The sequence below is a fragment of the Eubalaena glacialis genome, chromosome 6, assembly GCF_028564815.1.
Source record: "Eubalaena glacialis isolate mEubGla1 chromosome 6, mEubGla1.1.hap2.+ XY, whole genome shotgun sequence".
Classification (NCBI taxonomy): domain Eukaryota; kingdom Metazoa; phylum Chordata; class Mammalia; order Artiodactyla; family Balaenidae; genus Eubalaena; species Eubalaena glacialis.
The window spans coordinates 74219403-74363581 of record NC_083721.1 but is presented as its reverse complement, the minus strand read 5'-3'; the positions used below and the strand labels follow the sequence as shown (position 1 = coordinate 74363581).

Sequence of the window (144179 nt, the reverse complement as noted above, 5' to 3'; positions counted from 1 at the left end):
GAAACATAAGAAAGATGTATTTAGTCCAAGGGAATAGAAGACAGGTACATAAATAATTATAACACAGAGCAGAATGTGGTAAGGGAGAAATAAGTATAATGTAACAGGGATTCAAAGGAAAAAAACCACCACATATGAAAAAGCTTAATGAAAGAAGTGAATCTTGACCTAAAAGACAGGAAAGATCAGAATGACAGAGGCTGATAGAGAAAAGAAAAAGAAGGTGAGAAAGCCCGAGCTATGTTAGTGAAAAAAGAGCAGTCCAGCTTCACGCAAACCAAGGGAATATATAGAGGGTAGAAAGAAAGGACCTAAGGGCGAACTGAGTTTTGATTTCATCCAGTAAGCTGTAGGGAGCCAGGGCCCTCCAAACCAGGAGTATTTTAATGCATGATTAGGTTTGTCTTAAAAGAAAATTAACATCCAGGAATAGGATGGATGTAGATTAGCAAGGGTGACAGAGGAAGGACTGAAGGAATGAGACTAGTTGGAGGGTAGATAATAAAGGATCAGAGTGAGAAGAGTTACAGAGAAGTTAGAAAAGTACAGATTCAAGAGATATTTTAAAGGTAATATTGACAGAGCTTAGTAACTTATAAGATGTTAGGGTAAGGGCAGGGAGGGCATCAAAGATGGCTTTGCATAGCATTGGTGCCAGGAAGACACTGCTCCACAATTATGGCATGTTTGGTACGGAAATTTTATGAGTTTAGTTTTGTACACATTGAGCTTAAACAAAAGAATGTAAACTTTAAGCCTGCTTTTTCTCAGATATCCTTTAGAAAAATTTTGCTTTGACTGCCGAGTTCCAAAATTAGCTCCGAGCTGTCTAGCTCTGTGCTCAAGTGTTTTGTTTTGGGGCGTTGGAATATCCTTTTCTCTAAGATCTGCCACTTTTACTGTCCAAAATTTCATTTAACAACAGATAGGTGATGGTAATTTAAATGTTTTTCTCAGTAGCCTTTTTTTTTTCTTGCTGTCAGTAGATATTTTAATTTTTATTATAACTAAATTTTGGATGCAATAACTTTTGTTAATAAAACGTGTGAACAAAGAAGCATAACGTCTGGGGTTCTAACTTAATATATACCAAAGCCTCTGACTCTAAAAAACATTTCTTAGTTGTTGTGCCACCTGTTTAGAGACTAATTAATGGTTTAAAAATAGACGATCTTTTGAAGGCAAATGACATCAAAATCGTGGAATATATTAATATAGATCATAAACCTACACACAGAAAACAATGATATGCTTTAGGCATTGCATTAAACAAACAGGCTGAGATGATGCCACGATGAATGAACATTATGTGTACGTTATAATTTGTACAGATAAGGAGGTAGGTACTTCAAAGAACAGTAAGGCAGGGTTATTTATTAGGTACTTTCATAGGTCTCTTTTCAAATGTTACTGCTGATGATTAATTTTTAAACTTTATCTAGTCATATGTGCATTTTTAACCTATATACAAAGATGAACCTTCTCTATCTCCTAAGTCTAAACATTTTCTAAAATATAATTATAAACATACAAATCTCTGCTCCACTTTGCCTATCGTTCTATCTCCATATTCCTTTTCACAACTAAAGTTCTTGAACAAGCTGCCCACACATGCAATATCTATTTCCATGCCTTGTACTCATTCCTCAGCCCCCTGCAATGTGGCTTCCACCTTCACAAGGCCAATGAAGTCAATTCTCACCAAGATCATCCTGATATGGGTGACCCTAAATCAAATGAAGAAATGAGTTAATTTATCTAATATACTTAGTAGAGTATCTGAAATATTCAAAATATGTTCCAAACTTCTGTCTTTTCTTGGTACCTTCTGACTATATGTAAATCCATCAAATGATCTTTCCATCATTCAAAATAATTGAAAAGTCATCACATTTTCACTCACTTGTATTTATATAACTAAAGAAAAATAGCTAAAAGAAGAATAAAGTATACCCTTCCATTTTAATTCTTCAAGAAAATCTCATCAACATATGTAATATAATTTTCTGGAATTTGGGCAGAAGAGAAGCTAAGTATTCAGTCTGGTTCTCAAAATTTGTAACTTTTTTGATTCATGTTCTGGCTGGACCACAGAACCCGACAACTGATATCTTTTCAAAAGTGTTAAAGACCTTCCTAAGATAGGGCTGGGAGAAGTTCAAGGACCATTACATTACAGTAACAACCCATTCACCCTGGTGTGAGCTTTTTGGCAATTACAGCCAGAAACAAAGACAGGAAGCTGGAAATGAAACAAGCCTCTTGGCATCAAGGAAAACAGTCACAAAGGCCACATCCAGAAACTGGTAACTACCCTCAGATGTCTTACTTTTTAAAAAGACCAGCATGTTAAGGCTTGGGAAAAATCCCTTCAATGTGCTCTTGAGGGCAAGACTGTATTTCAGACAGTACAATAATCAATGTTGATAAGAACAAACCAGTCAGTAAGTAAAGATTATGTTTGGGATCCTTGTTATGTGAATCTTGGACAATGCACCATTCTTTAGCAAGATTTACTTCCAAAATGTTTATAGGTACAAACTTCCAGCTATAAAATAAATAAGTCACAGGGATGTAATGCATATATAGGGAATAGAGTCAATAATATTACAACAACTTTGTATGGTGATGGATGGGAACTGGTCTTACTGTTGTGATCACTTTATAATGTATAAAAATACTGAATCACTATGCTGCACACCTGAAACTAATACAATATCGTATGTTAATTATACACGTATGATGTGTATCATTGAGCGTATCATTATAACAACAAAAAAGGCAGAGTTTGGGTAACTCAGTTTTGAGAAATTTTACTTGGGGGGTAGAACTCATTTTCAGATAATCCTGAATAATGAGTTAATAATTCTGAACTCCCTCCACTGTGAAAAAATATAACCACCAAGCCTAGACAGGGCCACAGCTGTTCAATCCAAGGAGAGATTTATTGTGAAAATAGAGTCAGAGAAACTAGATTCTAGACTCTCTGCCAAAAACCAGCTGGGTAATCTTGACTTCTCTTTGCTTTGGTTGACTTCTCTGAAAAACAAGGACATTAGACTAGTTGATTTCTAAAAATCCTTTCCAGTTCTAATATTCAAGCATTAAGTATATGAAGATGCTAAAGAGTAATGGGAAGGAAAAGTTAAATCACATTATAAACAATTACCTTCCTTTTATTCATTCAATAAACATTTATTAAGGCTTCTATTGAGATGACCTATACCAAGCTCTGAGAATACTGTAGTAAGTAAAAGAGATCCTGCCTTGAGCTTTCTGTTTAGAGAGGAAGTCAGGCAACAACAAAGCAAACCAACCAGATAAGAAAACAAGAGTCTGAGAAAAATAGGAAAGACATCTTTTTAGATAAGATGGTCAGGGAATGGCACCTCTGGAGAGGTCATGTCTGAACCTAAATAATGAAAAGAAAAGCCATATGAAGAATTAGTGAACAGCATTTCAGGAAGAGTAACCTTTAATGCTTAGGCCCTAAAAAAGGGGGAAAACTCAGTAAACTTGAGAAAATGAAAAAAAAAAGTATGACTATAATAATTAAGCAGGAGAGTGGCACGAGAAGATTTGCAGAGGTATCTGGGGGTCAGTACACAGTCTTGTTAAGCCATTCTAAGAAATCTGGACTCATTCTTAAGGATGGTAGAGAAATCAGTGAAGGGCTTTAAGTAGGGCAGCAACACTTGCTGTTATAAAAGATGGATTGGAAAGGGATAGAATGGAAGTGGGGAAATCAAGTACTTAGGAGGCTGTGGTAGGAGTATAGGCAAAGTATGATGGTGGTTTGACTATGATACTGCAGTAGGGATTGGAGAAGGGGAGAGATTTAAGATATATCATGGAGGTAGAATCAAAAGGGTTTTCTAATGGCTTGTTTCCACATATTTGAGAGAATGAAGGGAATCAAAGTTGAGAAATAATATGATGCTAAGTTATTGATTTTGGGAGAATGTTTTGGGTGGGGAATAGAGCAATTAAGAATAATTAGAGGAAAAATAAAGAGCTCAGTTTTAGATGTGGTGTTTGATATATGTGAGACATCTTATGTAAGCAATAGATATCTGAACCCTCTGTTCTTATATCTTTTGATTTTGGTCACAGTAATTGCATACCTTTTTTTCTAAGAACCATCTTCTATTTACCTTTTTATGTACATTACCCAGCAAATTCCTGGGGTCACAGTTGGTGCTTAATACATATTTAATAATCTTCTCAAAAATAAGCATCTTTTCCCCTAAACTTTACATTTACCAGTGTGTCCTCATCCCGACTGTAAAATTTCAGATGATTCTAGTCCACGTCTTCCGAACAGTGCTTGAAGCTTAGAATAGAGAATACTATTCTGGGTCGAATTCACTTTGCAGTCTGGCCAATTTCCCACTACCCTCCCCATTCCCCCACCCCCGGGCTGGTTTTAAAATTCCTAGATTGAATTCTATACTTTGTCATTTGCCATAAAAAAACTCAAGATACTCCTACTTGGACAAGCGGGGACCGCTTTTCAAAGTTAGCACTGAACCAGAGCACATTTCCTGATAGCTTCAAACTACAGTGGGACTCCCGTAATTTTGGTCTTGACCCAGACCCTCTCAACCCACCCCCTTTCCTCCAATAACCTGACTTCGGGATAACTAAAAATGGCAGCAGAAGGTTAACTGGCAACAATCCACAAATTTGCTTTAACTTTTAAAATCCAACATTTCGGATTAAGTTTTGTTAAAAAAAAATGGTCATTTAACATTTTTGATTTCTGTAGGAACTTTCTAGCTTGCTTAGTAACAATTTTGTCTTAGATCAATAAAGAAATCTTATCTTCAGGAAAATGGCATTAAGTAATCTGCTAAATAACAAAGTCTTGCTAATAATAATTAGCCCGGGCTTCCCGACCAGAAAGGCCTCCTCAGAATGACTAGAGAAGGTTAAGTGTGTAGCTTACTCCTCCCTTGGTGCCCCCCAAAGTGTGCTCTCTGCTTTGTATGTACATGTAACTTTTAAAATATTTAAAGGCAGGGCAAGAGTCTCACGTCCATATTTCCCAATTAGCTTGGCATGATGCCCTACAATAAAGTGCTTATTTTTCACATGGGAATCTCTTTTACAAATGAAGATGAAAATATATATATTATCTTTTAAGTAATTGCTTATGTGATACTGCAGATACCAGGGAGTGTAACTAAACAAAAATATAATTAAACTTTCTTCTTCCTATGCATCTCAGGTCTATTGCTGGTTAACACTTCTTCAGGCTGTATCATTTATTAGATCAAGGCACACTGCAAAGCTGCTTATAATCCCTTTGCCTAAAAAGTGAGGTCAAATGATATTAAGATGCCAAAGATCAGCCTGCACAATCCTCTTCTACTTCTAGTCAACACAGTCAACAATCCAAAATAATTAAATGGAGAACAAAAATGTGTATTTTCTTCCAATTCCAATAATTCCCATTGGTAACAGAACTGAAATGCTAAACACTCACTTGGCAGACTTACCGAAAAAAATTTCAGGTCGGGCAGTTGAGATAAAATCATGACTGAACACTTGCCAAATCCACCCTCACTTACCTCCTCTCAGCATTACCTCCCACCAATAATTCCTCAAATAAAAGACTAGATGAGTCAACCCCAAATTTAAAGTGTAGGAGCCAAAAACCCCCCAACACCCCCAAACACTGAGGCAGCTAACCAAGGCTTGGCGGTGTAAGCCACAGACCAGAGACACTTGCTATCTGCTCTTTTATTTTCCCAATGAGTAGCAAGATGTGCTCTTGTCAACCAGTTATGTGAGCTGATGGGGAGGACAAGGCATTTTGGAAATTTGCTTAGAGCAGCAAGTCTTTGAGCAATAGTCATATCAATACTAAACCACAGCAGCTTATAACCAAACACATCAACCACACCCTCATCTGTCCCGGGTATGTATTTTACAGTTTCTTGCATAAGTTACCAAAAATTAAAGTCTTATATCTGGCAAATTATATACAATCTGTAATGTGCAGTTATTGCTACCGTGTCTTCCCTCTTTCAATGGTAAACTGTTCTCTTCTTTTAGGAGGAAGTTCAACTTTCATATATTAGAGATCCCAGACTATTTCCTTACTCCTATTTGGGATTCTACTTGAGGGAAAAGGGGGTTGGGAGTGGTTGTGAAACGTTTGATAAATACTAGGTTAAACCAAGTTTTAAACAGTTCCTTAAGCAGGATGTCTCAGACTCTTTAATATGATGACGTGATTATAAATCTCTGGGAGGTAGGGGAATAAAGCATATAGCATGTGCAAAGCACATTTGCTCATGGAATCCTTTTCATGGAACATGTGGGATTGAGGGTTTCACGGAACACATTGGGAAATGCTGGCTTAGGTATATATTAGTTTTTACAGGCTAGCTTGGTACTTTGTAACACAGAGTCTATGAAAAAAAATCATTTTCTGAGTTTGAAACATCCTGTTTAGAAACAAACTTGTGGAATGCAACCAAATCACATGCATTTAGACATCTCCAGCCACTGTATAATTTTACTTTTGAGATTTTTCCTCAATGGTATATAAACCTCAAACAAAATTTCCAGATTTCTTCAGATTAAAGTAAAAAACAAAAACTCAAACTAAACACCTGAAAAATGTTACTCCTAAAGCACACGATGTGTATCAATAATCCAAATAAAGTTTACTTGTAAGGTACAACTGCAAAAATGAGGGAATTTCTACATCTACAAAGGCATGGATAAGGAGTATGAAATTTAGTTACATCTGGATTTGAATCCTGTCAACTGGCATGTATGAGACATTGAGACTGAAGAATTTGGCCAAGAGCATTTTCCTCACTTACAAAGTGCTGATAAGATACCTGTTCTGCGTGGTTGTTTTGAGGATTATATATTGGACACCTAGCACAATGCTGGGCAACTAAACAAATTACTCTGCCACAGTGTAGTTCAAGACCCTCTCCTGGTATCCAGAACTTTTAGCCAATGGAACACGACAGCTGGGTAACAAGAAAATAAAATCCACACACAATCGTCATATTACTGTATTTTATTACAATATGTTCAGTGTACTAATTTAAGAGGAAAAAATGTAAACAAAACGGTAGTCTAGGGAAAAATGGCACTTTGCTTTAATCTTCAATTTAAAGTTATTTTTAACAATCCATTTATACCATTATATGTCTCAGATTTTAAAGAGCATCATTGCTGAATTTCAGACTGAAAAATAAACAGAAAAGATGACATCAAAGGAGTTAAGCAGAGAAGAAATATTGATAAAAAATTGAAAGTAAAATCTACTTTGGCTAGAACTGAACACTGACAGATAACTTTCTCCAAAGGAAAATCTAACTTGAGTCATGAAGGTCCATTTTTTGTATAGTTCAATACTGTGTCAATTAGGAACTCATGATGATGAACAGTTTTACTCAGTCACATTTGACTACCTAAAATCCTACTGAGCATGCTATTTGCCATGTCTTATTTCTCTGACATAACTATCTACTTCCTGAAACCAGAAATGTGAGTTTGCCTGTGATTTAAGTTTCAAGAAATCGTTTGCAGAAAACACCAAAAGGATCAGTTGTTAAAGGTCTTACCTTTTCTTCATTGTACAGCAGCTATTTCTACAAATAAAGAGCATGTGGATACTTTCTAAGAACTCGAAATGAGAAAACCAAAAACAGAGGTCTGTGTGCATGAACATATGTACACATATGTATAAGCTTAAATACCCCCAAACAGGTTTAAACAGGTAAGAATACCTCAACATTCTAAATTCAGAAAGTAGAGATAAACATTGTTTATAAATCAGTAGTATTACTAGCTAATATGTTTTAATTAGAACACTATACCTGCAGTTCAAAAGTACTGATTGGATTCCATTAAAAAAAAAAAAGACATTCAACTTAATAAAAACATTCTTCTAACAGCAAAGAATTCTCCCGCTTATTTATTTTGACATATTGATATTTCCATAAACTTGCAAGTGGAAGAAAAGCTGTTCAATAAAAGCCAATTCATACATACAGTATACAGAAATTATTTTAAAAGTCTGTTCATATAATGGATTCCTTTGGTACTAACAAAAAATTAAGATACAAATAACTGACTAGAAATGAAACCATCACTAAACTAAGATACACAGGAACTGCACTTCATTCCACGGAAGAAGTCCAAATCTTACTGTGTTAGAAGAATAAAGTACATTTGTCATAGTATACATTATGATACTCCCTTAAAGCAGGAACTATTTAAGATTTTTAAATTTAAAAAGTGTTCAGATTTACTTCTGTCTATACATTCAGGAACTATCATCATATCACTGGTTACACACAATTCTCTCATCATGCAAAAAAACCCCCCAAAAACCTCAGTTAGTTGTTTTCTAAGGTCTAATTAAGTCAAACAATAAACTAATAATAGCACTTTAATTAGCAAGCTGTAAATCACAGAGGTGTAGAAATTCTGCAGTTGAATTGTATTTCCTGTCTATAGTACTGCTGCTATTCAATCTATTTTCTCCATGTATTAGAAGAACGAATAGGCACTGATAGTCAAAATAAGATTTTCATTGTTGCAGCAAATGACAATATGTGAGAAAAGGAAAAGTTCCTAATGTCACGACAATCTTTATGATCCTTTATAAAGGTAAAGGATTCTGTGCATATGCGTGGAAAGGAGTAAGAAACAAAGGTAGGAAGTTAAGACAAATAGATAAAGGAAATGCTGAGACTATATTAGAATTATATTTATTTAAAAAACTGATCTGAAGTCTGCCCATCGAGTGTACAAAAAAAAGTCAGAGCAGACGTTAGTGCAAGTTTAACCTGATAATTTATTTATGGAAAAAGCTAGTTTTGATGAGAAAAAGTTTAATTCCTTTCCTTGTAAACATAAAAGAAACTCAACAGGAATTTTAAAGGTAGTATACCAGAAAATGCAACAGTAACTCTTATAATTCTTTTCAATTAAACAGACAAGTTGAAGATGCATGTTAAAATACTTTTCAGACTGAATATTTATCAGCCTGTATGATCTGTTGTTCCAATTGGATTTTGATTTTTAAAAAACCTAACTTTTTATAAGAGCTATCACATCTAGAAGTGAAGAAAATAAATTAGATCCCTTCTCCCTCCCCAAAAGATATTAACTTCTAAAGCATAAAAAGCTATATATCTTATACAAATTAACCAGTGTTCTTACAAAAGTAATGTAGTTTTGGACTGATGACATTATGCTGTATTTGTGGTGAAGTACTAGGCACAAGAATATATGTATCAATTAGGTATTTTCAGTCTATTTAGTCTCTAAAGTTATTTAGTTCTTGGCAATATATAATAACTGGTACGCATTTTGGTACTTAAGTCATGAATTGTAGAGAACAAGAAGCAGTATGTTATTGTAACAGGATTTGTATCTGACAATTACTGTGCTGAACGAATCCCTTCTATGAGCTCTGTGATTTGTTTCGCAGTTGGTCACATGTAGTAGATCCTGCAATGATAAAAGAAAAAACAGCAACATAATTTATTTGTTGAGTATTGCCAAACTTGGAACTACCTGAGCTGAAGTTTCCTTCCACTGCTACGTATGATAAACAAATAGAAATATCTAAAAAACAAGATATATTTCATGCAGACTGATCAGTATGATATGAAAGAATCTGTATACCCCGTAAATAATATAAAGAGCAGAACAGGTGTATCTATTTAAGTGACAGGACAAATAGGTTTCAGGTTGAACACTTTTGTGAATAAATCACTGGTGGATAGCTAAGAGTTTATTACAACTCAAATATCCAGAACTATAAAAGATTTGTGTTTATGATATAAAAATGATAAAAAATTTCCTGAGAGTCTAAACATGCCACATTTCTTTTTATAAAAACAGTAATAAAACAGGTGGGGATAGGCAGGAGTGTAGAAGAGGGGGAAAAGAAGGAAAATGATAAAAAAGTAATGGGTGCCATAGATCCTTGGAGATTTTAAAAGCTGGTAAAATTTTTTTAAGGGCCCAAGAACAGAAAATAAATAATGAACATTCTTCTCTATGCCTTATTATGTAGTCTTTTCTATCTTTGTGGACGTTATTGAAGCGAAGCAGTATATACTCCTATGTAAGGAGTACTTCATCTCCACTGAAGAAAAATCAGCGTTAATACAAATTTTAATCATCTATTCCACTTAAATGAAAAAAATGTATTTATGTGTTAAATCTGTGAAATCCAATGTTTTAGAAGCAGAGACAGACAAAAGGTCAGATTTATTTTTCAAAAGCTGTGGCTTAAAAAACAAATCCCTTTAATATTTGGCATAGTGGTGCTGGTACAAATTTCCATTGGCAAATGAAGGGTATTCCCAATGCTTTGTTAGAGTCACTACAAATGGATACTGAAAGTCTGAGAAGAAACTGATGAAAAGTTATAACCCAGAAACATCTGTATTGAATACATAAAAAGAAATCACCAAGATATAGGTAACAGGGAAACAAACACCAACTAGGAGATAGGTCACCTAAAAATGGATAATAAATTTAAAGAGAGAGAAGAGAGAGACATACAACAATAATTACTCAAGATAAAGTTTGTTCAAGTTAAACAGACTATGGTGAATAAAATGGAAAGAAAACGCTGTATGAAACAAACTGAAACGCAAAAGCATAACATGGAATAACAAAAAAATATTGTCATCCTGCTATTATAATGAGCACAGTCATGAGGTTCTACCATAGAATCACTTATATTTCATATCTGCTCACCAAAACAATAATATAATAATTATTTACTTTCCTAAGACTTAATCATCCAAGGCACAACATATAAAAGTAAGTTACATCTCCACTCAAAAGCACCAGTTTGCAGCACAAAGAGTAGGTAGATGGGCACAAAATCTGTATTAATGGTATAGAAGATTCACCTTTGTTGAATGCCAGAATAACAGTTTATTAAAAATAAATAAATAAAATCAATTTCCTATGACTGATCGAGAGTTGGTAGGCTGCAGTGGCTGGTTGTCTGAGACTTAAAAACAAAACAAACAAAAATCAGCCAAATAATTTGTTGACCCAACAGTCAAAAGAATCAACACTGGAAAGACATGACATACTTTATGCCTGAAGGGACGTTAAAACAAATCTTCCATGTTAAAAACATGTTTCTTTAAAAAGTTTAAACCTTAATTGACATTGTTACGACAGACAAAATATGATCTGAACCATTAAAAACAAAGTATAGCTTAATACGAAGACAAACATCATTGCTTAAAGCCAAGTAGACCAAACAACATAGACATGTAACATAACATATGGTCTTAAATCAACTCTGAGCATAAAAACATTATTTTGAAACTGACCAACAGGGGTTGAAATTTTCTAAACTTTTGGCATAAAAAGTGAATTTTAGCAAAATTTTCTGAGGTTCTTCAAAGTTGCGAGCAAAATAAAGTATATTATTTAGGTACAAAGGATCACAAGTGTCTCAGTGATATTTTCAAAACACCTAACCTTGATTTGATTCTTCTGTATTCATGCTTTCTCCAGCTGCAGTCTCTGACATTTCTTCATCCTCCTCCTCATCACGTAGGTCTTTTGAAATTAATTGTCTAGCTAATTTAATATTCAGTCCTTCATTGTAGTGAAGCTTCCTTTTCATTTCAAACTGTCGCTTTTTTTCTACAAGATACAAAAAAATAGGCGTAGGAAGTCTTTAGCTCAAAGATTGGCAAACTACAGCCTGTGTCTATTTGGTAAGTAAAGTGTTACTGGAACACAGTCACACTCATTTGCTTTTGTAATGCTTAAGACTGCTTTTGTACTCAATGGCAGAGTTGAGTAGTTGCAATAGAGACCATATGGCCCTCAAAACCTAAAATATTTACCGTCTGGCCGTTTATAGAAAAAGTTTACCAATCTTTGCCTTAGATGCTTCAAGTACATCTTAATGGGAGACTAAGAGTAAGAGCCATTAGTAGTTACATTTGTGAAGGAAATTTAAAGATATAGGAAAATTCTCCAGATAGAGTTGAATGGGAAAAAAGGAAAACTATAATACAATATACATACTATGTACAAAGCCTGCGTGCATGCCCATGTGCACACACACACAAAATGAGACTCGGCAATTAACAGCCGTTAATTCTAGGCCAAGGAACTATGGGGTAATTTTAATGTTTTCAAGTTTTCTATTTTTATAATTCAGAAAAAATTCCTTTAAAAAATTCTTATTATCCATTAAGAAATTGCCATGATTTAAAACATTGCTGGCTCTAGAGAGGGAGGGAGGGAGGGAAGAAGGGACGGGGGGAGGAAAAAAAAAACCAAACATTGCTGGCCTAAAAACATAACCTCATTCCCAGAGTAATTTTAAGAAAAATGTGTTATTAGGAACAGTAAAGTGATTCTAGACTATTCTTTATTTATAGTCTTCACCACAGAAACATAAAAATAGCTGTAAATCAACACAACTGACCATATTTTATCAATAGATAGCACTTTAAAGATCAACTGCTTAAGAAATATTATAAGATTTTAGAATTTCCTCGACCAGTAAATTGAAAAACAAAAAAGGAGTAGACATAAAATTGCCAACTGTTTATTTTATCAAGAGCATTAAAACTCATTCACCATAGGTTTATTAAGGTATTCATAAAAATATTTTAATGCCAAAAAGGCATAAGAGAAATCTCTCAGAATAAGGCTATTCAAAGTACTTTCTCTATGTCCCCTAATTCCCTCTATCGAACCCGCATCCCCTGCAGTGGAAGCGCGGAGTCTTAACCACTGGACTGCCAGGGAAGTCCCTCCCTTTAAGTTTTTATCATCTATACTTATTTATGTTCTAAACACTGGCATTTACAGTTGTCACTACTGATCAATCACTTTTCAGCCTCTATTTGGGTTGGGAGAAGGAAAGTTCCGAGATCAACAGCCATATCATCATCCCATAAACATTTGTTGCAAACTACTAAGAAGATCTTGCCAGCCATCTTTCTTCTTCTCTAAGTTACTTTTGTGATTTGTTTTACTCTTTGAGAGTAGCATATTGTAGAAGAAAGTAAAAATTTTAAGAAAATCAATAAAAGACCAAATCCTCATGACTAAATTTTTAGTGATGACTTTCAGATGATGTAAAAGCCAAGATTAAGAAACGACAAAAAATGATTCTAATTGCCTCCAATACCAGATACATTTACTAAAAAGGTAAGACTTCTTCTCAGTACAAAGTAACACATGTTCTTTTTAATGCAACTTAAAAAAACTTTTACAAAGTTTAAAAAAAAGCTAGAAACTTAAAAAAAACACTCAATCTCCTCACTCAGAAATTATCATTAATATTTTATGACTCGACTTTTTTCTAAAGATGTATTTTTTATAAAAATGAATCATACCTTGCTGTATATGCTGTTTTCTCACTTACTGTATAGTTAGAATGACCACGTCCCAGGAAGTCTCAGTTTATGCCTATTGTCTGATGGAGCTGTATTAGTGACCCTTTCACTCTTAAAATAATCCAGAGTTTAGACAATAAAGTATATGGAGATAGAGTAAAATTCTGCCACGTACATAGCAGATTTACATAATTTTTAAAAGGTTATAAAGTAGTGAGTTATAATTTAATTCCCTATCTTGGTCAAAGGTTTCTGATTTCCCCCTTTGTATTTTCATTGTTTTTTATGATGTAATATACAGTTGACCCTTGAACAACGTGGGGGTTAGGAGTACCTACTCTCCTCACAGTTGAAATCCACATATAACTTTACAGTTCGCCCTTCATATTCGCAGTTCTGCATCTGTGGATTCAACCAACCGCAGATTGTGTAGTACTGTAGTAGGTATTTAGTATAAGTGGACCTGCACAGTTCAAACCCATGTTGTTCAAGGTTCAACTGCACATACATTTTTGTGCATCTGTTCTATTATTTTCTCAACATTAGTTAGTGTTTTTTTAAACTGTGCCTTATAATGCTTTAGTTAAGTCATAACCAGCATTTTAAAGAAATGAAACAAAACAGAATAAACTAGATAGAACATATCACATATAGTAAAGGTTAAGAAATGTTTTGTGAAATTTTAATTTATATAATTTTATGTTTACACGTATACTGAGTGGCACTTCGTAAAAAATGTTTGAGAAACATTGAAATAAAGCCTGGGAAACTGAATTGCTAGAGCAAAGGGTGTCATTTTCTTTTAAAGCTTTTGGCTCATATGTTGCTATACCGCTGTCCAGAAAAGCCAAACCATTTTTCACACCCACCAATTGTATATGAGTAACTTATTTCTCCACATTCATACCAAAAGGGAAATTGTCATGCTTTTTAAGTTTGTTGATCTGAAAGGAAAGAAAGGCACCACAACGCTGTTTTAATTTGTAGTTTCTTATTCCTAATAGTTGATCTTACGGTATTTTTCTTTTGTCAATTATACTAATAGTCTAAGAAAATGATTTCTTTTTAATTCTAAGAGACATCAAACTTGGTTTTGCTTGTTATATATTTTAGTTTTGCAATACTCAAAATTTATTATATAATTTATGTATTCATTTTGTAGAAAGCTAACATAAGTGGTCTCAACCTTCTTTGAATATTAATTTTACTTACAATCTTTATATGGCAGAGCAACATAATACCAAAGAGTACAAAAATTTTCAGGTTTCAGGCCCAGCTCTAATAATAATCAACTATCCATATGAACTTGACAAGTAAATTATCCTTTTTATACTTTCTTTTACTATTTTTCAAAATAATATAATGGAGAATATACCAATTATTTTAAGTTATTAAAAGTTAATATTTACTGAGTACTTACAATATGCCAGAATCAGTGCTAAGTGTCTTAAATTCTTTATCTCATTTAATACTCAAAAATGACTCTAAATATTTTTATAGCCCCCCATTTAGAAATGAGGAAACTGAGGGTCAGAGAAATTAAGCAAATTAGGTAAGTGACATACCTAGAGTAAAAACTTAGATCTATCTGACTCCATAGCCAATATTTTAATTGTTATGCTACTAGTTACAAGATAAAATTTTCTAAGAATTTCTTTAATAAACAAGGATGTTCAGACATGTAATTTACTTAAAAGCAATAAACACCTGTATCAGTAACTCTACTACTGGGAACTTGAACTTGTGAAACTGTAACTAGTAAAATGGTTCCCCCTGCTGGATAACTCCTGGAACTACAATTTGAGGGAAAAAAAATCCCTTAATGAAACTGACAATAGAGGTTAATAAAAAATTCCCTGTTCTCAATAGATCACGTTCTCAGAGAATAAGGAATCAACAAACTCTAGGAACAATTTCTATCTGAAACCCCTTTCAAGGGTCTTTGGGGTATATTTTGGGAAAATAAATCAGGAAGTCACTGAGGATAGAAGATAATATAATACAATTTGAGATTATACTATATGTATAATTTCTTTCTTGTATAGTACTTAGGCTCAGACTATCATAGCTTTGTTCAATACACTACATTCTAAAGATGATAGGAGGGAAGAGCAAATTGTACCTTTACAGCTACACATGACAAAGATCCTGACAGTTAACTACCAAATATTCAGAATCTTAGTTCTAAAGTTTCTAAACTTCTTTACAGTACAGGTAGTTTCTGCATTTCAAGTCTTCAAGTAAACAAACTACTCGATCTCTTTTTTCTTTTTTGTGAGGGTGTGTGTTTTTCTTGCATCTTTTTTCCTATACATAGGCTTGGTTTTCCCTTTTAAAAATACTTGAAGGGACTTCCCTGGTAGTGCAGTGGTTAAGAATCCGCCTGCCAACGCAGGGGACACGGGTTCAATCCCTGGTCTGGGAAGATCCCACATGCCGCGGAGCAACTAAGCCCGTGCGCCACAACTACTGAGCCTGCGCTCTCGAGCCCGTGAGCCAGAACCGCTGAAGCGCGCGTGCCTAGAGCCCATGCTCCGCAACAAGAGAAGCCACTACAATGAGAAGCCCGTGCATCGCAACGAAAGGTAGCCCCCACTCGCCACAACGAAGACCCAACGCAGTCAAATAAATAAATTAAATTAAAAATAAATAAATTATTAAAAAATAATTGAAAATAAACTATATAAGCAATTTTCAATTATTGAGATTATACATTCACATCCTTCAAAATTATAAAAAGCAACAAAGTGAAATATCTTCCATCTTTCCTTACCTCCACAGATAAGAACTATTACTCGTAAAAACAGGAACAATGAATAGGTAGCAAATGCCTTAACTGTGTATGTACTGTGTGGGCTAAAAGAGCCTCTTTCATCCTTGTTGAGAGGGCTATCTTTATCTCCTTTCCTGTGACACTTCTGTTCTTTTTGTTCAATGGGACCTAACAAAAATCTTTATTCCAAGTCTGACCATCTTGATTCATTTGGTAAGCTTCACCACTGCCTTAATACAGAAAAAGCACAAGCAATTGAGAAATTAGCTCTTACTGCTATCCACTTTAAGATCATCCAAACACTCAATGACCCTAAATGCATTAATTTAATAAATATTTACTGAGCATCTACCTGGTACAGATGCTTGGTACAAAGAAAGGAACACACGTTAACTCCTTTAAAGACAGTAATATTTTCTTGAAATGGGGGGTGGGGGTGGAGCTGTTATACAATAAACCCACACAAGTAGAATCTGAATTATAAAAATGTTGCTCCCTAATCTCCCACCATCCACTTCCTAAAAAGGAAAACCATTTGACAGTCTTCTATATAATGGATTTATCTTAGCAAAAATTATTAGCAATGCTAAAAGCAGTAAAAGAAAGAAACTACCTCGTTCTTCAGGTGAGAGGTCACTATCCTCATCTTCACTGCTTTCTTGTTCACGAACTCGACACTTTGGCTCTGAGCTTTCAGCAGCAGCAGTTAATCTATACAACAATCATTTACAAAGAAATCAATACTGTGATAGTCTTATATTAGTTGAGTGTCTTACTCAACTTTTGAGTCTCATAAAAACATCTAAAGATTATTAATATGCTAGCTATAACCTGATGAGGAACATAAAAAGCAAGAGAGTGGGACTGCACGTAGAAACCAATAAACAAGAAGAGTGGAAGTTGACAAACCCATGAACAGCAAAGGAATAGAGCTTTTTTTCAGGAATTCAACTTATTTTGCCTTTCTCACTTCTATCTTTAAAACCCAGGTGGCAGGATATTAAAAAGCAAAAACAGAAAAACCTCCACTCAGGGAACTGACACAGGGAATCTGTGTACCAGCTTCTGGTTCTCATCTACATATCTTGATTTTAACCTAGAAATAAGACTATGTAAGTTTCTATGAAAAATCCAGATAAACTTATTTATTTAGCACATGCTTTTTATTTACACTTGTACAAGTAAAGTAAAATGCCTTTAACTCTGCAGAATTAAAAACAGCATGAGAAAAATGCTTTATAATCATCAATACTTACTTCCTAGCTAAGATATCTGGAGTCAGGGCTTCAGTGGTTTCTGAATCACTCAGTGCATCTTCATCATCACCTACCATACTAGGATGATAAGCACATTATAAATTAATACGTGAACTATAATTTTTCCAGCAGGAAAACAAGGTAGAGAAACATAATTCTATTGACTAAAAGTATCAACGTATTTATGGCTCTGTTGTCGTCTTTGAAGTTTAATTTTACATTGTTTCTATTCGATGCAAATATTTAAAAGTATAGCACCAATCAAGAAAAGCCTTCAAATAATTAAAAAAAAAAAAAAAAAACATGCAAAAAAACCCCCACTGCAACCATGAAAATAAATACTGAAAACGCGAATCATCTGGAGGGGAAAAAAAACCACTTCAGTTAGTCCATCCAGTGGCAGGGAAAAAATAATGCAAAAGAACCCTATCCAGCTTTAGAATATGTATTTGTACATCAACCTGAAGATAAGACACAAATGATCTATGCAGACACAGGTTAGGTAAAATAACAAAATTAGATCCTAAGACCTAATTCAGGAAGTTTAAAAGCTATTTAGCTTTCCCAATCTACTCTCTAATGAAAAATTTGCTCCCCACATAATTGCGAAAAATGGTTATCTTTATTATTTAATTATAAACAGTTTTAAAATAATGGCTACAGCTATTTATTTTTGAATCATGTTTGATCTTAATTTTTTTAGGATAGTTATTTCCAACCAACAAAGATAAGGGATGTCTACTACCTTTATTGAAAAGGAAGAAAGCATTGACTTTGGCTTCTGGTACAATAAAAGTTTTAGGTTATGTTTTAAAGTATATACCTGTAATTAGGAGAAAAATAAGGATCACTTTCATAAATGACATGTCTACTTCTTCCTTCAAGCTTTATTAGTACTGAGTTTCAGTATCTGTACCTCCTATTTCATTATTTTTCTCCCCTTGTCACAATCATGTTAATTCTTTTATTTATTTATTTATTTATTTATTTATTTATTTATTTATTTATTTATTTATTTATTATTTTTGGCTGTGTTGGGTCTTCTGTGCGAGTTGGGTTTCTGTGCGAGTGCTTTCTCTAGTTGCAGCGAGTGGGGGCCACTCTTCATCACGGTTCGCGGGCCTCTCACTGTCATGGCCTCTCTTGTTGCGGAGCACAAGCTCCAGACGCGCAGGCTCAGTAGCTGTGGCTCACGGGCCTAGTTGCTCCGCGGCATGTGGGATCCTCCCAGACCAGGGCTCGAACCCGTGTCCCCCGCATTGGCAGGCAGATTCTCAACCACTGCGCCACCAGGGAAGCCCCAATCATGTTATAATTCTTGTTTTTACTGTTTTTGCTATTATCAAGTTATCTCAACTTATCTTCCAAAGTTTCATCCATTGATTTAAAACAGAATTTCTTTAACTCTATTTTAATAGTAACTTCTGGATTTATGTTGTTTTACTTCAGTGACAAATACAAAATATTTCAGTCCTGAAAATCTTTATTTTTTTCAATACATCTAGGCATGATCTGAATTAGGTATTTCTAACTTATTTAGACTCTCATTATGTTTATTGGTGCCTTATTTTTGTCTTCATACTAACTAGAGCCATACACTATCATTTTACAGCTCATTAAAAAAATGATAATGAGTCATTTGAGTCTGGAAGACTCAAAACTAACAATTACAATGCAATTATATGAACTACAATATCATGTAAGTTCAAAAATAAGGACATGAAACAGTAGTAATGTCCACTTGTCTTTGCAAGGGTTAAAAAAGAGTTACCATCTGTGAAGTTGTCCCTTTCTGCAAAGAGAATGAATAAACCCCTGACACCTACTTAGGAAGCAAACAAGCCCAGCTCTCATCTTCCTTTACAAATAGATGACTTTAAGGAAGGCAAAAGTCACTTTGTATATATCATTAGCAGCTAGGGACCACTGAGGTGCAATGAATAAACATTTACTACTATAATTATAATGTAAAAAATGGATTCCATAAAGTTCCATATTACTTTTACTATTACACAGAAATATGCAGTTGGGTTATTAATTAGCGTTCCAGTAACAAATATAAAAAAACAGACAAAGATTCAAATCATCTGTTATCCAGAAGCTCATGTCAAATGCAAAATGGAAACAAGTCAAAAAAGGAATGCTGTATACAAAACATTACCTATGGTAAGGAGTGCTAGGTTCATCTATTTTCATTAAACCATAGTCTTTGTCTGCTGGATGATACGTCGCCAGGATGTTCATTTCATCCCACTTCTGAGACTTTTTACTAAAAAAAGAAGAAAAAAAATTTTCCTCAATGTAGTAAAAGATACAAAATGTACACATCTAAAATTCACAAACATCCAAATCCCACACTGCAATTTCTATTTGACTGCTAACTTCTATTTTTACATCTACTTTCTTGGAACAGAAACTGACTTGGGCAAAAGCCATAAGTAACTACAATAAAGTGTCAGTAAATATTTTACAGAATACTTAGTGCCCACATATTAAAAACACATTACAGTTGTCCGTTGGTATCCTCAGGGGATTGGTTCCAGGACCGACACGGATACCAAAATCCAAGGATGCTCAAATCTCTTCTATAACATGGTGTAATATTTGTATATAATCTCTGCACATCCTCCCGTATACTTTAGATCATTACTAGATTACTTATAATACCTAATACAATGTAAATGCTATGCAAATAGCTGTAAATACAATATAATACAATGCAAATAGTTGCTGACACATGGCAAATTCAAGTTTGGTTTTTGAAACTTTCTGGAAATTTTTTTTCCAGAATATGTTTGATCCATGATTGGTTGAATCTGAGGATGCAGAACCTGTGGATACGGAGGGGTAATCAGATTCTTCTCCAGGCATTCAAAAAACTATTACATTATGACATGTTTAATCTTCATCTGGCCTATAGAGTAACAGCAAAAGCTGGAATTTACACATTGCCTGATCTCAGTAGTTAAGGATTTTGGATCTACGATATCTTTTTTTTTTTTTTTTTTTTTTTTTACGGTATCTTTTTAATAGTTTGATAAAAAACACAACAGGAATATTTTCCTTGGCCTAATTTTTTTTAGCGGTATCTATAACAATCAAAAGAATCATAACATAAAACTACAGAGAAAATTAAATTTTCTCATTAAATTCAGATACCATTAATAAAGATTTAGATTGCGTATAAAATTATACCTCAGTTGTTTTTTTTTTAATTTAGAAATATAACGATTTGCTGATAAATGGTTTCAGATCACCTGGAATAAATTTACTTAAGAAAACTAGAAATGTTTTGTAAATGCTTTATGAACATCCATTAGTGTCCATTCAACAAAATATTTGTACAACTACTAAGGTGCTCAATAATTAAATGCCTTAATTACAAATCCTTATCTACTCATTAAAAAGGACATCAACAACCTCTCTGCCAGCCAACAATATTCTGTTACATATACAATTTGTGACTTGGTTATATACTTAAAAATAAAACTACCTTAAAAAAAAATCAATGTAGATTTTACACAGATTCAAATCATCCTTTCCATATTTGCTCAACATTGGTGAGGTTTTACTGCAGATATTTTCAATTTTCCTAAATCTACCAATACCTGGATCTTGAATTGCTCTTGAAGAAAGACATACTTAAAATTTTAATATCATATTCTCTTCTCCATGTTCTGAGTCACCTTAAAAATTACATGTGCCCACTCGTGGCAGTTGAGCCCGACTTTATGTTCTTCTGCTTTCTACCCTAAAGGGCCCACAGTGTCTCCATTTAAGGCTAATCACTTTTTTCCTTCATATTTTTATTGTGGTAGAATATACATAACATATAATTCACCATTTTAACCATTTTTAAGTGTATAGTTCTGTGACATTAAGTACATTCACATTATTGTGTAACCATCACCATCACCCATCTCTAGAACTTTTTCATCTTCCCCAGCTGAAACTCTGTACCCACTGAACACTACCCCTCACCCCCACCACAACAACCATTCCATTTTCTGTCTCTAAGACCACTCGAGGTACCTCTTATAAGTGGACTCATACTGTATTTGTCCTTTGTGGATGGCTTATCTCACTTAATGTCTGCATGGTTCATCTATGTTGTGGCATGTGTCAAAATTTTCTTCCTTTATAAGGCTGAATAATATTCAATTGCAGACTAAGTACTATAACTACAACTTCCTTTTAAGCCTACTTACCGTTAGTTTTATCAAGAGGCAAAGGTTGGCCTAGATATACTCCACAGGTGACTGACACTACAACTCCCATTCCCCCCCCCCGCACCAAACAGAAGTTTCTTCACCATGAAAAAATCAAAATCTTAAGTTTATAAGAAGCTAAAAATTAATGGGTCGTTCATTTTTAAAGCACAGAAGTAACATTTCTTCTTTAAAGAACTGCTTTTTTATTCACTCAGCAAGGTACTCACCTGAATTTTCAACTAATCAAACTTAAATGTTGCTAGTGTGTGTATGTATATAACACTTGATTGAACTAGACTGTGTATATAGATGTTGCTTTACAATAGTATTGATTTCTTTAGATGCCTAGTTTCTGACCATGAGAGTAATAGTTGGTCTTGTGGAGGAAAAAAACAACAGTAACACACAACTGGGAGATAGATGTTTAAGTTTCAAGTTCCACTTACCCTTCATTAGTCCTGTTACTATAGGCAAGTCCAACAAACATTCTCTCTTGGGCTGTATTTACTCTACATGGAAATTATAAAAAATGGAATTTTTAGGATTTTTAAATCTAAAGTTTTGTTAAAAGTCCTGAAACCATATCTCACTTAGCACTGTGAGAATGGCTTGCGATAAGGCATTCTGAAAAAATTCTTTAAAATTCTGAAAAAATTGCTTATGTACGAATGCCTTCTCCCACTGTCCCACAAGATTCAAAATTTAAATGATTTTGAAATATTTATGATCTGCTACAGAATGAGTTTTTCTAAAAAGCAGTCAGTTTTCTATTTGACTAAATCTACAGTTTCAGATTTTTATTTTGCTAAATAACTCTATTATCTACAAATTTCTGTAAATTTAGAAAGCAAATGATTTAGGTCTTCTCATGGTCATATTCTACATAAGGAAACTCACAGTGAAAAGAGATACACTTTAAAGATTTTAGCAGCAGAAACGATCAAGAAGCTTCTGATTAGAAGGATAATTAAAGACATATACAAATTTTACGAGAACTTGATTAATTTTGTGAAGAAAGCAATTCAATTAATAGACAAAGGGAGACCCATTATATGGTAACTCAATGTTCCCTCCTGATAGACAAGGCCTCTGAAATGATAAGCCAGAGTTAAGTCCGAGTCAGAAACACAAAAGCACAGGTAAAAGTTTCATAAAACCTGTATTAATACAGTCCAATTAAGATTCCCTATTAAAGATATTGTAAAAGATAACTAGCACATATCTATTTATATAAAGTTCAAGAGCACGCAAAAACTAAAGTGTATAGGGATGTATACTTAGGGAATTACCATAAAAGTCAGGATAGTGATTATATTACAGGGGAGGAGGAGACTGTGATTGGAAAGGACAGGAGACATTTCTTTTCTTTCTCTTTCTGGTTTTTTTTTTTTTTTTTTAATATTTATTTATTTATTATTTATTTTGGCTGCACCGGATCTTAGTTGTGTCATGCATGAGGGATCTAGTTCCCAACCAGGGATCGAACCCGGGCCCCCTGCATTGGGAGCGTGGAGTCCCACCCACTGGGCCACCAGGGAAGTCCCAGACAGGAGACATTTCTGAGGTGATGGAAACATTCTTCTTCTTGACCAGGATGGCGGTTATAGGGGTGTTTGCTTTATAATTATTCCTTAAGCTTTAAAATTACATCTAATACACTTTTCTGTATGTATATTAAATTACAATAAAATATTTAAAAAATAAACACATACAAAATGACTTTGTTAGCTGTGTCCTAATCTCAAAGTAAAACAAGCTACTTCCTAAGTGATGCTAACAATATTGAATTAAAATGACAATTTATCATCATTAGAAGAATGAAGATGGCCCTTTGAAGTTACAGAGGTACCCCCAAACACCCTGCAAATCTGTTCTGTGAGATAATGATAGAAGAAAAAGAACTGAATTGTAGGATATAAGAAGAAATGGTTTTTTCTTGAAATTAAGGATAAAATTTAAGAATCACAATCCTAATACCTTAACCCACTAACAATTTTGATTTCTGTATATTCTTTCCACTCCAACATATACGAAAAAATACCCAAGCTATTAGTATATATAAAAATATAGACAAAACAGTATACATATAGTATATATAAAAATAGCTTCTATATCAGTATATGTATTTTATCATAAGCTGCTTGTATTTTCTAGTCTTTACCTTTTTAATATTACATGCATAATATTCAATAACGAACTATTTACCTAATATTAGATATTTAGATTGAATCCAATGTCTTCCTACTTAAAGTAAAGCAGAAATGAACATTTGTGCATATTGTATTCAATGACTTTTCAAGATAATTTGCTAGGACAAGCATATCTGGGGTTAAATTTATCAAGAGCTTTGTAGTTCACTCCATGTTGCCATATAGTTTTTTTTTTTTTAAAGAGAGGACTATTTGTAATGTCCCCAAATAACTGCTAAAACTTTGCCAGGATTGGGTATCTGTGTGTGTTTTTGCCACCTGAGAGGTATACATTGATATTTAAATGCTGTTTTATGTTTCTCTGCTCATTACCTAATAAATAATATGAAAAAATGCTTATTTTACTTTCCTTGTGTGAATTGTTTACATCCTTTGCCTATTTACTGGAAACATTCTCATTAATTTGAGTGAGTTCTTTATATCTACATAAATGTAAAGAACTCATTGAAATTTATGAGAAGGTTTAAACCACATTATATATAACTCAAAGATATATATAAGATTTAAGCCATATTACACAGAACCACATTACATATAACCTAAATTTTTCCCATTCGCTTGCCATTTAGTTTACTATCTACTATAAACAGAATTAAAGTTTTATATATCCAAAGCTTCACTCCACATCTTCACCACAATACTAAGAGAAAAAGAACCTTACAATTGTCAAGATCCAGAGAAGATATTATTTTGCAAAACCATGAACTTTCAATAACGGCATAAAACAACAGACTCCAAAGAATGCTGGAAATTCTTAGGAGGAAAGTAATGAAGTCGAAGAAACTGTCTGCAGAGGACACTGGATATGGAAATTAGCATCTCTTAAATTTTGGTAGACTTAACATCAGTTGAGTAACAAAACCCAAGGAGTGAACTTGGTTTATTCCCAATACTACCACAAACTGTTCGTGTGACCTTCTTTGGGTCATCATCTCCACTTACAAAAAATAGGCGCAGTACCACTTACACTGAAGATCCGCTGTGAGGGTGAAAGCACCTGCTAGTTTCAGCTCCCTCCTCCCTCTTGGGTGATTGGTTTTCCGGCAGCCTAAATCTGCACCAAAAAAAGTCACCAATTCTCACTTTCACTTTGATAGCTCATATGATGCCATCTCAAAGACCTACTCATACTTCTTGTTGCTTGTGACCTTCTCGTTTTTACAGTTTTAGCCGAGTTTGGAGTGGGAAGCAGGATTTTGCTTCAATGTGTTAAACTTTAACCCCACATTTCAAGAAATGGTTCTTTCTTAAATGAAGATTCAACTTCTGTAGGTTGACAAAGTACAAGCCTTTGAAGCTTGAACAATTAAACTAAGACTTAACAATAAAAGCAATTAGTAAATAAAAGGTCACTTTTTGAAAACTTTACTCAGTGGGCCTTTGACTGTATTCCATATTCCTTTATAGGCAGAAAAAGACAAAGTTGAAGCATGCTTATATAAAATTATATTAAAGGAAATTAATTTAAGCACAATTTTTCCAAGCAGAATTTGCCTACACTACCTAAGACTACTACAGAATTTGAATTGAACACAGTGAATCCAAAGCATACTGTGTACAACAACCCCAAAAGTGGGGAAAATTAGATTTCTGTATTTCTAATAGAATAAGACCAACATTTGAGGGTGAGGTACTGGGTTAAACACTTTACATTTAGTAACTCATTTAATAATTAAACTAGGCAGGGATATAATGAATAATGCACTGTAAGTCACAGAGCTAATAAGTAGCAAAGAGGATCTGAACCCAGGCAATCTGGCCCCATATTAATCACTAACCTTTAACACTTCTAATAAGATAGGCTTTAGTAACACAATATTATATTTTCAACAATTCCAAATGAACATTTTTCTCACTTTAATATTTCTGAAAACAGAATATACCTCAAAATGAATGGTATCTTATAATTGGCAGTATTTTTTTCTTTCTTGGTGCTACCTAAAATCATGGTACATCTTAGAATCAATGGTGTCTTGTTTTTGATGAAACACACGTACTTACTCACTAGATCTGTTATGTCTGACCTTCACAGGTTGTTCACTATATTCAAAGTATCCAGAAAGAATGGGAATTCCACAATCATAGTGATGACAGTGGTGTTCTAATTAGTTGAGCAGAGTGCTGCAATATACTGACATTATCTATGCCTAATTATGTGGATTTACAGACTCTATCCAGTTTTAATTGAACTAACCCTCAAAAAGTGGTACCTGACAAATGGTACCTGAAGAAACCACTCACTGAAGATAACAGTACCAATGCAAAGTATAGGGAATAAGATAACACCACTGGGACATTAAAAAAAAAATGGTTGGACAAGAACTGTATAAAAAAAATCCTAAAGACTACTTGAAATATGGCAGTATATAAACCTCACTTTAAGTATATATTGAATCTTGAGATATTATCTAATGGTAGTAGTATATGTATATAAATCATAAACAAACATATTTGAAACATATTTCAAGTTTTTCCTACTAAAATGATGCACAATCAAAAAGTTTAGAGACCACTGGAATAGCACAACTCATGACTTTAAAAAAAAATCCCTTAGTAACATCTGTTTATGTTAAATAAAATGTTCTGTTAAATTATACCCTCTCACAACTGATGGCGTTGGGGTGGGGAGTGGTTTGTGCAGAAAAGGGAAACTATCACTGTACTTCACATGATAATGGCACCAATAAAAGGTATGGTTATTCGTGGATTCTGTATTTGCAAATCTGACTACTTGCCAAAATTTATCTGTAACTCCAAAATCAATACTTGAGGAGATTTCTCTGTCTCTCTCAGACACGCATAGAGCAGGGAAAAATTTGAGTTGTCCGATGCACATGTTCCCAGCTGAGATTAAACCTTCTTGCTTCAGCTCTCTTACTGTAAATGTGTCCTTTTTATCTACTTAGTACCATGTTTTTTGCTTTTTTGGTGAATTAGCTGTTCAAAACGGCTCCCAAAGATCGTGCTTAAGTGCTGTCCAATGCTCCTAAGCCCAAGAAGACTGTTATGTGTCTTATGGAGAAAGTATGTGTTAGATAAACTTCATTCAGGCATGAGTTATAGTGCTATTGGCCATGTGTTCAATGTTGATGAATCAACAATATGTATAAAATTAGGTGTCTTTAAACAGAAACAGAAATTTTAAAAGGTTATGGACTGATTGGTTGATGAAAATGTTGTGACCAGAGGCTTACAGGAACCTAAGTCTGTATTCCCCCTAGGAGTAACAACAGTTCAGTATTAACTAACTCAGTGTTTGTGGTGACTTTATAGAATGTCACTACTGAGAACAGTGAGAACTGACTTAAATCCCCGGTCATTTTCACATTAATATGAGATTATTTTGCCTAATACTCTGGTTCCAACATTTGAAGTTAGACCATTACACTATACTTTTTAGTTTCTGAATTTTAAGTGCATTGTACTTGAAAGAGCTATTTATTTCGGTCCTTTATACACGAAAGGGAAAATACTGGTTGTACTTAAACATTACAAAAAGTTTGTTTCAAATGTGTTCACCTATACTTTCATTGTTTCTGTTCAAAGAGGCTCTCATAAAGTCACTAATATTGTTTGCATGAGCTGTGCCATAAATAATAATGTGTACCATATTACCAATAGAATTAGTTTATTTGCTTTCCAGTCAAATAACACTTATCATGAAAAAACCCATCCCCTTTTACTACTTAGAACCAAACATCATAAACCTCAATGAATTAGGGCTTGGTAGCTGCCTTTGAAGACAGGACTATAACCTCCTAATTTACATAAGTCAAAGTCAACTGCCTTGCAAAAGGCCCCCTTTAAGTCAATCTGCCCTGTTAGCAGCTCCTAGAGAAGGAGCAGCCCTATGTAGGTGAGACAGTCTAGTATAGTGGCTTTCCAGGCAGAAGGACCTGGAGGTAAACCCCAGTCAATTATATAAAGAGGCCAACACACAGAGTGGGGCCACCAGAAATTACAGCAGACCAAAGTTGAGAATAAACAGAAGCAGCAGCGAAAGACAGAAGAAAATAATAAGCTACGTGGTAGCCAAACAAAAAGAAGCTCACACTGGAGAATAGGTAGACAACTTAAATGCCAGTGAGAACCACATTCTTGTTGCTGAACACCCTGAAATCATACAAGAGCCTTCCATAGTTTGTTTTGTTATTAAGACTATCTTGGTCTTCCTGTTATAGCTATGCTCTGGTAAGATTGTTTTCTTAATCCCATTACAACCCCGCCCCCCCTTCCCATATGAAGCAGCTTACCCCAAATAGAGGTTAGAAAATTGCATGTTGGAGAACGTAAGAGAGTCAAGCATCTAAAAGAGAGTGGGAGTAGGAGAGGTGCCAGACAAATTAAGGTCCTTTCCAACCCGCAAAGGCCATGATTCTGAGCTGTGATCCTACTTAATGTTTTCCTCAAGGTAACACAAATCCACATAAATTTACCATCACCAAACTGTAGTTCCTTTTATAGCCCTAAAATGATCCTTTTGAACAGGTGTGCCCTAGTTCCAATATTCCAAGTTTTCGGGAACATCCTCATTTTAGCTTTATGACTTCACAGATTTCAACAACTTTTCTTAGGCCTTATTTCCAGAATGTAGAGTCCTTATGTGTTTAGTATCTTAGAACACCCAAGCCCCCGGGGACTTCTAACCCAGTGTTATATTTTACACTATATATACGGTTTTGCACCCTTTTTTTTCCCCATTGAGGACCGCACCTTGGATATCTTTCTCTGCGCATTAACATCTATTTCATTCTTTTTAAAGGCTGGTCTGTTTTCCCATTATACTAATGTACCATAATTAATATTTCACCAGTCCTTCTTAATGGACCTTGGGTTGTTCCCAATTATTTACTATCACACACAATGCTATGGGCCAACATCTTTTCACATATGTATTTGTGAGTATGCAAAAGCAACTAAATTATCACGGGATCATTTTAAGTTGGTACTTTCTGAACTGTTCTGAGCTTACATATGTCTTTCAAGAGGAACAAAGACTAGAAAGCGCTCAAACTCTCGTTGCAGATGCAAAAATAATTAGCAATAAGTAGCTTTCCATTAAATATAGATCAGACTGGGAAATTTTCGGTTTCTTTTAATGCAGAGATAATGACAAACCAGGACCCAAGAGAGTGAATGTGGCATGATTCTTGTGATAATGTTCACCTAAAAAGGAACGACTATGGAAAAAGGGCAATTAGAAAAATGGAGAAATTATCTCTTTTTCGGAGGAGTCTCTTATTAGCTTGAGACTAGATCTTAAAGGGCTCCCAAGCCAAGAAAATACACTTTAATCATTGAATTTTAGACACTCGGATACGAAGTGAAGAAATAATAAACGCTTAACAGGTGAAGCTTTAACTTCAATTTGATTCTTTAACATTCCCAATTTCCAGAAGCTCAAAGATCATGGTGTATGTTTTAAAATTATTATATATGCGTATATACTTAAAAACAACCCCACACAACAAACGTCATAGCTCCTGTCTTCTTTATAATCACTCCACCCCTCAGCCTGGCCGGCGGAGGGAGACCCGAGCGGCACAAGGGCCGCATCTACGCAGCCGCCCCGCCCGCCCGCCCGCCCGCCCGCCGCCCGCCGCCCGCCCGCCGCGCTCGGGCTCGGGGTCCGGGGTCGGGCTGGGGGTCGGCAACAGTGCCGGGGGGCGGGGAGGGCGAGGCCGCCCAGGCGGGGAAGAAGGGGCTGGCCAGGCCGACCCGGGCGACGATGGCCGTCCCTCGCGGCTCTTACCTCAGCTCTTCGTCGACACTCCTGCCGGGCTGTTCGGCCGATGCCACCACAGAGGAAGTCGTAGAGCTCTTGTTCTTCAGGATCCCCTTGATGGGCCGGTGCGAGGCCGTCGAGGCCGCCATTGCCCGCCGCTCCGGCGGTCGGCTCAGCGTCGCTGCTTGGCGCTGGGTACAGGAAGCAGAGGGCTGGGCGCGAGCAGAGACTCGCCAGTCAGCCACCAAGCCCGCCTGGGGCTGAAGCGGCCGCACCTGCTGTCGCGGAGACAGCCACCAGAGTCGTTGTCACGACACAACGACTCGGACGCTCTGGCGTCCAGCCGACGCCGCGTGGCTTGCGGTCCTTAGCGCGCCAGGCGGCCCTTACAGCACCCTAGGCCACCCGCACTTTAACCGCGGCCCGCGGAGAGAAGCCGGCCTAACACCGGAGCGACGCCGACGCCAAACCCAAGCGGGCCGGCCCTCTCGCGATATCTGGGGAGGAGCGGGGGCGGGGCGAGAACCATGCCCACCTCCTCGCCCCGCCCTTTCCCGGCCCTCTCGGTAAGCTCTCGCCTGCCTTGGCTGGGCCTCTGGGTGAGGAAACCTTCGGAGAGGTTTCCGGCTGGACTCTACCGAGCTGTACACCTCTCCAAGCACCCTCGCTCCCACCACTTCATGAGGTTCATATTGTTATTTCTGTATTTTATAGATCTGAAAATTGAAGCTCGAAGGTGACATCATTCCCCAAAGATATTAACTGACTTTCAGAGAAATGAAGTATGTCTCCTGTTTCCTTCCATTTAACCAGCATAAAAAGCTTAACTCTCCATTATAAAATCATGAAATATCAGCATTGGAATGGTCCTTACAGACCTATTGTGAGATCATAGAATATTGACTTTTATGAAATCATAGAATATCAACATTAAAATAGTCTAACTTATTTTTACCATTGGAAAAGCAGAAGGAGAGGAGAAGTGACGGGACCACCACTGTCACACGGCCCATCCGTAGTGTGTGGTCATAGAGGTTCAGACTTCTGCTTCTAGTCTGATGTTTCCCCATTTTACCACATTCTGCCTCTGTGTTGGTAATCTCATGGAAGGTATCGCTGGCAGAAGTTCCTAGAATTGTAGTTTATAATCTTTCTCCCACCAGATCTTGGGAACTCACTTAGTGTAACCAGCTGTCCAACACTGGGTGAAACAGGCCAAAAGCCTAGGGAACTGTCTAGGTCTTTGTAAGATGAGTCCCAAAAGAGAAAAACAAAAAACAAAACCCTCCGGCACACACTCTCCGCACGTTATCTCTGCCTGGGTGTGAATGAAAGATAGCCGAGAGAACCTTGTTGAGAGAGAAGAGACCTTGAGGCTCTAAGGTGCCAGGATACATGTGTGTCCCGGTGGTGGGTGCTGTGGCCGTTGTGAGAAGTGGGTTCTAGGGAAGGGCAGGAGTTTGAAGCCCTGGGAACACTCTGGGAGCTAGGCTGTATCTAAAGTCAAGCTCAGGTCAACAGAGGGGGTGGTGTCCACTCCAGCCACCCAGCCTCTCTCCATGCAGTGCCACCACTGGAGTTGTACAGGTGGGAAAAGTGGAGGCCTCAGGAATTAAGCAAGTTGCCTCCTGTTATGGGTTGAATTATGTCCCCCTAAGTTATATTGAAGTCCTAACTTCCAATACCTTAGAATGTAACCTTATTTGGAAATAGAGTCATTGCAGATCTAATTTGTCAAATTAATATGAGGTTGTACTGGAGTAGAGTAGGCCCCTAATCCAATATAACTGGTGTCCTTATAAGCAGAAGGCCATGTGAAGACAGAGGACTGGAGTGATGCATCTACAAGCCAAGGACCACCTGGGGCTACCCAAAGCTGGCAGAAGCATGGAGAAGACTCTCCTTTCGATCTCTCAGAAGGAACCAACCCTGCTGACATTTTGATTTTGGACTTTTAGTCTCCAGACTGTGAGATATTAAATTTCTGTTGTTTAAAACCACCCTGTTTGTGGTACTTTGTTATGGCAGCTGTATATACCCCTCCCCTCCCGCTCCTACCCTTAGTCCCCAACTCCCTCATCACCAGGCTCTTTCCCATCACCCTTTCCTTGATCAGGCCTCCTCATTATCTTCATGACAGGTCAGAGCAGAGCAGACAGACTAGTTCATCCAGAATTGCCACTGCCAGCGGACCAGACCCCTGTGGATTCATGTACTACTAGGTCTGGAAGGGACCTTGTCAATCCTACCAGGTAGCTATCCAGCCTCTTCTCCAACAATCCCAGTGGCCGGGAGCTCGCCACCCCTCAACACAGCTCATTTTATCTTTGGACAGCTCTGAGTCAGAAAGTTCTTCCTTAAATTGATCTGACTCCCGGTTCCCAGCAACATCTGGCCACCGGTGTAAGGGATGAGAGGAGAGAAGGTGGAGGTACTTTATCATACCCCAATGGCAGTGATCTCACTCAAGTCTCCTAGTCCTGGGCCCCAAATCCCATCTCCCTTTTTTTAAAAAAATTTTTTAAATTATTTATTTATTTATTTTTGGCTGTGTTGGGTCTTCATTGCTGTGCGCGGGCTTTCTCTAGCTGCGGCTAGTGGGGGCTAGTCTTCGTTGCCGTGCGCGGGCTTCTCATTGCGGTGGCTTCTCTTGTTGCAAACCTCGGACTCTAGGCGCACGGGCTTCAGTAGCTGTGGTTCGCGGGCTCTAGAGCACAGGCTCAGTAGTTGTGGCGCACTGGCTTAGTTGCTCCGTGACGTGTGGGATCTTCACGGACCAGGGCTTGAACCTGTGTCCCCTGCATTGGCAGGTGGATTCTTTTTTTTTTTTTTTAATAAATTTACTTTATTTTATTTTATTTTATTTTTATTTGTGGCTGCATTGGGTCTTCATTGCTGCACGTGGGCTTTTCTCTGGTTGCGGCAAGCGGGGGCTACTCTTTGTCGCGGTGCACAGGCTTCTCATTGAGGTGGCTTCTCTTGTTGCGGAGCACGGGCTCTAGGTGCATGGGCTTCAGTAGTTGTGGCACACAGGCTCAGTAGTTGTGGCTCACGGACTCTAGAGCGCAGGCTCAGCAGTTGTGGTGCACGGGCTTAGTTGCTCTGCGGCGTGTGGGATCTTCCCGGACCAGGGCTCGAACCCGTGTCCCCTGCATTAGCAGGTGGATTCTTAACCGCTGGCGTCACCAGGGAAGCCCCCAGGTGAATTCTTAACCACTGCACCACCAGGGAAGTCCTCTCATCTCCCTTAATACAGGCTCTGTACCTTGAAGAGCAACAATCAGTTCATTGCCTTAGAACTCTGCTCCTCAGGAACGACTGTAGGGTTCCTGAAAACTATTCTGCTTTTATTGCCTGGCCCCCAGCTTGTAGCTGAGTTCCTGGCATGGAACAGGGCCTCAGTAAAGGAATGATTGCTGAATGGAGACAATGGAGGGGGCAGTGAGCAGGAAGGGCAGGAGGACAACAACTTTGCTTGTCAGAGCTGCATGTGTTCCCCAGGGATCTCCCCAGGCAGAGGCGTCCACAGCCCCCCTTGGCACCTCCCTGTCCTGGCCCCACCTCTGTTCCTAGCCACAGGTCTTCCACTGCCCAGTGGATCTGACGTCACACCCTGAAGCCCCTACCCAGCCCCGGGGAAGAGAGAGGGTTCTCAGTGAGGGGAAGCTGGATGGCCACCTCCCTTCCTGAGTTCTTTCCATCCAAGTTTCCAACACCTGTACTGCCTCTTCTGCCCTGTCAGCAGGAGCCCAACTCAGCGGTGATAATCCTGTTCTCAAGGGAATACACAAAACTTCCCTTCATGATGTAAATTATTGGGCAGATTTGCTTGGTTCCTGCTTGGGCCCAGCAGTCATCTCCCTGGACCTAACCATGACTAGGCTCTAAATTAAGCACTGTCTTGCTTTGAGACACTAATGAAAAGGGCTAGCACAGTATGACATAATGTGTTTTATTACAGTTAATAAAATAAAAAGCATTGGAACAGGGAGTGGTAAAGAGTTCTCTGGAGAATCTTGAAAAAAAAATTTCCATCATCAAAAGTCAAACTGTTGCCTCTTGTATTATTTTTTCCACTCCAAACACCACTAAAAGTGAATGCAGATGAAGAGGACTTTCTTAGTGTGTAAAAATATTAATGAAACATTAGTTTGACTGCAAGATTATGAGTGCCATTATAGCTTTTCTTTATATTTTAGAATAATTGAACCACTTTACTCCTTAGTGTGGCCCAAAGAAGATTTCCAAATGCTTCTAAACAGAGCTCTCCTTCTATGCCTCTACTGAGATACTCTTTTGTAGGAAGTCTTCTGGACCAAACAGCCCAAGCACTGAATTTGGCTGTATTCGTGTTACATTTCCTGTGTGTTGAGGGTTTGGCTGCCAAGAGATGGATTGTGGATGGAATCTTCCATTCTTGTTTCAGTTTCTGGAGGTAGCTATTGAGATCAAGGCAAATCACGTATTTAAAATATATACATGTTAGGGACTTCCCTGGTGGTGCAGTGGTTAAGAATCCGCCTGCAGGGGACATGGGTTCGATCCCTGGTCCGGGAAGATCCCACATGCCGTGGAGCAACTAAGCCCGTGAGCCACAACTACTGAGCCCATGTGCCACAACTACTGAAGCCCGCACGCCTAGAGCCTGTGCTCCGCAAGAAGAGAAGCCACCACAGTGAGAAGCCCGCGCACTGCAACAAAGAGTAGCCCCTGCTCGCTGCAACTAGAGAATGCCCGTGTGCAGCAATGAAGACCCAACGCAGCCAAAAATAAAAATAAATAAGTTAATTAATTAATTAAAAAAATATGTATATACATGTTTAAGAACTATCTGACAATTACCAATATTTCTGCTCTCCTTTTGAAGACTTCATCATGGTTGCCTGATTCAATGCTATGTGTAGAGAGGAAGAGAGGAGACAAGTTGAATGTACCTACTTACATGGCTGAGGCAGTTGGCTCTCATTGGAGTAGGCAACTGAGGCCAACACCACTTGGTTTCTCACCAAAAACAGAATTCCAAAGCTAGAAATGGCTTCTGTGACTGACCTGTCTAAGTCATCAGCCAGGGCTCACTGAGCAGAGAAGCGATAGTACCCACCCCTAACCTCTGGAAAAATACCTAAGGGTTGGGACTTAATGACCACTGAGTCAGCAGCAGCTCTTTGCTTGTCAAGAATAGCTATTGTTCTTTTCCTTTTCAGGTAATCCCTCCATGGGACAAGAAAAATCACAGATTTTATAGTGCATGGAAAAATTCATGGTAGCAGGGGCAAGATTATTTAAACAAAAATACAAAAGTATTCAAAAGAGGGAGAGAAAGCCAAGGACAAATATTAATCATTTTTTGCTTAAAAAATGGCTTTGATTTGCAACTCTCCACTGTTTCTCTTCTCTTCAAAGATACCTACCAAAAGGATTCCTTACCCTCACCATCAAATACTGCCAAAATACTTTTCTGAGAAGACCCACACAGCATAGGTACACCTGTCAAGTATACAAAGGTTTCATTAGTTCCTAGATGTTTCCTGACCCATTAAAAACTAGTTAAATTGAGGAAATCTAGAGAAGTACTTACTTTTTTCAAAACCTATAAGACAAAAAAATGGAAAGAAAAAAGAAGGCAGGATAAGAAGTGTGAAGAGCCTTGGAATGGTAAGTAGGAAATGTGAATTATTTTCTTGGCTAAGCTACAAATTTATCTTGGGCCTGCCAGAAATCTCTCAACTTTTTGTGACTGTAAATTTTCCGTAAGTGTCATTGAGTCTGGTTTGTAAATTACTGCCAGTAGTAAGCAAGCAATGACACATATTTTAATTTCATTGTGCTAATATTTCCAGATTCTTTTTTTTTTGTTTTTTTTTCACTTTGACATCTAATGACTTTTTTATTTTTTATTTTTTATTTTATTTTTGGCTGCATTGGGTCTTCGTTGCTGCGCGCAGGCTTTCTCTAGTTGTGGTGAGCAGGGGATACTCTTTGTTGTGGTGCATGGGCTTCTCATTGCAGTGGCTTCTCTTGTTGCAGAGCATGGGCCCTAGGTGAGCGGGCTTCAGTAGCTGTGGCATGCGGGCTCAGTAGTTGTGGCTTGCAGGCTTAGTTGCTCCGCGGCATGTGGGATCCTCCCGGACCAGGGCTGAAACCCCTGTCGCCTGCATTGGCAGGTGGATTCTTAACAACTGCGCCACCAGGGAAGTCCATATTGCCAGATTCTATTGCATTTTATTATTCTGTGAACTCATAATGGAATAAGGAGTATAGACTTTGATTCAGAATACATGTGATGTTGGTATAAATACTTCATGGAAAATCCTAAATATATTTTGAAGCCTATAGTCATTGTTTATAATGGGAAGACTTCTTATTTTAAAAACTGTATTTATGCTCACTTGCATTTGTTCTACTTTGATATTTCTCAACTATGTAACCTTATTATTTTTTTTGACTCTTGTAACAGTTCTAGATTGATCTAGCAACCAATCTCCATTTTTCCTTACTGTCTATTCATCTTCATACTGCTCTCAAACTAAAAAAAATAAATTGTGTTATGTAATGAAATGTAATTTATAAAATCAACTCTGCTTTTGGCATGGAGCAAACAATTGATTAGATCCTTACCCCACTTTCGTCTTTTACTCAAGGACCTCAGCCTTCAGTGACTGCTTATTGCATAGAATAAAGTCCAAACTCCTTGGGCCTTCACAATCTGGCCCCGTCTGTTTTTCTAGGCTCCCTGTCTTTTCACATCCACTTTTTTTCTCCCCATGTTCTTCAGACCAATCTTACTACCATTCTCAAGGTGCCAGAAAGAAACCGTGGGCAATGAGTCAAATCCATTTCCCCTGCCTTCACTAATCAAGGTTGTTTTAAGACTGGTGTGTCCTCCACGCAGCATGTACCCTAAGCAATAAGATGTTTGCTAGAGCTGTTTTCCAGGAACTTGGAGTCAGCTGTGTGTAGTTGGAGCTGAGCTGGTTGAGACTGGATAGGACCACTGACCCTCCAACCGGACATGAGGAGTGTCCACTCGGTGACCTTTTGACGTCACAGGGCCAAAAAACCCCACCCTCAAATGATGCTAAGTGCCTCCATTTTTGAATGTTCAGAGGCCCATAGCTTATTTACACCTGCACGGAATGACGGTTACCACACCTCTTCCCAATCACCTTCCCCCACGCTCCTTACACCTCAAGACATCTTGCTGTTTTATGCCATAAATGCCCTGAGCCCCAAGCATTTGTTAGGCAGATTTGAGACTAGTTCCCCTCTCTTGGCTGCCTTGTGAATAAACCCTCTCTGCTGCAAACCTCATCGTCTCAGTGTTTGGGCTTGCTGCACGTCAGGCAAAACAAATGTGGTTCTGTAACAAGAGCACCCCATGTTCCTTCACTTTTTCATGCTCTACTAGTTTGTGTGAAATGCTGTCCTCCATTCTTGCCCTGGAATCATCCCAGTTCAAAGGTCACCTCCTTCCCACTCCACTCAGGCAGAGTTAGTCTTTGCCTCCGCCGGGATCCTGAGGAACTGTTTGCATCCCTCTATCTCGTGGTATCATAATTCTCGAAGTGTCTGTCTGTCTCTCTCACGGTGGCCTCTTTGGGAGCAGGTGCATTTCTCCCCTCAGCTTCCCAGCAGTATAACAACGAATGCAGTGTCTGTCCATGAGAAGCACCTGATGAGTGTTGGTCGAATCAGTGAATAAATGAATAAACGCTTCTGAAATTCTTCCCAATCACACAATGGTTCCCTTAACAACATCAATTTCTTGGAAAACTGATTACATATCTTGTTCTACATGGCAGAGTGAGTTATTAACCAGCTATAATGCTGGAAAGGAAATAGTAGAGATAAGAAAGCCTGCTGAATAAGGCAGAGAAGGCATTAAAGGTGGGTGAGTGGTTGTCTGTCAACACAGTTTGTCAAAAATCTTTATCGAGGACTTGTTATGTACTGGGCCCTTTTCTAGGTGCCACCGATTGCTTGGTTTCATAAATTGAACTATGGCAGCTATTCTTTTTACATTTTAGGTTCAGAACCCTTTCTAAAAAAAATTCTTTGTTCTCTCTCTCACACACACACACACACATCCAGTTTTAATTAGTTCTCTCTGCGTTTGGGTCTGTGCTCTGTGAGAGCAGCGTTGCTGTTTTCACGAAGGTATGTCTTCCTATCTGCATCATCAGGCATTCTTATGAAGTGGGCCTGTGCTCTAGATGGGATTCCAGACCCTCTGTGTTCTCCTGTGGCTAAGGCAGGTTCCCCTCTAGGAACCACAAAGCTCTCACAGGAGCAACTGGTGTTGCAACTGTTTTCTCCCTCCTGGGCTGGCAGTCAGGGGAAAGTGGGGGAGGGGAGACTGCGAGAAAAGCTCACGCTTGGGAAACCAATGGCTGCGTAGGTGGGTGGTTTCAGGGCAAACATTCTCATCTGTGAAACATAAAGCAGGAAATGCTGAAGGTTTCCAATAATCTTTTTTTATAGCTCCTATCAAGAACATTCTAGGGCACGAAGGAATTTGCTCCTCACATTTTCTCATATGTGGGGTTTTCTAGCCAGCATCTTGAACTGAATTGAACTAAAAATGAAGCCAAAATGTGTACTAGCTTTGTCCCTAGAATTTTTTTTCTTTTTTGGCTGCACCACGTGGCATGTGGGATCTAACCCCCTCCAGGGATCGAACCCATGCCCTCTGCACTGGGAGCACGGAGTCTTAACCACTGGACCACCAGGGAAGTCCATCCCTAGAATTTTTTTTTAACTGTGGCACCTATACTGTTGTATTGTAGGTAACTAACTAGAATGTTCTTTCTAATTGCCTGTCATTAATGGTTTACCTACTTGGAAACCCAACTGTGTCCAAGATAGGCCCTTAGTAAACATTAATTTTATCTTAATTTTATGAAGGTCACTGTACCCCTAATACTCCAGCATTCTTAAATACTCTACTCAGCTGTGCTTGTCAAAGGCAAGGAATTGTATTTGCCACATCTCAGAGGAGAGTCCAGAAGCATATTTGATTCTGTGCTAAAATGGCTGCAGTGCAGGATTGTGGACCTTTATGGGTGACTATAGCTGAAACTCACTTTGATCTTGCTAAATCCTTCTAAATAGGAAACAATGAATTAAGGCTGCAGGATAAACTCCCTCCAACTCTTTCAAAGAGAACACATAAACACGTTAACTGCTTTTGTTTCATGTTTCTTCTCCTTCCATAGAGGGACATAGAAATAAATAAAATTTATACAGAGTGGGCAGGAGTAAAGTCTTTTGGTTAATCACGTTAGCATACTTATTTAATACGAGATTATACTTCTTGAAGGATAAGAATGTAATAAAGTTGTCAATGCTAATTGACTTAAGTCAATAACTCTAAGTGGAATTTAGCATAAATGTCTTTTGCTCCCACCTCCCCCGCTCAGGCATCAAACTCCATTTCAATCTTTCCAGGCTCTGGGATCCGGCCAAGGCCTTTCTTCTGGGACAGCTGCTTCCAGGAGCCAAGTAGGCTAGCCATGCTTCTCTCCTAGTTCAGGCAGCTTTCAGAGAGTTCAAATGGCACCGTGGACCAGCCGTTTCACACCCAAGGCCAGTTCTGCTCATTACGCCCCCAGCCCTGTCACCCTCAGCCTCCCTGGACATGTAACCTCTTTCGCCACTGTCATCTTCAGGCATCTTAGTGCTCATTTTCCTCCTCAACCCTTTCTGCTGGCACTCCAGCCTCCATTCCTCACAAACAAACTGCTCAGAATATTCGATAACCAAAACGGTGTGGGCTAGCTCCAAACAGTCAGAAAAATAGCCATGATGCAGGTGCGGGTTCATATAATTCATGGAGGCCTCTGCAGTACCAAGTGTTCCTCCTTTAGTTTCTGGGCTCACTGGGGGGCCCAAGGACGGCCAAGTGATGGGGAGCACTCTAGAGGCTCAGAAGAGTGGTTGCTTACCAAGTGGGACTGTTGTGATGGCCCACATGCTGAGTATCAGCCTGTCTGAGACTCCAAATGACTTCCCAGAATGTTGCCTGCATTCCTCACCTTAGCAGAATTCTGGTTTTTCTCTCCCATGCAGCTCTTACAAATCATGGCTGGTAATTCATCCACGTGCCATGGAGCCTGGGGGTAGGAAGGGGTGGGCCTTTCTCCTTTCTCCCCCTACCCTGACCCACACCCCAAGATAAAAACTCCTGGAGGCTCATATCAGCTACTATGTATCCCTGTCTGCCCTTTCCAGCTGTGGCCATCTCGCAAACTCCTGCCAATCTCTACATTTCATCAAGAACTTTGGCTCATTTTTTTCTCATGTAAGAAATATTCGGGAATTCCCTGGAGGTCCAGTGGTTAGGACTCAGCACTTTCACTGTGGGGGGCCTGGGTTCAATCACGGGTCGGGGAACTTGGATCCTGCAGGCTGCGCGGCGTGGCCGGAAAAAAAAAAAAAATTCATTATTAAGCATTCATTGTGCCAGTGTGCAGTATGTACAGAGATGTGTAAGATGTGTAAGCCTTCTTGTCCTTAAAGATAAGCTCATAGGGCTTCCCTGGTGGCGCAGTGGTTGAGAATCTGCCTGCTTATGCAGGGGACACGGGTTCGAGCCCTGGTCTGGGAGGATCCCACATGCTGCGGAGCGACTGGGCCCGTGAGCCACAACTACTGAGCCTGCGCGTCTGGAGCCTGTGCTCCGCAACAAGAGAGGCCGCGATAGTGAGAGGCCCGCGCACCGCGATGAAGAGTGGCCCCCGCTTGCCGCAACTAGAGAAAGCCCTAGCACAGAAACGAAGACCCAACATAGCAATCAATCAATCAATAAAATAAATAAATCTTTAAAAAAAAAAAAAGATAAGCTCATAGTTTAAAGAATAAATATAAAACAAAGACTCAGACTAGATGGTAAATGCCTGAGCGGTCGTAAAGCATTTATAGGTATGGAAACATGGGCACATGGAAATGGCTGGTATATTAGTTTTCTGTAGCTGCTGTAACAAAGTACCACCAAGCAGCTTAAAACAGCAGAAATTTATTCTCTCACGATTCTAGAGGCTAGAAGTCTGAAATCAAGATGTCAGCAGGGCTATGCTCCCTCCAAGACTCTGGGTTGAATCCTTCCTTGGCTCTTCCTAGCTTCTGGTGGTGGCCAGCAATCCTTAGACTTCCTTAATGGCCACTGAATCATTCTAATCTCTGCCTCTGTTGTCACGTGGTGTTCTCCCTGTGTATTTCTATCTTCACAGAGCATTTTCTTCTTCTTATAAGTACAGCAGTTGTATTGGATTAGGGTCTACCCTAATGACCTCATCTTAATTTGATTAAATATGCAAAGACCCTATTTTCAAATAAAGTCACATTCACAGGTACTGATGGTTAGGATGTCAACATATCTTTTGCGGGGACACAATTCAACCCATAACAGCTGGGTAGGAAGGAAAGCAAGGGAAGGGCTGGAGAAGACTGGCTGGACAGAACTGGTGAGCTGGTAAGTTGGAGTCATCCAGGTAGAGCAGGAGAGTGAGATTGTGTCATGTCATCTGGAGCAATGTGTACAAAGGGACTGAGGTCTGAGAGGATGGCACCTTTGGGAAACTGCAAGTGACCTAGTCTGGCAGGTGTAAAGGATCTATACTCAGTAGTGGCAAGAGATAATCCTAAAGTGTGGCAGGAAGCAGGTCAGGAATCTCATTATCTTCCCACACAAACATGCCTTCACATCTTTACTCTCCCTCTTTGGCTCCTGGTAACCACTTATCTTAGACTCCTACTTCCCCATCACTTCCCACATCCAGTTGGTCCCTAAGTCCACCTGATTCTGCCTCCTAAGACTCTCCTAAATCTGCCTTGTCCTTTTCATCCCCACTGCCTTAGTTCTGTCCCTCATCATCACACACATTAGTACAACAGCCACCTCATGGTTGTTCCTACTTTCAAGCTCACCTGTCCCTCTCTATCTTCCTTTGCTGTCAGAGCCATCACTCAGCTCAGGGCAGTGCCCTTCCCAGGAGGAAGGTGTCTGAGTAAGTGGTAGGTGGATGCCCAGTGTGTCATGAATGAGGTGGCCTTAGCCTGCTGCCTGAGTTTCACCAACCCCTTCCTCATCAGACCCTGGCATCCCCTGCAGCCAACTGAAGGCAGAGCATTAGCTCCCAGAGGACTCCAGCCTCTGATCTGCTCTTTAAGGACTTTTTTCACTGTGAATTAATAAGTTGGTATTCTGGTTTTATTTTTTTAATGCAAGTTAAATTACTTCCTAGATTTAAATCCTTCAGTCACTCCCCTTCACCTTCAAATTGACATCCGAACTCCTTGTCATGGTTTACAAGGCTGTGGGTAATCTGACCTTGGCCACTTACCTAGCTTCATATTCCACTGCTCCTCCATAGACCCTGGACCCCACTTGCTACTGAATTCTTTGAGTTCTCTCATGTGACAGTCTTTCTTCTGCCTGGGATGCTGCCTCCTCACCCTTCTATTTCTGGCTAACTTCAGCTTGTTCCTTCAAAGGCAGATCAGGATTTGCTCCTGAGAGAAACCTTCCCTGACTCTTCAGACTGGGGTCAGGTGCCCCTCCTTGGTGCTGCCCTAGTGCCCAATTCTAACCTAGATTCCAACTCCTAATCCTTCGTGGCCTCTGAATCCTACATTGCAACGGTTGATTTTCTTGTTTATCTTTCTCTCTAGACTGTGAGCAACTCAAGCAGGCTCCAGATCTGTTCTCCAAAAGCAGTGTACTGTACCCACAGTACTGCCCTTGTGGCATCTGTGGAGGTATCTTGTGCTTTTTTTGCCTACTTTTTGGCGTTTTTATTTTGCTTTCTTTGATGGAATTGCTGGATTTACACAGATATTAGATGTGGACTCTAAGGCAACCCCCTTCAAACAGGTAATGTTGGCAGTTACCCATGATGGAGACTGAGCAGCAAAGCCCGAATGAGGTGGGGATGGAGCACTTTGCAGGCAGCTGGAAGCATTGCTGCAGATGAGATGTGGAGATTATATGGAGACTCTGAAAACTGTTGTCTATGGGTGGATCCCAATTGTAAATTCTTGAAATAACTTGCTTTCAGTCACCCATAATATTTGGTACAAGTTAGTTTTTATAATTTATAGTATTTATAACTAGCATTTTAGAATCCAGAATATTATTTAGCGATTTTAAGGTCTTGATTCATAGTAAATAAAAGAAAAATAACAGCCACAAGGGAACTAACAACACCATCCTTCATAAATGTTGCAAATCTATTATAAGCTAATTTGAAATACAAAGTCTGAGGTGCTTTGTACGTCAAAATACTTTAAAAAGTCCTTCAAATGCCAAAAAGATAGGAATAAAGAATAGAACAGATAAAATTATAAAAAATACTTTCAAGGGGATTGATTTTTGAGGCAGGCGCCACACCTACCCATGTATTAACTTCACTCCTCTGTACTAGAAGTGAGGCAAACAAAAATGAATGACAGCATCCCTGCCCTAAGGCCCTCATCGTCTAGTGGGAAAGACAGGCTGGCCAACCAATAGCTAAGAATGAAGGAGATGATTTAGGGTTGACACATTGGATTTGTCTTTGGAGGCAGTAATTCCAAGAACAAGAAGAGCTGCCTTCCTGCCAAAGGGAGTATGTGAGCTGTTGGCATTCTTAGGCAAAATTCAAATAATGAGTCAAACCAGTCCTCAGAGCAGAGAACTGAAAACATTGCGTGGGTTACCAGTCTTGTCCCTCAGGCAGAAAACTATCACATTGTTTCTTGACCATATTGAATTTGGTGGCCTAATATAATGTTTTCTGGGATGTTCTGTGGATTCTGTTTTCACAGAGTTGCTCTACTACCCGAAGAGTTTCCTTTTAGTTTTCTCATATTATGCTGAAATAAGAATTTTTCTTCACTTTAAATTGCTTTGTGATTTTTTTTTCAGTTTGTGTTTAGCATTTAGGGTACCATCATTCTGTACTGAAAATTGTCTCTCAGCAAACCACCCATTGGCTGTTCTTTGTGACTTTAAAGGGAGATGTCTTTCTTTAAGATGGTGGTAGAGGTGGTTGTTACAATACTAGACATAATTAATAAACAATATCAGGGGCTTCCCTGGTGGCGCAGTGGTTGAGAATCTGCCTGCCGATGCAGGGGACACGGGTTCGAGCCCTGGTCTGGGAAGATCCCACATGCCGCGAAGCGACTTGGCCCGTGAGCCACAAGTGCTGAGCCTGCGCATCTGGAGTCTGTGCTCCGCAACAAGAGAGGCCATGATAGTGAGAGGCCCGCGCACCGCGGTGAAGAGTGGCCCCCACTTGCCGCAACTAGAGAAAGCCCTTGCACAGAAACGAAGACCCAACACAGCCATAAATAAATAAAATTTAAAAAACAAAAACAAACCAATATCAGTTAATGGCAAGGTTTGTTTGAGAGCTAAGAAAGATTCTCTAAGTTAGGCTATTCTTTGGTAAAGCACACATCTTCATAGAGTCTCCCTTTACTGTGGTAATTCTTTTGCTGTCAGTTGGCAGTGAACTTACTTATAAGAAGATATGGTACCTCAGGGCTTTTATTTGTGTGCATGAAAAAAATTCTCCTTTCAATGACAGTCATACTTTTCTATCATAATTCAAAACAAGTTTCAGAATGGGTGACATTTTCAAAGAGAAAAAAGTAAGAAGGAAGGAATGAATGAGCTGGGGTGTACTTTCTATAACACACAAAGGGACAACAAGAACTGGACACAGAAAAAGCATTCACACTTAGTAAGAAATTAGTAGTTTCTCAATCAGCGTGTTAAGTACATGCAATCAGCATTTGTCCCTCAAATCAGAAGGAGGCAGGAGAGTTTCATGGGAGGAGGGGCGTTTGAAGCTCCTGTTCTTCATGCTTCCTGTGCTGTCCTTGTCCAGATGGCTCTAGATGCTGGGAAGGTCTCATAAAGTCAGTCAGTCCCCTGCTTCCTGGTAGAGTTGCCCCTTAGCCATATGAAACCATATTCCTAATGCTAAAAATAACCAAAGTCTGAGTCCAAGATTTCCTTGTGACATCTCATGTGTCTGGTAGCCCTGGGGAGCAGGATGTCCTCCTCTCACTCATCTCTAGTAACATAGAGTATCACCAAGCCTAGCCAAAATTACCTCCTTAGTAATTATTCCTTGACTATAGCCTCCTATGTAGAGGTTATTGACTTGCCAAATGTAACACTGACTTTGTACCACAGTTTTTTGTCTCATGGAGACTAAAACATTTTTCTCATAGGAGGTGTTTTGTTGTTGTTGTCTGTGGGGAAAAGGAACAGGAAGAAGTAAAAAAATCCCAATTATCCCATGAGTAAATTACTTCTCTGATAGAAATTAGTGTCCAGGTTCAAGTCATCACTGTAACTAGCCAAATAGTTTTGTTCAAGTCATTTCACTTTGCTGGGCATCAGTTTCTCCATTTGGAGAATGAATATGCATATGAGGGGGATGATATTCCAGTGGTAAATTGTGGGAACGTAGCAGAAATAGCAAGTTGGGAGGCAATCTTAGTTGAATATGTCGCGAAGCACATGAACGTAGGATATTTACATTTATTTGCATTGTTTTCATTTCCACAACTGATTCTTTCTGGGCCCTAGGGCATTTATTCATTTGTTCATTCACTCATTCATTCAGTAAAAAATTATTGAGTGTCTGCTACATGTCAGGCATTATCCTAAGCTCTGAGGACACAAGAATGAACAAAACAAGTTTCCTGTCTTCAGAAAGCCTACATTCTAGTGGGACAAATAGACAATAAATACATAAGCAAATAAGTAAACAAGATAATTGCAGATTGTGAAAAGTGGTAAGAAAGAAACTTTAAAAAGTGTATGGGATAAGTGGTAATTGGGGCAATCACTTTTAGGTAGATGCCTGTAGAGATGCCATCTGAGCTGAGAAATGAATGCCAAATGACATGCCAACAACCTTAGCCTCTAAGCTTGCCAAGGTAGAGAGGCTGTTCATATCAGTAACTCATAGGTGCAAAAATGACCCATATAGACTGTTCCCCATGTACAGAACACTTTGTTGACATAATGCCCTTAGGCAGAATGCCAGAGATGTCAGTCCCAGTTTTGTAGATTTCCATAGCATCCAACAGTAGGGCTGGTCCTGGTCATTACCAACCACTCCCTCATTTGAGGAGGGAGTCCTCTGACTCTGTGTGCAGGCCCTGACCTCACCAGTTCTGCTCTGAACAGGCTACAGGCAAGGAATGAACATGTGCTTAGTCACAGCTGAACTGTGCTGACAAAGGAGTGGGCACCTGCTTTTTCCAGTACTGCCCATTCTGGCTAGGGAGCTCCTGAGCCCATTTGTCACCTTCTGGGGACAGAGCAGATTCACAGAGCACTGGCAGCTCTTTTGACCTGGGAAGGGTTGGAGACAGAAGGCTTGGATTCAAAGCAGGTGAAGCTGGTGACTGCCTATGTAATATGACTGGAATTTTTCTCCTCTGACCTGTCCTCACCTCAATGCCTGAAATTCTACTGCTAGAAGTTAGCATCCAATCCACTCAGTTTTTGAAAGTTTTTTTGTTTTTTAGTCTTCAGGTCTCTGAAAACTAAATTTTTGGGGGAGGGGTCACTCTTTAAACATTTTAATTTAACATCTTAAAAGAGACTCACAAATTTGTTACAGCAGCTACAGGAAACTAATATAATTAGCAATGCAATGGAAGCTACCTATGTTACTGTATCCAATTGCAATCCCCTCCCTCCACCCTCTGGAGGTAACCTTGAATTTGATGTTTAATATTCTCTGAATTTCATTATACTTTTATTGCATATGTATGTATCCTGGAATAATATGCCATTTTATATATAGAATCATACTGGGACTTCCCTGGTGGCACAGTGGTTAAGAATCCTCCTGCCAATGCAGGGGACATGGGTTCGATCCCTGGTCTGGGAAGATCTTACATGCAGTGGAGCAACTAAGCCCATGTGCCACAACTACTGAAGCCCATGCACCTAGAGCCTGTGCTCTGCAACAAGAGAAGGCACCGCAATGAGAAGCCCGCGCACCGCATCGAAGAGTAGTCCCCACTCGCTGCAACTAGAGAAAGCCCGCGTGCAGCAACAAAGACCCAACGCAGCCAAAGATAAATAAAATTTTTTAAAAAGATTAAAAAAAAATAATTCAATGAGCTATCACTCCCCTGGGTCTCTGAAGAGGCTGAAGAGTTGACTTACGTTTGGCATTCTTATACTTGAATTATAACTAGCAGCCTAGGAAAATTCAGGAAAGTTAAATATAATACTTCCAATGCATTTATAGAACATAACATGTTATGTGAGTAGTATGTGTTTATCCCTATGGAAAAATGTATACATCCAAATAATGTATAGTATGAAAAAAGATACACGTATTGATTAAAAAACAAAGTGTGTGTACCTGTGTGTGTGTGTGTGTGTGTGTGTGTGTGTATACATTGATAAGGATTAGGAAACAAAACAATTCAAAGAGTTGCTTATGTCTTTTAAGTTTATGGCTTCTTTTCTCTATAAAGGTACAGGTATCCCTTCCTTTGTAGAAAAAAATTTACTTAATTAATCTTGTACAAAACTATAATGCACAGAACTATAAATGTTTGACCTGAAAGAGTCCTTAGAGGTACCTCATCTAGTTCTTTTAATGACATAACGTGAAGGTGAGGAAACAGCCGGGAGGGGAGGGGAATGCTGGAGGACGCGGCTAAGTCGACTGAAGCAGGGACTGTCCTTGGATCCCATCCCAGTGTGCTTTCCACCACATCACCCCTCAGCACTCCCAACTAGTTCAGTTCACCTTGCTCTGCTGGAAAACCTTAGATCTGATGAACCTATTTTCATCTCGTATTTGCTATTTAGTCAAAATATTGATTTTAGCATAAAAGTTGGCCATAGTTAACAAATATTCAAAATGTTAATAGTTTCTCATAATCATCAAGATGAAAATGATTGCTTTGGGGGAAAACTTTTAAATAAAAGAACACAACATTTAGACAACTGTGTAAACAAAAACTTTCTCAATTACTTATCTCCCTTCATGCCACCTAGAAGTGTACAGAGGGCCTTGTTGGTAGTAAATAAAGATTACTTTAATCACAGGTCCTATACTCACAAATCAAACCACCATCTCAGGTGTAACGGAAATGCAGTGTGATAAGAGTAGAGTCCAGAAATGTCTCGAAGCCTGAGGTAATTATTGGAAGAAGCCTGTTTCTTTGGGGTTTGGCACTCGACTTGCTAGAGGGCCAGGCTGAACTAGGAGGAAGTTTTAGGGTCTAAAGTTTTAGGGCCTACATGACAAACACCAACAGCAAAAATAAAAAAGGAAAATAAATCATTCCATAATTCCACCATTCTAACATATTAATTGCTTTCATTTCTCTGTTCACTTTTAGTCCTTGATTTTATGCCATCATTTTATGAACTACAAGTACAACTTAGGTACAATGCTGCCTTCTTTTTTTCACTCAAAGAGTGAACACTTTTGTTTTAGGGCTATTTGAGGTTGCAAGGAACATTCACTCAGTCAAGTTAAATTACCTCAAAAAAAAGGTAGGGGTGTGTGTGTGTGTGTGTGTGTGTGTGTGTAGGTGTGTGTGAGCCTAATCTTAAAGAAATCCAAACTCAGGAACCTAAGACAGCTAAGCTCCACAGGAACTGGCGCTAGGACACAGACAGCAGTCAGCTACTGAAGCTGCTGGTGGGACCTTGGGTGGGGTCTGGGCTTATCTTTGCATTTCTGTTCTGCACTCTCATAACTTCAGTTGTGCATCACCAAAAATGGCCCCCCCAAACTACACGACCTTATGGTTATGACTTACAGAGTTTTCAGTTATCCTTTCTCTAGATCTCTTAAAGTCAGATTCTGATTAGATTGGCCTAATTTATCTTTTTCATCCAGGTAGGCCACAAAAATCGGAGGTTTCTGTTCAGCCTGTGGATTGGCTGTCATTAGCGCAGGTGGACACACCTTGGTCTTATCGGATGTGGCTGGGTAAGCAGAGCACATGTTCCAGACTCTATCTCTGCAGGCAGCAAGGCCACATGCGGGACCCCTCCGCTTCCTCCCCTCCTCCACCTTTTTCCACCCCTCCCCCCCACACACACAAGTGGTGAGTGTGGGCCAGCAGGCACAGCCCCCATGTGGTCTTGTAGTCTTCATAACTATGAATTTTAATGAGTACACCACATTACAACAAGTGGCTGTTCCATAATTTATGATCTCATTCCTCTGCTGTTTTAGTTTTAGTTTAGCTCCTCTTAGTTTGGGGGCTGCTACGAGTAAAAGTATGATGAACATTTTTGTACATATATCTTCCCTTTCATCTGGATAATATAAAATAATCTTTAAATTACATATATTAAATTATATTCTCTGAGTACTTGCAGGATATAAAACATAACCTTGTATTTTTTGTTGTTGTTTAAGAAATGTCTGTACCTGCTAGAGATTTATCCTTAGGTAGCTAACAGGCAAAATAATAGGATGTGCTCTTTAGGATTTGCTTCAAAACACTCTATGAAAAAAAATTGGGGGTGGATGGGTGATAGCTGAAGCAAGATTGGTGAGATGTTGATGACTGTTGGAGCTGATGATGGGTACATAGGCACAGGGGGATTTACTACTGTCTCTATTTTGCCGTTTACTTCCCATTTCCCTTCTCTTGCTCTCCCTTCTGGATTTTTTGTTGTTTTTCCCCATGTTTCCTCTAGATACGTGGTGCCCCCATGCTATCCTCTGAATTCCCCCCATTTTCTGAGGTTCAATCACCTCTGATACCTGCACTGTAAAGGTGCAAAATGTAGCCATGTTCATTGTTTTAGATGCTACCAGACAGCTGTTAAGAGGAACACAATCATAGCTTGTCTTGTACCATGAGTTAAGAGAGAGATAAGCAGCTTAACACTCTTGGGAAGAACTGTATTTTAGAAGAGGAGCCAGGTACCCTCTGGTGGGGTGGGCAGTGTGATAAAGCACAGATGCAACAGCAGGCCGAGCTTGTGGGAAGAGGCTCTTCTTCAATACCTACCTCTCCATCACCGCCTTTTTGTCCAATGGTTTTCAGCCTTTAGGAATTTCGAATAGCAAGTTACATTTTGAGGTCATATTTATTTAGTAAAATGAAAATGATACATATTAAGTTTCTTAGAATTTTTATAACCTTTAATATAAAGCAGTGAAGCGTCTCAAGTGCTCAAGGAAATATTTTATATTCATGCTGAAAATGCAAAAAGCTAATCAAATGGCTTAATTTTCTATTCATTTCCCAAAACATTAGTGGATTACAAATATTATGTGACCTAAGAGTAATCGCAGGGTGATGATTTTGAGATTGTTCTGATTTTAATAGTAAAATGTAAAGAACAACAACAACAACAACAAACTCCAGGTGGTTCCTGACTCCTTGAAGCTGGGACACTCTGGGATGTGACTGTACAACCTTGTGGGTACCTATGCCTGGCAGGGGTTGAGACCTTCTCGGAGCTCCCATGGCTCCCTCCACATGCCTCTGCCTATGGACCCCTCAGCTTGGATTCAAATTGTATCTTTACTTGTCAGTCTCCCTCCCTAGTCTGTGAGCTGCTGTGGGAGGAGAGGGATTCTGTATTTTTCAATGCCTGGAATGCAGTTGGGTCCCAGTAAATATCAGTTGAATAAAAGACCCAAAAATTATTTTCTTAAAAAAATTCCCATAGCTTCACCCTCATAGATTCTCTTCTTCCTTGCACAGACCCAAGATGGTCCCATTCTTCACCTGACTCTGAAGACCTCCTGATAAGAAAGTAAATGCCTCCAGGAAACTGTCTGTCAGAGACTCAAAAACTCCAAATGATTTCCCCACTATGGACTGCCTACTGCAGGATGGGGCCACCTGGATTCAGGTCACCTGGTATGTGCCTTTGCCATCAGCTTTCCCTTTCTAGAAACAAGATTTTTACCTTTCAACTGTTCAGTGCTTCTTTTTTTTTTTCAACATAACTGCTTAAGGATTTCCAAACATAAGCTTAGAATTTAAAACTCCCAATAATTAGTCCAATTTGTAGTCTACTGTGAGCACAGCAGGTCAGCAGCAAGTTTATTATCAGGCTTGCAAGGTAACAGGATGGTGCATGGCTAAGTGTTTGGGCCAACTTGCCTTGAGTTCCTCTCCACTAGCTTCTGCTGTCACATTTCCCTTCTGGTATTTGTAATAGTTTGCTGTGGTGGTTTGGTTTGTCTTTATGAGGGGTGGTGTAGGGGAAAAGCAAAGCAAAAGAAGGAACATGGAGCAAATGCAGCCTCCCTTTAGAGCCTGGTTATAGGAATTCGGGGCAGTTCACCTGATCTGTGACAGTTATTTTCTCAATGTCAATGTTATTAGAGGTCAGGATATCTTTGAGATAGGTCACTGTTTCTGGAGGGAGATAAGGGTTTCTTCCCAAGAGCCAAACATAATCCATGTGAAAAAGCCAGATGATTGTGGTACAGGAGTACACGAGGGCGTAGTTCTCATAGTCGGTGGCCAGGACCCAGTATGGAGCTGATGGCATGACTGAAAACCAGAGAAAGGCAGTATTAGAAGGGACCAGGGCAAGAGAAACCTTCACCTCTAGCACCCTGGAAGCCAGGCTCTGGGGTTCTAATTCTTCTACATCAGTGGTTCTTAATTGTGACTTCACATGGGAATCATACGGGAACTCTGAAAAATACCAGGCCAAACTCCCCTCACCCCGACTCCCAAATTCTGAACTGGAGGCTATTGGTACTTTTGAAAGCTCCCCAGTGATTCCAGTGTGCAGCCAGAGTTCAGAGTCATCATTCTGGATCCCCCCCCTCCCTGATTGCAGGTTGGTACCTGGAAGTCCATAATACCTGGGAGGTTTGGCTGTACCCCCTGGACCAACAGGCAGCATTTAGCACTAGTGCGTATGGAACCACCACTTAGCTAAGCGGAGTCAAGAATGTAAGGTCAGGGGCCCCAGGCTTTCCAAGTTTGTACCACCCAGCTTCCTCTAGAACCCACCTATGGAAGGAGGTAGGGGCTAATGTTGGTCTGCTTGTTTTTCTTCTTGTGCGAACTTTGAAAATCCCACCATTCTTAAGAATACGGTAAATCAGGTGGTAACAGGTTACGATTCACTGATTGACATCTGTATACTGTTGAAAGCTCAACATTAAAACGGTCCTTAAGAGAGATGGAGAATTTACTTTCCCCATCTGAATCCAGAAACTTCCTCTGTGAACTTGACCTCCACAGCCAAGGTCCAAGTCAAGTGTGTGGTTGAACCACACTGGCTCCATTTTGTCAGTTTCATCTTAGGCCTGCGGTCCTACCCTCTCCCTTTTTTTGTGCGACTGAGCTTTAGCTTACTCACAAGCAATACACCCAAGCCAGATTAGTTCCCTATAAACTTCATCTGACATGAAAACTGGAAGAACGCCTTTTGCTGACACAGGTGGTTAATGGCCACGAGACCCCTGGGGTGAGAGTGTGGGGAGGAAAACCCCTCACTTCCTGTCAATGTGGACGTGCTTCTCTTTAGTAGTCGTTCTATTTTTAGCTTTGGCTCCTTTAAGTGCCCCTGTACCCCTTTTGGCGGAATGCAGTGCAGCTGTGAATGCCTCTGAGGGTCGTCCACCTGATTCTACCCACAATAAACTTCTTAATTGTTCTTTATGGAGTTGTCTGCTTCGTTTCCAGTCTCAAAGTTCCTTTTCAGTTCAGAGGATATTATTCAGTAACTCCACTTCCCAACACCAAGGAAAACTCACTGCCCAGCTTGTTAAAGTTAAGGGGAAGGTGGACCCAAATGAAACTCCAACAATTTGTCTAGAAAATGGCATACAGAGCCAGGACTCCAATTTACCTTCACTCTTATCATCTCTTACCTCCAAGATTTCTCACATGTTAGTTGTTCTGCTAATAACTACTAATTTTTCAGTTATTAGTTTCCTCTGGGAAACAAGACTGGCTTGGGCCTCCTACGGCTCATGCCCAGTGGTCTCCAATCTGTGCTTCCTCTATTGACACACTTACTGTAGTTTTATAGTAAATCACCTGGGTGCTCGTCAGTATCCCCACTGACATGTAAGCTTCTCAGGGACGAGGGCCAGCTCTGCCTTGCTCATCTTTGCATCTCCAGGGCCTAGCCCAGCGCATGGCAGGTAGGAGGTGCTCAACGAATAATTATGCATTGAATCAGTATGGGTGACACTCAGATGTGACGGGAGTGCTCTGACCCAGGGCTCTAGCCTTCTGTTTGCATATCTCCTGTCCTTGACACCTCCTGCGAGAAGTGTATACTTACACCAGAAAAACTGAACTCCCAACTTGGCGGGCTCTGTGATGTTCTCTTGGGTGGCTTCACCTTCAATTTGATTCACAGTTCCATCAGCTCTGCAATGAGTTAAAAAAACAAACCCAAAAAACCTGAACTCATTAAAAGCCCCAAATCAAGGAAAGGCAAGATTTGGGACACCAACAATCATGGTGGCCAACATTGCAATTTCTGGGTAGGAGGTTCTTGAAGACAGGTTGGGTCCTAGTTCCATTCCCTCCCCTTTGCTTTCTTGCTGTCTCTGAGATGGAGCAGAGGAAGACAGCTTTTGGGTGATAAGAATCAACAATTGCAATGCCCCAGGACTGGATAATATGTGAGGCCCTGGTATTTCAACGCTGTTTTTTGGAGTGTATGTAGTAGCCTGCAAGGCCATTTTCTGCTCCTGGGCTCCAAACCAAGAGGGAGGAAAAGGGAAGGGAAAAACAAGCAAATAAAACAACCCAACACAGAAAAAAGATTCACTTCTTCAAAAATGAGAAAGGAAAAAATAAGGACTGACTGGATTACTGAAAATCATGTAAAACGTGGAATCTGGAGATCTGCCAAGTTTCCCCCTCTTTGGGCCTCAGTGATATCATGTGGCATCATTTGTCCTATAAAGGGGTTCATATGCCTGGGTTCATAGCTCTGAGACCCCATCCAGTTCAGAAAGCTTCTGATCGAGTGTGGGAGATTCTGACGTAGGCCAGGTCAAAGCAGGCAGTGAGGAAACATTTACCTCACTTCAGGAATTCTCCCAGGCATCCAGATCTCAGAGACATTAGATGTGAAGAAATGTGCATCTTACAATTAATGCCACCTTACAATTGTTAGTGTCATTTCTTTTTTAGTGGTATATAAAATGGCAGTGTCTTAAAAGCGATGGTCTTTTTCTTGGATGGATGAAATACTTTCACTCTTTTGAAGGGAGCTGGCCCCATTTCTGGATAACTTCCAATGACCCCCTGGATCTAAGGGAAAGGAGAAAGGCCTAGGGATTGAGGCTGTGAAGGAGGGTGCTCTTCCTAGCAGGCCAACAGAGGAGTTTCCTGTTCACCAGTTCTCAGAGGGGCAGACAAACTAAAATTGGAGCAATGGCATGTGTTAGAAAGTCAGTAGGCTATGGTTAGTGGGGATGGATATCCTAGAAACCAGACAATAAGCAGCAGGTAAGGGGGTTGGGAGTGGGAAATGTTCTCTGATGCTCCTGGATTGCATAGTCTGTTTATCACTGAGTAGGGCTGGAGACCGTGCCCCGCTCTCACCTGGGAGTCAACCTGTAAGACGGAAGACGGTCCATTTCTATCTGCATGCAGTTGCTTAGCAACAAACCAGTCTCTTCCCAACAGACTTTCGCCCTTTTCACTATCATTTATGTTTTGCTCCAGGACAGTTTTCAAAATACCAGTCTCTGATCATAAACTCACAATTTGTTCATAGGAAAAATGCATTTGTATTTTCAAGGGTAGCAGTATATTAGCAATAATAGGTAATATTAAATGATTACCACATGCCAAACACTGTTCTAAGTGCTTTACATGTGTTACCCCATTTAATGTTCACACAGCCTTATGGACGGACATACTATGATTATTGCCAATTTACAGAGGAGGAAACTGAGGCCTAGAAAATTACCATAACTAACCTAAGATCACATCATTAGTAAGTGGTAGAACCAGGATTTGAAACTGGGTACCTAACCCCTTCAGCTCCCAGCCCTGAGCCAGCTGCTTTGGCCCCAGCATTCTGACACTGGCTAAGGGTATTTTGCTCAGGCTCCCTGCCATGCCCCCTGCTTGTTCTGCAGAATCTATACCATTTTCCTGACTAACAAACCTTTCTCCATATGCCTTTGCTCTTAAGTAGAAGTGACCCTAGAGGCAGAGTGACTAATACTCCGGGTACAGTTAAAGATGATTCCTGGCCAACTCAGAAGGAGAGCTGGGGGCATCTGATGGGTTTTGGGATCTGTGTCATTGTCTGACTCTTGACCTTAGAAAGGGACAAAATATTTCAAATTAAGTCATTGTTACTTTGGGGCCCATAAAATTCCTGTGAGACCTTCTGGGGGTCTGCATCTCAATTCCTGTAGCCCTTACTGGGCTCTGAAATGAGTGGGATTTTTCTTTAGAGTTGCTCAAGATTCTTACTTTATTTCTTTGGTTTATGCGGGGTCAGAGAGTCAGCCCACTGTACTGTGGCTCACAAGAAGCTTAATGGGTAATAGGATGGCCATGCAAAGCCTCTCTGAGCCTGAGGCTGGGTGGTAGTTGTTTCCTTGCAGTTGAACACAGTTCTTAGACAACTTAGGAAACAGGAATGGCAACCATTCATACCCCGCCTCTTTCATATATCTTCTGGTCTCTTCCCCATTTCACTTCTCCCTGGTGTTGAATCTCAGCTTCATCACTTATAAGCTGTGTGACCCTTGGGAAAATTACTTTACCTCTCTGTACCTCATTTTCCTCGTCCATAAAAAGAGGGTTAATAATAGTACCAACCTCAGGTTGCTACGGGGATTAAATGAATATCTATGCTCATTTACATGTACATACATAAATAGATGTATATGTACACACATGTATATATACATACACATACAGAACAGTGCCTTGCACATAGGAAATGCTTAATTAATATTAGTCACCATTGTTTATTGTTACTCTTATCTTTGTTGATGGCAGGTGGGTAGGAGTTCTTCCTAGGTTTCTTTTTGAGTTTATATTTGCTTTCTAAAGTATGAATTTTGGGATCAAATATCAGTCTGTTAGAAGTAATAGAAAAATATCTTTCTGTAGGTTCTCCTGTTCACACAACCTAGAGTGTGACTATGTATGTATCTGATTCTTGCTTAATAAGAAAAGGAGTTTTCTAAGAGTTAAAGCTGTCTGGAGATGGGATAAATTGTCATGGAAGATGTTGAGCTCCCAGTTTCTGGAAGGATTCAAGCTATGCTGGATGCCCTCAATCAGCAGATGATATAGAAAGTGCTTCTCTCTTGGTTTGGAGGTCAGACAAGAGGGTCCTTTGCTGTCCTTTGCTACCAGAGGGTCTGTTTTGCAATGAGAGCAGGAACCTTGCAGTTTGTGTTACCATTGAGTCCCTAGGACCTCTCACAGGGTGTGGGACACAATAAGGTGCTCAGCAAGTGGTCGTAGAAATGAACGAGTGACTTCTAGTCCCTACCATGCTGTCTGCCAAAAACTTTCCTCTCAGGACCTGTCGTGAGCAGGCAGCCCAGACCCAGCAATGTCTGCATCCTCCCCACACTAGACGGCAAGGACACCAGTCACCCCAGGACAATCTCTGCAGGGCTCCCTCCTGGACGCGTGTTGCCTTTGAAAGCACAGCCTCTCACCTCAGCTCCTTGTTTACCACTTTGATGTTTCCGTTTTCCATTAGTGAGTAGTTGGCTTGGATGCAACTTCCCTTCCCAAAGCTCGCTGGGATCTTCTCAATTTCATACCATCTTCCAAGATACTGCAGAGACAACGACAAGCAGAGCAAACCCTGTGGCTCTCTGGGGATCTGCAAACTCTTCCCCATTGTTGTCTTTCAGAGCAGAGCCCTTTCCTGGGGTAACCAGGCAAAATGGGCTGCATTGTTCCCAGCAGCCACTGAGCAAGATATTGACTCAAATGGTAATAAGTGAATCGGATGTGTGGGCACTGGTTGAATGCCACAGTCCATTCCTGAAGTGCTTTTTATTTAGCTATGCTTTCAGTGTTCCCTTCAGTCAAAATCTATGTGAAATTCTAAACTCCGTAAAAGGAAGGGATTGGTTTAGATGATGTAAGGTGCCATCTCAAATATTTTATGATTCTCCAAGACATCTTTGAATTGTGTGCAAAGTCAGATGTGTTTACTGTGGGGAGCTGGGTCTCCAGAGTTGGTTAAATTCTCCTCGTATAACCCCACACAGGGAGTTGGTCACAAAGGCTTTTGGCAGGTGGTCAAGATTTAGAAGACCTGTATCATTCCTCCCCTGGGGGCTTGCTCTCTGTCCATAATTTCGGTGCACAGAATCATCTTTAAAGGAAGTGAGCAACTGCGCGGGTGAGGGTGAGGGGAGAGAGGCACGCTCCTGCTTCCATACATGGCTGGGCATAGAGACTGCTCCAATCTACAGCCTTCATGAGGGCAACTTGGCAATATCTAGCAAAACTAAAGCTACATATACTCTGGCCCAACAATTTCACCTCTGAGAAGGTATCCTCCTGAAATTAAGAAATGATGTATGTATAAGGTTATTCATTGCAGTCCTATTTGTAATAATAAAAGACAGGAAACGGCCTAAGTGAGCATTAGTAGGGGACTGGGTAAATAAATGATGGCACATCCATACAATGGAATGTTATACACCCTCTTTTAAAAGAGCTATATGTAATTATCTCCAAGATACATTTAATGAAAAAAGAGCCAGGTGCAAAATAGTGTATATATTAAACTACCTTTTATGTAAAATTGGGGGAAAAGGTTATTATATCAGTTCTCTATTGCTGCTGTAACAAATTACCACAAGTTTAAAACACCACAAATTTATGGTCTCATAGTTTTGTACATCAGAAGTCTGACACGGGTCTCACTGGGTTAAAATCAAAGTGCTGGCAGTGCTACATTCCTTTCCAGAGGCTCTAGAGGAGAATCTATCTTCTTGCCCTTTCCAGGTTCTAGAGGCCGTTTGCATTCCTTGGTTTGTGAATCCCTTCCTCCATCTTCAGAGGCAGCAAAAGCAGGTCAAATCCCTCTCACACTGCATCTCTTTGACTCTTCTTCCATCATCACATCTCTCTGACCACAGCTGGGTAAGGTTCTTTGCTTCTAATGATTAGATTGGACCCACCTGATAATGCAGGATACTCTTGCCATCTCAAGCTCCATTACTTTAATCACATCTTCAAAATCCCCTTTTCCATGTAAAGAAACAATTTGCAGATTCTGGGGAATATGGCATGGACATCATTCTTCCTACTGCAGTTATGTATGTGCTTTTTTATATATGTACATATTATCTCCCAAAAGATACACCATAAGCTGTTTTTACTGGTTGCTAATGGGGAGGAAAACAGAGGCTGGGATATAGGGGTGGAAAGGAAAGTTTTCATTGTATGTCCTTTTGCATCTTCAGAATTTTGAACCATGTGAATATATTTATCTAGTCAAAATATTGATTGAAATTATTTTAGAAATTTAAAAATGTATTACTCAACAAAACAAAATCAAGGAGATGCAGTCACCTTCAAAAAAGTCAGAATTTGAAATGAGAGCATACTGCAAATAGGTATCAGTATTGCTTCGGTCACCTGGCTCTCTGCTAAAATATCTACCCACATTTAGGGCATAAATTTTCCACTCATTTGTTAAAGGACATCTTTCAGTTAAAATCACTGAACTTAACAGGCATTTAAAGCACTGAAGAATAAGGTTAAAGGTCAGCTGGTTTCATAGGCATTCTCAGAAAATCTCCATTATATACAATACATTTAAAATAGTTCTATTATTGTTAAGGTGACTTTAATGCTCCACAATTAAAAACGAGGACACACGATTTTCCAGAAAGGATGAAACTCAGAGGTGGAAGATTGCTTTTCACGTCATGTTCCCTCATGATCTCGTAATATTTTTGTGAAGGTCTTTTTGTCTTTGAGGGTCTCCGTTTCTCTATCTCTATGAGGAGAATGCAATGTTTAAAGATAATTATGAAAAGGAAGAAGTAAAACTATCTCCATTTCCAGATGACAGGGTTTTATATATAGAAAATCCTAAGGAATACACACACACACACACACACACACACAATTATTAGAACTAACAAATGAATTCAGCAAGGTTAAAGATACAAGAATTAATATATAGAAATAAAACGTATTTCTATACTTAAAATGACCAATCTGCAAATTAATTTAAGAAAATCCCATTTATAGTAGCATCAAAAGAATCAAATTCTTATGAAAAAATTTAACCAAAGAAGCATAACATACTCTGAAAACTACAAAACATTGTTGAAATAAATTAAAGGAGACCTAAGTAAATGGAAAGACATCCTATGTTCATGGATAGGAAGACTTAAAATTGTTGAGATGGCAATACTCTCCAAATTGACCAACAGATTTAATACAGTCTCTATCAAAATTCCAACTTGCTTCTTTGCAGAAATTGACAAAATGAGCCTAAAATTTATACAGAAATACAAAGGGCCCAGAATAGCCAGAAGAACAAAGTTGAAGAACTCATATATTCTGACGTCAAAACTTACTACAAAGCTACAGTAATCAAGACTATACTGTGCCGGTATAAGGACAGACATATAGATCAATAGAATAGAATTGAGGGTCCAAAAATAAACTCTTACACATATGGTCAATTGATTTTCAACAAGGGTGTGAAGACTATTCAATGGCGAAAGAATAGTCTTCTCAACAAACCGTCCTGGAACAACTGGATATCCTCATGCCAAAGAAAGAAGTTTGACTCCTATATCACACTATATACAAAATTTAACTTAAAATGAATCAAAGACTTAAATGTAAGAACTAAAACTGTAAATCACTTAGAAGAAAATATAGGAGTAAATCTTTATGACCTTAGACTAGGCAATTTTTTTTAGATATGCCACCAAAAGCACAAGCAACAAAAGAAAAAGTAGATAAAATGGACTTCATTAATATTAAAAAGTTTTGTGCTCAAAAGACACGTCAATAAGGTGAAAAGACAATCCTTACCATATATGGGGGAATTGATTCTATCGATATCTTTTTAGTGCAGGTAACAAGAAAGCCCCTTGGGGGAGTGCTGTCCTCTCCTGGGCTCTCTCTGAGTAACCTGTGGGGGTCCTGCACTCCTGGGAAGCCTAGTTTTGAATCCTACTCTGCATTTACTGGCTGTGTGACCTGAGTGGGTTGCAAGATCTCTGACGTTCAGCTTCTTCAGCTGTAGAGTGAGGATAATATTTCTGCAGCAGCTGCTGTCAATGCCCTGTCCCATGTCCTTTCAGCCCACCTCTGGGCTCACCTCCACAGCGGGCTTCCCATACACACTGCCAGCTTCCCACCTCGAGCCCCTGGGTCTCCTTCTCTGCCACAGGCTTGGCCAGTGCCGTGGGAGCTCCCACTGCCCACCTACATCCGTCCGTGGGACAACCTGAGGCACATTCTACATATTTCCTCAGAGGATCCCCAGCAGGATTGAACCCCATTGTTCACAGAGTAACCTGCTCATGTGAACAGGTTACTTTCCTGCCTTCTCTGTCTGTTTCCCCACATGCCCACTCAGGCTTCCTGGGATCATCTTCTAAAACATCTCTGCTCCCTAGTTCTTGTCTCAGGGTCTGCTTTGGGGGAGCTCCCAGTAAGATAAGTACCTACCCCAAGGCTTGCTGTGGCCATTAAAGCAGAAGAATAAAACCAAACCTGGTAGGATGCTTATGCAAACAGGAGACAGCAAAACAAGCGGGAGTTTAGCCTTTTACCGCACCTTATTCACGTCAAAGTTCTCCTGCACTGGAGGATTTGGGCATTTCCCGAGATGGAAAGCTTGTCCCTCAGCTGCTCCGAAGAGTCCAGCCAGGGCAGGAAGCAGCAGCAGCAGCGCTGGTACCATCTTGGAGCTGGGTGGCTGGAGGTGGACCTGGAGTGGGGAGAACAAAGCAGCTGGAGGCGCTCGGAGTCTCCTGAGGGCACAGAGTCCGCAGAGGAAAATTTCTGGGCTGGCCGGTCCCTCTGTGCGCAGCCTCCCACTCAGCCCGTCTGAGCCCCTCATCCCCCAGGGCCACCTCAGTCATCAGTGTCACTGTGAGGCCCTCCACCCCTGTGAGCCTCTCTAGAAGCTTTTGTGCCGCCATTAGAACACATTCTGCCTGGTATTAGAGTTTGTTGGATTTATTTTGCCAGCTCCCCCGACCCTACACACCTAATTATGCATTTTTCAAGGACGGGCATCGTTTTTGATTCTCCCTGGACTCACCCACAGAACCTCGCAGTGCCAGGTGCAGTAGGTACTTATTGTATGAACAGAAACAATGTGTGTGTGTTGGGGGTGGGTAGGCAAAGGGGGAGAGTGAAGCCATCAAGTGAACCATGAGAGAAAAAACCGAAAACAAACTGTTCACTACATTTAGTGCCCTGTGAGATTCATCAAAGAAATGCCTCCCTGACTCCATTTCCCCACCCTGCCCCCATCTGCTTGTCTGTTTACCAACCCAAGAGTAGGCCTGGGAACTTTAAAGGGAGCAGCGTGCTGGGGACTCCAGGGTCACCCTGACTGGGTTTTAATTCTGGCTCTGCACATACTAAGTATAACTGTGTCCAATGGATGCTTTAGTTTCCTTGGCTATTAAGTGGGAATAATAATCATACCAACCTCATGAAGTTTCATGAGAGTTAAATGAGAAAATATAAGGAGAGCATTTAGAGCAGTGTCTGACAGAGAAAATGCTCAGTAAATGTTAGCTATTATTATGAAAAACAGGAGCAAAATATTGTGTTTCCTGAATTTCTTCTTTCTTCCTTCCTCCCTTCCTTCCTTCCTTCCTCCCTCCCTCCTTCCCTCCCTCCCTCACTTCCTTCCTTCCTTCCTTCCTTCCTCCCTTCCTCCCTCCCTCCCTCCCTCCCTCCCTTCCTCCCTTCCTTCCTTCCTTCCTTTGACATGCTGTTGAGGGTATTTTTCATAGATGCTGTACATTTAACCAGAGAAGGACCAGTAGCTGACTTGTAATTGTGCAAAAAGCATTTGAGTCCAACACCCTTGGGCGTGGAAGCTTCTTTGAGGAGGGGCAGTGGGCAGGGGTGAGGGCTGCAGCGCTGTTGACAAGGTAGGAGCCTGGGCTGCTCCCTGCTTCTTTCACTGACTTGCTCTCAGTCTGTTCTCTTCCTTGTGACTCCTTGCCTGTAGCTGCACAGGAGCTATTTCCAGCGCTTTGCCTTTCTCCCTGTGATGAAGAGGACTGAATCAATGCAAGCACGATGGTCTCAGATCTGAATATTTAAAAGGATGTGTCATAACAGGAATAATTATAACCACTTTCTTATGACTCTCTAAACCTCCAAATAACCTTTAATAATCAATAGCTTTTCTTCTGGAAGTTTTGTTGCCCGTTTTTCAAAAGAACAGTTACCTAATGAGTAAAAGCTGATGCGAGGTTGGGGGGAGGAGGGGTGGTCCCTGAGTCCCTGCCTTGAGCACATCTGCTGTGGGGCCCTTTCCTTAGTCTTTGAGGCTCCACTTCCCATCAGCCCCTACCACCAGGTAAATGACACTTGTCTTTTAACATTTTGGGGGATGATGGATGCCAAAATCCAGCCTAAATCCACAAAAATTTGCATTTCTTTTCAAGAGGTTCTTAGAACCACTGAAGTTCTACTCTTGGCCCCTAGTAGGCTCCAAGCTCAGTGCCTTGCCCAGGAATTCTAAGCCCAGAGGACGGCCACACATTCTACACATTCTACAGGCACCCCCTCCCCCAAACTGGACAGGACCTTAGAGGTCATTTATCCAACCCCCCCCTCAGGTGTACAGATGGGGAAGTTGAGGCCCAGAAGGGGCAGAGTGCTGGGACTTGGGCCCCATCTCCACCTCTCCATTCTGTCACACCCCTGAGCCATGCTTCCTTCTGTGCCCACCTTCGGTGGCTTCAATAAACATCTACCTCTGTACCTGATAAGTCTCGTTTCACCACGTGACAGTTCCACCAAAAGTCAGTTCTCTGTCTTACTCTGACAAATATCTTGTTACAGAATGTTCTTTTGCGGGCTGAAACATGTTCTTTAGCTCTGTAGGAGGATTTCAGAGCAAAACTAATTCCCCTTGCCTGCAACTCTTCCAAAGATGCCTCTTTATTGCAGTAGTTTTATTCCTATGATGAAAACTTTTTGTGAGAGAAAGAGTTGATAGCATCCATCATTTTTTTGCAGTACCCCTTGCATTCTACTTTACCCAGTGCTTATTGAGCACCTTCTGAGGGTAAATCACATTATTAACATATATCTATGAACTTGGGTATGCATGACTTATTTTTGCATTGTCTCCTAATACTAATGGGAAGACTGTCCTAACGAGGAGAGTTTAAATACTTTTTAAAAAGATATAATTTAAATATTATTTTAACTAAATATTAAATAATTAAAAAATAATTCTACTAAGGTTATGGTGCATCCACACTGGGCCAGAACTGACTCTGTGGATCACTGCTAACACTCACTGAGCTTCTCCAGGGAGGAGCCCTGGCTTCAGTATTTTACATGTGCATTGAATCTTCATAACACCCTAACTGGAAGTGTCCTGTGCTGACAATTCTCTGTGTACTCAGTGAGGTTACTTCTTGACAAGCTGTGAAGCCAGAACTTAGGTCAGGTTTCCTAAGAGTCTACACACCTGCATGTTAGCCTGGACCTGGTGCCTGGTCTCCAGGAGCTGCAGAATATTAAGGACTAGGCTTTTAGATTTCACGTGACCAAAAAAAAAAAACACTTTTCCACAAGTAAATGGGTCTTAAAAACCATTTCGCTATTGAATCTAACAAGAAAACATATCTTCTGAAGAAAATATTTTTGCATTTTCTATTAATTTTATTTAATTTAATAATAATTAATTCTATTAATATTAAATGCATTTTCTATTCACATAGTGCATTCCAATTCACTTTTCTGTCAATTTTACTGTAATGCACACTGGATAACAACCCCCTGAGAATTCATCTATCACAGTATTGGTGTATGGAACAATTCCTCACTGTCTCATAATATAGAGGGGGGTGCGTAGTGCCAGCAGAAGACTTTGAGGTGAGTCAGCACCGCGTTGGCACCCCAGCTCTGGCATTTGTTGGTGGTCTTACCTTAGGCCTGTTGCTTAGGATATCTGAACTTCACTTTCCTCATCTGAAAAATGGCACTAACAATATCTTCTTTGTAAGGTTGTTTATGGAAAAATGAGACCAAGTCTGCAAAGCAACTGGCCAAAGGCCCTCAGTTGTTAGTTACTATTTTTAGCTGAAAAGGGGCAATGAAAACTCAAGACTGTCTCTATTTTAAGCATTTTTTATCATAAATGAGAATTAATACCACAGTACATACCTTTTTCTTCAAGATGAAAGCAGTTTCCACATGCAAAATCATCCAATTTGAGATGCCTTCTCTTGGTGACTGGCTTCTCCCAAGCTATTTTATAAGCTTCTCAGGTCATTGATGTTTAATTTTAATGAATGCCACACCCCCTCCAGTTCAGGAAGGCTGGCCTAAAAGCTTCGCTCTGTATGAAACACAAAGATGGGATGTTATGTTCATCTCCCTCCCCCAGTTTCCTTCACAGCTGCTCCCTGAAGAAGAAACAACGAGATATTGTTTGTGTGTGTGTGTGTGTGTGTGAGAGAGAGAAAGACAAAGTGCATTTCATTCAAAACATCTTTTTTGCTGTGTGGATTTTCTAATTTAATTTTCTCAGTCAGAATGCACTTTTAAGTTCCAGTAAGATGAGTTGCAACATGTGTTCAAACATCTGTTATTTATTTTTCATTTTTGTGTAAATGAAAAAGCAACAGTCACATTTCCTGAAAATGGAGCCTGAATTCCACCCATGTGGTCCCTGGCCTGGAACATGACGCAGGCAACAGAGTGAAGGTTAGCAATCAGAGTTGGCTTTCTATGTGATCCTGGGCAAGCCACCCACTTCTCTGAGCCTCAGTCTCCCCACTGTGAAGGATAGACTGTCATTTCTGTCCCCACCAGAGTTGGGTGTGTAGGGGCTAAAAGCTGAGAACACCAAAGGTGTCTTCTGCAGCTCCTCTCTCTTGAGTCTTGGATGACTCTCCCAGCTACATATTCTAGGCAGCCCGTTCTGCTTGGGGTTGGAGTGGGGACGGGGAGCAGATTTAAGCCCAGGGGCGCTTTTGGTTGGGCCTCGTCTCTCTCTGTGGAATGAACAGCTTTGGAAAAACTCTTAGGCGTTGGATTCTATGCCTTTGTGATAGGCAGAGGTTTTTTATTTTTTTAATTTTTAATTTTATTTTATTGAAGTATAGTTGATTTACAATGTGTTAATTTCTGCTGTACATCAAAGTGGCTCAGTTATAAAATTATATATTCTTTTTCATATTCTTTTCCATTATGGTTTATCATGGATATTGAATATAGTTTCCCCTGCTATACAGTAGGACCTTTTTGTTTATCCATCCTATATATAATAATTTGCATCTGCTAATCCTGAACTCCCAATCCTTCCCTCCCCCACCTCCCCTCCTCCTTGGCAACCACAAGTCTGTTCTCTATGTCTGTGAATTTACTTCTGTTTTGTAGATAAATTGGTATTTTAGATTCCACATATAAGTGATATCATATGGTATTTGTCTTTCTCTTTCTGACTTACTTCACTTAGTGTGATAATCTCTAGGTCCATCCATGTTGCTGCAAATGGCAGTATTTCATTCTTTTTTATGGCTGAGTAATATTCCACTGTATATATATTTACCACATTGGCAGAAGGTGACACATAGATAAGACAGTACTTTTGTACCAGATTTATATTCCTAAATAAAATTCATTCTCAAATTTGTAAGCAATAGAGAGAAATTTACAGCACTAGACCTTTAAACCTTATAACAACAGCACCAAGAGTGAAACCTTAACATACCAAACTTTGAGAGCTCTTTCTTTGGGATGTTCTTTACCTTTTCAGGAAAAGAAGGAATTCTTCTTCCTGTTCAGGGCACTGACTCTGACTGTACTCCTGTAATGCTTTCCCCTCAGAACTCTGTATGGCTCCCTCCTTCGTCCAGGTCTCTGATCTAATGTCCTTCCTTTAAGGGCCTTCCTGACCTTTCAAAAATAGCACTCTTGTCACTATCATTTTACTTGGTTCATTATATCCTTACTATATCTTTATCTGAAATTATATCCTTTATTTATGTTTTTTCTTGCTTATGGTGTTTTCCCCACTGGGATCTAAGCTTCACAAGTACAGAGAATCTGTCTCATTTTCTTACTGCTGTACCCCTAGTGCTAGAGCACATCATAAGTGCTCAGTAACTACTTATAAACTGAATGGAAGGGACCTATCTATTCAAAGAATTTACTGAGTATTCTAAGATATGCACAAGGACTAGAGGTAATATTCAAGAGACTTCTATTTGAATTGTTTTCTGGGGAAAGTACTGGCCTGTAACTATTACAATAAATTGTTGCACAGTTTTCCACAAAGCAATATTGCTAAATTTCCAAATGTGTAAGTTAAGATTGATATATTTATATATGTGAATCCTCAGCATGAAATCAAGAACTGTGGAGCTGAAGGTACTAGTCTAGGAGTCATAGTGTGAGAAAGATCACATTATCTTTCTGGGTCTCAGTTTATTTTTTTCTGCAGGTGTTAGCAAATGATATAATTTAGGGAAATCCTCTTTTTATATGTTTCTGGAATGTAGAGACAAGCACAAGTTCTTAAACATTATAAAACCAATCAGCACTGTGTTCTAAACAAGTCTTTATGTTTAAATTCCAAGATAGCGCAATTTGTTGTAAACGATTAAAATAGTACCAAAATGTAGGCCTCAGAAAGTGTGTCTCATAATCCCACACCTCAGAGATTGTTACATTTGCACTTACTCTTCTCGGTAGTCCTAGACAGATCCCAACATAATAACAATAATAGCAACAATATCCAGTGTACTGAAGCTTTCTCGTCTTTATGTAATAATGTATCTCTTGATATCAATTCACATAGATCTACTTCATTCTTTCACTTGCTGTAAAACCTTGTTTTTACATGACAGCACATTTCTTCAAGGAGATGGCCTGTGGTTTTACAGGGAAGTAGTTCTTTAGTTGGGTGATCTTTCATCATGTAGGTAATTGCCTCAGTGGTTTCACCATAAGACCCTCAGGGAAGATGAAATTGTTTAGGTGGACTTTTTGTAGCAAGAAATAAAGAACTATCCCATCTTAAAAAAAAAGTTTCCCAGATGGAAATTTCTCTGTTTATTAATACGTGGTTCTTTCAACTACCAGAGTCATCCTGTATGCCTTTCTAAAGTGATTTTTCTTTTGTCAAGTAAAACGAAGGGGAAACACACTGTACTTTTCATGTGAAAACCCAGACTATGAGTTTTCAATAGCAGGTATTCACTCTTTAAGACTCAGTTCAAAAGTTCCACTCTCTGGTTGTCTTCCTGAATTCTTGCCCACTCCATGCAGTGTTCATCACTCTCTACTTTGTGTTTCCACAGCACGTGTTACTTTGTTCTCAGGCCCATCATACCATGTCAAGCATCACCACTAGACCCACCATCTCCTCCTGGAGACTGTCAGGTCCTTCAGAGTAGGTTTGTCTTTTTGTCCCTGGTAAATTGCCTAATGCCTGGTAGGTAATAAATGTTTACTAAATGTAATTGGATGATTGAGTGTTTAATTCTCATTATTTTGAGGGATGACCACATACTTCATGATTTATTCAGATGCTTCTTTCCTCTCCTTCCTGCTCCTTTGTGGCCATTTACTTTATCACTAGCAGCTGGAACCAGCTGAGAGTTGAAGGATGCCAAGCATCTGCTGAACAGCAAGAAAGCAATCAAACTGGTGAAAACTACAACTTGACATGGCATGGGGGAGGAACACAGAACTGGAAGGCAGGAGGCCTGGGTTCTGGTCCTAGCTCTGTTACTAACTCATTTATCCATTCATTCACTCTTTCGACAACAGATATCAAGCACTGTCATGTTCAGGCACTGTTCTGAGTCCTGCAGATGTAATGGTGAAGAAGAAAGACAAGGTCCTAGCCCTTGTGGGACTTACCATCCAGAATAGAGTCAGACACACAGAGAGGAAAACATATATGAGAGAATAAGGTGATGTGATAGGGAGTGACTGGGTGGGCTACTTCAGTTTTGTGGTCAGGAAGGGCCTCTCTGAGTACTGACATTTCAGTGAGATGTTAATGATAGAAAGGAAACAGTCATTCAAGGATCAGGGGGAAGAGCATTCCAGAAAGAACAGCCAGTGCAAAGGTCCTAGGGTGGGACTAGATTGCAGGTTTTCAAGGGACAGAAAGACCAGTGTGGCTGGAGTGGAGAGATGAGGTGGAAAGTGATTCAAAGTGAGTTTGGAGAGGTAGGCAGAAGTCATGTTACATCTTGCTTTGAGGAATTTAGGTTTTATTTCAAGTACAATGGGAAGCCATGTACTTGTACATTCTATAAGAATGTGACAAGATTATTCAGGCTTCCCTGTCAATTGTGGAGTGTAGAATGGTTCCAGATGGATCACCTGGGAAGCTATTGCAGTCATTCAGATAATGGTGGCTTGGACCACAGTGACTGTGATGAAAATGGAGAGAAGTAGATGAATTTGGAATATGCTTTGGAGATAAAGTGGACAAGATTTGCTGATATATTGAATATAGATAATGAAGAAAAAAGGGAGTCAAGACTGACTCCTAGATTTATAGGTTGAACAACTGGGTGAATGCTCTCGCTAATGACTAAAACTAGGAAGCCTGAGGAAGGAGCAAGTTTGGGAGGAAAACTCGAGTTCTTTCATGGATAAATTATATCTGAGTTGCCTGTTAGATATCCATGTGGAAATGTGAAGATGGCAGTTGGATAGTCAAGTCAAGATTTGGGGAAGAGTCAGGGCTAGAGGCAGAGATTTTGGAATCATAAGCACATAGATCAGCGGTCCCCACCCTTTTGGGCACCAGGGACCGGTTTCGTGGAAGACAAGTTTTCCACGGACAGGAGGTTGGGGGGCTGGTTCAGGCAGTAATGCGAGCAATGGGAAGCAGCAGATGAAGCTTCGCTCACTCACCCACCTCTCACCTCCTGCTGTGCGGCCCGGTTCCTAACAGGCTGCAGACCGGTAACGGTCCGAGACCCGGGGGTTGGGGACCACAGACGTAGATGGTCTTCAAAGTCATGGGACTCGATGGGGTTATGAAGGGAGAGCACACAGTAATGGCAGAAAAGGATGATCAGGACAGATCCCTACTACGCTCTAACTTAGAGAGATTGACTAGAGGAGAAGGAGCCAGTAAAGGAGACATAAGTAAAAGAGGACAGTGGGTTATCACAGAGCCAAGGGAAGAAAATGTTTTAAGAAGGAGGAAATAATCAATTTTTACAGAAAGTTCAAAGAAGATAACGAAGAAGTGGCCCCTGGATTTAGCAAATGGAGGTCACTGGTGACCTTGACAATAGTAGTCTCTGTGGATAATGGGAATAGAAGTCCAATTTGAGTGTGCTGAGGAAGGGATGTGGAAACAGCAACTCAGTTTTGAAGTTGAAGGAAGATAGAGAAATGAGTTTAGTAGCTGACGGGAGACGTGGAGGTTGAGGAGGATGCTCAGGGCATGCACATGGGGCTGATCCAGTAGAGGAGGAATATTGCCTCTGTAGGAGAGGGGGGTGGAGACTGCAAGAGCAATCCTGAGCAGGAGAGAGGGCGTGGGATCCAGAGCACAGGTGGAGAGGCTGGCTTTTGAGAGGAGCAAGGGTTCTGGGCCCATAGAAACAGGAGGGGATGCAGAGGGGAGGCAACCAGATGCAGGGAGGTGTGTAGATCTGGTGGTAAGAAGATGTGGGGTTTTCTCTTTGTGTGACTGTGGTCAATTCACTTATCTTGCTGAGATCTGTTGGAGAAACTCAACAATTCTGCTCTGATCATGGTAAATGGGTTTCCTTGACCACAGTCACTCTGCTAATGACACCTGCCTTAACACCTGCTTCATTTATTAAGGGACATAGTGGGGAAGGGGCAGGGTTCAATCTAGGACTAATTATAATCATAGCTCCTGACTATTGAACACTGCAACACCAGGTCCTGTATAGGTGTTTTCCATATATTAGCTCTAATTGTTACATACCCTGCAAGGCAGGCATTAGTACTAGTCCCATTAGAGGGATGAAAAAACGGAGGTGGGAAGATGTGGTCATGCAACTTTTCTAAAGTGATGAAGTGAGAATTTAAATCCTAACGTGTAACTCCAAACCCATACTTTTAACCATTATGTTCTATTGCCCCAGCAACAGAAAGGGGTGAAAGGGTTCACTGAGAGATTGGCCAGGGGTTTAATACCCTCCAACCTTCTCAGCAGAGAAAGATGATACCAACTGCTTACTAATTCCTGAGAAATGTTGAGGCAAGCAGGAGGGCTGAGTTTTCTGCACCAGGCTCAGAGACTAGTGTTCCAGACTCCTTGACAAAGGCCACCTGAAAGCAGAGGAATTGAACCCATCCATCTAGTCTATCATCCAACACTGTCATCCAACAAATTCCAGGAGCTGGGACATCTGCTACCAGTTACCTCAGTCAACTTATTGTGGCTTTAAGCTTTTCCAGCTGTTTGCTGGGAAACAATCTTTGTCCAGTTTTGTAATCCAATATAGACTGAGGCCAGTTCTTATGAAGATATACAGGGCCGGCAGGGCCACCTCCAAGCCTTCTAATGGGACCAAAATTCAGGATTTTTTAATGCAGAAGCAGTAAGAGCTCTGTTTTGATTTTTTAATTTTCTAAGATAATAAATAGATTGGTGGACAGAGCTCGGGTTCGGGAATAGGGCGATGGGGTTCTTGCCTCGGCTCTCTTACCTCTTAGCTGGGTGACTTTGGAGAGTTTCCTGAGCTTTCAGTCCAGGGTTTGACTATCAAGTGTTTGTAATATGGAATCCATGGGTCTCCATGGGAGGTTGATAGGATCCCATTTCAATAAAATTGAATGCTTTTGCGATCCTGTTTTGTTTTACGCATTTATGGACATTTTTGCTGAGTTGTCAGTGGGTCCATGGCACAAAAAGGGTAGGAACCTGAGAGAGGATGTCTGGGGTCCCTGCTTGATTTGACATAATTTTCATGTTCATACCTTCTGGGAGAGAAATTTCTTTAATGAAGTCCAACTGAGTGTGCAGGAGTGAAGGGCAGTTTCCCAATGCTGGTGAGAGAGGTCAATAAATAGGAGGTGATGGAGCGTCACATTTGGGCTGGGGCCCAGGTGACAGAGGGAGAGAGCCAGACTCCAGGCTCTCACATGCTATCTTCATCTGGGTAGAGGGGCTGAGCCATCACACACTTAGATGTGTATTTGGGGCGCACCCCCGAGAGGCAGGAGCAGCCCGCAGACTGAGAGTCTCAGGTGCCACGTGCTGCCTCGCGGGAGAAGGTAAGAGGGAGGGAGAGGGTGGCAGCAGGAGGAGAACCGTGACCTGGCCCATCCTTCTACCTCTGTGTTACTTTGGCTCCTGTAACACAGTTTCCGATAATAAAGTGATGGTAGAATAAATAGAGAGTTTTCACTGACTGATGAGCCAGCTCTCGGGTACTAGACACTTGTTATGCTGGGTACTCTACATATATTATCTCCTTTAAGCCAAGAGCAACCATGAAAGGTAGATATAATTATATCCATTTCGTGGAGCAGAGAACTTGCTCACAGGTTAGTACTTGCCCAACATGATGCAGCGAGTGGCTGAACTGGGATTCATGACCACTTCTGAATTCATCTTCTCGTGAATGGGAGCTATTGGCCAGTCTCTTGGTCCAAGGTAGTCCCTCTTACAATGGGACATGCCCCAATTTGAAGAACAGGATTTCTATGTCTTCATCTAAGTTTTTAAGAAAATGACCATTTGATTTATTGATTTATTATGTACTTTGTCAAAAGTGGTATTGTTGTACTGTGTCTGGAGTTTTGTGTTTGGCCTGGAAGCCTCCTTTCAAGTTTTCTGAAATACAAGTAGGTCCTCATTACAGCAATGAAGAGAGTATTATTGGATTTGAGATCCACAGCATACTCCATTAAGAATGGCAAGTGGTTTTCCATGGGCTACATCTCCTGGAGGGAGCAAGTGGGTGTGGGGGAGAGGAGGTGACTGAGAACCACAGATTTCATTGGTTTCTGGGTTTGGGTGGAGGCTGTATAGTAGATCTGTTACTGACTTGAGAATACCTCAATACATCCCTTGGTCTTGCATGCTTTGCATGGGGTCTAAGACCCTCAATTTCAGAATTATTGATGGAGTGAACTATTATAGTATTCTTTTGTGCTTTTTTTCCCAAATGTCTTGTGTTAGTGACTCTTCCTTAGTCCAGTGGTCCTTAACTCTGGTCACATATACCTGGGGTGCTTTTAATAAGACTGATTCCTGGGCCCTATCTCCAAAGATTCTGACTTAATAGATCTGTGTGAGGGCCTAGGCATCAGTAACTGTTAAAAGCTCTGCCAACATAGAAAACAAACTTATGTTACCAAAGGGGAAAGTGGGGGAGGAATAAATTAGGAGTTTGAGATTACCAGATACAAACTACCATATATAAGATAGATAAACAACAAGGTCCTACTGTGCAGCACAGGGAACTATATTCAATATCCTGTAACAAACCATAATGGAAAAGAATATGAAAAAGGATATATATATCTATATCTGAATCACTTTGCTGTACACCACAAACTAACACAACATTGTAAATCAACTATACTTCAATAAAAAATAAAAATAAGAAAATAAAAGCTCTGCCAATGATTTCAATGTGCAGGGAGGTGAGAACCACTGAGTCATTGTCTTGCTTGCCTTTGGCCATCCTGCTTGCTGCTCCCTTACCTGGAAGGCCTCCCTGCCCTCTTCATCTGGTCAACTCTTGCTGGTCCTCCAGGAACACTGAAACACTGGTTGGGCTCTGTGGCCTCCTCTGTGCTCCCAGGACTGTTTGCAAAATCTCTCTCTAACACATCCCCCAGTGTTCTAGTGTGTGGTTTGTCTGTCTTCCCTACAGGGCTGTACGTGGGATGGGATGTGGCCTTATTTCTTTGAAGCTCCAGCTTCCAGCACAGAGCCTGGCACAAAGTAGGAGCTTGGTAAATGTTTGCTGAATAAGTGAGGGCATGAAAATATTCGGAGGGAAAGAATCAGAAATGTGGCCAGACACGTCTGGTCCTTTTCCGTTCTCTGGGGGCCCTGAAGACACATCAGGAGAGCTTAGGATGAGTGAGTTTGGAGAGGTCTGAGGCTGCACGTGAACCTCACATTCAGAAATACACGTATTTGGTTTTTAGAAAGGTCTCCCACACCTTGTCATAATATATACCACAACAAATATTGAAGTCTCAGGGGTTCAGCTCCAGCTACCCCTGTGTTGCCATCACTCAACCCATAGCGTCTGCTCGGCTTATGAGTCAAGCTCTTTGTCCTTTACAGAGATGTTGGTTCTGTCTCAGATGAACAAAGGAAACATTCTGACTGTGAGAGAATGGCTTTCAGGGTTTTCCTGACGCAGCCCTGGAGAGAAGACACTTTTATTTCTATCTGTTCAGTGGGGACCAGTAGAGGCACGGGTGTGTCCATGGCCTTCAATCATGAGTTTCACATAAAGAGACCGCTGGCAGAGCCTCCTTGGGGTGGGCACTCTGAGGTTTTCAGGAGGGATAGTCTTATCTTTAATGAAAATAGAGAGGGATGAGGAGGAGGAGGAAAGCTCTTTCTATTAAGAACCTACCCAGTGGCACTCAAATACTATTCCAGAGACTCTGTGTGTTAATTCATCTACTCCTTACAGTAACCCCGTGAAGTAGATATTGTCTCTATATTATTTTTACCTTTGAGTCACTTTTCTTCAGTACCTATGTACTTTGTCTCCAAATATTCTCCATCCAGCCTCCTAAATTTCTATTTCATCCCTTCTCTGTTTCCCCAGTGGCAATACCTTACCTCAGGCCACCATCTAATTTGACATGAGAAGGTTCAAGTGTCACTAAGCTCATACCATATGTCACAACCATAGTGGGAGCTGCATTTGGACCTGGGTCTTGGAGTAAAGGGACTTCCTCTGTTGAGTCAATGATTCTGAGACTTACCAAGATTCCCTTGAGGTTTTTGACTAATCCCCTTAGACTTCCTTCTGTCTCCCCCACCCCAGACCTAAATCTTTGACCTGTTCTCATAAATCAATAATTTATTAATTTAACAAATGTTTATGGAGCACTTCGTAAGGACTAGTCATTTTGCTAGGCACCAGGAAGATGAGATGTACAAGATCAAATCCCTGTCCTTGTGGATGTTGCTATTCTGGCTTCTTTCCCCTCTGAGTAGTTGCTCTGGTCACTTGTTTCTCAGGTTCCCTCACCTGGATCAGTGGCCTTTGTAGCAGAAGCTGAACATGGCCATTGACCTGACAAACTCCTGAAGACTCAGGATCTCTGCACCCTGCCGTGAAGGGCCCTGGGCAGCTCCGTTCTGCCCGTCCAGGGGCTGCATATTTTCTCTTACCTTCCCCTCCCCCAGCCATATCCACTCGAGAGATGGGCAAAGCTTAGGGACTCTTAGCATCTCAGGGCTCAGCCTTGCAGGTACCACTCTGGGTAACTTGGGACCACAGGGGACCCTAGTCTCCAGGGAAAGAAGCCTGTTGACCTGTCAGCCAGAAATCCTTTTATCTTTGGTGTCATGAACTCTCAAGTAAACATGCCTTATATACATTTTGCCCTAAATGATCCAATGTCTGCTTTCCTAGCACATTCTATGTCTTTGGACTGGGCTGCTTTGATGCAGTTAGAATAACAAAAATTTAGGAAAACAAACTCAACTTTTAAAAGAAAAATATGTGAACGAAAGAGTTGGTTCATCAAATCTGCTTCAAATAGGGAGATTTCAATCATGACCAGAAGGCCCGTGATTTTCTTAAAAGGGCCAAGGAGGGCTTCCCTGGTGGCGCAGTGGTTGAGAATCTGCCTGCTAATGCAGGGGACACGGGTTCGAGCCCTGGTCTGGGAGGATCCCACATGCCGCGGAGCGACTGGGCCCGTAAGCCACAACTGCTGAGCCTGCGCGTCTGGAGCCTGTGCTCCGCAACGGGAGAGGCCGCGATAGTGAGAGGCCCACGCACCGCGATAAAGAGTGGCCCCCACTTGGTGCAACTAAAGAAAGCCCTCGCACAGAAACAAAGACCCAACGCAGCCATAAAATAATAAATAAAATAAATAAATGAAGGGAAAAAGATGGTTCAATTAAAAAAAAAAAAAAGGGCCAAGGAAGGGCTCTCCTGAAGAAAGTCTGCTGGGCCTGAAGGAACCCACCTCACAACCCTTAGGGATGAACGCACACACTTTGCCTTTTTTCTCTACATTTGGCCTGAGATGATCTTCAGGTTGTCATAACTATTCCAGGTTGAGAATTTCACTTCATTGAGATTCACCCTAACTCACTCAAAAGAACCCAACAGATGGTCTATAAAGATTTAGGCATCAACCTAATTCAGCCCCTCCCCTTTTCTCCCACTAGCCAGGGCCCAGAGCTGTGGAATTTTCCAGAAGCTGGTGCTTCCAGTTGAGGGGAAGTGACTGGATTTCCCAGGACCTTCCCACTTCAGGAGGGTTATTTGAAAAGATATCCATGGCCTGCTTAGGGAATAATTACAAGTTGTGGTGTGGGGATGTGCTTGGGCAGGGATGGCTTCAACTGAGGCCCTAAGGGACTGAGTTTGAAACAGGGGAGAAGGAAAAATTTAAAAAAACAACAACCAAAAAATAAAAAACCAAACAATGGTACAAAGGAAGCACTGTTCCCATGAACAGATGGAGTGGCAGGGTCAGCTGAGCCCAGGTCCCTGTACCAGGCCTCCCGTAGCATCTGTGCTGGGTTGGGAGGAAGCACATCTCTGGTCCAGGGACAGCGTGGGCCAAGGAAATAGTCCAGGGGATAAATGGCTACATTAGGACGTCCTGCAGAGCAGAGGGATACCCTTAGGACTTTAGATTGGACAACTGGATAAGTGGAGGGGGATTTCTAGCTCTACTGTAGGAGTCCTGCAGTGTAGACTGCCAAATAGAATAATGCAAGTGGCATAGTGAACATTCTGGCTTGAGATACACAGCTTAACTGCTACCTGTTCAGATTAACCAGATAACTGCCAGATCTTCAAGTCCCACAGGGATCTGTGGACACAGGCATAGGAGGCTGCCTTTAGACTTGCAGCTGCTTCTAACGTATGTGATACACGCAGACATGTGGTTATTCGGTATGCTCTTTAAGGCCTCTTCCTTTCCTGAGCGTCTAAAATTTTAGAGACCTACAGCTAAACATGTTAGGGATGAGTCATGCTGTGAATGGTCACCGGGTGGACAGCAGAGGGAAGGAAGGATTCATGTGACCAACCTTGTCCTCCATGATACTAGACCCTACTCAGATCCCTGAGAGTGTCAGGGATGAGGGAGTTTGTAGTCTCCTCTCAATGATGTTGTAGCCAACGAAGGTTTATCCTATTTTGTCTTATTTCAATTTTGGTATCTTGACAGGCCATTACTATTTACAGCCAAGAATCAGTGAGAATCTCCATAACAGCTCAGTTAAAGAATCCTCTTCATGTTAGGGCTTCTGGAAAGAGCACAGGTCTGTGAATCAAGACAGAAGGGTTCTAGGCCCAGCTTTGTCATCAATCTGTGGCTGACTTTGGCAAGGAACTTCCTCTGCCCAGATCAAAGTTCATACTTTCTTGCCACTAACATTCTATGACTGTGATTTGGTACCTAGTATGGGAAGAAGACAAGACCCCAGGCAGGTCAAGGGAGTCAGAAAGGGAAGTTGGGGGAAGGTTGTATTAGCTTAGGAACCATTAAAATCCTTGGATCCCTACATAACTCTGCTTGCATCTTTAAGTCCACTGGCCTCACTCTACCTCCCAAACTGTCAGCTCTGATCAGGGCCTGTGGGCTTCCTCAGAAGCACCAAGACTCACTGGGTCCCCATTTCTTTTATGCACCCACCATGGGGGTAGAGAGTCAGAGAGATAGGCTGTGAGGTGAGAAAGGAGGCCATGTGGAGAGTGCAGTTGAGGAAGATGCTTCCATTTTGAAACCATTTGCTGCGGGCCCTCCAGTCTCAGCACCAGGAGAGGACTATAGTCATGGATAAATAGCATATGCTGTTGTCTTAGATGAAACTGTTTATATGAAACAGGAAATGCAAACACAGGTTCTGTTTTTCTGCACTGCATTTCTCTGATGGGGATAATAATAGTTGTGCAACCCGGAGTGTGGTTATTAAACCCATCCTATGGTCACAAAGAAGCTGTGAGAAAGCCAACAGGCACAGACTCCCCAAGGCAGGATTTGGAGATTTTGCAAATTTCAAACTATTTTCCTGATGAACTGTAGTAACCCACCACGAGACAGAAGAGATGGAGTCGAACTCCAAGTACATTTTGTCCTCACAGAGTTTGTTTTAACACCAGAAGAATTTCTTCTGTGTGTTTTTCTCATGGTCTTACCCCTATGAACTTGTTTAGCACTCAGTCTAGTGGACACTTGGTAAATATGAAAGTCTCCAGCACAAAATAAGTGTTGAGAATGGGAACATTCCAGGATTCCATGGGTTAGTTTATTTGCAGGACCCAAATGGTCTGGTTGGTTCTTCCACCAAATTGAAGAACTGATTATTTGAGGAGGGTTTATCATAGATATATTAATTATATATGTGATTGTGTGTGGCCGAGAGCTGAGGTCCTTGGACTCCAGGAGAAAGGCAGACTCTTTATGATAAGCCTCTAGTGGTCAGATCAGAACCAGCCTTGCAAAGTTAGTGAGAGCCCTGAGCTGATCTGGAGAGCGTAGAACGAAGTGCCTGGCTGATTTTGGACAAGTGTTCTTTGTGGGAAAAGGAGGTCACCCTCTCATCTAGTGCAAACCAAACTTGGTACGCAGACACGTACATACAGCGTTCCTGCAATTCTCCCCGTCCAAGAGGACTGCTCTTTTCCCTTCCACATGCTTCTCAGGCAGCCAGTTCCCCTTTGCTGACTCTCCCTCTTGTCTCCATCCTTCACTCCCTTCCCAAGACTGCCCTTGATGCTCAGCTCACCCACTTTTGCCTGTATACAAATGATGGGAGATGGCAGTGAGCTTGTCCTCAGTCCAAGCCTTCACTCCTCAGGAGGGCCCTGGGCCTAGCTTGGCTGAAGCACCGAACCTGAGGATAAAATAAGGAAGAAGTCTGAGAGAAGAGGAGAAGCAGAGGAAGACCAGGGCTGTGACCTGGGGACAGAAGTGAGTTTTCCTCTTACTGACTCACCTCTACCAAGAATTAGGGCAGGAGGAAACATAAAATTTAGCTCTCCAAAGTCTAGAATGATCTTAATCTTCCATATCCACTTTACTGAGGACACCTCCAGTGATTTGTTTGGAGATATTTGGGTGAAGAAACTTTGATACTTTTTTATTGTCAATGGGTTTTAACCTGTTACGAAAATAGGGATGAATCATAAAACTTGGTCCTCAAATATGCCCTGGTTATAATTTTTTTTTAAATAACTTTATTTTATTTTTGGCTGCTTGGGTCTTTGTTGCTGCTCGTGGACTTCTCATTGTGATGGCTTCTCTTCTCGCAGAGCACAGGCTCTAGGTGTGTGGGCTTCAGTAGTTGTGGCACATGGGCTCAGTAGTTGTGGCTCGCAGGCTCTAGAGCGCAGGCTCAGTAGTTGTGGTACACGGGCTTAGTTGCTCCGTGGCATGTGGGATCTTCCTGGACCAGGGCTCGAACCCATGTCCCCTGCATTGGCAGGCAGATTCTTAACCACTGCACCACCAGGGAAGCCCATGCCCTGGCTTTAATTTAAAGCCAAATATTCAGTTCAGTTTTCTTTTCTGTTTTTTTTTTTTTTTTGCATTATACTGCTTATTAGATCCATGACACAGTGGTAACCACATTTTTCATGTCCACTGACACCATTTATTGACATCTTTTCTTTTCTTTTTCTTAGAACATCTTAAAATTTTAATCCTGTCTTTACAGGTTACCTAGACCACTTTTGATTATGAAAACTGTAGAAAATTAGTAACTGCCGCAAGCGGATGCTGGGCCGTGGCACATGTCAATTTTCCAAGGAGTCCTGCTTTTTGGGATATCTGAATGCACTGCTCAGGGTCTCTGCTCACACGCTGGAATCAGTTGTGGTAGATTTTAGTCCACAGGTCGCTTTTCCCCATATTTCTTTGTAAACTCTTCAACGTTCTTACAGAATTTTTTACTGTCCTTGTGCTGGGGGGTTCATTTGGTTGGTTTTGGTTGCTGGCTTCCAGTTTTCAGCACTAATTACCAGCAGACAGACCTGCCCTTTTTCATCCATGTTCCGGGTGATAGATCTTCGATTTAAATGTGATCTTTGGTAGCTTGAATGGGTAGTCTGCTGGAAAGTTGATTTCGATTCTGAAGGCCCCCTTATCAATATGGAGGGTTGTCAGGAACCATAAGCCCTTGCCAGGTCAACAAATTAGCTTCATCAACCTAGATGTAAAGGAAGTTTTTCATCTCACATTTGAGGATGTCTTCAAGCCCCTTCATCAGCCTCCTGCTGGCTGCCATCTTGAATCTGGTGCTGCTGCTGGCACCTTGACACCTTTTCTTTAATATTTAGGTCTGTAATTCTGCAGATACCACACATAATAAATGGAAAGTTATCTCATTTTCTTTATTGCATTTTTGTGGACAAATAGAGAGTCTTTTAGTTTATATCAGGTATAAAGATCACAGAAAGTCTAATTTAAGTTGAAAACCAACAACATTTGGCTGATCGTAAACTTTCCCAGGGTGCTACATCTAGAAGAAATTCAGTACCAAGTACAAGTACCATATTGTTGCTATATCACAGGTATCTCACATATCAATGATATTGTAGCTTAGAAGCAGCATCTACACTTTAAGTTGCTCATGCTGAGATGTAAGATGCTGCTGGCAATATTTATTTTGAAAACATGCAAACAATAGTTCTCTTTTTCATTGCTCCAGTTACCCTTAGTTATAGTACTTAAAAGTACTTTTGTACTGTTTTGTGTGTATGATTATAGAAGTAATTCATGTTCAAAAAAAGTGGAAAACACAGGAAAGCACGAAGAAGAAAAGCATATGAAAGCCAGTAATTCCACCAGCCAGAGAGAACCATGGTTACCATTTGGTATTTCTGATATATAGGGATAGGGCTGTAGAAGAGTTATAGAGAGGAGGCATGTATCTTTTGAAACAAAAATGAGATCATATGAGGGGCAGGGAGACAAAAAGGTGAAAGTGATGCTCCAATTGCATCAGAGTTCATGTGTATCTCTTCCGACAGAGACCTTCCAACAGAGAAGTGGAATATTTGAGCTAAACCTTGAGCCCTCCCAGGACTAAGTTCTAGGAGTCTGCCTCAGGGTATAGCCTGGTTGTAATTGAATGACTCTGGCCCTGGGGTATCCGTGGCCTGTCAGGTTTCACAGCAGGTCAAGGCCACTTCTAGGATTTACTCTGCTTTGTAGCTTCCCACCTGGACCTGGAGAAGGCTGTGAATAAAATGTTTCTAACTCACTTTTCCTCTCCCCTCTCGTCTCCCTTAGCCAGGATTCTTGGCTCTTAGTAGCCAAGCTTCTCTATAACTGACATATTATTTATGATATTTGCTCCACTGTCACTACAACGATTTTATATTTTGCTCTCTTGAGATATGTTGTAAGAGAAGGAAATATGGTTTTGCCTTTGTTTCACGTCATGCCCATTTATGCTAAATGTATAAAATGGCTCCTCATGCATTTCCCACACCCTGTACCAAAGAAAAATTTTCATTCAGTTGTGTCTTCTAGTGACTCCACACAAGTCCTTTTGACTTTGGGCCAGAACCATTCAATATTCGTTCCACAAAATTTTCTTAAGCACCCACATGGGCCAGGTACCATTCCATGTATTGGGGATTCAGCAACGAATGAAACCTGCAAAAATCCCATCCCTCACAGAGTGCTCATTCTGGTGAGATCAGATGGCCAAATGCCTCTTGCTGCCATGCCATCTCATTCAATCATTCATTTGTTCAAGCATTCATTCATTCAAGCGGTCCTTCAACAAACAGTGAGTGCCTACTATAGTGGCTTTGTAATGTGTTAACTTGGCTAGGCTACATTACACTTTCCTTTCCTTCATGTTTTTGGATAGGGTGGGCCACCAGAGGGATTCTCATGTGAGATTTGGAGGGTGGAAGTGAAGCAGCAGTCATTTTGTAGCTCACACATAGGGTCGTGTATCTGCTGGCCCACCTCCTTTGCATGAAGCAGTGACCAGGCCCATATTTGCCCTCACCTCCCCTAGGTCCTCCCTCAGCTTCCCTGACCCCTGGGCAGCTGTGGGCATTTACACCCACGATGACAGGTGCCTTCATTTGACCCATCAGCTCTGTTAGCTCCTATGTACTCTGCTCCACTCTCCAAAGACTCAATCCTGACAAAGCTGGCATTACTACTTACCCTCCACTCTACTTCACCCTGCATTTCACTTTTAATTAGCTAAGGAAATTTATTTAAATTTGTTAAACTTATTTAAAATTAATTAGCTAAGTGATATATCACTTATTATGTACATTCTACTTTATTTATCCATTCAACAAATGTTCTAACAAGATTCTCCTACATGGCAGGCACTCTGCTAGGTGCTGGGGGTACATTGGAGAGCAGAACAGATGTGGTCTCTGCCCTCATGGAGCTTACAGCCCAGCAGGGGAGGACAGACCAAAAATTCAAGTAAACAAACAAAACTTGATTTTAAAAATGAGTGGGGCTGTATAAATAGAGAAAGGTGAGCCAGGGTGGACAAGAGGGTAGGACCTATTCCAGATAAGGTAGATGGGGAAGGCCTTTGTATCCAAATGCATTTTTAAATATTAGGAAGTCAAAAGGATATGGACCCATCAAGAAAGCAGTTTTTGTTAGAAGTGTTCATCCATTTGAAAAATACTCCACAGTGGTTAAATTTCTTAAGAAGAAATATGAGTAGAGATGGAAAGCTAGCAGTTTGAGAGACCCAGGTTCAGGAGGAAAGAGGCAGTCATACAAGTTCACTGGGAGAACAGGAGATGGTGAGTCATCTTTTTCTTTCCTTTTGATCTGATGTTGAAAGGGGGAAATATATGGAAAGCAAGTCCTTCATTGTAACAGAGACGATTTACTAAGAATGAGTTATTGAGAGTGAGTCCAGGCTGTGTCATCAAAAACCTCTCCATTAAGATAGGAGTCAGGGGAAGGGATGGGACACAAGGTGGACCCTGAGAGAATATGCAGCACATGCTTGCGACAAACAACTGGGGTGTGTGTGTGTGTGTGTGTATGTGTGTGTGTGATATGATGCACTTTTTCCTTCACAGAAAATCTTCTAGATTAGTCCATTCTGGGGAAACAAGTGGGGTGATGGCTCTGCATTTCCTTTGACGCTGCCCAGGAACCCAGGATGAAGCCACTCAGACTGGCTGTGAACACTAGGTATTACCTGAGTTGGAAATGCTCCCCAGTTAGAGTCAGTTCCCTGGTCAGGGGTTCCCAGTGATCCTGGAATAAGTCACATCTGTCACCAGAGGTTAAGGGTCATGACTTTAATCCTTTTGTGTTCCCTCAGAGTGCTAAGCAATGTGCTATGCCCCCAGCAGGAGAATCGGTACTTATTGATGCCTTTATACAAAACCTTCCCACCTGAGCCAAGTCAACTTTTAAAGCTTTTAGGGACTTCCCTGGTGGTGCAGTGGTTAAGAATCCGCCTGCCAACGCAGCGGACACGGGTTCGAGCCCTGGTCCGGGAAGATCCCACATGCCGCGGAGCAACTAAGCCCATGCGCTACAACTATTGAGCCTGCGCCCTAGAGCCCGCGAGCCAAACTACTGAGCCCGAGCGCCACAAGTACTGAAGCCCGCGCGCCTAGAGCCCGTGCTCCGCAACAAGAGAAGCCACCGCAATGAGAAGCCTGAGCACCGCAACGAAGAGCAGCCCCTGCTCGCCACAACTAGAGAAAGCCTGCACGCAGCAACAAAGACCCAACTCAGCCAAAAATAAATAAATAAATAAATTTTAGGGAAAAAAAAAAAAAAGGCTTTTAAAGGTTTGGGCCTGAAGTGTGGACTCAGGACACAGAGACCCCAGCAGGGAACTAGTGGCCTTCTAATATTTCTCATGATGTTTCCAGGTCAAGTTACTGGTTTTGGATCCAGAGGAATGATGCTCCTCATGTTTGGGATTCTACGGAGGAGAGGAAGAACTCAAACAAAAAGCTAGGAGAGGAGCCAATGTGATGAGGAAGAGATTAAAGCCCCTTTCTTCTCAAACGAGGACATTGCTTTCAAAACAAGGATGAACACTGTGTTGGGAAATTTCAAGTTCTCCTTACTGTTTTGCTCTCAGGGCAATTTTAGTAAATAAAACCCCACTGTTATTCATTGGATTTTCCAGATTTGCTTTAAGCTCCTTTAGCTTGGTGGTGGCAGGCTGATAGGTTATAAAGAAAACACAGGAAGAGAAATCCAGGTTAAAATATTTATTTAAAAGTTAGTGCCTTTGAGGTTACCATTTGATTCAGCCTCTGCATATCTTTCCATATACTCTATTATTTCTGAACTCACTTTACCTATATGTCCTCAAAACACCCATGAATATCCACTCCTTCCTAGATGGCATTAAATTTCATTTTAGATTTTAAAAAAGAAAAAAAGTGCCTTGTCCTGGAATCTGACATTTTCTTCATGGGTCAGAATATCCAGAGTTTCTGTGGTTCATCAACACCAGGGAGACTAAGCACCAAACATTTCACAGATTTCTGTTATAAAGATTTTTACAAACATGGACGCGTGCAAGGCTCAGTTGTCACCTCTAAAGACAGTGGTGTTCCTCAGCCTTACTGTCTGGCCCTGATTAGCAAAGACATAAATAGTATAACCTCTGGTGTGACCTTGTCACAAAATTCACTCACCTTGGCTATTAGTGGCCTTTACCTGACATAAAGCAAATGACCTGTCATTGATCAAGCGAACAAAAGAAATCATAAAAATTCAAGCAAAAGGGGAAAAAATATATGCACATATAAGTTTTAACCCAAGGTCACCCAGCCTAAAGCTCTCAGCCAGAAAATGTGTCACCATCTTTCCTCCCACAAGGTATTACTGGGTGGAAAACACATACGCATCATCAGTAGAGTCTGCCCTGGGATAGCCGTCTCACAGTTCTGATAGAGGAACAACAGCCTGAGACCCCATCTCCAGCACCAGGCATGCCTGTGACCTGGCTTCCGTCTTGCACTCAGAGGCCAAGGCCTGGATTCATCACCCGTCGCTGCAGCAGGAGCTCAAGGAGATTCTGCTCAAAATTCAATGCTTATTGCTTGAAGTACTTTTAAAGTCCTTTGTTATCCAAAGCCTTTCCTTTGAGCCTTGGAGAGGATTACAAAGTAATGCTTTCTTCCTTGAGCTTATTTCTTAGGAAATTGCCTTCAGACCTGCCAAAGTCACAAAGAGATGCAGGATTTCATTGGTGTCTTCAGACATGGAACATTTGGTCATCCCTCATGATTTTTTTCACTCCTATTTCCTGAAGAGAAAACAGAAGATCTGGGAAAGAAGGGCTACCTGCCTCTGGTCTCTTGGCTGCCCTGGTAGGAAGAGTCCAAGTGACAGTTCCAGGAATGAGGCTGGGACTGTGAATAGATCCATACCTGTTGCTTACACCTTCTCATTTCACAGTGTGTGGCCCGCTGTCAGGTGAGGGCCACACTCCCTCTGTCCACGTGCTTTGCCTTCACCTTGTTTTGTTACCACATTTTCCCTTATTTTCTGCCTTTCTTCCATCCATATATCATAAATCCATTCACTATCCATCCATCCACCCATCCATCCACCCACCGATCCATCCATCCATCCATCCGTCTATCCTTTTACCCATTCTTCCCAAACTGATGACTTCTTATGTGCCAGGCTTTGTGCTAGACGCTGACTCTGAAGAGGAGTGAGAATGATTCCTGCCCCCAGTCTTGTGGGAGAGGCATATGTAAATATGTTATACATATTTAGCATATGTAAATAACTCTAATATGGTGCAGAGGTTGAGGTATGCATAAGACCAAGGGACTGCCTGCATTCAAAGGAGAAGCATTACCTCCAGCTGTCACCTCCTGAGGTGGACTTTCTGTCAAAATGGCCCCTCTGATCCCACCTCCTGGTGTTCACGCCCTTGTGTGATCCCCTCCCTTTGAGTGTGGGTAGAACTTATGACTTGCTTGATTCTACCATAAGACAAAGGTGACAGGATGTGGGTGACTATGTGTATGTAATTACATTATTCTGTTACATAAAGTTGTAGTGCCCATCTTGCTGGAGTTTCTGTCTCCCTTGCTATAGCTTTGAGGAAGCAAGTGACCACGTTGGGGAATCCCACATGCCAAGAAACTGCAGAAGGGATTTAGGAGCTAAGAACAGCCTCTGGCCAACAGCCAACAAGAAACTGAAGCTCTGTGTCATGTAGCCTCAGGAACTGGGCTCTGCCAACAACCTGAGGGAACTTTGGAAGTGGACCCTTCCTCAGCAGAGCCTCAGGTGAGACTCAGGCCCAGCTGACACCCTTTTCTTTTTTTAAATTGAAGTATAGTTGATTTACAATGTTTTGTTAATTTCTGCCATACAGCAGTGTCTCAGTTATACCAGCTGACACCTTGATTACAGTTTTAAAAGACCCTAAACAGCAGATCCAGATAAGCTTTGCTGGGATTCCTGATGCACAGCAACTGTGAGATAAAACACTTGTGTTGTTTTAAACCCCTAAGTTTGTGGTAATTTGTTATGCAACACTAGAAAACTATCATACCTCCTGAGGAGCAGCTATCAGAAATGTAAAGTTCTGGGAAGGGGCTGACAGCTGGGGGAGTGTCTCCAGCTCCCATGTTCATCCATTCAGCAAATATTTATCGAGCATTTATGATGCACGATGCACTGGTTTAGATACATTAGTAAACAGAAGAAAATCCTTGGGACTTCCCTGGTGGCGCAGTGGTTGGGAATCCGCCTGCCAATGCAGGGGACACGGGTTCGAGCCCTAGTCAGGGAAGATCCCACATGCCGCGGAGCAACTGGGCCCGCGAGCCACAACTACTGAGCCTGCACTCTGGAGCCTGTGAGCCACAACTACTGAGCCCATGTGCCACAACTGCTGAAGCCCGCGTGCCTGGAGCCGGTGCTCTGCAACGAGAGAGGCCACTGCAGTGAGAAGCCCGTACACCATGACGAGGAGTGGCCCCAGCTCACCGCCACTAGAGAAGGCCCACGCGCACCAACGAAGACCCAATGCAGCCAGAAATAAATAAATAAATAAATAAATTTTAAAAAAAAAGAAAGGAAATCCCGCTCTCACGGAGCTTATATTCTAGTCAAGGAATAAAAACATTAAATTAATAAATAAATTGTATATAACATGTTATTTGGTGATGAGTACTACAGAAAAGATAGAGGGGCTGGGGATGCCAGGGGGTGGGTTGAAGTTTTTCATAGGGTCACTGGGGTAGGCCTCACTGAAAGGGCAAAAGCTTGAAAGAGGGGAGGAAATATTACACAAGAAACTCCAGGCATCCTCCACGTGTACAACTTCAAGCACGGATTCAAGGTCTAATCCTGCCCTGGGGGTTCATGCAGGTCATAACTGCCCTTTTCAACCTCCTTTCCCACCTCTACTCCTCCATGCCCAGGTCCACCCTGCATCTTCACCTCCCAACCCTCTGCCATTCCCCAAACCCACCTACCAAGAATCGTCACTCCTCATTCTGTTCCCACAACAAAATGCTTCTCCTCCCTGTTCACCTCAGTGGTCACCTCCCCACGAAGCCTCCCCCGGCGCTCCCACCACCCCCTCAGCACAAAGTGCGCCCCTCCTCCACGTTCCCTCCAGCTTTGCTTGTGACTTATTGTGAGCTTTCTACTTTCCACACTTGTTACAGCTGGTGGCCTTTGTCTCTTGGAGAGACTGTGGAATGCAGGGACCTGGCCTTGTTATCACTGAGTTTCCAGGCTCTGGCATATTATAGGTGGGATTTGTTGAAAAAAAAAAATTAGTTGGAGATCAGTTCTCTGGGTTTTTTTCTCTCTCTTTCCGTCTACCTCTCGCCCGACTCCCTCACTATCTGTCTTTCTCTGCACACCTCTTTCTGCATTTCTAAGTGTCTTTTTCTGTTTCTCAGTCTGTCTTGGTTTCTCTCTCACACACATGTAGACACATGCACATGGACACTCGCACAATCATTATGCAGAAGTTTCTTTTGAGCATCTTGTTTTCCCACGGCACCAGGGGGACAGGTGGGAAGGAAATGAGAGTGGGACGGGGTAGGATTGGGGTGGAGGAGGAACCTTTACTTCAAGGAAAAACCTGAAGTATACAACTGGCCACTCTTAAATACAGGTTAAAACAACCACATTATGACCCACACATCCACCTATGGAGGAAACTCATTCCTCTTATCTTCACATCACCCAGGGTTTCTCAACAGTGGCACTATTGATTTTTTGGATCAGATAATTCTAATATGGAGCATGTCCTGTGGCTTGTAGGATGTTTAGCAGCATCTCTGGCCTCTAACCGCCAGTAGCAGCCCCCAGTCATGACAATCAAAAATACCTCAAGATGTTGCCAACTGTCCTTTGGGGGCAACCCCTTCCCCCTTCCTCCATTGAGAACTGCTGATGTAGCCTTTTTCTCTGATGGCACTCATGTGCAATCTCTCAGGCAGCCTTCTAAGCATGTCATTTCTACAAGGTGCAATAGAACAGCAACCTGAGCCTGTTCTCATCCTTCCCTAAGCCCTGGGTCTGGCCCTCTGGGATCCAGCACTGACCCTGTGGGGGCCTCTGGTAGCTTACAGGGCACCTTTGTGCTGCCCCTTTTGGGAAGAGCCATCTCCAAGTCAGGACACTCAGCTTGGATTTCAGTCCCCATTCATAAGCTCTACTGGCCCTTTATGTGCAGTGCACCAACTGCACAACTGTATACTGTGGCCCTGTACAAACATTACCTTTCTGCTACTAAACACTGGGGTGGCTGCCAATGAGTTATTCTTCTGAAAACAGGACAGCCCTTTTCTTCTTGAATGTATCCATAGCTGAGGTGATGTGCATCAATGGGGGTGAGGTGTAGAGACGCACATTTTTTGCTTCTTAAAGCACCAGATTTTCTTTGCTAAATGTAGTACATCGAGTAGTAAAATGTGGCCACCTGTGCAGGAGATGAGATCAAACTAGAAGGAGAAGGAGACTATACTGTGGCTAGAACTCAGAGAACATCCAGGATGAAAATACAGTCTACAGATGACCAGAGAAAATGATGACCCACACTTGCAAAACAGTTTCTGAGATGATGTGTGACAGGATCCCAGGGACTCTGAAAGGGAAATCTGACTACACTTTTGACCTTACAAGAATCTACCCCTAGAGGGTTTATGTAGCTTGATCCTGACACTGCTTAACTTGTGCAGTCAGCCTGCAGTGGTCTAAGCACTGGCATTTTAGTATAATACCTAAAATGTTGTTTATAATTGTTAAAGTACGTAGAGGAGGTTTATATCATTTTTTATTTGGCTTGTTACTGAGAGAGTATTTGGACAGAGTATTATTCGTTTTCCAAATTCTACTTTTGAGCCTACTTCTTCCACAGCATAGGCCTGACCTGCCTCACAGAATTGCACACATGTTCAAGACAGAGCCTTGGACTCTAAAACAGATAATTCATGCAGCCACATCTGTCTGTCCCAGAGAGGAGAAAGACAGAATAATGATGACTTTCCAATGTTATTAGCAAGGAGCAAACATCTTGAGAAAGGAATGGTTTCCCTTCTTGAGTACAGAGCCCCAAATATGATGTCTAAAAAGTCTGGCTGTTGCATTACTTGTTGCAATTAAAAAGAAAACAAACACTGTAGGAGCAAAAGCCCTACTGATAGAGGCTTCCTCCTGAAATTCAGGCACCTGCTTGTTCATGATACCACTCACCATGTAAGCCAATGACTGGGGGAAAGAATTAGTTTGCCTCTGATTACGTCTGATTGCCATCAGTGATGACAATAAACAAGGCAGAAGGACCAAATGATACTTGTGGGAAGCTCAAAAAAGGGCCTGGGAAACACTTTCAATTGAGGATACACAAGAGAAGAAAATCAACTGGGAGTCACATAGATAAAAGGCACACTGACTTAATTCAGTCATCAGAACAGTACAAAGTAAAATAACAAAGCAATATCACTTTTTACCTATTAGACTGGCAGATGTTAGAAAGCTGAATAATGCCAAATGTTGTGAAGCTGTGGGTTAGAGGAAACCTGAGCTGCTGGTGGGAGGGGGCACGTGCAGCTATTCTGGAGAGACTCAGGATTCAGTCAAATCATATTCTGGCCAAAAGCCTAGAAGAAAACTTAGGCCAAAATCTTCGTGAACCTTGGTTAGATAAACTGTTTTAGGACCAAAATGTATGGGCCATAAAAGAGAAATTACCAACTGGACTTCATCAATTTTTAAAAATTTACTCTTCAAAAGACATTGTCAAGCAGGACTGGGGGAAACAGAGACTCCACTCTTGGAGGGCACACACAAAGTAGTGTGCACAGTGGGACCCAGGGGAAGGAGCACTGACCCCAGGGGAGACTGAACCAGACCTACCTGCTAGTGTTGGAGGGTCTCCTGCAGAGGTGGGGGGTGGCTGTGGCTCACCGTGGGGACAAGGACACTGGCAGCAGAAGTTCTGGGAAGTACTCCTTGGCGTGAGCCCTCCCAGAGTCTGCCATTAGCCCCACCAAAGAGCCCAGGTAGGCTCCAGTGTTGGGTTGCATCAGGCCAAACAACCAACAGGGAGGGAACCCAGCCCCACCCATCAGCAGTCAAGCGGATTAAAGTTTTATTGAGCTCTGCCCACCTGAGCAACAGTCAGCTCTACCTACCACCAGTCCCTCCCATCAGGAAACCTGCACAAGCCTCTTTGATAGCCTCATCCACCAGAGGGCAGACAGCAGAAGCAAGAAGAACTACAATCCTGAAGCCTGTGGAACAAAAACCACATTCACAGAAAGATAGATAAGGTGAAAAGGCAGAGGGCTATGTACCAGATGAAGGAACAAGACAAAACCCCAGAAAAACAACTAAATGAAGTGGAGATAGGCAACCTTCCAGAAAAAGAATTCAGAATAATGATAGTGAAGATGATCCAGGACCTCGGAAAAAGAATGGAGGCAAAGATCGAGAAGCTGCAAGAAATGTTTAACAAAGACCTAGAAGAATTAAAGAACAAACAAACAGAGATGAACAATACAATAACTGAAATGAAAAGAAGGAATCAATAGCAGAATAACTGAGGCAGAAGAACGGATAAGTGACCTGGAAGACAGAATGGTGGAATTCACTACTGCAGAACAGAATAAAGAAAAAAGAATGAAAAGAAATGAAGACAACCTAAGAGACCTCTGGGACAACATTAAACGCAACAACATTCGCATTATAGGGGTCCCAGAAGGAGAAGAGACAGAGAAAGGACCAGAGAAAATATTTGCAGAGATTATAGTCAAAAACTTCCCTAACATGGGAAAGGAACTAGCCACCCAAGTCCAGGAAGCGCAGAGAGTCCCATACAGGATAAACCCAAGGAGAAACACCAAGACACATAGTAATCAAATTGGCAAAAATTAAAGACAAAGAAAAATTATTGAAAGCAGCAAGGGAAAAACGACAAATAACATACAAGGGAACTCCCATAAGGTTAACAGCTGATTTCTCAGCAGAAACTCTACAAGCCAGAAGGGAGTGGCATGATATACTTAAAGTGATGAAAGGGAAGAAACTGCAACCAAGATTACTCTACCCGCAAGGATCTCATTCAGATTCGATGGAGAAATCAAAGGCTTTACAGACAAGCAAAAGCTAAGAGAATTCAGCACCACCAAACCACCTCTACAACAAATGCTAAAGGGACTTCTCTAAGTGGGAAACACAAGAGAAGAAAAGGACCTACAAAAACAACCCCAAAACAATTAAGAAAATGGTCATAGGAACATATGTATCGATAATTACCTTAAACGTGAATGGATTAAATGCTCCAACCAAAAGACACAGGCTCGCTGAATGGATACAAAAACAAGACCCATATATATGCTGTCTACAAGAGACCCACTTCAGACCTAGGGACACATACAGACTGAAAGTGAGGGCATGGAAAAAGATATTCCATGCAAATGGAAATCAAAAGAAAGCTGGAGTAGTAATACTCATATCAGATAAAATAGACTTTAAAATAAAGAATGTTACAAGAGACAAGGAAGGACACTACATAATGATCAAGGGATCAATCCAAGAAGAAGATATAACAATTATAAATATATATGCACACAACATAGGAGCACCTCAATACGTAAGGCAACTGCTAACAGCTGTAAAAGAGGAAATCGACAGTAACACAATAATAGTGGGGGACTTTAATACCTCACTTACACCAATGGACAGATCATCCAAAATGAAAATAAATAAGGAAACAGAAGCTTTAAATGACACAATAGACCAGATAGATTTAATTGATATTTATAGGACATTCCATCCCCAAACAGCAGATTACATTTTCTTCTCAAGTGCGCACGGAACATTCTCCAGGATAGATCACATCTTGGGTCACAAATCAAGCCTCAGTAAATTTAAGAAAACTGAATTCATATCAAGCATCTTTTCTGACCACAATGCTATGAGATTAGAAATGAATTACAGGGGAAAAAACATAAAAAACACAAACACATGGAGGCTAAACACTACGTTACTGAATAACCAAGAGATCACTGAAGAAATCAAAGAGGAAATCAAAAAATACCTAGAGAAAAATGACAATGAAAACACGAAAATCCATAACCTATGGGATGCAGCAAAAGCAGTTCTAAGAGGGAAGTTTATAGCTATACAAGCCTACCTCAAGAAACAAGAACAATCTCAAATAAACAATCTAACCTTACACCTAAAGGAAATAGAGAAAGAAGAACAGACAAAACCCAAAGTTAGGAGAAGGAAAGAAATCATAAAGATCAGAGCAGAAATAAATGAAATAGAAACAAAGAAAACAATAGGAAAGATCAATAAAACTAAAAGCTGGTTCTTTGAGAAGATAAACAAAATTGATAAACCATTAGCAAGACTCATCAAGAAAGAAAGGGAGAGGACTCATATCAATAAAATTAGAAATGAAAAAGGAGAAGTTACAACAGACACCGCAGAAATACAAAGCATCCTAAGAGACTACTATAAGCAACTCTATGCCAATAAAATGGACAACCTGGAAGAAATGGACAAATTCTTAGAAAGGTATAACCTTCCAAGACTGAACCAGGAAGAAATAGAAAATATGAACAGACCAATCACAAGTAATGAAATTGAAACTGTGATTAAAAATCTTCCAACAAACAAAAGTCCAGGACCAGATGGCTTCACAGGTGAATTCTATCAAACATTTTGAGAAGAGCTAACACCCATTCTTCTCAAACTCTTCCAAAAAATTGTGGAGGAAGGAACACTCCCAAACTCACTCTATGAGGCCACCATCACCCTGATACCAAAACCAGACAAAGATACTACAAAAAAAGGAAATTACAGATCAATATCACTGATGAATATAGATGCAAAAATCCTCAACAAAATACTAGCAAACAGAATCCAAAAACACATTAAAAGGATCATACACCATGATCAAGTGGGATTTATCCCAGGGATGCAAGGATTCTTCAATATACGCAAATCAATCAATGTGATACACCATATTAACAAATTGAAGAATAAAAACCATATGATCATCTCAATAGATGCAGAAAAAGCTTTCAACAAAATTCAACACCTATTTATGATAAAAACTCTCCAGAAAGTGGGCATAGAGGGAACCTACCTCAACATAATAAAGGCCATATACAACAAACCCACAGCAAACATCATTCTCAATGGTGAAAAACTGAAAGCATTTCCTCTAAGATCAGGAACAAGACAAGGATGTCCACTCTCACCCCTATTATTCAACATAGTTTTGGAAGTCCTAGCCACGGCAATCAGAGAAGAAAAAGAAATAAAAGGAATACAAATTGGAAAAGAAGAAGTAAAACTGTCACTGTTTGCAGATGACATGATACTATACATAGAGAATCCTAAAGATGCCACCAGAAAACTACTAGAGGTAATCAATGAATTTGGTAAAGTTGCAGATACAAAATTAATGCACAGAAATCTCTTGCATTCCTATACAGTAATGAAGAAAAATCTGAAAGAGAAATTAAGGAAACACTCCCATTTACCACTGCAACAAAAAGAAAAAAATACCTAGGAATAAACCTTCCTAGGGAGACAAAAGACCTGTATGCAGAAAACTATAAGACACTGATGAAAGAAATTAAAGATGACACAAACAGATGGAGAGATATACCATGTTCTTGGATTGGAAGAATCAATATTGTGAAAATGACTATCTACCCAAAGCAATCTACAGATTCAATGCAATCCCTATCAAATTACCAATAGCATTTTTTATGGAACTAGAACAAAAAATCTTAAAATTTGTATGGAGACACAAAAGACCCCGAATAGCCAAAGCAGTCTTGAGGGAAAAAAACGGAGCTGGAGGAATCAGACTCCCTGACTTCAGACTATACTACAAAGCTACAGTAATCAAGACAATATGGTACTGGCACAAAAACAGAAACATAGATCAATGGAACAAGATAGAAAGCCCAGTGGTAAACCCACGCACCTATGGTGAACTAATCTATGACAGAGGAGGCAAGGATATACAATGGAGAAAAGACAGTCTCTTCAATGAGTGGTGCTGGGAAAACTGGACAGCTACATGTAAAAGAATGAAATTAGAACACTCCCTAACACCATACACAAAAATAAACTCAAGGGCTTCCCTGGTGGCGCAGTGGTTGAGAATCTGCCTGCCAATGCAGGGGACACGGGTTCGAGCCCTGGTCTGGGAAGATCCCACATGCCACGGAGCAACTGGGTCCGTGAGCCACAATTACTGAGCCTGCGCGTCTGGAGCCTGTGCTCCGCAACAAGACAGGCCGCGATAGTGAGATGCCCGTGCACCGCGATGAAGAGTGACCCCCGCTTGCCACAAGTAGAGAAAGCCCTCGCACAGAAACGAAGACCCAACACAGCCATAAATAAAGTAAATAAATTAAAAAAAGAAAGAAAGAAAGAAAAGAAAGCCCTTTAAAAAAAAAAAAAAAAAAAAACTCAAAATGGATTAGAGACCTAAATGTAAGACAGGACACTGTAAAACACTTAGAGGAAAACATAGGAAGAACACTCTTTGACATAAATCACAGCAAGATCTTTTTTGATCCACCTCCTAGAGTAATGGAAATAAAAACAAAAATAAACAAATGGGACCTAATGAAACTTAAAAGCTTTTGCACAGCAAAGGAAACCATAAACAAGATGAAAAGACAACCCTCAGAATGGGAGAAAATATTTGCAAATGAATCAATGGACAAAGGATTAATCTCTAAAATATATAAACAGCTCATGCAGTTCAATATTAAAGAAACAAACAACCCAATCCAAAAATGGGCAGAAGACCTAAATAGACATTTCTGCAAAGAGAACATACAGATGGCCAAGAAGCACATGAAAAGCTGCTCAACATCAATAATTATTAGAGAAATGAAATCAAAACTACAATGAGGTATCACCTCACACCAGTTAGAATGGGCATCATCAGAAAATCTACAAACAACAAATGCTGGAGAGGGTGTGGAGAAAAGGGAACCCTCTTGCACTGTTGGTGGGAGTGTAAACTGATACAGCCACTATGGAGAACAGTATGGAGGTTCCTTAAAAAACTAAAAATAGAATTACCATACAATCCAGCAATCCCACTACTGGGCATATACCCAGAGAAAACCACAATTCAAAAAGACACATGCACCCCAATGTTCATTGCAGCACTATTTACAGTAGCCAGGTCATGGAAGCAACCTAAATGCCCATCGACAGACGAATGGATAAAGAAGATATGGTACATATATACAATGGAATATTACTCAGCCATAAAAAGAACGAAATTGGGTCATTTGTTGAGACATGGATCGATCTAGAGACTGTCATACAGAGTGAAGTAAGTCAGAAAGAGAAAAACAAATATCGTGTATTAACACACATATGTGGAACCTAGAAAAATGGTACAGATGAACCAGTTTGCAGTGCAGAAATAGAGACACAGATGTAGAGAACAAACGTATGGACACCAAGGGGGGAAAGTCGCGGGGGGGTGGTTGTGGTGTGATGAATTGGGAGATTGGGATTGACATGTATACACTGATGTGTATACAAATTGATGACTAATAAGAACCTGCTGTTTAAAAAAATAAATTAAATAAAATTAAAAAATTAAAAAAAAAAGACAACAGAAAAAAAAAAAAAAAGACATTGTCAAGAAAATGAAAGACAAGCCACAGACTGGGAGGTAAATATTGGCAAATATATCTGATGAAGTTCTTATATGCTTTATACATAAAGAACTCTTACAATTTACAAAGAAGACAAACAACTCGATTAAAGAAATGGACAAAAGAATGAACAGACACCTCATCAAAAAAGTTATATGAACAGCTAATAAGCATGTTCAACATCATTAGTCACTAGGAAAATACAAATTAAAACTGCAATGAGATGTCACCATAGACCCACTAGAATGGTTAAAATTAAAAAGACTTACCATACCAAGTGTTAGTGAGGATGTGAGCAACAGAATGCCTCAGATATTGCTGGTGGGAATGCAAAATAACACAGCCACTTTGGAAAGCAGTTTGACAGTTTCTTATAAAGTTAAATACACACATATCATATGACCCAGCAATTTCACACCGAGGTATTTACCCAAGAGAAATAAAAACATATGTCCACATAAAGACCTGCTACATGAATGTTCACAGCAGCTTTATTCTTACTGACTCAAAGTGGAAACAACTCTAATATCCATCAACTGGTGAACAGATGAATATCTATGTGGTGAATACTGCAAACTGTGATAAATCCATACAGTGGGATACTACTCAGTAACAAAAAGGAACGAACTACAGATACACACAAGAACAGATGAATCTCAAAAGCATTATGCTAAGTGAAAGAAGCCAAGCACAAAAAAATACGTATCATTTATATAACATTCTAGAAAGGCAAAACAATAGTGACAGAAAGCAATTCAGTGGTCACCAAGTGCCAGGGGATGGGGAAGGGGACCCACTGCAAAGGGCAGCAGGGAACATGAAATGCTCTGTCTTGGTGTGGTGGTGGCTTCCTGAATGGATACATTTGACAAAACTTAAAATTAGTGAATTTTATTACCTGTGTAAATTTTACCTCAATAAAGTGTATTAAAATATATATACATGAGACAATGCTACTTGGAAAAAAGATGAGGTAGAGGAAGTTGAGTGTTGGTGGGTGAGGAGAGGGAAGCAAAGAGAAAATAAGAGAGAGACACAGACAGACAGACAACCAGAAAGGAAAGACAAAGACACAAGAAATGCAGAGAGAGGCATACAAACATAGGTACAAAACCACCAGCAACAGAGACACGATCAGAAAAAAGTAGAAGGAAAGAAAGGAAAAAAGAATAGAAACTCCTAGGGACTTCCCTGGTGGAGCAGTGGTTAAGAATCCGCCTCTCAATGCAGGGGATATGGGTTTGATCCCTGGTCAGGGAACTAAATCCCACACGCATGTTGCAACTAAGAGTTCACATGCCACAACTAAGGAGCCCGTGAGCCACAACTAAGGAGCACATGTGCTGCAACTAAGGAGCCTGTGAGCCACAACTAGGGAGCCCGCCTGCCACAACTAAAACCTGGCGCAACCAAAGAAAAAGCTTAAAAAAAAAAAGAATAGAAACTCCTAGAAGATATGACAATAGAACAATATTCGTTATTATTACCTTTTGGAATATCAGCACTAAAAAATAAATGTTGTAATAGTTTTACAACTATAGACTCATATAAATTTGAATTTGTAAGGATCTCAGCAGTAGAAAGGATCTTGTAGGTTACCTAGCCAGCCTCTGACACAGAGCAAGAATGCCCCCTGCAGCATCCCCAGAGCTTGGAAGATCAGCTCCTCATCCTTATCACTGCTGGGCAAGGGTGCTCAGACTTTACCCAGCAGCTGGCATCCAGAGTTCCACAGCTATGGCTCTGAGGGTGAGTGGGATCTGCCCCTCTCCCTCCCAGCTTCTACCCCACTTGCTCCTGTGGGACCACACGGGGTATGGAGTATGCTTTCTGCCCCACTTGAGATATTTGAAGACTGGGGTCCTATGTCCCTTTGAATCCTCTCTATTCCAAGTTAAACATTTCCTGTTCCTTTAACTTTCCTCACACTAGAAGGTTCCTGAGCCCTCCAGCATCCAACCCACACCCCCCTCCCCACCCCTTGGGCTCTGATTTGTCAGTGTTCCCTGGGGAGAGTGGTGCCACCACATGGCAGAATTGAGAGACTGATCCTGTGTCTAGTTTGGGGCACACTGCTTTTATTAGTGTAGCCTAACCTTCATTTAAAGCTCGCCCAACCCTTGTTGACAAAGGGCTTTTCAAGTTGTGAAATATATCAGGTATATAAGAAGCATTGAGTAAAATAATCACTTAATAACCTACCCCTCTGCTTTGGCAATGTACTATCATGCCACATTTGCTGCAGACTTCAAAAGTCACCTTTTAAGCCACACTTACTTCAGATATTACAGCTACAATTGAAGCCTCACCCCTTTCACACTCCCTTCCCTGTCTCCCCTAGAGAAACCATTATCAGAAGTCTGCATTTAAATCAACTATATTTCAATAAAAAAGAAAAAAAGATCTCTGTGATTAATCCTCCCCATGCATGCTTTCATATGGTTAAATGCATGAATCAACAGTACTTAGCATTGTTTTACATGCTTTCAGCTTCAAATAAATTGTGACACACTGTATGTATTTTTCTATACCTTAAGTTTTTGAGATTTGATTCATTTTAACTGATTCAGCAATCCATTGAATTTTCTAAAATGTGTTTATTCATGTCCCTGTCCGACGGGCATTTAGGTTGTTTCCATTACAGACAATGATGAGATAAACACTGTCGATCACGACTCCTTGTGCGCATGTGTGGGAGTCTCTCTAGGGTCAGTAGTTGTGACTGGAATGGCTGAGTCATGGCATGTGTGCGTTTTTTCCTTTACTAAACATTGCACACATACTTTTTTAACCATCTGATTCATGCTAAGCTTGTGACCAGCTAGTGTTATCATATAAACACCTATCAAGCCCAATATGTTTTGTTTTTAAAAAGCCAACGTTGTACTCACTGAATGTCTCCTATATGTAAGACACTGTGCTAGGAACCATGGGCATACAGAAAAATGGTAGGTCCTTTGCCTTCCAGGAATTTACACATATATGAAGGCAAATCTAGGGCAGGATTGGGTCTGTATATGGAGCATCCTCACTGATGCTCCTAATTTCTTATGAAAACCCACTGATGAGATGCACGCTCTGTTTCTTGGGAAAGGAAGCAGAAAAGTGAAACACGACGACTATATGCTGCATGCCTTACAGTGCCTTTCCTTCAAGGATCACCTCCTTCATAATTGCATATACTAGTGTAGTGCTTCATAGTTTACATACACATTACCTAACTGCTTCTCATAATCTCTTCCCTGGGAATCTGATAGGGCACCTCTAATCACCCCACAGTAGAGATGGAGGAGCTGGGGCACAGAGGGGGAAGTGAACTATCCCACATAATGAGGCCAGAAATGGCAGAGCCCAAGCTAGAACTCAGGTCTCCTGACTCCAAATCAGGGCCTTCTCCCAAGTATCACCAACTGCCCAGGAAAACCCTTTGGGGGCGCTATCTCTCTGTCCTTATATCAGACTGAAAGTTAGACATGTTATCAACAAAAGTTCACAATATTAAATCCAGGCTCCATGGCTGGCAAAATGCCCTTGACAGCCAGTCACAAGTGTTTCTAAGGTCTCCTTCCCCTCTTCCTCTCCAGGCCTGGGTACTCAAATTCCCATGGGAAAGAACAACCCTACCTGTGATTGGAAGCATCTATTTTCTAGGAAACACAGTCTTACTACATTTATAAAGTTAGGGTACAGACAACTGGAACTACTCACTGTCCTCCAATGCATCTCCCCCTTCCCTCTATTGAACCTTTGCTCAGTTCCCTCTCCTGAGTGCTCTCACCTCCATTTCTACCTATCAAAATCCTGTCCATACTCAGAATAGCCATCACGACATTGAAGAAGAACAAAGTCAGAGGATGGACACTATCTAACTTCAAGACTTACTATAAAGCTGCAATAATCAAGACAGTCTCATATTGGTGAAAGAGTAGACACATAGATCAATGGAACAAAATGTAGAGCCCAGAAATAAACCCACACTTAAGTCTTTAATCCATTTCAAGTTAATCTTTGTATATGGTGTAAGATAAGGGTCCAGTTTCATTCTTTGGCATGTGGATATCCAGTTTTCATGACACTATTTATTGCAAAGACTATCTTTTCCCCATTTGTATTCTTGGTGCACTTCCCAAAGATTAGTTGACCACATATGCGAGGGTTTATTGCTGGGTTCTCTTGTCTGTTTTATTGGTCTATGTGCCTGTTTTAATCCCAATACCATGGTGTTTTGATTAGCATAGCTTTGTAATATAGTTTAAAATCAGGACATGTGATTCTTCCAGCTTTCTTAAGATTGCGTTGGATAGCCAGCAATCCCACTTCTGAGTATACACCCAAAAGAAATAAAATCAGTATCTCAAAGAAATATCTGCACTCTGATGTTTATTGCAGCATTATTCACAATAGCCAAGATACGGAAACAACCTAAGTATCTACTGACAGATGAATGGATAAATAAAATGTGATATATATATATATATATATATATATATATATATATATATATATATATATATATTTATATATCCAAACTTCTTCTTCCAATAAGCACAACAAGTCATGTGTCCATGTGTGGGATTAGGGCCCACTCATATGACCTCATTTTACCTTAATTACCTCTTTCAAGGTCTTATTTCCAAATACAGTCACATTCTCAGGTACTAGAGGTTAGGACTTCAACATATGAATTTTGTGGGGGACACAATTCAGCACATAATGGCCACTTTGGAAGACAGGTTGGCAGTTTCTTACAAAATTAAACATATTCTTACCATATGATTAAGCAATCATGCCACTTGGTATATACGCAAATGAATTGAAAACTTATGTCCACACAAGAACCTATACAGAAAGGTTTATAGCAACATTATTCATAACTGCCCAAAATTGTAAGCAACCAAGATGTCTTTTGGTAGGTGAGTGGCTGAACAAACTGTGATCTATCCGAACAATGGAATATTATTTGGTTATAAAAAGAAATGAGTAATCAAGACATAAAAAGACATGGAAGAGTCTTAAATACATATTACTGAGTGAAATAAGCCATTCTGAAAAGGCTACATACGGCATGATTCCAACTATATGACATTCTGGAAAAAGCAAAACTATAGAGACAGTAAAAAGATTAGTAGTTACCACGAGTTGGGGGCAGGGGATAAATAGGCAGAGCACAGAGGATTTTTATGGCAGTGAAACTATTCTGTATGATACTGTATGGTGGATATATATCATTACAGATATATATATATATAGAATGTACAACACCAAGAGTGAGCCCTAATATAAACTATGGACTTTAGTTAACAATAACACATCAATACTGATTCATCGATTGCAACAAAAGTACTATATGATTGTGAGATGTTGATAACAGAGGAAACTGTGTGCTTGGGGGTGGTAAGGGGGGTATAAAGGAAGTCTCTAAATTTCAGCCTCCTTACCTGCAAAGTGAGGATAAAATTACCTAGGGGGTTCTTGTGAGGATTAAATGAGATAATGCATGAAAAACACCTGGCGCACAAAGTGCCTCTCTTCCAGCACCTGCCACGCTCAGCCTTGTAGAACAGAGAGATCCCGCAGACTCAGGGTTTTTTACTTTTACCCCCAAGTGCCTGGAGGGTAGAAACACACCTGAATATCTGTGTGCCCTGCAGGTGGGTGGGCTCCCCTTGGTGATGTAGTGGAGCAGGCCAGTGGGCATCTTCTGTATAAGGCTGCTGGGCTGCCTGTCCCTTGACGTCAGGGCAGTGGGCTGTGAGGTCCAGGCAAGCCTGGAAAATGAAGCCCAGGGCCTCCTAAGGCCACACAGCTAGAAAGTGGCAAACCAGGAGGAGAGCTCAGGTTTCTACACTCAAGGCTCTTTCCATGAAAACGGGAAGGGGAAGATAGAAGAGGAATGGGAGGGGGGATTGGAGGGTGCAGCAAGAGAAGGAAAAGGAAGTGAAGACACTGTAGGAGTGGTGCAGAAGGAGCTTGTTCAAAGAGCAGGATGTCCGGCCAGGAGGTCCAGTCCCTCCCCCGGGCCTCACCCAACCATGTGACTCAGTGTCATAGGATGATGCCTGTTCTGTGAGGTTGAAATGAGGTAATGGAATGGTTGCCAGTCTATCTTAAAAAGAATGACATACCGTATAAATGTAAGAGATTCCTGTCTCCAGTCCTCAGAGCGCTGCCACTTGCAGGTGTATAACCATCTTTCTGCATGATAGGACCTTTGGGCCTCAGTGAGTTATCAGGAGGGCTAAATGAGATCAAACACCTAGCCACAGTAGGTGCTCAATGTTGTCTGTCTTTTCCTCCTGTCTCACCGAGGGCCAGCGTGGGCCAGGGGCATCCAACAGTTCCTGCTTAACCTCTCCACAGGTCCCTGAAAATTAAGGGCCAGTGATCCTAGGAGGGGTGTATTCAGCTCCTAAGTGAGTTTGCTGATAACAAAGCCAGCCTGTCTGCAACTGGAACTATTCTTGGGTCTATCCTAAGAAGGATCAGGAAACGGCCCTCTCTGGCCCCCCAGTTCCTTGCCGTTGTGGAAAACGCTTCATGTGCGTGGCTCCCACATGGTCAGGATGACTATTGCCGCCACCCTGAGTCTTAGGACAACCCACCTGGGACCAATTTTTGCATCAGAATTGTGAAGCCAAAAAGACTTATTTTTGACAACCCTCCCAGTGTGTGCTTCACTGTAAAGTAGGCATGATATCATTAGCTACTTCATGGGATTGTTATGAGGCTTAAATGAAATAATACATGTACAACGTTTAGTATAGCACCTGGCACATAGCAAGTACTTAATGAACATTAGTGATTAATACTTCTAGTATCAGGGCATGAGACTAGGTTTGGGGGGAGACTGTTGTGTGTCTAGAATTATGACATTATTCTCAGTTACAAATGGCTGGTCCAGATGGTCCCCTTTGTTATTGTAAGGAAAGGCTGGGGGAAAATACCCTAACATGAGAGGGGGTCTCTGTGTTTCCCCTAAGGCAAATGCCTCTAATCCAGGAGCACATGTATCACCAACCCCAAGGCTCTATCAGTTCCCTTGGGACAGCAGCCTGATCAGTCTGAGAACTAAGAAAGAACAGAGAGACACCCAGGAGAGCCTCTTGCCTCTGAAACAGAGGGACTCAGACACTGGCAGGTGGGATGACAGTCATGCCCTTCCCACTGGTGGGGAAGAGAAACAATTGTCAGTGACAACCTTCTCCTTGAAAAGGTTCATGACAAAAGATAAAGATTTCTGAGGCAGGGAAAAATGATTAGGTTCGAACTAACCACAACCCACCCACAGAGATGCAAATCCTATTTCGAGCAGGCAAGAGGTGGAAACAACAGGAGAGAGAGGTATATTTTTTTCCCTGGCAACTGTACCGAATCTAAGCATTCTCTGCTTTACATGGCTTAATTGCCATGTAAACTTCAACTTTATAAACATGTTTTAAAAATAATAACTGTGGCCAGAATGAGAGTTTTGAAAAGCAGCAGCCAGCAGGTTGTAAGCCTAGGTTAAATCGTTTAAAGAGACTGAAAGTGGCCTGGGACCAGGATGGAGAGCCCAGTTCCAAGGAAATGAGGCCTGGTTATCACCCTGATGTCATGCATAGGATCACTTATTTGAATGAATCATTTCATCATCAAATAATCATCTCACACTAACAGATCTTGGAGGAAAATGAAAAATTCAATCAATTGTAATAGAAAGCAAAAGAGAAGAAAGAAAATTTACCCTAGATTCTATCTCCTCCAAATTTAACTCATTTTTTGGGTTCCCCATATATAATCTTACTCAGTTAAGATTATGCAGTTAAATTGTTAAACTCCTTTTTTTCCAGGCAAAGTCCTGAGAATGGGGTCATTTGGGGGTTATGTTTATTTTGGTGCAGAACTGATTTAGCAGAGTGGTCATGCCTGGTGAATCCTTTCTGGGATCTGTCTGGTTGGGTGATGAAGCCAGAAAGCCATGAAGCCCTGGGGCAGGAGCGTGAACAGCGGCTGGAGAGCAGTGTGTGAGGGAGCTGACCTTGAACAGGTCTACCACTCAGGGGATTCCCAGAGATGAGTGGGGGTGGTGGGAGATGCTGGCGGGGTGGGCTGAGATCCTCAATCAGGTGGGTGTAGGTGACAGAAAATTAAAATGTGACTTTTATGTTAACATGACCTTCCTTGTAGCCACAGGCTGGAGCTTGGGGACGTTTTGGCAATACATAGAAGAAATCTTACTTATATCCACCAGCAAGGAAAACACATAAAAATCTCAGGGATATTTCGTCTTATTCCCTGACAGTTTAAAGATAAGTCAAGTCGAAGTCGAGAAGAGTGGAATAACAGCCTGTTCTCAAGGATTCCCTCCCTTCTGGCACAATCCAGTTTCTCAAGGGTGGTGAAACACATTGAGGAAGGCACTCTCTTGGGGAAAAAAATTTTTGGTTCTTGAGAGAGAAACAGAGAAGAAATATGACAACATGTGCTCTTGGTAGACACTCAGAACCGTTTATGAAGGGCTCTTTCTTTAGGAGTTAATTAAAAATAATAACAAACAGATGCCTTTTGATGGTTTTTGTGTTTCAAAATGTTGACTTGTTACATCCAAGGATCCTCCCTGTGTTCCGGAATAACAATTTCTCCCAAGAGAAGTAGCTTAATTCAATTATGCAGTGAGGTTAAGAAGCGGTTGGATTGGAAAAATACTCCCTAAAGCACCCATCTGCCTTGTGTCCAGGCTTGTGGGAGAGACACATCTAAGTGAATCGCCACACTAAGTGAATCGTCCTCAAGACGCTCACACTCTAGCCGTAGAGAGAGCTAGCGCTCAGCTGGGTGAGTAAATTCACATGTACATTAAACACTGGTTCTGCCATTACATAGACCTTCATTATGTGCCACAAATCAGCATGACTCGTAGCCCCCGAGGATGCCTGGCTTGGATGGTCTGTCGAGGGAGGACCTCTAGGTCACTTTACATGTGGGCAATGGATTGCACTGTTCCTCCCAACGGGAAGAGGAGGGGCCGCCATGGGCCATATTTGTGGACCTGCCTGGCTCCCTTGGGCTTTATGTGGAAACATCTCCTATCTCTTCTCCAACTGAAGACACAAATGGCTGCACGTCACCTGGGACGCACGGAGCACTGGTGGTGCATAACCACCCCAGCTGAGCTCTGCCATGTGGTCTGGAGGAAGAATCACTTGTGGTGCTATAGCACTCTACAGTATAGAGGCAGGCAGCTGACCTTTTTGTCCATCCTGAAGCCTCAAGTCGAGGGCTGGTGGATGTTAGTTTGGCACTGCCTCAGGGACTGAGGGACTGCTCACAGGGCCCAGAGGTATGCTTGCTTCTGTTCGTTTTCTGTTTTGTTTTTGTTTTGAGGCCCTTGCCGAGTTTAAAGTTTTTCAGCCCAGGCAGTTTTCTTTTCAGCTCTAGTAGCTCTCCGGTGAGAAGAGGCAGCCGGGGCAGTGAGGGAGTGCCGCTTCGGAGTGAGCAGGTGGGAGTTCTAGTCTGGTCCCAGCAAGGTATTAAACCTCCCTGAACCTCAGTTCTCAACTGCTCACAGAACCAGCCCTTCCAGCTTCCAGCTAAAAATGGCTGTGACCAGAAAACTAAAGATTGTAGAATTGCCTTTTGGAAGCTACCCTCCTTTTTTACGCAGAAAACTAGGTCTCTGACAAAACCTTGGCCAAGGAGAGCACAAGGGGGAGAGAACCACAGGCAAGCCAGGCTGGGGGCCTCCCTGTAAGCCCTGGCCCAAGACGGCCTTTATGGGACACCTGGGCCTCCCTTACACAGTGTCCATATCTGCAGAGAATAAGAGGCCCACTTAACAGGGTGTGGGTAGCACTTTACAATTCACACACACACTTTATCTCATGGGCTCTTCAGACTGCACGGGCTTTTGTTGCTCCTGGAAGTTTCATCTCTTGTGCAAAGTATTTCTACCCGGATTTGGTCTTTCCCAGTCCTGCCACCAAGCAACTCCTTAGATCCCAAGGCACTGGACTCCCCGCAGAGCACAGCACCCTGCCCACCAGGGAATGGCCGGGACCGGGGAAAGGACTATGAACATGGGTCCTCTTCCTCACCCGCTCACACCTCACTGTTCAACCCAGCGCTGACTCTCCTCAGAGCTTTGTGGCTCAGCCTCCTCTTCTGGCCGGAACCGCGCCTTCCCACTTGGGACGCGGGCCGTCCAGGAACTGGCCCGGAATCAGGGCCACTGGACCCGCCCACCAACGTGCAATTTAAGCAGAAGCTGGACCGTCTCCTTCCGCGTCAACTTGCCTGACGCTGGAGAAGGGCGACCTCTAGTGTTGGTTCTTGGAAGGGACGCAGCGGCTTTCGCAACCGAGGTTGAGGCTCCTGGGGCCAGTCCAGCAGGGAACTGAGAGGGGCGGAGCTTAACTGGACTTGTTAGAGAGATGGGGAGGACGGACAGAGGGGACTCTTGAGCTCCAGGAAGCCCAACCGTGCACACTTGGCCTCTGAGGCCTGCTCATTGTCCAAACACACCTGCCCCTCTTGTAACATCTTCCTCTTTTGTAACACCCAAGACTCAACCCACCCCTCACCCCTGACTCACCTGGCTGAAACAAGCTCACCTGCCTCTGCTACCAGACCAAACTTGGGTCAGCTCACCTGTGCACAGTAAAGCCAATCCACTGACACCTGGTTGTGGTGAAGGAAACTGCAGTGTTTATTGCAGGGCACCAAGCAAGGAGTCCAGGCTACTTATGCTTAAAAGCCCCGAACTCCTCAAAAGCTTTTAGGGAAAGGTTTTTAAAGACAGGGTGAGGGAGAGGGGTTGGGGGTGTGTGATCAGCTCGTGGACGTTCTTCTGATTGGTTGGTGGTGAGGTAATTGAGAGTCAACATCATCAACCTCCTGATTCCAATTGGTCTGGGGTCTACGTGCTTGTCGGCAGCATGAGCATGCAGTTAACTTCTTCCACCTGATGGGGGTTTTAGTAGCTGTCAAACAGCTCAAAGGATATGGCTAGGATATTATCTATAGCCCTTGAGGAGGAACTAACGGTCCTTGACTTTGTTTAATAGCTAGACTATCATTATTTTGTCTTGCTTGACTGTTTGCCTTTCTTTCTGCATTTTCTCACTACTCTGATTAAATTTATTCTTTGGAATTTGGGGAAGGCCTAGGAGGCTAAGGTTTTTTTTACAGACAAGAGGCAGACAGAGGACATGGTGGTGGGGGGGGTCTGTTTGGGGAAGACCTGTTCAGTTACACCTCTGTGACTGGAGAAGGGGAAGGTGGGAAAGGCATCAAGCAATGTGTCTGGGTATGAACCAGGGCACCGGGTTGAACGCACCAATCCTCGGGTGGCCTCCATCTATGTCTCCGTGGTCCTGCCATGACCAATCGGTCAGTCCTGTCTTCGGCAGGGGGTTGCGGTGGCGTGCCCTTGTGAGGCAGCGGGACTGCCTGGTGACTGTGACTTTTCAGGGCTCCACCACCTTCATAAACACCACCCCATTCTTTGAGATGGAAAATCCACAATCTTCAGTAAAGTGCTACACTGTTCGGCTTAAAGCCCTCCTTCCCCTTTCCCTTCTAAACAGACAGCCTTGCTTAAGCCCCTCCTATAAGGAATTGTAGAGCTGCCACCAGCCACAGGATGTGACGCCCATGGGGCTTAGGAGGCAGAGGCTTTAGGAAATGAAGGGTTTGGGGATGCTTGAAGGGAGAAGGGTCCATCCTCAGCACTATGCCCTCTCCCTTCCCAGTCTCGCAAGTATATTCAGAACCTATTTTTTGCTGTTTTTTCTTATGAGTTATAATCGATATTCAGTTTTATGTGACTTTATTGAGTTTAATGAGACTCCAAACTGCCACACTTACAAGGTCAAATTGAGTGTTTTTTGTATATAATTTTTGCCAAGTCTATTTCCAACCATAGGTAGGGTGACCACCCATCCCCGTTTGCCTGATACAGTCCTGGTTTACATCTGTCACCTGGGCATAATTATTCATGGTGTTCTCTTTCACTCCGAAAAGGGCCCCACTTAGATGGTGAATTACACTGTCACGCTAATCACAGATAATCTATGTAAGAAAACATTTAGGCATTAGGATTTAGAGGTTGTGAGAGATAATGTTACCAGGAATTTGAGATTTAAATGGTTATTATAATCTTGGCATAATTAGCTCTAAGCTTTCTGGCAGCTGAAACAGATGAAAAATATGAAGAGTTAGGAAGTTGATTCTGTCCTGTAAAATGATGCATATTACGTCTTTTGGAGGGACATATTTATCAGGCACTTAATTTTAGGAGGAATTTTTCCCATAAATTGTTACATAAGGGACACTGAGTAACATAAGGGGCTGTGTCTTCCATGTTAGTTTTTGCAGAATTTTCTATGTGGCCATTTTTAATATTGGTCCTTAAAATTATTGTGCTTTTCCAATTCTCTTTCTCTGTGAAAAATGGGGAGGGAATAAAAATTATTTCACAGGGGTTAACTGAGATAATATGTATACAAGTGCCAAGTAAACTATAAATATCAAAATACTGTCATTTTCATTCTTATTACCTTGTTGAAAACCCTCCTTTTATTGATGCGGAAGCCAAGGGCCAGAGAGAGAGAAGTAATGTGGCTACTTAGTGACAAAACAGGGGTTAAGGTTCCTGTTTATCCCTCAGTGCTAATAAAACCTCAGGGAGCTGTTCACCAAGACATTCTGAGATTCTGTCAGGCATCCAGTGTGGGCTGGAGGTGGGGTGGGAAGATGAGGCAGAAAGGCTTTGGACAGTAGTGGACCAGATGGAGATGCTAGAAATGGTGTTTTAAGTCATCATCATAAAGAGATGTTATTAACGTAATTTTCTTTTAGCAAGACAGAAAGCTTCTCGTGGTGATTGTTTGAGTCACTCTCAGCTGAAAGAATAAGCCATCTATTTTTTGCAAGTTAAGAAAAAAGTTGCTCCCAGTCTGGTTTCCAGGGGCACAGCCTTTTGGGACTAGTTCCAGCAGGGGGTTTTCCAGCATTATGGCACAACCTTCTTTTCAGCTTCTCCTCCTCCCAGCCAGTAAGTCTCAAAGTGTGGTCCCAGACCAGCAGTATCTCCATCACCCAGAAACATGTTAGACATGCAAATTCTCAGGCCTCACCCTAGACCCACTGAATCAGAAACTGGGGGTGATTCTGTTGCACACTAAGGGTTGAGATCACCGCTCCAGGCTGTTCTTAGGGCCCTGTCTGGCTTCCTAGAGAGAAGAGAAACAAAATTGTGGCAATTCTCCCCCTTGCTGCTCTCCCTACCCCGCAGGCAGGCTGTCCTTTCTAAACTCCTAATAACAATTGGTTTTTCAGGTGTGGCCCTCGCACTTGCTCAAAAATGAAGTTGCATGGCCTCTGTTCGATGGTTTGCCTAGCCAATACCAGCTCTGGATAATACACACTACCTTTACCAAGCATTTCATGTGTGCCAGATTTGAGAGCACTACGATCTGATGGCCCAATTTTGTTTTGTTTTAAAGAAAAAACACTTAAGTCTTCCGCCTCTGCTATCTATGGCTGATTTCCAGTTGGGATAAATTAAAAAGGATCCCATTTATTTTTTTTTAAAGGTTAATCAGGTCTCCAGGAAGTGAAAGCTATAGCCTTTTACTTATGCACTAGAATGTAGAATTCTGTAGAAACTGCTATTCCCTTCCAAAAGAGCTTTTCACATTTCCAAATGGGTCTCAGCAGAAATAGTCTGTCCTGGGTTTCCCTGGTGGCGCAGTGGTTAAGAATCTGCCTGCCAATGCAGGGGACACGGGTTCGAGCCCTGGTCTGGGAAGATCCCACATGCCACGGAGCAACTAAGCCCGTGAGCCACAACTACTGAGCCTGCGCGTCTGGAGCTTGTGCTCCGCAACGGGAGAGGCCGCGACAGTAAGAGGCCCGCGCACCGCGATGAAGAGTGGCCCCCGCTCGCCGCAACTGGAGAAAGCCCTCGCACAGAAACGAAGACCCAACACAGCCAAAAGTAAATAAAAAAAAAAAAAAAAAAAAAAACTTCCAGGTCCACAAATGTTATTCAGTAAAAAAAAAAAAAAAAAAGAAATAGTCTGTCCTAACCTGAAAGAATATTGATTCACTTTTCAAGGCATAATGAGCCTAACAGTTTTACCTGCTCAGCCCACCACTGAAGCAGACCAGTCTTATGGGTGTGGACTTATCAACGAGGAAAGAACCCTCAACCTTCCATGCTGAGGGCTTTTCTTGACTAGATGTAAACTGAAAAGGAAATGAAGAGAATTATGGTTGCATAGAACTCAAATTGCCCTCTTCCACGGAGTTCTTCCTAGTGGAACTTTCTAGACTACTCAAGGCACTCTTCCCCAAGCTTTGTTTTGTATGCAGCACGCTGCCAGCAGAGTGGAAAATTTTTCTACTTGTGTGGCAGAGGAAAGCTGGAGGCTGGGAGGCTGGGGCTGAGTCCCTGCACTAGCAGGCAGGAGGGTGCACCCCAGAGCCGACTTCCACTCCTCAACCTAAGCAGTCAGCACAACCCCTCTTAGCTCTGGGGCAAGCTGCCTTGACCAACAGCAAGGGGGAAAGACTCTTAAGAACAGGTAGTGTAACTGAGCAGGATCCTCTGGGACCTTCCTGGGACAGAACCCCCCACCCCATGTCCTCCGCCTGCCTCTTGTCTGTAGAAAACTTTAGCCTCCTAGGCCTTCCCTGAGTTCCAAAGAGTAAATTTAATTGGAGAAATGAGAAAATACAAAAACAAAGGGAAACAGTCAAGGAAGACAAAATAATAACAGTTTAGCCATTAAACAAAGTTAAGGATAGTTAGTTCCGTCTCAAGGGCTATAGATAATATCCTGAGCCATATCCTTTGAGCTGTTTGACAGCTACTAAAACCCCCATCAGGTGGAAGAAGTTAACAGCATTCTGACCACAAGCACGTAGACCCCAGACTGCTTGGAACCAGAAGGTTGATGATGTTGACTCTCAATTACCTCACCACCAACCAATCAGAAGAATGTCCATGAGCTGATCATGCACCTCCCAAACCCCCCTTCCTCACCCTGTCTTTAAAAACCTTTCCCTGAAAGCCATGGGGGAGTTAGGTCTTTTAAGCACTAGCTGTTTGGACTTCTTGCTTGGTGTCCTGCAATAAACACTGCAGTTTCCTTCACCACAACCCGATGTCAGTAGATTGGCTTTACTGTGCATGGGCGAGCTGACCCAAGTTTGGCTTGGTAGTGGGGGAGAGTAACAGATGGAGACAAGTAAACAGAATCAAGAACAGAAGTATCTTTCCTCCAGAACACTGGTTCTCAGCCTTGAGCTGACATTAGAATCACCTTGGGAAGCTTTTAGCATTTCTGACAACCAGGCCATACCCTAGATCAATTAAATTAGAATCTCTGGGAGTGGTAACCAGGCAACAGCATTTTTTTTAAAGCTCCCTGGGTGGTTCCAATATGCAGCCAGGTTTGAGAGCCATCTTTCTAGCATTCACTTCCTCCGGTAACTGCTGTTTTCCTGCCTTCTCTTGGCATGGGCCCCTTCTCATTTGTCTTGCTTGTAATTCTTCATTCTTCTGGCCTTGAGGACCATGATGTAGAGTCAGGGGCATCTTATGCTAAGCGAAAGTTTAATCTGAGTTTCTTTTGCTTGGACCCCTTGTTTCCCTTTGGATCTTTTATCTACAGTTGGTTTTTTATTTCCTCATACCTTTCCCTCTTCAAAGGTCCCAATTACCGCAAAATAACTTTGGTTAAATTTCCAAACTACTCCCCCCTCCGCAATACACACACAAAAAGAAAAAAACCCACAACTCTGTGGCTTAAACAAACAATCATTTTAGTTAAATACATTAGAGTCAAGAGACACAGGGCTTCCCTGGTGGCGCAGTGGTTGAGAGTCTGCCTGCCAATGCAGGGGACGCGGGTTCGAGCCCTAGTCTGGGAAGATCCCACATGCCGCGGAGCAACTGGGCCCGTGAGCCACAACTACTGAGCCTGCGCGTCTGGGGCCTGTGCTCCGCAACAACAGAGGCCACGATAGTGAGAGGCCAGCGCATGGCGATGAAGAGTGGCCCCCGCTTGCCGCAACTAGAGAAAGCCCTTGCACGGAAACGAAGACCCAACACAGCTAAAACTAAATAAATAAATAAATAATAAAAATAAAGGAATTCCTAAAAAAAAAAAAAAAAAAAAGAGAGACAGAAAGGGAGTGGGGATGTGGGTGCCCGATACACCCCTTTTTTTCCCCATAAGGTCCAAGCCCTTGTTCTACTTGCTCATTCACTGCAGGGAGAAGGTTGGGCCTCCAGTTCTCATCCATGGGCAGAATTCAGTGTTATAGTCATGTTAGGATCCAGGGCTCTTCAGCACACTAGATTCTGAGCATCACAGTTTGTTTAGAATAGTACATTGGGCTTTTTCGTTCCTTCACTGTAAATTATAGAAAAAGCTACTTGACCCTTCTAAAATTCTGCAGATTAAGGACATGATTTCTAGCCAAAAAAAAAAATTTTTTTTTTTGAAAAGAAAATTCAGTTGCATTAAACAAACGGAAGACCTGTAGTGTTTGGGATAGTAAACGGTGTTGTGACTCTCTATCCCCCAGCAGAACTCAGCACAGAGCGCTGCACTCATGGGTTCCTGGAGGGCTCCCACGTGGCTGGCTAAGGGCAGGATTTAACTTGCCCCATCTGGTGCTGGACACAACACTGAAGGCAGAGAAGAGCAGGGGCATTCAGAGATGAGGCAGGGCCAGATCTAGCAGGGGAGGGCTGGGGCCTAGGAAGATGAATGATTAGTCTGAGCTGGGATTCAAGAAGGGTGTGAGCTAGGAGGCAATTAGGAGCTGATAGAGGGACAGGGGCAAACACTGTGGCTCTCTGGACAGGGGTCTGTTTTAAGGGGGAACCCAGACTAAGCCAATGGTTAATGCAACAGAGGCATCTCAGCCCACCTTTCAAGGTCCTTCTCAGCAAACCTTTCCCAAGTCTGCTAACGAGGAATCCATTAGGAGGGGGATCTTTTGAGGGGGCTTCATTCTGAGAGTCTTTCAGGATGCTACCTTTCTACAGATCTTGTCCTGAAGCCTCACCAGAACTCCCGCTACACTTACAAGTCCCTCTTTTAGAAGACTTACAGGGCTTCTAAGGATTCATTTAGCTTATCTACATGTCTCATTTCCCTTCTTGAAGGCTGGGACTAAGGGCTCTTTCCTCCCAAACCTAGCTTAGTAATTTGCAACGGCACCCTCTTGGTATTGAAATGAGATGAAGTGTGCTAGGTGCCAAAGACCCTAGCCTGAGACCTTGTATCTGGGCAGAGGAACTGCTTTTACAGCGGGGGCAAGGGGGAAAGGAGGGCAAAAAGGAGACGTAATCTGGGCACATGCTGCGTTGGGAGTGACCTGGGTCCCACACTGTCTCTGCTTCCATGTTCAACCCCAGAGCTGAAAGTTTCTCGTTTCAAGGTCAGCAAACAGGACCTACCTTGGAAGGAGGGAAAACGTTTAAGGTAAGGCCGAGAATGGCTTTGTCCAATGCTAACCTAGACCCAGCCCTTCAGCTGGCCCTGTCTCCTGGGAGTCTCTGATACTTCCTGCCTGCCTCTGAGAGTTTATTAATGATGCCTTAAAGGGCAGGGCAGCTGGGCAATAAAACGAGCAACAGCTCAAACAGAACAAATGGATTCTTCATTAGCAGACTTGGGAAAGGTCTGCTGAGAATGACCCCGAAAGTTGGGCTGAGATGCCTCTTTGGGGTTTTTTTTGGGGGGGTCTTCTTTGTGTTTTTTTAAAAATTTATTTTATTCAAGTATAGTTGATTTACAATGTTGTTAATTTCTACTGTTCAGCAAAGTGATTCAGTTGTACATATATATACATCCTTTTTCATATTCTTTTCCATTATGGTTTATCACAGAATATTGAATATAGTTCCCTGTTGAGATGACTCTTTTGGATTAACCATTGGCTTAGTCTGGGTTCCCCCTCCAAAACAAACTCTGAACAAGAACTTGTTCAGAGTGCATCCTACCTTCATGATACAGGTAGTTTATTTTGGGAACGAATCCCGAGGAACAGGAGTGGAGGACTGGGAAGAGTCAAACAGTCAAGGCAGGAAAGAGAAAGGCAATCCAAGGGTGCATTATTGAGCTGATCAAGTTGGGCACTACTGTGGGCAGCCAGGGGTCTATCATCTTAGGTGCTGTACAAAATGTACCTTGGAACTGCCCACTGGAAGAACGGAAGAGTGGAATAGTTCTCCACCAGCTCCTGTCTGCCTCCGTCAAACGTTGTCCCAGGACGTATTAATTCCTTTGCACTTCCAAGTTTATGCATGTGTCAAAATGGGCTTCGGCTTCCTGTAGGGGGCCCAGGCTGCAGTGACAGAGAAGCCCCGAGAGGGGAAGAAACCGGGTACAGCTGATGCAAGGTGCTCTCAGGTTTCACCTGTATGCAGCTGGTTGCCAGAGCAAAACTGGAATAAAAAGTGGGGCTGGGAAGGTGTGAGGTCAGCCACAGGTGGAGTTGGATATAACCGCAGACAGATCAAATGTCCTGTCCTTGTCTTTCATGAATAGACTTTATTTCCATTAATTCTCAGTCCAAAGTCAGGATCTATGGTTTTCTAGGTGGAAATATTAACTCTTCTTTTAGTTAACTGCTTTTCTAGCAATGCATAACCCTCAAAGTGTAACCTGGTGACCCAATATAAGGATTTATGTTATGGCTATGGCATGCTGTAACAGTGACTATTCTGAAACACAGCACTGAAGCAAGCTTGAGTCTGTCTGTGAAATGGGTACAGAGAACCAAGTGCATCCTACCTTCATGATTCTCCTGGTCTTCAAAGCTCTACATGCCAGGAGCCGGAGATAAGGAAGATACAGCCTCAGCTTTCAAGAAGCTCATGTAACGGAGCTGACAGGTTTCTTTAAAGCCCCACCAGGCCCTTCCTTCCTTCCTGTTTTCATCTGCCTGGTCCCTTTCCAATCAGTCCTTCTCTATAATTTGACCTAAACATCGCTCTGCCACCAATTTGCCCTGATAGGTTCCTTCTCCTCAGCTGGTTTCTCATCCTGGAAACTTGGCAGGGGAGCCTGATCTGTGGCAGATTGGCCTCTGATGTTCCGTTGTTGAAACTCTGGGAAGCTGTGCTATTCTTAAATTATTTTTTTTAATCGTAGGAAGAAAATTTTAAATAAATTTCATCTGATCAAAAGACAAATTTAAAAACAAACCAACAAACCAACCCACCCCAATGAGCTCCAAAGACAGCAAGTAGGCGCAGGACCTGGAAAGGCGCCTCAACCTCACCGGGTTTCCTCACTTCCTGGAGCGGCACCTACACCTCCCTACCGCAACCCGCGGGGTGAAATCGTTCCCCGCTCGTTCCAGAACCAGGATGGCGGTGGAGGAGATCTGAGCGCGGTTTAGACCTAAAATGGGCGGCAGTGGGTTAATCCCGGGCTGGGCGCCTAGCGAATAGTAGTACCCCCTGCGCGAGGAGGGCCAGGCCTGACGCCCCAAGGCGAAGGAGGCGGTGCAGAGGCTCCCCGCCCCTGCGCCGCCCGCCGTCGGGCTCCGCCCCGCGCAGCCCTACAGAGCAAAGCCCCTGTGCGTAGGCGCACCCCGGCAGCTGAGGCTGGAGGCCGCAGGAGTGGGAGCCAGTAAGGGGCTTCGAGAAGGAAACGGCGGTAGCGCCCGGTGGTACAAGACGCGAGCGCGGGTACCTGCGAAGCGCCAGGTTCCGGCGAACGCACCAGCTGAGCCCTCAGCAGCTGGAGCCCCCGCGCCAGTTTGGTTTGGGGTAAGAGGAGGGGTCCGCATCTCTGCAGCTCGGGCGTGATGAGCCGGCGCCCCTAAACCGGCGTGATGCTCGGTTTGGTTTGGACTTGCGCTGCCCTTTACTCGGGTCGCGGGGATGCGAGTGGAGAAGGGGGCACCAAGTCCTGTAGGCTGGGCTCTACGGCCGCGGCCGAAGTAACGGTGTAAAGATGGACCGATCCCGCCCAGAGCCGTCTCAACCCCAGGTGATCCTCATCCTCCGCCCTCCCGGGCCTTCCGTCCGTGCTCTGGGAGCCCAACCGAGCAAGTTGGAGGCGCCGCGGGAGCAGGCCGGAGATGCTGGGTTGGTAGTGGGCCCGCGGCCGGGGAAGGCCGGGAGCCTCTGCCGCTCACAGGTGCGGGGACAGCTCAACTTGGTCTGGGCGGTGCCGTCTCAGCCAATGGGAGCGTGGCTCGGGCCGAGCCCCCTCGGCTCCCAGCCTCTGGTCTGCCGGAAGGGGCTGCGGCCCTGCGATTGGCCCGGACGCGGGGCTGCCTGCGCGCTTAGCGAGTTGGCGCCAGCGAGTTGGCGCCGGCGAGTCACGGGCGTCCCGTGCTCTGCCAGCGCGCTGGGGCGACGCGTCAGAGACAGGGACCCGGGCGGTCTGCGCCCTGCTGGGGGAGGGTTTGGAGCCGCGCGGGACGTTGAGCTCATTTGAGCTCTGCGTGGTTTTTTCCAACCAGTCTGCCAAAATCTGCCCGGAGTCAGCTGATGCAAAGTCCCCGTCTAACCCTGCGAGGGGTTACAGAGGCACACGTTTCGTTACGGTGGGTTTCCGGCTGCCAGGATCCTTTATGACGCATCAAATATCCTAACACTTTCTACCAGAGCGTTGCAGCCCGGCCCTGCCCAGGGCATATACCCGTGGCGGGCGAGGAAGCTGAACTTTGAAATGAGTGTAGCTCGCATAGTCTCTCAGTACACATTTACAGAGTGGCTGCTTCCTGTCAGACACCGGAGTAGTCATTTTGGATGAGCCGGAGGTCAATGAAACAATCCGGGTTGCGACTGGTGTTCAGACGGCGGAGCCGGGTGCTGTGAATGGTTATAAGCAGAAATACCTCTAATACTACCCGGCCTAGGTTAAGTGCTATTTCAGAGGCACATAAGGAAGCAGTGAAAATGCAAATATGGAGCGCGGCGTCTTAACCACTGACCTGCTAGGGAAGTCCCGCAACAAGAGATTGATTTTTGATTTAGGGGATCAGGAAAGGTTTCTTGAAGGAGGTTATTTGAATCAGTTAGGGCTTAGTGGATGAAGGAGACCTCAGATTTGGTGTAGGATGAGCAAGGCACAAAAATTGGAAAGTACAGGGCTTATTGAGAGATGGTGTAGCAAATGGTATAAATGAGTAGATGAGAGAAGTATAGTTGGAGATATGACTTGGAGGGGCCCGGTGAGGACCAGGATGCTGGGCTTGTACGCTCTGATTTGAAATGTGGTAAGCGCTTATGAATAGGATGGCTCCTTAAACTGTCAGTTGTACTAACGTCATTTTTTTACATCTGCACAAAAAATCTTGGAAGTATCTTTGATTCTTCCTTCTTTCATAGCCTACATTTAATTGGTCAGTAAATCACAGTGGGCTTTACCTTCAAAACACAGCCAGACTCTGACCATGTCTAATTAGCTCCATGGTTTCCACTGGGGCTGGCAGCCCTTTTATATATGTCCAGGGAGTACCTCTTCACGTTTTGCTGGAGTTCTGCAGTGCACAACCTGCATGGCTGTACATTATGGTCCTGGGTTACTGCCATAGCTTCTAAATGGTCTCCCTGCTTCTGCCCTTGTCCATCCTCAGTCTATTCTTAACCCAGTGAGAGTTATCATTTTAAAATATAAGCCTGATATGGTATTCCTCTGCTGAAAACTCTCTTAAGTCATTCAGATATTATGTGCCTACTGTGTACAGCTCTGACTTGAATTTGGTAGGCAAGCCCTGTTCTCCTAGGGATGGAATGCCTGCTTAACCTGGTGGTTGTAATTATGGCCATTTTGATAGCTCTGGTAACACTTTCTCTTGGGGAAGCACAGATGTTTCCTTGACAGAAGTGGAGAGGGAGAGGCTCCTTCTCCTATTATCATTATGAGGTCTACAGTGGCATTCTCAGAATATCAGGCAAGCTTAAGAATTAATGATAATGATCTGCAGAAAGAACCTGCTTTCAGTGTGTTTTCACCAATATTGTTTTGGCTGCAACTAACAGAAACATTAAGCATGCTTAAATCAACACAGAGAATAAAGACATCACATGCCTTACAGAGCTGGAGACAGGAGGGCAGCTGGGTCTCAGGAGCAGGAGGCTCTGTTGTTGTTTTTTTCTCTCTTCTTCACTTCCATCTCTGCTTCTTTCTACATGTGTACCTGACTCCTTTCTCTCTTTGCAGATTGGCTTTCTCCATCTCTCTCTCTGGCTTCAGGCTCAAATGTCGCATAGCTGCCCACCCCCCTCCCCCCAACTCCAGCAACCAGATCACATGTCTGCCCCACAGAGGCTGCTTTGCATTCTTTCACAGTGTCAGGGGACAGAATGATGGATTCATCTGGGGTCAGGTGTCTCTCCCTGACGCAGTCTTCCATGGCCAGAGAGTGGGGGGGAGGGTCTCACTGCACAACTACAGCTGCAGAGGCCAAATCCTGTGGGCAATAGGCAAGTCTGAAAGGGATAAGGATCAGCTGAGCAAGACAGACACCGGAAAGATGGCAACTGCCGAGAGTGTGATGGGTTCTCTGAAGAGAAATGGCCATCACCTAAGTCTAATCTGGTGACTAGTGTCTGTCAGACTAATCCAAGTGTCTGCATTAGGTTTGCCTTTGCTGAACTGGGCTATAAAGTTAAATCCTTGGCTTTTATTGAAGGTCCCTGTTAAAGGCAGCTATATAAAAGTCACTTCTGCATTTACGGTAAAATAGTAGTAGGAACGTCACCTACAATATCATTTGGTGTTCCTGTATAATGTCTTTAGACTTTTGTTTCAGAATAGTTAACTCTCTAAGGGATAATAGGCATCTTATTTGAGTAAGGACTTTAAAACTTGTCAGGTTTCCTTTTTGCGTGGCGTCAAGGAAGCCTCCAATAACTGTAGTTAACACGTATAGCTGAGCTGAGCTGAGCTGGAACTTCTAGGCAAGATTATGCTAAGTGATCAGAAGGGAAATAGCCAAAGGATAATAGACATCTATCTGGTAAGAGATCTCAAACTCTAATGCCCACAATGTCCAGGCAGTTAACAGAGGTGATGTCGGTAGGCTTGAGATAGTAAGTGAAAACTTTTTGTTATTGAGTTCAAGCATAACATAGCTGCCTCGTTACATTGCCTTTTAAAACACTAGGCAGGCCAAACAAAATAGCCAAGTAGAGTATGTTGGAAACTGGCTGCCAGTTGTCAGACCTTGGAATCTCACACAGGTTACAGGCTTTGAGCACCTCAGTGTGGCGTCCCTACACAGGATGGTTCTTAGCTTAAACCCAGCTCGCCCTCCCCAGTGAAACAGAACCTCCCTCTCCCACTTGGTAGTACCAAGGCCCTTCCAGACTTCGTGTCCAGAAACTTGAGTTCTGTTTCCTGCCTAAGTCCTGCCTCCTGAATTGCTATTTGCTGCTGATGCCCTGCCTCTTCTGAGGCTGTCAGTACTGGGAATGTTTGCCACTTGCAGGGGAGACCTTGACCTTGACCCACAGGAATGCAGCCAGCTGTGTCTTCTGCAAGATAGTCCTGTCAGAATGCAGCAAGTGAGCCCAGCATCAAGACAAGGATACACACAGGTTTTTTTTTTTTCTTTTGGAGAGGGGGTGCTTTCTGTGGGCTGCACGTGGGTTTTGCATTGACAATGGAAAGGAGGTGCCCTTGAGAGCAGACCTAAGTGTTCTCAGAATTAGAAAAGTTTCTCCCAGATTCCAGGATAATACGTGAACATCTTGATTTTGCGACAGTATCATATAAATTCGGTCACCCTGGAGCAGCTAATTGAATCCAAAGCTAAAGAGATGGTCCCCGCCCTCACAGGGGCTCTGCCTGTCCCCTTGCAGTGCCCGCCTCCCACGGCCATTTCTGTTTCCAAACCAAAAGGCAACTGAGTGGCATTTCAAGTTTGAGAAACTAATGTTTACAGAGACTAAAGCCCAGCACAAGACATTAAGATGACAAACAGCCCTGAAGAGTACAGGAATTCCACTGCCTATAGCATTGTGTTTGGGGTGAAAATAGCAACATATTTAAGGAATGTAAAAAAGTAGTAGAAGAAAAAGATATCTGAAATTCTAGCATTTTGTATATGGGAGACTACATTGTGAATAATGCATTATTAAAGGGGCTGAGTTTTCATGCAATTTAAGCTATTTTGACGCCAGTGCTTTTAGATATTGCTGACTCAAAGGAAAATAAAATTAAAAGCAGCTTTCTGTTTGGAGAGACATTGAGGCAAACACTGAGGCATTCTGTGCCACAAGCATTGAGCAGAAGGGATGGAAAGCGCTTGAATTACAGACGACTGGATTTTAAATCACCCAGTGGTGGTGACTTCAGACTCCAGTCCTGGAGGGAGGAGGCAGAGATGTGTGTGCTCAGCCAGCCGGTCAGTACTTGGGAGGGGTGCGGGGCACCCACAGCATGGGCCTGTGCCTTCCGTGAAGGGCCAGTCTGTGTGTGGGGATGGGGGTGAGGTTCAAGCACGCAGCTCACCCCCACTCAGCAGGGACTCGCTGAGTGCCTCCTTCGTGTCAGGTTCTTCCAGGCATGGGGGATTCAGTGGTGACTAAGATGGACAAGGTGCCTGGCCTCACTGAGCTTATGATCTAGAAGGGGGAGATGAGTAAAGAAACAAGAGAACCTTGGATTGAAGCGCGATCTTATGGAGAGCAACCCCTGTGTGTTGCATGGGGGGTTGGGCAGCCTCTCTGAAATCAGAAGGGTCCGAAGGACTCAGCCCTCTAGAGAGAGGAAAGGCAAGGTCCACGGCCCTGAGGCGAGAAAGAGCTCTGTGTATGTTCAGAAGGTCAGCGTGGCTACAGAGCAGTGAGCACAGGGCAGGGGGTACCGGATAGGAAGGGAGGCAGAGGCCAGCTCCAAAAAGGCATGGAGAGGAGGCTTTTAGTCAAGGGAGTCACGTACCTGACTGGTGTTAGAAAGACCTTTCTGGCTGCAGTGCTGAGACTGGAGTGTGGCGAGTAGGGGCCGGAGCGGAAGCAAGAGCCTGCTGCACAGCCCAGGAAGGATCACGCAAGACAAAAGAGCCCTGTTTGTTTTCCTCTCCTGAGGATTAAACAGATGGAACACCGACACCTGCCTTCTGCGGTAAATACTGTGGTTGTTGGCTAGTTAGTGAATTTATCACAGACCCACTGGCGCAGGTGACTGGTGATCAGATTAGGGGCGGGGGCAAAAAGGCAGGGGAGGAGCTGCCTCAGGGCAGTATAACAAAGCACAGGCAGGTGTGCAAAGAGAGACTAGGACGGTTCCCCAGGAAAAGAGCAACAGCTCCCAGGGCTGGCATTGCCTTGCTCAGCTCCCTCCCCACCTCCCTTTCCTTCCCTTAGGCCAGGAGGGACCATTAGAGGGCAATTAACCAGAACAGGAGGACAACTAATGCACACACCCATCTACTACTCAAAATGCAAAGCTAGTCACTATGCTGAGTAGCCTTACTGACACATGGCCTTGCTGCAACAAGTTTGATTTAACCTGGAAAGGGAGTGGTAGGGTGGTGGGCGAGACTGTGGGGGGGAGTGTGTGTGTTTTAATTTAGGTTGATTAGAGTGTGTCTCATTTTGTAGCTTCAGTCTCCATGCTATGATGAGTTACTGATGAATTCAGCCCCAGAGCTGGACCCTGTGCGTGGTGGGGTGGAGAAAGGTAGAGAGCTGAATCAAAAGATACCTGGCCCAGGGCTCAAAAAGCTGCCTGGAGGCATGTGGGCAAATTGAGATGGATGTTCTGCTGGATGTGGGGAACACTGAGAATGGGACTCATGGAGCTGGAATCCCTGAGGGGGCGGGACCCTGGGCGCCCCAGTGGTTGCTGCACAGCCTAGTTTGAGGGTCACTGGTCTGGTCCCACCTCCTCATGCTACAAAAAGGTGATGACTCACCCAGGGTTACCCCATGAGTTGGTGGCACAGCTGGAACCAGAACCCAGGTTTCTAGATGTCCCAGCCTCCTGACTCTTTTCATCACATGAGGCTGTAGCTTGAGAGGAGGGTGGCAGGCGGGGACTGCCTGGTGCCTTGACTGAACCTGGGTCGAACAGAGCCCACTTTAACTTTCACAACCTGGAAGGAAAATGGCCCCTTCTGCCTAAACTCCTGAAGGCAGCAACACAATGCCGAGGACACATTTTGTGTTTCAGAACCCACCCGGAGGAGCCTGACCATTCTGCCTCTCGTGGCCACTATGCTGACTGCCCGCTTCTCCAGACCCCTGTCACAGCTCCCGAGGAAAACCCTGAATTTCTCTGATAGAGTAAATGGAGCAAGGTAAGAAAATGAAGGGTGGAGGTGACCTTGAGGGTTACACTTTCTGGGCAAAGCAGAGCTCTTCACACATAATAAGGCTTGACTCTCAAAAGTGTCCCTCAATACCTGCTGTCCACCAGCAAAGGACACTCAAAGGTGTTGTCGGAAGACAGAGACCTTCCCATGTCACACAAGGCACAGAAGAATATCTTTCATCAGATATATTTTTTTAACTTTTTATTTTGAAGTAACTCTACACTTAACACAAAAGTTGTAAAAATAGTACAAAAGTTTCCCGTAACCCCTTCGCCTAACTTCCCCAAGTGTTAACATCTTACAAAACCATAGTGCAATCATCCAAACCAGGAAATTACCACTGATATAATACTATTAACTAATCTGCAGACTTGATTCAAATTTCACCAGATGGCCCACGAATGGACATTTTCCTGGTCCAGGATACAAACCAGGGTTCCCAGTACATTTAGTTGTCATGTCTCCTTACTCTCTTCTTGTCAGGGGCAGTTCCTCAGTCTTTGTTGTTCATAACCTTGACACCTTGGAAGAATGTCTCTCAGTGTGGGCTGTGGGATGTCCTCGTGTTTAGATTCAGGTTTGTGTGTTTGGAAGAATCCCACCCAGGTGAGGTGGTGCCCTTCTTAGTGCATCACATCAGGAGGCACAGATCTCATTACTTTAATCACCTGGTTAATGGCTCTTTTAAAATCTCGCACATGAAACTATAGTTAACTAAAATGTCGCGAGACTTCACTGAACTGGGTGATTTAGAGAAAGCATTAAGTACAAAGTAGACAAGCAGCTCTTCTTTGAGAGCTTCTGGAAATTGCCTTTTCCAAGGGAATTTAGTGTGCTCTGCTACCTCATTTTCTTCTTTTGCAGCTAGAGCAAAGAAAAAAATAATGCCCTTTCTTTTATATTTGAGAGGAGTGAAATCAAGTGGCAGGTTAAATTCAAAGATCCAGCAGCTAGAAAATTGATGGTTATTTTCTGTGCCAATAAATATATCTAGAAGAACACGCATTGAGGTTTTTAGCAGCATTTGCTTAAAAGCATTTCCACAGGATACAGAAGCTTGGTTGGAGGTGAGGCTTCAACTGCTGGAGGACACCATATAAGAAGAGTCGATATCCCATCAAAGAGGGAATGGAGCTTTGTTCTGTTAAAGGGCTTTTGAAAGAAGGTGATTTGCTATAATTTTTTTCAGTGAATGACTCACAGAAATGGTAAAATCTGTCTCAAAAATGGCTTTCAGAGATTTCTGGAGATTTTTTATGGAGGAGAAAATAATCCCAAAGGAAGTTTAAATACTTTTACAAAGATTTTATCCTCAAATTAAAGGGAGTGATACAACCATTCTGTACCCATACAAACATTCTTTTTTTCACTTTAGTTAAGTATTCAATAAATCACATGAAATATTCAATGCTTCATTATTTTAAAAAATTAAAGGGAAGTGAGACATTAGTCAACCTTCTGGCTCATTTGAAGGGAAAGAAAGCCTATCCCAGGAGACTCTGAGTCTTCTGGAAGGATTGTAGAAATCACCTGGTTAGGCTAAGGGGTTGGGCACAGTGTGGTCATGGGCAGAGCTGAGTCAGAGTGCATTAGCTGTCCTCTGGGAAAAGTTGTCGGCAGAGGTCAGGGAGGGAGACCCATATGAGTGAGGTGGAAGGAATGGTGGGTGATCACTGTGCCTGGATCAGACAGGAGGTCTTTGGGTGGCCCGATCATTTTGCTTGAATCTCAGTTGGAAAGGGCCTCATGCTCCAGTCCGCACCTGTGGGTGATCCTTTGATCTCATCCTTAACAAGTGACCTTACAGCCTCTATTTGAATATCTCCAGCCATGGGGCAGTCAGTACCTCTCACAGCAGACCTCCTGTCTTTGGACAGTGCTGTTATAAAGTCCTTCTTCATACTGGGCAGAAATCTTTCCTCTGTAAATGCCACCCCTTGTTCCTGGGTCTGCCTTCTGTATTCATACTGAACAAGTTAATCTCTTATCCCTGGGGATACTCTGCCACCCTAATACCCCTGACTTCTCTTATTGCATCTGCATGTTTTTTCATTGCTCATCTCCCATGGTTTTCCCACTCAGCATCCAGGTTTCCCACCTGAATGATGCCCATTTGGCCTGTGCTCTTTCTTGAGATGTGGTGCCCCAAACAGAACACCCCCCTCCCCTCCCCTGCATGGCTCAGAGCAGCAGTCACCCGGTACACAGCACCTGTCCAGATGAAACTTCCCCAGAAGTGGCCGGATGCGGTCCCTGCCCTGACAACCTGCTCTGCTTCCTGGCTCTATACAGCCCTCAGATTTTGGATTTCTGAAGGCTCTGGCTCCACACAGGACACTACGTCCCGGATTCTGGTTACACACACCAGCTGGCTCAGCCGCAGTGCTCAGCTCTGCCTGCCCAGGCATGGCATGTAATACTCCAGGGCAGCCTGACCTGGGCAGAATGGAGAGTGGCCCTTGCCTCCCTATTCCTGTCCAGCTTAGGCTCACATAGCTTCTTTTGGCGGCCACATCACTTGTGATTCGTAGTTGATCAGACTAATTTTTTTTCACAGGTGCTGCTGTGTGAGGCCTCATTCCTCCCCAGCTACCCTTGTGTCATCAACATTTGTCCTTCCTAAACCCATCTTGTTAGATTCAGGCTGTCAAGCTGACTCCCGACTCCTCTCAGCAGAAAGCTGGGTAACTGGTTATTGTTGCTGATTCGTGATGGAAGGAACAAAAGGGATAGAGACATAGACTGGAAGGAGGGAAAAGAAGCCAGCATTAATGCCTTGGCCAGCACAGGGCGGTGTCTCGAATGTGGCCCGGTAAGTTCCTGGACGCCAGTGCTCTGGGGACCAGCTGGTTCTTCCACAGGCCTGTGGGGAAATGCCGGATTGCAACCTCTCCACCCCATCTGATTGCTCTTCTAGGTTAGGATGGAAATCAGCAAGCTCTCCTCCTCTGAATCTGGAGGCCACCTCTTTGGGATTCACCCCTCAGCAAGTTTACTGACTATCCCGAGTTTAACTTGTACCACCTGTGAGACTGGCATAGCCCTTAGAGTAAGTGGTTTGGGTGACCAGCAGTTTGCTGCCACCACAAGACCCTCCTGGGGAGAGGTGACCCTCCAGGGCAATGCTCACTATTTTATATTATGGGATTCGGACTTAACCCCTCAGGGGCGTTCTTAGCCTTGATAAGCCAATGTATCAGGACTGCATCACAATTAGAAGGGCAAAGACTTCCAGAAGGCCAGGGCTGGAGAGGTATCAGTGGACCCAAGCTTCTTGTATCTTTCTGCTCTGTCATCCTGTTGGTGGCCCTCACCTCAGAATGCCATGATGCTCCTCCACCTCCAGCCTCCGTCCAGGCAGGAAGAAGCAAAGCAACATGGAAGAAAGGAGGAGCTGCCCTCGCATTAGGAGAGCAAAACTCTCCCAGCAATCATTGCAGACTTCTGCTTGCACCTTATGGGCCAGGGGTAGGTCACATGATTGCTGGGTAGATGATAGTCTGGAAAGAACTGGGCACATTGGTACCCCAGACAACATTTTGGTAGTGAGACAGATGAGAAGAATAGATATTGGCAGCAAACAGTAGTGTCTGCCTTGGCTGGGCTGATTTTGTCCCCGGAGATATTAGGACTTTGGCAGTCAAGAGGCTTGAAAAGGAAACCGCATGGGGAAAAAGTCCTTTTTCTCTTTTCCTAAGGCAGCAGTTATAAACTCTGGTTGCAGGTTAGAATCACCTAGAGCGCAGTGGGGAAAAAAAATCCCCGTGCCCCACCCCTGGGGACTCGGATTTCATTCATTAGGGGTGAGGCCAACCATGGGAATAGTTTAAAAAGCTTCCTTGGTTCCTTAGTTCTTCTTCAGCTATTTTGGGAAGAATTTCAATCACATACAAAAGTAGAAAGTAGTAAATTGATCCCTGGTGTACCTGGGCTTCAACAGTTATCAGCTCATGACCAATCTTGTTTCATCTATGTTCCCACCCACTTTCCTCCCCCTCCCTCTACTGGATTGTTTCAAAGCAAATCCTGAACATCATGTTGGTGATTAGGTATCTATTGCTAAATGGTAAGATCTCTTTTTAATAACGTAAGCACATAATCATGATCGTTTTACCAAGTGATTCTAATAAACAATCAGGGAGGAGAACCTAAGAACAGCTGCTCTGGACCTACATCAACCAGGCCTTTCCCAGTACTGCCTGTAGTGGAATCAGGTGTTGGTTAAACATGCAGATTTCCAGGGGCCACCCCATCCTACTGAATCAGAATGTCAATCAGGGACTTGGGAGCCTGCATTTTAACAAGCTTCCCAGGTGCTTGTTAACTAAAGTTAAAGAACTGAGGTGCTAAGGCCTTCCTAGCCCCAAGGCCCCTCTGAACTGAGAAGTAGCCCCAAGCCAGGGATCCCATGGCACCTGCAGGAGCCGCAAAAGTGAGAGAAGAAATAAGAGCAGGATGAGGCAGTCCCAGCAGCGGCCAAAGGGAAAGGCTGAGAAACCAAGTGGTGTCCAGGAGGGCACTCCTGTGTCAGCTGGAGCTCCCCAGCAGTGTTCTTGGCCCTCGCCTTATCAGGGTTCTGCCTCTTGGGGATCGGGTGTGGAGGGATGGAGCCTTGTGCTATCTGGAGAAGTAGAAATATGCCATTGATAGCTGGGTATAAGCAGTAGCGCCTGGTATAATACACCCAGAGATAGTCAAGTTTGAGTGGATATATTTGAATATGGGAAGGTGGGTTAGAGAAAATCTGGCAACAAATCAGTTTGAAATAATTTTTTTTCTTGCTGTGACCTTTTCGTTACTTTTAAAAATATCAAATAGTGCAAAAGGATGGCAGGGGACAAGGACAGTTCTGCCAGGGACACCTTGTTCTTTTTGTACAGCAAATCCTGGGGTTATGGTAAAACAGTGATTAATTTTCGATAAAGTCATTTAACTAGTTTTGGGTGTAGTGACCATACCACTCTGCTCACTTGTGACCAATGCCCCCACCAGGGGTAGTGTCAGAGAAAGCCAAGTAGGGGCCAGGACTTACATTCTCACCCAGCAGTAATAAGGAACCCTGCCTGCTTGGGAGGGGTGGTGGTGTGGAGGAGTGTCAGAGGACACCTAGTAGAGACGGAGAGCTAGGACTTCCTCCACCTCTCTGCAGTAATGAGACCACACACCCCCATACAGTGGAGAGCAGTAGTGAGGCACTCCGACCCCTCACAGCCAGGGAGGTATTGGTGAAGACCCAGTGGGAAGCCGGAACTCCCATCCGTACCCAGCAGTAACTCCTTCCAATTTACTTTATGAAGCTAGTATTGGCTGATTCCAAAACCAGACAAAGACCGTACAAAACAGAGGACTGCAGACCAATACCCCTCATGAATATAGGTGCCAAAATTCTTAAAATATTAGCCAATAGAATTCAGCAATATATGAAAAGAATTGTAAGCCATGAAAAAGTGAATTTGTTCCAGGGATGCAAAGATGGCTCGTTGCTAAAAATCAGTTAATGTAATCCACCAAACTGAAAGCCAAAGAAGAAAAATCACATGAATCTATTATTGCAGAAAGAGCAAAATTTAACACTCATTTGTGTTAAACACTCTCAGAAAAATAGGCATAGATGGAAACTTCCTAAACTTGATAAAGAGCATCTATGAAAACCATGCAGCTAACATTATATTTCCTGGTGAAAGACTGAATGCCGTCTCCCTAAGATGGGAGCAAGGCAAGAATGTCCACTCTCACCACTGACTCGCCATAGTGCGATAAGGAAGTGCAATAAAGCAAGAAAAGGAAATAAAAGTCATACAGGTTGTAAAAGAAGAAATAAAACTGTCCCTATTTGCAGATTACATGATTGACTACATAGAAAATCCCAAGGAATCCACAGAGCACTCCTAGAACTAATAAGTGAGCTCAGCAGGACACAGGATACAAGATAACACGCACAAGTCAGTGTATTTCTATAGCCTAGCAATGAACTTGTGGATATCAAAATCTAAAATAATACCATTTACAATTGCTCAAAAGAATGAGTTACTTAGGTATAAATACAACAAATTATACAGGATTTGTACATTGAAAATGATACAATGCTGATGAAAGAAATCAAAGATCTAAATAAATGGAGACCCACACTATGTTCAGGGATTGAAAGACTCAAACAAGTAAAGATGTTGACTTTCCCTAAATTGATATACAAGTTTAGCACAATTTCTATCAAAATCCCAGTCAGATTTTTATAGAAAAAGACAAGATTGTTCTAAAATTTATATGAAAAGGTAAAGGAAATAGAATAGCAAAAAACAATTTTGAAAAAAAAAACAAGGTGGGAGCGCATAGCTCAATGAAACAGAGAATCCAGAAATAAAACCACATGGATATGCCCAGCCAATATTTGACAAAGGTGCAAAAGCAATTCAATGGAGGAAAGATAACATTTTCAAAAAATGGTGCTGGAACATGGATATTCATAGGCAAAAACAAAAACAACCAACTTTGACTTATCTCACATTTTATACAAAATTAACTCACAATGGATCATGGACTTAAATTATAAAGCACAAGACTAGGGACTTCCCTGGTGGTCCAGTGGTTAAGACTCCAACCTTCCAGTGCAAGGGACACGGGTTCGATCCCTGGTTGGGGAACTAAGATCCCACATGCCTCGCGGTATGGCCAAAAAATGAAAAAACAGAAAAAAAAAAACCCAAGACTATAAATCTTTTAGAAAAAAACAGGAGAAAATCTTTGGGTTGGGGCATAGGCAAAGAGTTCTGAAACCTGACACCAAAATATGATTGATCCATAAGAGGAAAAATTGACTAATCAGACTTCATCAAAATGAAACACTGTTTCTCTACGTAAAGATCCTGTTAAGAGGATGAAAAGACAAGTTATAGACGAGGAGAAAATATTTGCATACCACATATGCAACAAAGGACTAGCATCTAGAACATATAAAGAACTCTCAAAACTCAATAGTGAAAGAACAAACACTCCAATTACAATAGAATATGCACAAAAGACATAAAGAGACAATCAAAGGGGATATACTGATGGCAAATAAGCACATGAAAAGATTTTCAACATCATTAGCCATTAGAGAAATGCAAATTAAGACCACAGTGGATATCTTTACACAGTTACCAGCATGGTTAAAATAAAAAATAGTGATACCACCAAATGCTGGCAAGGATATGGGGAAACTGGATCACTCATACATCACTGCTGGGAATGTAGAATGCTACAGCCACTCTGGAAAACAGTTTAAAAGTTTCTTAAAAAACTAAACATGCAACTACCGTATGACCCAGCAATTGCTCTTCTGGGCATTTACCCAAGAGAAAAACAGGTTCACACAAAACCTATACAGGAATGTTCCTGGCAGCTTTATTTGTAATAGCCCTAAATTGGAAGCAACCCAGGTGACCTTCAATAGTCGAATGGTTAAACAAACTGTGGTACAGGATACCACAGAATACAATTTAGCAATAAAAAGGAACAAATTATTGATACATGCAACAATAGACAATCGGATGAATCTCTAGGGAATTATGTTGTGTGAAAAAAGCCAATCCCAAAAGGTTAATATTCTATGACTCCATTCTTGAAATGACAGAATTATAGAGGTGGAGAACAGATTAGTGGTTAAAGAGGATGTGGGAGTGGGTGTGGCTATAAAAGGATAACACAAAGGATCCTTGTGGTGATGGAACTGTTCTGTATTTTCACTGCATATGTCAATATCCTGGTTGTGATATTGTACTAGAGTTTTGCAAGATGTTACCATTAGGGGAAATTGGGTAAAAGGTAAGGGCATCTCTCTGTATTACTTCTTAACTTCATGTGAATCTAGAATTATTTCAAAATAAAAAACTATCAGGAAGCCACGTAAAACCTAAAGGTTAAGACGTCGCATTTGCAGAAGGCTTTGTTAACAGAGGTCTATCACTGGAAGGCTCTTGCTACACAGTGGCAAAATTGTCCACTGCAACTGCTGGCCCACTTTGTCCCAGACTAGAAACCTGGAGGAAACAGGCCCTCCTCCTCAGTGGTACCAGCAGGTTGTCCTCAGGGGTTTGGGGTGGGAGTAGTGAGTAGGGTGGGTACTGGTGCCTGAGGGCCTGTTGAGTTGCTTCCACCCCAGAACAAGGTCTGGTGTGACCACAGCCTCTGCTCATGGCTTTCTTTCCTCTTGCAGAGGCTCGCTGCTGTTTCACTCTGCCTCCTTTGTCCCTGTCGACTGTCAGACTTACGCTGCTTCGGTGAACCCGGTGAGTGGCAGCCCGGCTACCTGGGAGCCAGCCAGGTGGTCAGAGCCCTCCTCCCTGGGCTCCCAGGCCCTGACCCACCCTCAGAGTAAGGGCTTCAGTGCTTCCAGGGCACTCAGAGCCACTCTCTCACTCACTGAACAACCCCTGCCCCATCAAATGAAGTTAGGGGTTAAGAGTTTAGACTCCGAAATCTCTCAGTCCTTCTTTCAGTTCCAGCTCTATCGCTAATTATGTTGGGCATTTTAAAATGTCTATTTCCTCACTTGTAACGTGATATAATAATCATACTTATTATATGGAGTTATTGTGAGAATTAAAATAATGCATGCACAGTGCCTTGCCCATGGTAGGTACTCAGTACTTGACGATGAAGATGACAGTGATGATGGTGATGGTGATGATGGTGATTGTAGATGAGGAAACTGAGGTCCAGAAAGAGGGGGTAACTTCCCCAAGCAATATTGCTAGTTGGTGGTAGAGTCTGGGTTAGAACCTGGTCTCTTGATTCTGATTTCTACTATACCAGGGGTGCTTCTCCAAACAGCAAGAGACAAGTGCGGAGGGCCAGGCCTGGCCTGGCCCACTCAGGAAGCCCTAATTTTTACTGCCCAGAGGAGGCCTGGTCATTCAGCCCTCAGGATCCTGGGTTCCTAACGTGGGGTCTGACCTTTTAAAACAGGTTGGCAGCAAAGCTGTCTTGGTTACAGGCTTTGACTCTGGATTTGGGTTCTCCTTGGCCAAGCATCTGCATTCAAAAGGCTTCCTTGTATTTGCTGGCTACTTGATGAAGGTAAGAGATGGGTCATCTTCATAATCATTGTCCCTTTATACATAGTTATTGTTTGGTAGGGTTTTAAAATTGCAATCAAATACACATAAAATAAAATTTGCCATCTTAACCACTTTTAAGTGTACAGTTCAGTGGTATTAAATATATTCACATTGTTGTACAACCATCACCTCCATCCATCCCCATAACACTTTTCATCTTGCAAAACTGAAAGTCTATACCTAATATAAACAATAACTGCCCATTCTCCCTTCCCCTCCAGTCCCTGGCAACCACCATTACAATTTCTGTCTTTATGAATTTGACTACTCTAAGTACCTAATATAAGTGGACTCGTGCAGTGTTTGTCTTTTTGTGACTGGCTTACTTCATCCGGCATAACGTCCTCAAGGTTCATCCATGCTGTAGCATATTACAGAATTTCCTTCCTTTTCAAGGCTGAGTAATATTCCGCTGTGTGTATATTCCGTATATTGCTTATCCATTCATCTGTCAATGGACATTTGTGTTTCTTCTACATTTTGGCTATTGTGAATAATGCTGTTATGAACATGGGTGTACAAATATCTCTTCAAGATCCTGCTTTCGATTCTTTGGGGTATATACCCACAAGTAGAATTACTGGATCATATGATGATTTTATCTTAAATTGTCTGAGGAACTGCCACACTGTTTTCCACAGTGATTGTACCATTTTACATTCCTACCAGCAGTGCACAAGGGTTCCAATTTCTCTATATCCTTGCCAATACTTGTTGTTTTCTGGGTTTTTTTTCTGATAATAGTCATCATAATGGGTGTGAGGTGATATCTCATTGTAGTTTTGATTTGCGTTTCCCTCATAATTTTTGATGTTGAGAATCTTTTCATGTGCTTACTGGCCATTCATATATCTTCCTTGGAGAAATGTCTATTGAAGTCCTTTGCCCATTTTTTTTTTTAAATAAATTTATTTATTTTATTTATTTATGGCTGTGTTAGGTCTTCGCCTCTGTGCGAGGGCTTTCTCTAGTTGCGACAAGCGGGGGCCACTCTTCATCGCGGTGCGCGGGCCTTTCACCGTCGCGGCCTCTCCTGTTGCGGGGCACAGGCTCCAGATGCGCAGGCTCAGCAGTTGTGGCTCACGGGCCTAGCTGCTCTGCAGCATGTGGGATCCTCCCAGACCAGGGCCTGAACCCGTGTCCCCTGCATTGGCAGGCAGACCCTCAACCACTGCGCCACCAGGGAAGCCTGCCCATTTTTTAATGGTATGTTTTTGTTGTTGTTTGTTGAGTTTTAGGAGTTCTCTATATATTCTGGATATTAAATCCTTATCAGATATGTGATTTGCAAATATTTTCTCCCACTCTGTGTGTTGCCTTTTCACTCTGGGGATAGTGTCTATGATATACAAAATTAAAAATTTTTTATAAAGTCTAATTTGCCTATTTTTAATTTTGTTACTTGCGCCTTTGGTGTCATATCCAAGAAATCATTGCCAAATCCAATGTCATGAAGCTTTTGCCCTATGTTTCTTCTAAGAGTTTTATTGTTTTGGTCTTACATGTAGGTTCTTGATCCATTTTGAGTTAATTTTTGTGTGTGGTATTAGGTAAGGGTCCAACTTCATTCTTTTACATGTGGATATCCAGTTTTCCCAGCACCACTTGTTGAAAAGACTGTCCTTTCCCCAATGAGTGGTCAAGGTACACTTGTCAAAAATCATTTGACCATATATATGAGGGTTTATTTCTGGGCTCTCAATTCTATTCCATTGGTCTGTCTTTATGCCAGTACTAGACTATTTTGATTACTGTAGCTTTGTAGTAAGTTTTGAAATCAATAAGTCTGAGTCCTCCAGTTTTGTTCTTCTTTCTCAAGTTTGTTTTGGCTATTTGGAGTCCCTTGAGATTCCATATGAATTTTAGGATAGGTTTCTCTTTCTCTAAAAAAACATCATTAAGATTTTGACAGGTATTGGATTAAATCCGTGGATTGCTTTGGGTAGTATTGACATTTTAACAGTATTAAGTCATCTGATCTATGAACACAGGATGTGTTTCCATTTATTTCTTTCATCTTTACTTTCTTTCAGAAATGTTTTGTGGTTTTCATTGTGCAAGTCTTTCGCCTTCTTGGTTAAGCTAATTCCTAAGTATTTTATTCTTTTTTGATGCTATTGTCAATGGAATTGTTTTTGTCATTTCCTTTTCAGATTGTTCATTGTTTGTGTGTAGAAATGTGCCTGATTTTTGTGTGTTGACTTTTATCCTGCTACTGTGCTGAATTCACTTGCTATTTCTAACAGGGTTTTACTTTTGTGGAATCTTTAGGGTTTTCTACATGTAAGATCATATCATCTGCAAGCAGATAGTTTTACTTCTTCCTTTCCAGTTTGGATATCTTTCATTTCTTTTTCTTGCCTAATTGCTTTGCCTACAACTTCCAGTAATATGTTGAATAGAAGTGGTTAGATTGGCCAAAATCAACCGCAATTTACTATCCATACAGTCTCCTGGAAGTTGCAAGCCTTCGACAGATTGTAGAATTCCAAAATAGTTACATTAGACAGATTCTGCCAGTGCACTTATCGTCTAGGTGGGGAGACAGATTCCTGGTGGTTCCTAGTCTGCCATCTTCCCAGAATCTTACTTCAAGCTGAGTATTTAATATCAGTACTGCCCAGAACCTGGGCCAGTGTTTGTAGTTGTTTTTTAATTGCCTTCCCAACAACTGGCTCATCTGTTGCTTACAACAGCTGATATCTTTTCCATTCACTTCAGTGTCTCTTGTTCTTCATAGCTTCATTCATTCATTCATTTGCCAAATGCTAATGATGTGCCTGACACTTTGCTAGGTGCTGAAGAAGAGTAAGACCTGATCCCTGTCCCCAAGGAGCATTGTCCAGTGGTGATGGGACAGCCATGCACAGACACAGCTGGAAGAATTAGAGTGGAGAGTGTTCTCAGGGTTGTGCAAAGAATGTTTAATGAGAATGCACAGAAGGAAGGGATTGACTCTGGCATGACAAAAGGGGTGACATTTGTTCTGGGCCGTGGAGAATGAATAATGCTGTCATAGGTGGAGACTGGGAGGAATGACCTGTCAGACAGAAGAAGTAACCTAACCATAGGCTTGGAAGTATGAGGCTCCACTGGGACTCATAAAGTGGAATTCAGGATGCATGAAAGGAAGCATTGGGACATGAAGCTGCAAAAGTAATTAGGAGACAGTTCCCCTAATTTAGCAAATTCTGCAACCTTTACCACAATCCATTTTTAGAACATTTCCAACTTTCAAAAATTTCCCTCTTGTTCATTTGCACACCTACCCACACCTGCCTCTAGTTCTAGGTAGCCACTGATTTCTGCCTCTTTAAATTTGCCTTTCTGGACTATTCAAATAAATGGAATCATACACTGAGTAGTCATGTGCCAGGTTTATTTTACTTAGCATAATGTGTTTGAGATTCATCCATATTGTATAATGTATCAGTAGTTCATTCCTTTTTACTACTGGTTGGTATTTTATTGTATGGATATGCTACATTAAAAAATTCACTAGTTGATAGATATTTGGATAAAAATGTTTGGATTTTTGGCCATTGTGACTAATGCCGCTATGAACATTCACATACGTGTCTCTGTGTAGACATGTGTTTTTACCTGGTTCCTTTTAATGGAATTTAGACACCAACATCTGGGCATTAGATGTTCTCATTGCTAATGGGGCATTGCTGCTCCTTGATCTCCTCAGCGGACGAAGCTAGAAGACGTATATATAATCATACCCACATATATACATATACCCACACTATATCTATTTATATCTATCTCCTGTATACATTTCCTATAAATATCACACACACACAGTTCATGAGGTTATACTGACCTATTCCAATTCAACACAACAGCATTCTTCCTGCTTCCCTCATTCCATATTTGTTTCTTCTTTTCCTGCAGTTAGCATGCTGATTCCCAACTATATCGATATATTTACTAATTTAGTTAATCCTACAATATACACACAAATGCTTCAGAATTGCTACATTCATACCATTACAAACAGCAAAGCTACTAAGTTTTTGTGTCAGGCCAGATCCTGCAAGAAGCAGGTGCTGAAATAGGATTCGATGTACAAGAGCTTGATTTAGGGAATGCCTGTAATGGCTAAAGGGCAGAGGGCAGGAAAAGTCAGGGCAATCCTTTAGACTGCAATGCAGGTCCGTGAAAAGAGGAATAGGTAGGCACAGGTCAGACTGCAGTTCAGTCTGAGAGTCTCGGCTGGGACGATGGGGACGTCCCCAGCAAAGGTTATTTATTAGAGGAGACCTACCTTAGGCAGGAATGGCCCTGTAGCTTTGTCATGCTTGGCCATTGGCTGAGAGTAACTCAGGCACATATGGCCATGGCCATGGCATTCATGCCACAGTGGATCTGAAGTTGCGGCAGCTGGAGACCTTCTGTCAGCTGCTCCCACAGCAGGTTGTCCTGAAAGGAAGTCTACTGTGGCTACCACAGTAGAGCTTAAGATTTCTTTAAAGTGTTTTTTACCTATTGACCAAAGGTCTCATTCCTAGGAATTTACCTTAAAGATAAACCTCCAAAAAATATGTGAAAAAAATATACATATATATTATATATATAATATATATATATATAAATATATAAGTCCAGGGAGCACACCTGGACTTAATGCTGCAGAGGAGCTTTCCAGAGGGAGTCAGGGCCTTTGGTGCTAGTCTTAGATCAGCCACTAACCTGGGAACTGGGCAAGCACTTCCCCTCCCCGAGCCCCAGTCTGCTCTTACTTATAATGAGAGGGTCCGACTGGGTGATCTTAGGTCCTTCCACTCCTGCAGTGGTGATTTTATGAGTTAGTGACACATACTTTGAGGAGAATACCAGGCAAGATCACTGCCAGGTTATGTCTGGTGGTGTCTACCTCTTGACTATTACAGTGTCATGGTCTGTCTGTTCTGGTTAAGAGCTAGAGGGGACAGAAGTCACTAGAGGTCTGAATTAGTTATGCAAACCAGAAAACGGTCAGAGCCATTAGGGACTATGGATAAAGTGCTGCAGGAGTTGAAAATGGGAGATTAGTCTTCCAAGCTGGTTCTGAGATGTTAAGCCACATGATAGATTCTAGCTACATCTGCCAAACACTCTGTCTGCTCTTATTTAGTTACCCCTCCTCTTGTGCTTCAGATCTCAGTGCCTCAGGCCAACTCAAGGACTTGGCTCCACCAGATAGGTGTCTCCACCCTCCCACATCATTAACCCCTCACTCTCTACCAGATCATTTTGGCACATGTACATGTGTGTGCACACACACACACCACGACACAACTCCACTTCCTGTGTGTGCTACCACCCCATTTCTCTGCTTCCCTTTATAGAAAAGCACCCTGAGAGGGTTTCTTGTACTAGATATTTTCATTTACTTTCCATTTTTTTCCCCAACCTAGTTAGATGGGGCTTTTGCTCCTACCACTCTGTTTATTTGTTTATTCACCAAAAGATGTTTATTGAGCACCTGCTATGATCCAACAACATTCTCTGTTGGAGCTACAGCATGTACCAATTCAGTGACAGGTTCTTGCTCTGTGGAGTTTATGTGGGGGGAGGTAAATAAGTAAATTGCTTCTCTGTGGGGTGATAAAAGCTATGGAGGAAAATAAAGCAGGAAAAGAAGACGGAGGGTGAATGTGGTGGAAGGGGTGCCCGGTTTTAAAGAGGGAAGAAGGACTTCACTGAGAAGTGAGGGAGTGAGTCATGCAGATGCATGTGGGAAAAGCGGACGGCCAAGCCAAAACCCCCAAGGAGGGCGTGTGCCTAGGGGGCTAGAGAAACAGCAGGAGGCCTCTGTGGCTGAAGCCCAGTAAGTGAGAGGGGCGTAGTGTGAATGAGCATGGGGGGTGGTAGTGGGAAGATTTGTATCAGAGGAGGAACAGATTGCCTCTCTGGGAGCGCAGGCAAGGCTTGGTGGGCCAAGATGGCATTTCATCACCATCTGGAAGGACGAACAGGAGTTCCCTGTGATGGGTGGAGGTGGCATATCCAGACACCACTGGTACTTTGAGGTAGCTGAAGCCTAGTGCCCTTTGTGGAGGAAGAGGAAGCTGAGAAAGGAAGGCAGGACCAGACCAGGAGGGGCTCTGAATGCCTCTGATACGGCTTTTATCAAGGATGCCAGCAGCCCCTATTTTGTCAGATCCATTGGCTACGTCTCAGACCATTATCATATGCAACCTGTCAGCAGCTTTGACCAAACAAACCACTCGCGCTTGTCACACTTTGTTTCTTTTTTTTTTTTTAACATCTTTATTGAAGTATAATTGCTTTACAATGGTGTGTTAGCTTCTGCTTTATAACAAAGTGAATCAGTTATACATATACATATGTTCCCATATCTCATCCCTCTTGCATCTCCCTCCCTCCCACCCTCCCTATCCCACCCCTCTAGGTGGTCACAAAGCACCGAGCTGATCTCCCTGTGCCATGCGGCTGCTTCCCACTAGCTATCTATTTCACATTTGGTAGTGTATATATGTCCATGACACTCTCTCACCCTGTCACATCTCACCCCTCCCCCTCCCCATATCCTCAAGTCCATTCTCTAGTAGGTCTGTGTCTTTATTCCCATCTTGCCACTAGGTTCTTCATGACCTTTTTTTTAAAATTTTTTTTTCCCTTAGATTCCATATATATGTGTTAGCATACTGTATTTCTTTTTCTCTTTCTGACTTACTTCACTCTGTATGACAGACTCTAACTCCATCCACCTCATTACAAATACCTCCATTTCATTTCTTTTTATGGCTGAGTAATATTCCATTGTATATATGTGCCACATCTTCTTTATCCATTCATCCGATGATGGACACCTAGGTTGCTTCCATGTCCTGGCTATTGTAAACAGAGCTGCAATGAATATTTTGGTACATGACTCTTTCTGAATTATGGTTTTCTCAGGGTATATGCCCAGTAGTGGGATTGCTGGGTCGTATGGTAGTTCTATTTTTAGTTTTTTAAGGAACCTCCATACTGTTCTCCATAGTGGCTGTATCAATTTACATTCCCACCAACAGTGCAAGAGTGTTCCCTTTTCTCCACACCCTCTCCAGCATTTATTGTTTCTAGATTTTTTGATGATGGCCATTCTGACCGGTGTGAGATGATACCTCATTGTAGTTTTGATTTGCATTTCTCTAATGATTAATGATGTTGAGCATTCTTTCATGTGTCTGTTGGCAATCTGTATATCTTCTTTGGAGAAATGTCTATTTAGGTCTTCTGCCCATTTTTGGATTGGGTTGTTCGTTTTTTTGTTATTGAGCTGCATGAGCTGCTTGTAAATCTTGGAGATTAATCCTTTGTCAGTTGCTTCATTTGCAAATATTTTCTCCCATTCTGAGGGTTGTCTTTTGGTCTTGTTTATGGTTTCCTTTGCTGTGCAAAAGCTTTTAAGTTTCATTAGGTCCCATTTGTTTATTTGTGTTTTTATTTCCATTTCTCTAGGACCTGGGTCAAAAAGGATCTTGCTGTGATTTATGTCATAGAGTGTTCTGCCTATGTTTTCCTCTAAGAGTTTGATAGTGTCTGGCCTTACACTTAGGTCTTTAATCCATTTTGAGTTTATTTTTGTGTATGGTGTCAGGGAGTGTTCTAATTTCATACTTTTACATGTACCTGTCCAATTTTCCCAGCACCACTTATTGAAGAGGCTGTCTTTTCTCCACTGTATATGCTTGCCTCCTTTATCAAAGATAAGGTGACCATATGTGCGTGGGCTTATCTCTGGGCTTTCTATCCTGTTCCATTGATCTATATTTCTGTTTTTGTGCCAGTACCAAACTGTCTTGATTACTGTAGCTTTGTAATATAGTCTGAAGTCAGGGAGCCTGATTCCTCCGGCTCCATTTTTCATTCTCAAGATTGCTTTGGCTATTCGGGGTCTTTTGTGTTTCCATACAAATTGTGAAATTTTTTGTTCTAGTTCTGTGAAAAATGCCAGTGGTAGTTTGATAGGGATTGCATTGAATCTGTAGATTGCTTTGGGTAGCAGAGTCATTTTCACAATGTTGATTCTTCCAATCCAAGAACATGGTATATCTCTCCATCTATTTATATCATCTTTAATTTCTTTCATCAGTGTCCTATAATTTTCTGCATACAGGTCTTTTGTCTCCTTAGGTAGGTTTATTCCTAGATATTTTATTCTTTTTGTTGCAATGGTAAACGGGAGTGTTTTCTTAATTTCACTTTCAGATTTTTCATCATTAGTATACAGGAATGCAAGAGATTTCTGTGCATTAATTTTGTATCCTGCTACTTTACCAAATTCATTGATTAGCTCTAGTAGTTTTCTGGTAGCATCTTTTGGATTCTCTATGTATAGTATCATGTCATCTGCAAACAGTGACAGCTTTACTTCTTCTTTCCGATTTGGATTCCTTTAATTTCTTTTTCTTCTCTGATTGCTGTGGCTAACACTTCCAAAACTATGTTGAATAATAGTGGTGAGAGTGGGCAACCTTGTCTTGTTCCTGATCTTAGTGGAAATGGTTTCAGTTTTTCACCATTGAGGACAATGTTGGCTGTGGGTTTGTCATATACGGCCTTTATTATGTTGAGGAAAGTTCCCTCTATGCCTACTTTCTGCAGGACTTTTATCATAAATGGGTGTTGAATTTTGTCGAAAGCTTTCTCTGCATCTATTGAGATGATCATATGGTTTTTCTCCTTCAATTTGTTAATATGATGTATCACGTTGATTGATTTGCGTATATTGAAGAATCCTTGCATTCCTGGGATAAACCCCACTTGATCATGGTGTATAATCCTTTTAATGTGCTGTTGGATTCTGTTTGCTAGTATTTTGTTGAGGATTTTTGCATCTATGTTCATCAGTGATATTGGCCTGTAGTTTTCTTTCTTTGTGACATCTTTGTCTGGTTTTGGTATCAGGGTGATGGTGGCCTCGTAGAATGAGTTGGGGAGTGTTCCTCCCTCTGCAATATTTTGGAAGAGTTTGAGAAGGATAGGTGTTAGCTCTTCTCTAAATGTTTGATAGAATTCGCCTGTGAAGCCATCTGGTCCTGGGCTTTTGTGTGTTGGAAGATTTTTAATCACAGTTTCAATTTCAGTGCTTGTGATTGGTCTGTTCATATTTTCTATTTCTTCCTGGTTCAGTCTTGGCAGGTTGTGCATTTCTAAGAATCTGTCCATTTCTTCCAGGTTGTCCATTTTATTGGCATAGAGTTGCTTGTAGTAATCTCTCATGATCGTTTGTATTTCTGCAGTGTCAGTCGTTACTTCTCCTTTTTCATTTCTAATTCTATTAATTTGAGTCTTCTCCCTTTTTCTTTTGATGAGTCTGGCTAATGGTTTATCAATTTTGTTTATCTTCTCAAAGAACCAGCTTTTAGTTTCATTGATTTTTGCTATTGTTTCCTTCATTTCTTTTTCATTTATTTCTGATCTGATCTTTATGATTTCTTTCCTTCTGCTAGCTTTGGGGTTTTTTTGTTCTTCTTTCTCTAATTGCTTTAGGTGCAAGGTTAGGTTGTTTATTCGAGATGTTTCCTGTTTCTTGATGTAGGCTTGTATTGCTATAAACTTCCCTCTTAGCACTGCTTTTGCTGCGTCCCATAGGTTTTGGATCGTCGTGTCTCCATTGTCATTTGTTTCTAGGTATTTTTTGATTTCCCCTTTGATTTCTTCAGTGATCACTTCGTTATTAAGTAGTGTATTGTGTAGCCTCCATGTGTTTGTATTTTTTACAGATCTTTTCCTGTAATTGATATCTAGTCTCATAGCGTTGTGGTCGGAAAAGATACTTGATACGATTTCAATTTTCTTAAATTTACCAAGGCTTGATTTGTGACCCAAGATATGATCTATCCTGGAGAATGTTCCATGAGCACTTGAGAAAAATGTGTATTCTGTTGTTTTTGGGTGGAATGTCCTATAAATATCAATTAAGTCCATCTTGTTTAACGTATCATTTAAGGCTTGTGTTTCCTTATTTATTTTCATTTTGGATGATCTGTCCATTGGTGAAAGTGGGGTGTTAAAGTCCCCTACTATGATTGTGTTGCTGTCGATTTCCCCTTTTATGGCTGTTAGCATTTGCCTTATGTATTGTGGTGCTCCTATGTTGGGTGCATAAATATTTACAATTGTTATACCTTCCTCTTGGATCGATCCCTTGATCATTATATAGTGTCCTTCTTTGTCTCTTGTAATAGTCTTTATTTTAAAGTCTATTTTGTCTGATATGAGAATTGCTACTCCAGCTTTCTTTTGATTTCCATTTGCATGGAATATCTTTTTCCATCCCCTCACTTTCAGTCTGTATGTGTCTCTAGGTCTGAAGTGGGTCTCTTGTAGACAGCATATATATGGGTCTTGTTTTTGTATCCATTCAGCCAGTCTGTGTCTTTTGGTGGGAGCATTTAATCCATTTACATTTAAGGTAATTATCGATATGTATGTTCCTATTCCCATTTTCTTAAATGTTTTGGGTTTGTTATTGTAGGTGTTTTCCTTCTCTTGTGTTTCTTGCCTAGAGAAGTTCCTTTAGCATTTGTTGTAAAGCTGGTTTGGTGGTGCTGAACTCTCTCAGCTTTTGCTTGTCTGTAAAGGTTTTAATTTCTCCATCAAATCTGAATGAGATCCTTGCTGGGTAGAGTAATCTTGGTTGTAGGTTTTTCTCCTTCATCACTTTAAGTATATCCTGCCACTCCCTTCTGGCTTGCAGAGTTTCTGCTGAAAGATCAGCTGTTAACCTTATGGGGATGCCCTTGTGTGTTATTTGTTGTTTTTCCCTTGCTGCTTTTAATATGTTTTCTTTATATTTAATTTTTGATAGTTTGATTAATATGTGTCTTGGTGTGTTTCTCCTTGGATTTATCCTGTATGGGACTCTCTGTGCTTCCAGGACTTGATTAACTATTTCCTTTCCCATATTAGGGAAGTTTTCAACTATAATCTCTTCAAATATTTTCTCAGTCCCTTTCTTTTTCTCTTCTTCTTCTGGGACCCCTATAATTCGAATGTTGGTGCGTTTAATGTTGTCCCAGAGGTCTCTGAGACTGTCCTCAGTTCTTTTCATTCTTTTTTCTTTATTCTGCTCTGCAGTAGTTATTTCCACCATTTTATCTTCCAGGTCACTTATCCGTTCTTCTGCCTCAGTTATTCTGCTATTGATCCCATCTAGAGTATTTTTAATTTCATTTATTGTGCTTTTCATCGTTGCTTGGTTCCTCTTTAGTTCTTCTACGTCCTTGTTCAATGTTTCTTGCATTTTGTCTATTCTATTTCCAAGATTTTGGATCATCCTTACTATCATTATTCTGAATTCTTTTTCAGGTAGACTACCTATTTCCTCTTCATTTGTTAGGTCTGGTGTGTTTTGACCCTGCTCCTTCATCTGCTGTGTGTTTTTCTGTCTTCTCATTTTGCTTATCTTGCTGTGTTTGGGGTCTCCTTTTCACAGGCTGCAGGTTCGTGGTTCCCGTTGTTTTTGGTATCTGTCCCCAGTGGCTAAGGTTGGTTCAGTGGGTTGTGTAGGTTTCCTGGTGGAGGGAACTAGTGCCTGTGTTCTGGTGGATGAGGCTGGATGTTGTCTTTCTGGTGGGCTCGTCCACGTCTGGTGGTGTGTTTTGGGGTGTCTGTGGCCTTATTATGATTTTAGGCAGTCTCTCTGTTAATGGATGGGGCTGTGTTCCTGTCTTGCTAGTTGTTTGGCATAGGGTGTCCTGCACTGTAGCTTGCTGGTCGTTGAGTGAAGCTGGGTCTTGATGTTGAGATGGAGATCTCTGAGAGATTTTTGCCGTTTGGTATTACGTGGAGCTGGGAGGTCTCTTGTGGACCAGTGTCCTGAAGTTGGCTCTCCCACCTCAGAGGCACAGCCCTGATGCCTGGCTGGAGCACCAAGAGCCTTTCATCCACACGGCCAAGTACGTGGGGATTTTCTTGCCTTTTGGGAGGTCTGACGTCTTCTGCCAGCGTTCAGTGGGTGTTCTCACACTTTGTTTCTTGACTTTGTGGACACCTGCACTCTTGGTTTTTCTCCATCTCCTTTGCTGGCTCCTCCTTTGGCTCATCCTGTAATATTACAACACCCCAGACTTATTCCTCTTGTCACCATGTTTCTAATACATGTGATAGATGCTCACATATAATATGTGCTGAGTGTCCTCGCATTCTGCCTTGAGGTGCTAGACCGCCTAACAATAAATGCTGAGAGACTGTGAAGCCTTTCTGCTGGGATTAGCCCATGACCTGCCTTGATGTTGTAATAAATTGAGGTAGAAGAGGTTGAAAGGTTGGAAAGGGTAGTTAGGGTGCTGTGCTATTTTCCTTCTGGTCTCAACTAAAATGAGGTGGGCTTCAAGAGAACTTACTTGGAGAAACTACATTTTGTGCCTTGGAGTTTGGAGGTCACAAAATGGTGTGTTAGTGTTTACCAAAAGAAGTCTAAAAGCCCCCAAATGAGGGTGGAGTGGCTCATCTGGAAGCAGAGCAAAGAGAGCCCCTAGAGAGAGGGCTGTCCTTCTACCCAGGCAGGACACTGCCGCCTGGACTTGATATGGACAATGGGAGAGCTGCCTGGAGTCATCTTAAGGGCACCTGTGCAGTGAGACTTCTAGGAGGGTGTGTGACTCAGCCAGAAGGGTGTCCCACTGAAGCCCAGGCTGAGGGAGGAGATGCCCAGATAGAGGAGGGAATGGTCCAGTGGAAGGATCTCTGTGGAAACCACAAAAGTGTCCCAAGAAGGGAAGACCAGCTCTTGTGCATCTGCCGTCCCAGGGCTCCAAGAGCAGACAACAATGGCACCACCCTTAGAAGACTACATCTTGCCCTTTCATTAGCCAACCCCTGCATCCAGCCCTGGAAGGGTCAGAGATTAAGGAATAGGAGAGGAGGACAAACTAGAAAATAGTGAGAAGGCCAGCCTCCAGCCCTGCTACCTGGCACCCCACTCCCACTTCCCACAGCCCTGCCAGGCCTGGGTCAGGGCAGGCTCTAAACTGGATATAAGTTGGGTTTTTTTAAATTTAATTTAATTTTTTTTATTTTTTTATACAGCAGGTTCTTATTAGTCATCCATTCTATACATATCAGTGTATACATGTCAATCCCAATCTCCCAATTCATCACACCACCACCCCCACCCCCTGCCACTTTCCCCCCTTGGTGTCCATACGTTTGTTCTCTACATCTGTGTCTCTATTTCCACCCTGCAAACCGGTTCATCTGTACCATTTTTCTAGGTTCCACATATATGCGTTAATATACGATATTTGTTTTTCTCTTTCTGACTTACTTCACTCTGTATGACAGTCTCTAGATCCAAACTGGTTATCTAAACTGGATATAAGTTTGAGAGTTTGGGTATTCAAGCCAGACTGGATAGGAGTTATTTGATTAGTAGACTGAACTGGACTCCCTGCCAAAACAAAGAGGTTCTCTGTTATCTGAGAATGAGTGGAAAAGCTACAAGACTTGCCTGAAATTTCATCCAGGGGTGGTAAAATAGCTTACAGATGAAGTTTAAAGGGATAGTGAAAGAAGTGGGTTTATCAATAAACCGGTTACACAGGCACCAGCACAGTAGGACCGAATGCTTGTCCCTGAGCAGCAAGACAGACATGGACAAAGACAGAAACCCTGGAGCCAGGGAGGCAGTGTGGCCCGGGCAGTGCAGCCTGGGCCCCGGGACAGGTGGATCCAGAGGGGGACAGACTGCCATAGTCTGCAGGCTGCGGGCTGAGGGGGGTTGGGAAAAGTTTC

General features: G+C 42.0%; 3 protein-coding genes and 2 pseudogenes across 6 annotated transcripts; 1 reads left to right on the top strand and 4 right to left on the bottom strand.

Annotated features, from left to right (window-relative positions):
• Window positions 1-7074: 7074 nt before the first annotated feature.
• On the bottom strand, window positions 7075-30040 carry PPP1R2 (protein phosphatase 1 regulatory inhibitor subunit 2). 2 transcript variants are annotated; one of them, XM_061193239.1, is made up of 7 exons: window positions 29585-30040; window positions 22069-22131; window positions 19573-19680; window positions 17412-17489; window positions 16769-16866; window positions 11500-11667; window positions 7075-9492 (listed from the first exon to the last, which is right to left on the bottom strand). In XM_061193239.1, the coding sequence occupies exons 1-7, from the start codon at window positions 29704-29706 to the stop codon at window positions 9446-9448; spliced, it is 684 nt and encodes a 227-aa protein (XP_061049222.1). In that variant the 5' UTR covers window positions 29707-30040; the 3' UTR covers window positions 7075-9445. The 2 variants fall into 2 exon arrangements, with proteins under 2 accessions (XP_061049222.1, XP_061049223.1); XM_061193240.1 differs by lacking the exon at window positions 22069-22131.
• LOC133094183 (U6atac minor spliceosomal RNA) lies at window positions 16181-16298 on the bottom strand (annotated as a pseudogene).
• Window positions 30041-49627: 19587 nt separating the features above from the next.
• Window positions 49628-120091, bottom strand: APOD (apolipoprotein D). Of its 3 annotated transcripts, none has more exons than XM_061194328.1 (6): window positions 119967-120091; window positions 63905-64079; window positions 60312-60464; window positions 56197-56318; window positions 52827-52915; window positions 49628-51070 (listed from the first exon to the last, which is right to left on the bottom strand). In XM_061194328.1, exons 2-6 carry the CDS (start codon window positions 63944-63946, stop codon window positions 50835-50837), a joined length of 642 nt encoding a protein of 213 aa, XP_061050311.1. In that variant the 5' UTR covers window positions 63947-64079; window positions 119967-120091; the 3' UTR covers window positions 49628-50834. The 3 variants fall into 3 exon arrangements, with proteins under 3 accessions (XP_061050311.1, XP_061050312.1, XP_061050310.1); XM_061194329.1 differs by lacking the exon at window positions 119967-120091 and adding an exon at window positions 61685-61764 and having other exon boundaries at window positions 63905-64149; XM_061194327.1 differs by lacking the exon at window positions 119967-120091 and having other exon boundaries at window positions 63905-64153.
• Window positions 78756-79157, bottom strand: LOC133093411 (ubiquitin-conjugating enzyme E2 L3-like; annotated as a pseudogene).
• On the top strand, window positions 114854-130393 carry LOC133092986 (D-beta-hydroxybutyrate dehydrogenase, mitochondrial-like). The gene is made up of 4 exons (XM_061192741.1): window positions 114854-115156; window positions 121200-121326; window positions 129536-129608; window positions 130316-130393. The coding sequence occupies exons 1-4, from the start codon at window positions 115150-115152 to the stop codon at window positions 130391-130393; spliced, it is 285 nt and encodes a 94-aa protein (XP_061048724.1). The 5' UTR covers window positions 114854-115149.
• The last annotated feature ends 13786 nt before the right edge of the window (window positions 130394-144179 follow it).

Bases quoted from the DNA above. Each gene is read 5' to 3' on its own strand.
- APOD (XM_061194328.1), bottom strand. From the start codon at position 63,946: ATGATTTTGCATGTGGAAACTGCTTTCATCTTGAAGAAAAAG. The intron at 60,465-63,904 runs GTATGTACTGTG...TCCCCACTCCAG, and splicing joins CTTTCATCTTGAAGAAAAAG to GTCCACCTCCAGCCACCCAG. The intron at 52,916-56,196 runs GTGAGAGGCTGT...AACTCATTGCAG, and splicing joins GTGGTAAACAAGGAGCTGAG to AGCTGATGGAACTGTGAATC.
- PPP1R2 (XM_061193239.1), bottom strand. From the start codon at position 29,706: ATGGCGGCCTCGACGGCCTCGCACCGGCCCATCAAGGGGATCCTGAAG. The intron at 16,867-17,411 runs GTAAGTATTGAT...ATTGTTGTATAG, and splicing joins CCAGATATCTTAGCTAGGAA to ATTAACTGCTGCTGCTGAAA. The intron at 11,668-16,768 runs GTAGTTTCTTTC...TGTATCTTGTAG, and splicing joins CCTCTCACCTGAAGAACGAG to AAAAAAAGCGACAGTTTGAA.
- LOC133092986 (XM_061192741.1), top strand. The intron at 121,327-129,535 runs GTAAGAAAATGA...TTCCTCTTGCAG, and splicing joins GATAGAGTAAATGGAGCAAG to AGGCTCGCTGCTGTTTCACT. The intron at 129,609-130,315 runs GTGAGTGGCAGC...TCTTGGTTACAG, and splicing joins ACGCTGCTTCGGTGAACCCG to GCTTTGACTCTGGATTTGGG.